The sequence below is a fragment of the Bubalus kerabau genome, chromosome 9, assembly GCF_029407905.1.
Source record: "Bubalus kerabau isolate K-KA32 ecotype Philippines breed swamp buffalo chromosome 9, PCC_UOA_SB_1v2, whole genome shotgun sequence".
Classification (NCBI taxonomy): Eukaryota; Metazoa; Chordata; class Mammalia; order Artiodactyla; family Bovidae; genus Bubalus; species Bubalus kerabau.
In genome coordinates this window covers 78,346,792-78,481,608 of record NC_073632.1, presented here as the reverse complement: position 1 = coordinate 78,481,608, position 134,817 = coordinate 78,346,792, and the positions used below count along the sequence as shown (strand labels likewise).

Here is a 134,817-nt window from a genome sequence, read left to right as displayed (position 1 = left end):
TTCTTTAAGAACAAGAACACAAATTGTTCTTGTGTATTCATAATTGAACAAATTGTGAATACAAAAAATAAGCTATGAAAGTATTTAGAATGAGAAAATGAATCACAGAAATACTATTTTTAAAACAGACGAATAGCACCAATACCACAAAATTAAAAAAAAAAAAAGATGATAATATGTCTAACAGTTCTGTAACAATTTTCTTCCTACATTTTTGGGCTGCATACACTGTATCTCTTCATATGGAAGTTTTTTGCAGTGTTTTCTCTAGAAAGAGTGGAAATTCAGTCTTTCGTCTCTCATGATTAATGGATATTGAGTGATCAGAAAGCTTTCTTGCAATTTCTTCATTCATTATTGGTAATGCCTCATCAGAATTTCTTTCTCAAGCAGTGGTCATGAAAATGATAAAACTCCAGCCTGTTGATGTTACTGGGTATGGACCCTGATAACCTCCTGCCACAGCGGATGGTCCACTTTGATTAGGTCTTTTCTGCTCCCTCTTCTTAGTGGGTGGTACCTGAGGTGATCAACGGAAAATATTCCTGAATGCTGGTCATAGTTGCCCATAAGCAGGGAGACATCTCCTTAACCCTTCTCACAGATGTGATCTGGAGGCCTGAGGTTATATTTGGAGTCCCAATACCACCATCAGGTTGCAGAGGGTGACTACCAAGCTGGGCACTGCTCCCTGCTTCCTGCTCATGGCTAGCTAGGGCCACTCCTCCTCCAGTTAACCAGAGAACACAGGAGGCCTTAGAACCCATCCAATGGGAGGCCCTAACATTAAGATTCATTAACAACTTGGTAAATCTATAAATCTACCTCTGACCACAGCTGACATCTCTCTGGAGGGTGTGTTTGTACGTTTCCAAACAGATACTCAAAGCGTCTCTGTCACAGCATGCTAGAAGGCAATTAGCCACATGCTTTCATTAGCATAACATCCCTACCAAAGACCTTGAAATTATTTCAGAGCCTGAGTTTAGTCCAGTGGAGATATGCCAGTGGACAGACAGCGTAGGGTGAGAGGGACGATGAGTGTGGAAGTGAGGACAGATAGCAGGAAGGCACAAGAGAAGCCTTTGGGGAGGAATACCCAGTAGTAAACTGTCAGTTAAGACTCAGTATTTGAGTGGTTTATTTTACGATTTAAACTTTAAAAAAACAAAAACAAAATCATCGTATTAACAGATTATACAGGCTGCAGTAGGGACAAAAAAAGAACAGAATGAATTGCCACTGGGGCTATTTTTTCAACTGTGAGAACTTGTCTTTGAAAGAGCTGGACACAAGGAGAGTAAGCAGTCAACATGGGAATCAAAAGGCATGCTGCAGGGAGTGAGGGCCTCAGAGAGAAGACAGAAGAAATAGGAGCATGAATGGTGTCTCGGGACAGCAGAGGCCAGGTCCTCATCTACACAGCCAGGGACATCCCTTGGCTGAGGCAGCCAGCACCATTGAAAGTCCACGGCCCAAGAGGCGGAAAGGAAGAGCTCTTGCATCTGGAGGAGAAAGTGTGCCCCCAGGAGCTCATACTGGAGTCATTATCACCTGTGTGTCTCCTAGCATGACTGTGGATATGGGTTGAAGGGGTGGATGGCTTTCCTGAAGGCCGAGTACCTGCGGGTGTAAAGTGACCGGTGAGTTTGCTCTGACCGCAAGCAATGCACTTTTTGTGCTTCCTGGAAAATTCCAGACAGACACAAGAAGGAAAGACTGTCATTTGGTAAACTGAGGCTCTTAATCCATTTATCAAATTTAAGGTTAAAAATAACCACACATGAGATACCATTGGTAGGTCTTAAGGGGATTATTGTTGTTTTTTAGTCGCTAAGTCGTGTCCAACTCTTTTTGCAAACCCCATTGACTATAGTCCACCAGGCTCCTCTGTCCATTGGATTTAATAGGCAAGAATACTAGAGTGGGTTGCCATTTCCCTGACCAGGGGATCTTCCTGGCCCAGAGATTTAACCCACACCTCCTGATTGGCAGGAAAATTCTTTACCACTGAGCCACCAAGGAAGCCCCTTTTTAAAGGGTGACAAATTCTGAGTGCTTTCACACTAAGAACTTTTCAAGAAGAACCATCTTTTCTGAGAGTCACCTGACTCCCTCCAGACCGAGAAACGACCAGCCATATGATCCTGCCTCTGCAACTGAGAGTTTCTAAAAAAGAGGTGCTACTGTTCTGCTCCCCATCAGAGTCTCCTAGAATAGGTGGCCGGGAGGAAGGTTCTTTCGTTGGTCCTGTTGACCAGCCAGCAGAGGGAGTAAGAACGACAAACTTTATACCTTCTGAACAACACTATCAGCTGAATTTTTCACTGTGGTATAACTTTAAACCAATACATAAAAATATGGATTGTGAAAACATCTTTACTGATATTCATGTTTATAAAGATAATTCATGTTTATTTTTAAATGATGTTAAAATATAGAAGCTAAAAGACAAGGTTTCCAGTTATCCCTCTTTCCAATAAAAAGTGTTTAATCATTTGGTTTACATCCTTCCAGAAAGGTTTCTAAATAGTTTTGAGGTCCCCATCCTAGGTAGTTTGGGGAAATTTAGCATTTCCTTCAGCGGTTTCATCAATTCCTGAGAAAGATACTAATATAGTGGTTGTTGACTCCTCTAGCTCTGGATTCTAGGCTAAACTCAGTTGCATGTTGCTTTGTTGCCTCCTCTTCATGCCTGCGGATAGCTCCAGCTTTTCTTTTGTTTTCTTTTCTCGGCTTCAAAACTTCAAAACCGGAGTTTCTTCCATGGACTGTGCTTTCCCCAGTGTGTTCAGCAGAGAAAGGGATTGCTTTCTCTTTTTAGCTTCAGTAAAGGATTTCTCAGGAATTCAACAGGTGCTTGTTTCAATGGAAAACTTTAGTGAGTACAATGACTCACCTTTCAGTCCAAAATCCTACCTGACGAAGTCAGTTCCACAGCCTATGTGTCATGATGGCCTGCCTTAATTTTTTTTTATATGCTTTTAAAATTTATTTTTAATTGAAGGATAATTGCTTTATAATATTGTGTTGATTTCTGCAATACATCAACATGAATCAGCTGTAGGTACACATATGTCCCCTCCCTCTTGAACCTCCCTCCCAAGTCTCTCCCCATCCCACCCCTCTAGGTTGTCACAGAGCACTGGTTTGAGCTCCCTGAGTCATACAGAAAGTTCTCGCTGACTGTCTTACAGATGGTAGTGTATATGTTTCCAGATACTGCTTTACAGTGTGGTGGTCTCTGCCGTACATCAACGTGGATCAGTCATAATTATATATATCCCCTCCCTCATGAACCTCCCTCCCCACCGTTCCACCCCAGCCTTCATTTTAAATCCCTTTGAGGTATGCTTTTTGGCTTCTGTAGAGGTATATGTTTGTGGGTACATTTGGCCATGCTTATAGAGATTCATTTAAATCTTTGAGCACTGATAGATTGAAAAACTTGTTTTAAGTTTATAATTTTGAGGATATTTGTTGATATTATTGCTCTTATACATATTTATGTTTAAAAATCAAACTTAAAGAGGATGCATGGAGTAAGCCTAACACAGAATTAATACATATTTTAGTTTCAAATAACATGCTATTCGCTAAAGCAGAATTTCAAACATTAAATGAAATGCTTGTTTGTTTATCCTTAGGAAAAGTAATACTCAGACTTATATGTCTTTTTTAAATTTTGCAGGCAATGTTGTTTAATACCTAATTTCACTCAGTTGATGATAAATAAGAGATTTCACAGAAAACAGTCAATTAACTAGTCCAAGAAATAATAAATCTAAATATTGAAAAGCATACTTTAAACCAATAAATGACAGAGTTAAGAGTTGTTTAAAGAAATAGAAATAATAAGACATTTTCTGTTTGCAGCCTTAGATTTTGTTTAAAATAATATTACATGGTGTTGATTACTACACCATTTGCCTCCATTTGAAGAAAGCACATGATTGAATGAGCAACTTTTGACGTTTGAAAATCAACACTGTTTACATTTGAGAAAGTTCACTGTAGGTTGTTTTTAATGAATTTAAAAAGATTCACAAACACTCATATAAACTTTATGTTCATATTCAGATCAGTCGCTCAGTCGTGTCTGACTCTTTGCGACCCCATGAATCGCAGCACGCCAGGCCTCCCTGTCCATCACCAACTCCCGGAGTTCACCCAGACTCACGTCCATCGAGTCAGTGATGCCATCCAGCCATCTCATCCTCTGTCGTCCCCTTCTCCTCCTGCCCCCAATCCCTCCCAGCATCAGAGTCTTTTCCAATGAGTCAACTCTTCGCATGAGGTGGCCAAAGTATTGGAGTTTCAGCTTTAGCATCATTCCTTCCAAAGAAATCCCAGGGCTGATCTCCTTCAGAATGGACTGGTTGGATCTCCTTGCAGTCCAAGGGACTCTCAAGAGTCTTTTCCTTCACCACAGTTCAAAAGCATCAATTCTTTGGCACTCAGCCTTCTTTACAGTCCAACTCTCACATCCATACATGACCACTGGAAAAACCATAGCCTTGACTAGACGAACCTTTGTTGGCAAAGTAATGTCTCTGCTTTTGAACACGCTATCTAGGTTGGTCATAACTTTCCTTCCAAGGCATAAGCATCTTTTAATTTCATGGCTGCAGTCACCATCTGCAGTGACTTTGGAGCCCAAAAAAATAAAGTCTGACACTGTTTCCACTGTTTCCCCATCTATTTCCCATGAAGTGGTGGGACCGGATGCCATGATCTTCGTTTTCTGAATGTTGAGCTTTAATCCAACTTTTTCACTCTCCACTTTCACTTTCATCAAGAGGCTTTTGAGTTCTTCTTCACTTTCTGCCATAAGGGTGGTGTCATCTGCATATCTGAGGTTATTGATATTTATCCCGGCAATCTTGATTCCAACTTGTGTTTCTCCCAGTCCACCGTTTCTCATGATGTATTCATAAGTTAAATAAACAGGGTGACAATATACAGCCTTGACGTACTCCTTTTCCTATTTGGAACCAGTCTGTTGTTCCATGTCCAGTTCTAACTGTTGCTTCCTGACCTGCATACAAATTTCTCAAGAGGCATATCAGGTGGTCTGGTATTCCCATCTCTTTCATATTTCTTCCCTTCAATTATATTTTTCCTAAAGTTTAATAGCTATAAACCCTCTTATCCGTATGTCCAGAGCAGTCACCAATTATCATTATTTTACATTATACTTGAGTTCAAAACATATCCCCAGTTAAAACTGGTTTAAACACTAGGGCTTCCCTGGCTTCCCTGGTGGTGGGGTGGTAAAGAATCCGCCTGCCAATGCAGGAGACAGATTTAATCCCTGGTCTGAGATGATCCCACATGCCTCGGAGCAACTAAACCTGTGTGCCACAACTATGAAGCCTGTGCTCTAGCGCCTGAGACCACAACTATTGAGCCCATGCGCTGCAACTAATAAAGCCTGCATGCTGCAGAGCCCGCATTCCACAAGAGAAGCCACCACGATGAGAAGCCTGTGCATCGCAACTGGAGAGTAGCCCCCGTTCGCTGCAGCTAGAGAAAAGCCCGTGCAGCAACAAAGACCCAGCGCAACCAAGAATAAATAAATAAATAATTGTTTTATTTAAAAATAAGTAAAAATAAAAAGCTAACAAAAGGTGAAAGAGTTGGTAGGTTCATAATTGGGAAACAAGTTATGAATAAAGAAACTAATTATTGTGAATTTGTGTCCAGAACATACAAAAAAAAGAAACACATAAAAATATTTTTAGCCAGTTAATCTATTGGCTTTCTAATACAGAATATGATATTAAATCTTGTACACAACAGAATACATTATGGATATAGATGTTTTACCACTTGACCGTGGAATTAAAAAACAAAATGAAGTTGTTCAGTTAGGGATTGAGTTTTATGTTTGTATTTTTATCCTTTACTCTTTACCCCCAAAACCTTTATTGAGTGACCAATGTGTAGTCAGTTGATACATATTTCTCATTTTCAGTTTGGAGATACCAGTCGAGTGAGTATACTTAATGAAGAAGCATTTCCGGCACTCATGTTCCAGGACTCCCAGTTTAGAAGAGCAGACAGAGATAGGAGTAAGATTTATGGGGCACAAGTATGAGTAGGAGGAAGGGACTATCCCCTTTGGATCAAGAAATTAATTCCTTTCTCTTGCATTTCAAAAGATAGCCCAAGAAAAAACATCTTGAGCTTCTCTCAGACTTGTTAGAGGCAGGAGCCCAGAGACCTAAACACGTTCAGATATCTCAGTGAAAAGGCTTACAGTCTTATTTTGTCTGTAACCTTGTCTTAAGCCTTTTCCCTTTTCAGTTGCAATATTCCATTCCTTAAATAACCTTGCTATCTCTAATTATATGCTATACATAGGTACATATATATTAAATGAACAAGTAAAGAGAACCAACTCAAGTTCATCTTCCTCCTTCAAGTTTAGGGATTCTCTAAAGATCAACTTCTATTGATACCTGAGTCTCTTGTCTTTTCAGTGGTGGTTGACCTTTTGTTGTTGTTCAGTCACCAAGTTGTGTTCAACTCTTTGTGACCCCATGGACTGTAGCATGACAGGCTTCCCTCTCCTGGAATCTGCCCAAGTTCACTTGCATTGAATCAGTGATGCCAACCAACCATCCTCTTCTGCTTTTGATCTTTTCCAGCATCAGGTTCTTTTCTGAGTCAGCTGTTTGCATCATGTGGCCAAAGTATTGGAGCTTCTGTTTCAGCATCAGTCCTTTCAAAGATAATCAGGATTGATCTCCTTTAGGATGGACTGGTTTGATCTCCTTGCTTTCCAAGGGACTCTCAAGAGTCTTCTCCAGTACCACAGTTTGAAAGCATCAGTTCTTTGGCACTCTGCCTTCTTCATGGTCCAACTCTCACATCTGTACATGACTACTGGAAAAACCATAACCCTGACTAGATGGACCTTTGTCAGCAAAGTGACATCTTTCCTGCCGAGAATTAATGGTCTTCTAATTTCATGGCTGAAGTCACTCTCTGCAGTGATTTTAGAGCCCAAGAAGAGGAAATCTGTGACTGCTTCCATCTTTTCCCCTTCTCTTTGCCATGAAGTGATAGGACCGAATCCTGTGATCTTAGATTTTTAATATTGACTTTTAAGCCGGCTTTTTCACTGTCCTCCTTAACCCTCATCAAGAGGCTCTTTAGTTCCTTTTCACTTTCTGCCATTAGAGTGGTATCACTCTGTTGCCAGTTACTCTAGTTTCTGTATGTCTTGCATTAGCTCATGTAAGATGAATTCAGTTCATATTTCCCACATGATAATAGCCTGAGAACCAACTGGAATGGTATCTGCAGGCACAGGTGCACTGAAGAGTTTTCTTCCAGGAAAATTACATACACTTAACTTTTATACCAATTTGGTGAAAAGTGCTGTATGTGCTGAAAAGATACAAGCATGCCAGCTTGATCTCAAGGCTGCTGGTAGACAGAGGAATGAAAGGTGTACTCCTCTACTCTCCCTTTCACCCACCCCACTCCATGTATGTTCACATGTATGTTTCTGTTTGCCCCTGTGTGCACTTGAAAACCCTCTCTGAACTCGTAACACTTTAAACTCATTTCAGAAGGGTTGAGTTGGTTTCAATAAAACAACATATGACTATCTCAAAGAAAGGAGAATTTGCGGTGTTTTACATGTAATTTGGAATCTTATTAACTGTTCCACTGGAGGTGACAATAACAATAATAGTATCTTCATCATTAGAATACACTGTGGGCAACTGATCCATATATTGTTTTTAAAGTTTCTATATTATCCTAAAAAAACCTTCAGAACTAAAAATATATTGTATTTTGGTAAGCATACTGTTGATTCCAAGTGATTTTTGATTCTCTGTTGCATCTTTCCACCACGCTGACAGCTGAATTAGTCTAACACCAACAAGAATTTCTAGGGTAATTTGCTTGGTTCATTTGCCATGTGAAGATCTGACTTGAATCAGCCAAATAACAGTTTCATGACATATTTAAAACATCCATATGTCCCAGGCACAGAAATAACCCTCTTCTCCATACTCTAGTCAGGTAAATATTTCCCAATATTAAGGCAATCTTGCTTAAGTTAAAAATCAACTGTTGTTTGTATTCTTTTTAATACAAAAAATGGACGTGCTTTGGTGTACTCTGGCATAACAAAAATCTGTAAGATGAAAGCAAGGAATAAATAAGTCTAATTAGGTCACATTCTTGCTTTTAGAAAATGAGCATTCTTCTCCACTTAAATATTTGATGTCATAAACATGTTTTTTTCTGATGAAGAATAACCAAATAAACATAATCCTTTTTTGGAACTTACATTAAAAAAGCATTTTAATTAAATATGCAGTGAGAAACAAAAAAATTTTAAACTTTTGTATTCAGTTTTCCTATGGAGTTTTCTAAAGTTGACTGTGTAGGAATTTGGTTTTTCAAATTTAGCATTATAAGAAACAGAGTTTACCATGCCCAAGTTTAATAATTAGATGAAATGTTGGAGGAAATGCTGAGCCCAAATAAATGGGTGAACTTGTGAAATTTCTACCCCTTTTCTGGTTTCAGAGACCCAAAAAGTGTTAGTTCCAATATGGAAGTCTTGTTAAGTTTTACGTAGATAAAATATATCAAACTTGGGCCAAAACAAACTATTTCTAGGAAAATAGGAAACTCAGAAAATTTCACTAACCAAAAAAAATTTTAATGATTAGAAGCTAGATGAGTGGTGTAGATGTTGAAATGAATGGAAACAAATAGGACGGATAGAAACTTGGCACATTACACCTACAAATCTGGGGAACTGGGACTTCATTCTACTGGGAATTAGTAGAGTAAGCTTGTATCAAGATGATATGGCTGAAGCTCAGGCTAAAATTTCATCTACTCCTTTACTAATTCTAGAAATATTTATTGTCAGAAGGAGTGGGGTGTAACTCAGTGGTAGAGTGTGTGCTTAGCACGCATGAGGCCCCAGGTTCAGTCCCTGCACCTCCACTTGAGGATCTCTAATGGGGACTTCAGCAAGCCAGCTAGGAGGAGTTTTTCACTTTTTTGATGAAAGTAATGGCTCAGACGGTAAAGAGTTTGCCTGCGATGTGGGAGACTCGGGTTCGATCCATGGGTTGAGAAGAAATATTTATTAGACATTGACTATTTGCCAGGAACAGTCCTTGGGTCACAGGACACAGCAGTGAACTAGTCAGAACAACATCCTAGCTCTTAATAGAATACATGTTCTAGTTGGAATATAGACAGTTTTTTAAACTGAAGTATAATTGATCATGGGGTTGCAAAGAGTCGGACACGACTGAGTGACTGATCTGATCTGATCTGATCTGATACAACATAGTGATTCAGTATTTATATACATTATAAAATGATCACCACAATAAGTCTAGTTACTGTCACCATAAAAATTTCCTTTTCAGTTTTTTTTAATAGTTTGAGAAGAGATGTTAACTCTTTCTAAAATGTTTGGTATAATTCACTTGTGAAGCTGTCTGGTCCTGAAGTTTTGTTTTGGGGGGAGATTTTCAACTTGTTTGCTTTTGTTTTTTACTGTTTAAATCTCATTACTGGTAATCAGTCTGTTCATATTTTTTATTACTTTCTGATTAAGTCTCAGGAAATTGTATGTTTCTTGGAATTTATTTCTTCTATGTTTTCCATTTTATTGGCATATAATTGTTCATAATAATCTCCATCATTTTAGCTATTCGGAATATGTAGTTGCTATTTTTAAAAAATAAATTAGTACTATGTTTAACAGTGATAAATGCTAAGGAGAGGGGAAAAGCAAGGAAGGAGCATAGAAAGTGTGCAGGGGTGAGATTTTAGATCGGATGACTGGCAAAGGGATGAGCAAGTGAAAAACCCTTGAGACGAGAGCATTTTTCTTTTTTCATGACCAATACTCTGTATCTGGGAATATGATGGACTAAAAAATATGAACATCTTTATAAGACATCTTCAAATGCTGGAAATGGTATAATATTGGATTTCTATAACTGTGTAACAAATTACTTAATGGCTTACAGCAACAGTAAACATTCATTATCTCTCACAAGTTTTTTAAATCAAGATTTCAGGAGCAGCCGAGCTGGGAACTACTCCCAAAGTGGTTCCCTCACATAGTTGGAAAGCAGATGCTGGTTGTTGGTGGGACACCTCAGTTCATCCCCATGGGGGCCTCTCCACAGTATGCTTCAATGTTCCTACAACGAGACGCCAGTTTGCCCGGGAGCAAGCAATCCATGAGAGAAGCCAAGATGGAAGCTGCATTGTTTCTATGGCTTTTTTTAGAAGGCACACTTGGTTATTTCCACATTATCCTAATGGGCACACGGGTCAACCATGATTCATTGTGGGAGGGAACTACCAAGGATATGAACAGCAGAAAGTAAAGATCCTTGAAGACTGTCTTGGAAACTAGATAAGCACCACTGCATACACACAGACGTGCACTGAAGAAATAAGAAAAAGCAGGTACAAGGAGCTAAAACCATTTGCACTAAACAGCACTGAGTTAGTAGTTATTCCCAAGGGATTTTCCAGTCTCCATCTTCCTGGATCTGAGGCATAATCTTCTAAGCACAGCAGTTATTAATAACTAAGGCTTAGATGCAGGAAGAGGGGAATTTGGAATGAAAACTAACAGTATAACTGTATCCCTGTGAGTGTTACACCCTTAGCAAAGGGAGACTAGAAAAATCTGCCCACCAGGAAAGGAAAACAAGAGTCATCCTAACTGGCCTGAGTTCTGGTGGAAAAATACTGTTTACGAAGAATTTGTAACCACTGTTGGACCCTCACATGGCTTCAGGTTTGGATTTATACTTCTTGGAACCAAGAGTCTCAAACTAAAAAAATTCACAGAACATGGTCTAGAGTTGGTAGCCTTGAGGTATCTGGCGGAATTAGTTATAAATCCTCTCTGGAGAAAGATGTCTTCAGACCATGATTCCCATGTAATGTATGCTTAATAAATATAAGCATACATTACAAAATTATAAAGCACACAAATAAACCATTATGAGTGAGATTCAAAAAAATAATAAGCTACAGAACAGAACACCCAGGAGTTTGGATTAAAGGATTATGAAATTAAAAGTCTAATATATTTTAATTACAATGAAATATATTAATTAAGCTACAGAACAGAACACCCAGGAGTTTGGATTAAAGGATTATGAAATTAAAAGTCTAATATTTTTTAATTACAATGAAATATATTAAATAGTAAAATAAAAATAAAATAAACATGTAAATAGATCAATCAGATTTAAAACAAAATGAGGAAAACAACAATCATGAATTACATTATAATAAATAATATGATACTCAAAATTGTAATCTCATTGGGATCTCCTACTTGTAGCCCATCAGAATAAGGCGATAAATAAATCCTCTCCCCAAAAAGCAACCATAAAGCTGAGGAAAACACCATACAGCCATCTCAATAGGTACAGAAAAAATATTTGGCAAAATCAATACTGTTTAGGATAAAAATATCTCAACAAATTAGAAAAAGAAGGAAACTCTCTCAGCTTAATAAAGGGCATTTGTTGAAAAACCTATAGCTAAGATTGTACTTAATGATGAAAGAGTAAAATATTCCTTCCCTGTCATCAAGAACAAGGCAAAGATAGCCACTCTTTATTACTTCTATTCAACATTGTGTTTGGGGGTTCTAGCAAGAAATAAAAGGCATCCAGTTTGAAAAGAAGTAAAATTTTATTTATTCAGGTGACATTATCCTGTATTCTGAAAACCCAGAGATTCCATTAGAGCTAATAAACATGTTCAGCAAGATTGGGTAGAAGATCAATATATAAAAATCAATTTTATTTTCCTGAATAGTCATTGGAAGGACTGATACTAAAGTTGAAGCTCCAATACTTCGACCACCTGAAGCAAAGAGTTGACTCATTGGAAAAGACCCTGATACTGGGAAAGATTGAAGGCAAGAGGAGAAGGGGATAACAGAGGATGAGGTGGTTAGGTAGCATCACTGACTCAGTGACCATAAATCTGAGCAAACTCCAGGAGATAGTGGAGGACAGAGGAGCCTGGCGTGATGCAGTCCATGGCGTTGCAAAAAATTGGACACGACTTAGTGACTGAACAACAGCTACCAAAGATCTGAAAATAAAATTAAGAACACAATATCATTAAATAAAATTAAATACTTAGTAATAAACTTTATAAAAGAATAGCAAACCAAGTAGAATAAAAAAATATAAAACTTGGCTGCTAAAATTTACAGAAGACATTTTGGTAACATGTAAATGGAGAGGTATTTTATGTTTATGGATTGAAATACTTAATACTAAGATGGCAATTCTCTCCGAATTCTCCCTAGCATAAAATTTGAAAAAATTGGCAAACTGCTTCTAAAATATATATGGAAATGCAAAAGACCAGGATAGCTAGAACAATTTTGAAAAAGAAAAAGCCAGAGAATTTAGAATTCTCGATTTCAAAAGGTAGTATCAGACTACAGTAATCAGGACCATTAGTATGGGCATAAGAATAGACCTATAGATCAAATGAAACAAAAGTTAAAGTCCTAAACAAAATCTTTACATTTATGGTGAATTGATTTTCAACAAATGTGTCAAGGCAATTCTATGGGGAGAAAGGATAGGCCTTTCAATAAATACTGTTGGGACAACTGAATATATCTATATGCAAGAAGAGGAATTTAGATCCTTATCTCACATTATATACAAAAATATTCAAATCAATCACAGACCCATATAAAAACTAAAATTCTTAATTTTTGCCTTATGTGTGTTATTTGTTTAGTTTTCTATGTATTTGGCACATATCTATCATTAAACTCTCAGAAGTCTGAATTTTCTCTCAATACCTCAAACATGACAGGTACCCTGTCAATTTCAGAGTTTTGAAAGTTCTTTTGGAGCCTTTTGTTTTGCACCCATGCACATTAATTCCTTTCCATGACAGAGTCATTATTTCTGGATCTCTCTCCATCCAGCTCTTGTGGAGAGGAGGGGGACTCTCCCTTTATCTCTCCCATATCTGAGACGTTGATTCATGGCTCTTGCTTTATTTCCTCCAGAATATTTCTGAGAAAGGATGCACAGGAGACAAGATTTTTGAGATTTTTTTCAGGTCTGGAAATTCTTTATTGGTCACCTCATCCCATCTGATGTTAGGAAAGATTGAAGGCAGGAGGAAAGTGGATGACAGAAGATGAGACGGTTGGATGGCATTACCAACTCAGTGGACATGGGTTTGAGCAAACTCCAAGAGATGGTGAAGACCATGTGGTCAGAAAGATTCAGACATGACTTAGTGACTGAACAACAAGCCACAGCAACATCTTTAATTGGTCATTTGACTGGGTCTAAATTTTTAGGTTGGAAATAATTTTCTTTAGGAAATTTGATAGGTTTGCTCTAATGACTTCAGGCTGCCATCGAGTTATTGGGACGTTTGACCCAATCCAATTTTCATTTTTTTACACAATTTTTTTTTCTCAGGCAATTTTCAGATTGTTTTCATCCCATATTTTAGTGATTTCATGATGATGTTCTTTTGATACAATTTTATTTTCATCCTGAACTCAGTGGACCCATTTCTACAGTTTTGGGAGATTTTCTTGAACTATTTGATAACTTTTCCCTCCTCTATGGTCAAGTTACTCTGCTTTCTTTTTCTGGAATTTATGTTATTTGGACAGAAGCTTCCTTACTAGTTTGGTGTTTTTAAAAATAGCTGTTTTGCATCTTATTTTTATCTCTCCCTCCCCCCCCCCTTTTTTTTACATTATTCTCTATGCTTTCCTTTGAGCTTTTCATTTATGGTATTCTTAATCTCTGAGATTTCCTTTTATTTTCTGATTGTTTCTTTCTTATGGCATCCTGCCAGCATTTCACAGATGCTATATTATTTGGCTGTGAAGAAAGCTGAGCGCTGAAGAATTGATGCTTTTGAACTGTGGTGTTGGAGAAGACTCTTGAGAGTCCCTTGGACTGCAAAGAGATCCAACCAGTCCATTCTAAAGGAGATCAGTCCTAGGTGTTCTTTGGAAGGACTGATGCTAAAGCTGAAACTCCAGTACTTTGGCCACCTCATGCGAAGAGTTGACTCATTGGAAAAGACTCTGATGCTGGGAGGGATTGGGGGCAGGAAGAGAAGGGGACGACAGAGGATGAGATGGCTGGATGGCATCACTGACTCGATGGACGTGAGTCTGAGTGAACTCCGGGAGTTGGTGATGGACAGGGAGGCCTGGCGTGCTGCGATTCATGGGGTCGCAAAGAGTTGGACATGACTGAGTGACTGAACTGACTGAACTGATATTATTTCTTACTTCTCTGAGGATGTTAATGATAGACTTTTGTTGTACTGTGTTTTCTCAGAATAGTTTCCATTTCCTCAAGTTGCTTTTTTTTTGATGATTTGTATTCTTCCCCACCCCCCCATCCCAACTTTCATTTTAAAACAGTAGAGCATTTCCTCAAATACCTTGTTATTTTTTGTAGTTCACTCATACTGAAAGTTAGAGAGTTGAACAGGAAATTCTGGGGTCTAGTGGGACATGTATACTCTGGTGTGACTTGACTTAGCAGTTTTATTGGGAGGCACCCAAAATTAAAATCTTTAGGCTGAGTAGATTCTTCAGTGAACGGTCTTCTAGTCTGGTGAGTCTGTCAGCTCTCAGGGTTCTAGAAGCTGGTGGAGACAAAACTGTAATATGACATTCTTCACTTTACATGTATTTCCCCTCTTTCCTTCCAGGACTCTTGCCTCAGTGCTGCCTAGTCCCTTCTCCTCCTTTCTCAATTTGAATTACTCTGTTACCCTTTTTGGAGAATAAACCTATTTGGGACTGGAAAAGGCTTCCCGCTGGCTCAGTGGGTAAAGAGGCCACCTGCCAATGCAGGAGACACGGGTTTGATTCCTAGGTCAGAAAGATCCCCTGGAGAAGAAAATGGCAACCCACTTTAATATTCTTGCCTGAAAATCCCATGGACAGAGGAGCCTGACAGACTGCAGTCCACAGGCTTGCAGAGAGTTGGACAGCTGAGCAACTGAGCACGCATGCACAGATGAGGGTCATTAACCCAGATAAGGAGACCAGAGGGGATTTGGTTGCCTATGTGAAGCACCTAACTACTTCCTAAATTTTTGAAATCTTCTATTTTTGCTGCCCTCTCCTTCCCTTCACCTTCACTTGCAGGGTTATCTGGAATTCACAGTGCATGGTCATTTGGAGATGCTGGGCTTGAAGTCACTTTGCTCCTAGACTTTCTCTATTGCAAGGTTAGGGTTTTGTTCTCTCAGATTTGCTAAGTTGGTCACCACTGATCCGTATGCTTTATGGTTTCCAAAACTTTGCTGCTGTTTCCTGCCCTAACATTCTCGTTTACTTTGTTGGTATAGGACTTTGAAAAACCATGTTAGTCTGGGAGGAAATCAAATGTGTGGTTAACCATCTTTATTTAGAAGTGTGTTATATTATCGGAGAAAGCAATGGCACCCAACTCCAGTACCCTTGGCTGGAAAATCCCATGGATGGAGAAGCCTGGAAGGCTGCAGTCCGTAAGGTCACTGAGGGTCAGACACGACTGAGCGAGTTCACTTTCACTTTTCACTTTCATGCATTGGAGAAGGAAATGGCAACCCACTCCAGTGTTCTTGCCTGGAGAATCCCAGGGACGGGGAAGCCTGGTGGGCTGCCATCTATGGGGTCGCACAGAGTCGGACACGACTGAAGCGACTTAGCAGCAGCAGCAGCAGCAGTGTTATATTATTCTTTATGTCTTTTTGTGCCAAAAGTTTTCATAATTTAAATGAATTAATTAGAAAGATTTTGTGCTCTGAAACAGGTACATTCAGAACAAAGCTGGTGATTGATTATAGGTAAGGAGATTTATTGCAAGAAGGTCAGATGCCATACTGTTAGCATAACCCTATGGAGCCAACTTTCTCTACCACACAGAGAAATTACATTTATATTGACCTCAAAGGAAATTGCAATTCCTTTCTTGATAAATGTAAATTAAAAAAAATACTTCTGGCTTGTTTCTTGCTACATATTTTAATCCTCCTGGTCTTTTTTGGTTTATATTTATTTTTGCTTGTTTGGCTGGGGTTTTTTCAGTATAGATTTGAATAGCGATTTAATAAACTGGGAATTAAAGAGCAATAAAAAATAATCCCAAAATTCATATTTAAAATTTTCAGAATTAATGACTAGTTCAAAATTATTTCCTAGGTCCCCAGATTGGTATTTTAACTTTCCTACGAATGAATAGCTGTCTCAGAATACTTTCAGAACTAGGTCAGAGGGCAACATGACGCTACTCATATAAAGCAAGTGCTTGGCAAGTGATGTCAAAAGCCTCAGGGGGAGTCTGCAAGTCTGAGAGGGTCTTTATTCATCCCAGTCAAACTCAAGGGTCCCAAGAAGTCACCACTCAAGAGACAAGGGAATGAAAGATCTGCCTCTGATTTCTGTGTGCTCCTTGATCTTCAAGAGGAACTGCCTGTAACATCATTTGCAGGCTCATATACCAGGGTTGGTGAAGATTTGCACTTAGGGTCAAAACTGCTTGTTTGGTTAGTCTGCTGGAAAATGATGTCAAACCCAGCCCATCTCGCGAGGTTGGGTGGAGCCCCTTCGTACTGCTCTTTCCCTTTGCCTTTGATGTGATTGCCCTGGAGCTGTTCACCTCTGTATTTACTGTTAAGGCTAGACCACTTCTCTTGTAACCTTGTTATTGGAGTCCGCCGAGGTCAACAGGACTCTATGCATGCTTTTAATTATAGATTTTGAAATGTTTTCTTCTACTTTCCTGTATTTCACTTTTAGTCACTTTTGCTATACTTTTCTCTCTTTCCCCTCTGCTGCTCCAATGTCATCTAATTTCAGAAGGAATCCTGCCTTACATTGATGACCAGGGGAATGGAAACACTTTATTCTGGAATGTTTGTTTACAAGTGTGAATTAAATAGACAAGAAGGAATCAATTTCAGTTTCCTGAAATAGAATATATTTGTTGGGCAAGGTTGGTGCAATGTGGAAGGTAAAAAAACTGGGTGGCTTGACTAACCTTCCACAGTTTTGTTCTAGAGAAATAATTTCTAAGTGAGGAACAGTTTTGTTTTTAGGCTTATTTATTTAACATGTGCTTTAAAAGTACCTCCTAGTGCCAGGTTTTAAGGAATTTATGAGTTCATTTGATCCTAACAATTCTATGAAATAACTATTACTTTTATCTACAATTTAAAAGGGATAAAAAATGAAGCACCGAGAAGTTAACTAAGTTCCTGAAGGCTGCACAGCTGGCAAGTGGCAAGGGTTGAAGTTCAGCTCTGGGTGGTTCTCTGCTCCAAAGTCCATGCTTTTCTATTTCTAAAATTTTGAACTAATATCTTGTCACCTTTAGGTGTGTTCTGCTTGTAGAAATTACACAAGGAAGGGAGAGGGAGGGAGGGAGACAAAGGTGGGGAGAAGGAGGAGGAATGGAGAGAAACAGACTCATAAGTGACTGTGATTACTTTCATCACTATCATCACAAGCTGGGTTTATGTAATTCAATACCATACATTAAAAGTATATGCCATTTGAAAATGCTTCCAATGTAATCTTCTCTATGCTGCAAAGCCAAGTGCAGCTGTACTTGAAAACACCAAAATAGTGCATTACAGTATGAACCTGAACCTATTTAAATCAGACATTTCAATTTGATAAATAGACTATGATTGTGAGGGAGTTAAAGAGATTATTTCATCATATTTTTCAGGATATTCAGAAGATTCTCAATAATGGGCTAAGGAAAATATGGGCTTCAAAAGAAAGATTTCAATTTCTACTGTGGTGCTAAAAATTGTGTTTTGTTTTCAAATGTAGACTCAGCAACTGAGTTTTAACTTGTGCAGAAATGGATAAGGTAGATATTAGGAAGGACTGATGCTGATGCTGAAGCGCCAATCTTTTGGCCACCTGATGCAAAGAGCCTACTCATTGGAAAAGACCCTCAGCTGGGAAAGATTGAGGGCAGGAGGAGAAGGGGACAACAGAGGATAAGATGGTTGAATAGCATCACTGACTCAACAGACATGAATTTGAGCAAATTCCAGGGGATGGTAAAGGACAGTGAAGCTGGCATGCTGCAGTCCATGGGGTTGCAAAGACTTGGACACAACTTAGCATCTGAACAAGATATTAGAAAGAAGTATGTTTTCTGGGCAAATACAGCTATTCCCTTACATATAGATGTTCTTAAACATGTGGATAAAAATACCACATGTTAATGCATATATATGGCATCTGGGAAAATGGTACTGATGAACCCATTAGCAGGGAAGGAATGGAGATGCAGATACAGAGAACAGACTTGTGGACACAGTAGGGGAAGGAGAGGGTGGGACAAATTGAGAAAGTAGCATTGACATATATACTCTACCATGTATAAAGTACATAGCCAGTGGGAAGCTATTACCTAACACAGGGAGCCTGGCCTGGTGCTCTGTGATGACCTAGAGGGTAGGATGGGGGGTGGGAAGGAAGCTCAAGAGGGAGGGTATATAGTTATGACTGATTTGTGCTGTTGTATGGCAGAAACCAACACAACATTGTACAGCCATTATCCTCGAATCAAAAAAAAATTTTTTTAAGTTAAAAAAAATGTGGTATGAAATATATGATGAAATTGGAGATGTATTTAATCAAGTTTGTTTGTGGGTGTGCATGTGTGTTGCCAACGCAGTAGTCTAGAGGGTGATGTCAGGACATAGAGGAAATAAGACTTGGGAAGTGAGGTGAAACAGGGGGACCCAAAGAGTAATTGTATGTCAATTTGAGTAAATATAAGACCAGAGGAGATAAAAATATTTACACAGTTAATGATTAAAAATGTCATACCTAAACATTCATTTGGTTGATTGAATTTGCTTCCTAGTAAGTTAATTTGATAAGTTTAAACAGCTTTACTTTGGGGTAATCACAGAAAGACATGCACTGGCATTTCATTCTCACTCTCCTCTAATCCTGCTCAGAATGGCACATCTCCGTTTGTTTCTTTAGATGCATTGTTTCTTTATGGTGGTTTACTTTGTGTCTTGGCTCCACTAAGAGTCTCTTGATGCAGTTCTCTCTTATGTAAATACTCTTCCCCAAAATTTTTGCTTTGTTTTAGTTGCTCTTCATGTTCTGATAATTCTTACCACATGGAGCAAAACATTTCAGCACAATTTATTCAGGAGAGTGGAGGCCCTTATTTTGTTCTTCCTTTTGATGGAACTCAAAATAAGAAAGTGACAATATTTCACAAATGGTTTTATACTAAAGAAAAATGTGTCCTTTATCCACCTCAAAAACTTGTCTGGTTTTTGACTACCTATAATTTGATTCTTCTTCTAATGCTTCCTGATCTAATCACTAAAATGCAAGCTCCATGAAGGGATAGAAAATTTTTAATAAGTTTTGTTCAGCAGTATCTCCAACATCTAGAAGTACAGGCATACAATAGGTTCTCAAAAGTATAATGAATAAAACAGCATCCTGGGATGCAGTTTAAATGAAAATTTCACAAATTTCAAATAAAAAAGGGATTAATCCCCTAAGGAATTGAGAAAATATTTGTTTATAGGGTTGTGTAATCGTGATGATTTCTTAGGAAGGTTTTGCTCTACTATACATTTGATGGGGAACACATGTATACCTGTGGCAGATTCATTTTGATATATGGCAAAACCAATACAATATTGTTAAGTTAAATAAAATAAAATTAAAAAAAAAGAAAATCTTTTCATCCTCTCATGAACATCCACTGCTCTGATAATTTTTATAATTTGATTTGTTTATTTTGGCTGTGCTGGGTCTTTGTTGCTTCAGGGGCTACTCTCCAGTTGCAGTGTGAGGGTTTCTCCTTGCAGTGACTTCTCTTGTTGCAGAGCATGGACTCCAGGGTGCGGGAGCTTCAGTAGCAGCACGTGAGTTCAGTAGTTGCAGCTCCTTGGTTCTAGAGCACAATAGTTGTGCTCAATAGTTGTGGCACACAAACTTATTGCTCCGTGACATATGGGATCTTTCTGGATCAGGGCTTGGACTCATGTCTCCTGCAACAGCAAGGGAATTCTTGACCACTGAGCCACCAGGGAAGACCTGATAATTTTTAATCATTGGTAAAAATCCAGAAGCTTATAAATTCTGGTGGCTATTCACAAAAGACTGACTAAAAAAAAAAATCTCCATTAGAGAATGTGTACTGTGAACATTTCTTTCTATTATATATTTTAAAATTGGGAAATGTCAGTTTTCATTCCAATCCCAAAGGAAGGCAATGCCAAAGAATGTTCAAACTACTGTACAATTGTGCTCATTTCACATGCTAGCAAGGTAATACTCAAAATCCTTCAAGTTAGGCTTCAATAGTATGTGAACTGAAAACTTCCAGATGTACAAGCTGATTTCAGAAAACACAGAGGAATCAGAGATCAAGTTACCAACATTTTTTAAATCAGGGAGAAAGCAAGGAAATTTTAGAAAAACATCTACTTCTGCTTCATTGGCTACTCAGAAGCCTCTGACTGTGTGGATCACAGCAAATTGTAGAAAATTCTTAGAGTTGGGAATACCAGACCACCTTATGTTCCCCTGTATGCACATCAAGAAGCAACATTTAGAACTGAACATGGAACAACAGACTGGTTCAAAATTGACATTGGAGTACATTAAGGCTGTATATTTTCACCCTGCTTATTTAACTTTTATGCAGAGAACATCATGTGAAATTCCAGGCAAGATGAATCACAAGCTGGAATCAAGATTGCCAGAAGAAATATCATCAATCTCAGATATGTAGATGACACCACCCTTGTGGCAGAAAGTGAAGAGGAACTAAAGAGCCTCCTGATGAAGTTGAAAGGGGAGAGTGAAAAATCTGGCTTAAAACTTAACATTCAAAAACCTAAGATCATGGCATCCAGTCCCATCACTTCATGGCAAATAGATGGGGAAAAATTGAAAAAAGTGGCAGATTTTATTTTCCTGGGCTCTAAAATCACTGTGGACGTTAACTGCACCCATGAAATTAAAAGATGCTTGCTCCTTGGAAGAAAAGCTATGGCAAACCTAGACAGTATATTACAAAGCCAGAGACATTACTTTGCCAACAAAGGCTCGTCTAGTCAAAGCTATGATTTTTCCAATAATCAAGTATAGATGTCAGGGTCAGATCATAAAGAAGGCTGAGTACTGAAGAACTGATGCTTTCAAATTGTGGTACTGGAGAAGATTCTTGAGAGTCCCTTGAACCTCAAGGAGATCAAACCAGTCAATCCTAAAGGAAATCCACCCTGAATATTCACTGGAAAGACTGATGCTGAAGCTCCAATACTTTGGCTACTTGATAAGAAGAGTCGACTCATTGAAAAAGACCCTGATACTGGGAAAGATTGAGGGCAGGAGGAGTAGGGGGCGATGGTTGGATAGCATCACTGACTCAATGAACATGAGTTGAGCAAACTCTGGGAGATAGTGAAAGACAGGGAAGTGCTGCAATTCATGGGGTCTCAAAGAGTCAGATACAACTTAGCAGCTGAATGACAAATATTTGAGTAGACTTTCTTAATTTTTCTGGTGAACAATTTTTATTTTATTATTATTTTTTAAATTTATTTTTAATTGGAGAATAATTGCTTTACAATATTGTGTTGGCTTCTACCATACAACAACATGAATCAGCCATAAGTATACATATGCACCCTCCCTCTTGAACCTCTCCCCATCCCCACCCAACCCCACCCCTCTAGGTTGTCACAGAGTACCACATTGAGCTCCCTATTCTACACAGCACCTTCCCATTAGCTATCTATTAATGTTTTATATATAGTAATGTATATGTCTCATTGCTACTCTCTTGATTTGTCCTATCTTCTCCTTCCCCAACTGTGTCCAAATCTGTTCTCTGTCTGCACTTCTATTCCTGCCCTGCAAATAGGTTCATCAGTACTATTTTTCTAGATTCCATACCTATGCGGTGAAATATGACATTTGTTTTTCTCTTTCTGACTTATTTCACTCTGTATATCAGGCTCAAGGTTCATCTACCTCACTAGAACTGACTCAAATGGAATTTCTTGATTTTATAATAAAATGTTCCTTCTATAAAAATCACAATTTTGTTAAGCTTTCTGACTTCAGAGTTCTGGTGCTCCTCAACCTAACATTTTTTTTCTATCAATGGAAATCTTTCTTCTAACCAAAACTTCATAGAGGACTCCTCACAAATTGGACATCACATCTTATATATATCTTGAATTTTATTTTAATCTTAACTTTCCTTTTCAGGCTGGATGTTTAGATAAGATCTACTGCTACAGTCATGTCTGCACCAACTCATCTTCTCTCTCATTAAGATTTATGTTAATTGGGCAGAGCTATCTTGGATCACCTGTTGGGACATCCCAAGCTTCTGCTTTCCTGGTTTAGAAGCTCTATTGTGACATACCACCAACTAGCCAAGTCAGAACAATGGCTATCATGGATGGAGAGTTACCTTAAAATTGGTGACTAACCAGAGGTGGTGATAATGTGGACTGAAGCCATGGAATTATGTTGGTAGGACTTTAGTATTCCCCTTGTCACCCTTGTCCCTTTTTTTTTTTTTTTTTTTGGCTGCACCATGTGACATGTAGGATCTTAGTTCTCTGACCAGGGATTGAACCTCCGCCCCCTGCATTGGAAGCATGGAGTCTTAACCACTGAACCTTCAGGGAAGTCACACTCTTGTCCTTTTTATTTTTACACATTGCTCACTCTTCTGACTCATTCAGTGGGATTCAATCTGTTGCTTTTTCTAATCTTTCTTCTTGCATTCTCAGCCATCAAAGAAACATACAGAATTCATACTACCTTTGACAAATACTTTTCAGGTAATTATTTCATATAAAAGGAATCACTTACTTTTCTAGATTAATTAAGAATTAAGAGTCAATTTAATTCAGAATTTAATCTTAATTCTGAATTAAGATTTGCCAATTCTTAATTCAGAATTGACGATAACTATGCCTTATGAAATGGCTACTGTATAGTTTATCAGTTTGCCTAACTTTACCCCCTCAAATAATAAACATTTTATCACATGGTGTTTGCTCTTGTTTACAGAGAATCAAATAACTAAAATTAATGTTCTTTACTTGGGTGTACTTATGACTTCCTTTTATATATTGATACAGAATTTCTTCAAGACTGAATTGAAACATCACTGTTAAAGTGGAAGGGACTTAGTGGCCCTAGTGGCACAGTGGATAAGAATCCATCTGCCAATGCAGGGGTCACAGGTTCCATCCCTGATTCCTGAGTCGGACATGACTGAAGTGACTTAGCATGCATGCAAGACATGTAATAGTTTGTGGTAATTAATACATATTTAGTATTATAAGAAATTTCTTCCTTTACAGTTGAGAGGAGATCCTGTTGCCTTTGAGTTTATATAAATTGGAAAGTATTTTTCACCTTCCCTTTCCTCCAGATAGGGAGGAAACAGCAATGTTACTGTAATGATTAAATGTGACAATTCATGTAACATTCCTGCAGCACTTAATAAATGTATTGTTACTACTGTGACAATCATTATCATTACTATGATTTTACTGCGAAGGCTAACAATACCTAACTCTGTCCATATCCTCATCTTAACAGTTACTCTTCATTCTTTTGGTGTCTTAAGATCACTGTTGGAATTATTTTATGAAATATTAACTTCCATAAACTCACTGGAAGGCAAAGAGAAGAGATGAAGAGGTCATTGTGAGTACACTGAAATTCCCCTAAAGTATAGGGCTCCTTCTGCTCCTGTGTTCTTATTATTATTAACGGTTTTACTCCTAAAGCTAATTTTGTAACGGCCTGGGGTTTTGAAAGACTCTGGGCAAATTCTGCTAAGTGAGGAGGCAACAATTATTTGGTCAAGTATAGCAGTGACAGTCAACTTGATTATTTGTTTTAAAATTTACAGTCTTTTGCTTAATTACCTAAAGAAAAAAAAAGATGATTTTGGAATACCAAATTGTGTTTATGTAAAGCTAAGTTAATTAATCTTTAATTTCTAAGTGAATTAATCCTTAATTTCTTTAACTTCTAATTTGGATCTTTAAATGTGAAATGTTCCAAAGACTTAAGACTAGAGTGTAGATTTAAAAATGAAAAGAAATAAAATCTTGTAGCATGGGAAAGAAACATGCACATTTTTCCTTTTTTATTTAAGTATTGACTAGACAAGGCCTTTCCAGGGGGTGCAGTGGTAAAGAATCCACCTGATGATGCAGGAAACCCAAGACACACGTTGGATCCCTGTGTCGGGAAGATCTCTCAAAAAAGACAATGGAAACCCACTCGAGTATTCTTGCCTGGAGAATCCCATGGACAGAGGAGTCTGATGGGCTACATACAGTCCATGGGGTCACAAAGAATCAGGCAGGCAAAACTGAGTGACTAACAATTTCACTTTACAATACTATAGGCTAAGTGCTGATATAAATCAGTTTCTCCCCTACCATGTTATGGATACACATCATGGTTACGTATAAAGGTAAATTCTAAAAGATGGTCATTAGTGATAAAAATGAGTAATTTTTTTATACTTTTATATATTTATTTATTTAAGTTTCTGATTGCTCTGGGTCCTTGTTGCTATGCGGGCTTTTCTTTAGCTGCGGCGAGCGGGGGGCTACTCTTCACTGTAATGCGCAGGCTTCTCACTGTGGTGGCTTCTCTTGTGGAGCATTGGGCTCTACGGCTCACAGGCTCAGTAGTTGCAGCCCATGGGCCCAGTACTTGTGGGTCCCGGGCTCTAGAGCGCAGCCTCGGTAGTTGCAGCTCATGGGGTTAGTTGCTTCATGGCATGTGAGATTTTCCCAGACCAGGGAATGGAACCCATGTATCCTGCATTGGCAGGCACATTCTCTACTACTGAGCCATCAGGGAAGCCCCAAGTATGCTTATTTTTTTCTTCTAAGAATATTTTATTACTTTTCTAGTTGAAACAGTTTTATTTCAGAGAACAATTTATAGATAATACCAAAATGCAGCTTTTGCAAAGAGAAAGCAGTTTGCTTGTTGTTATCTTCATATGGAAGAGCCTAAAAGTGATTTTTCAATCCCAACTGGCACTTACTTTCAAAGTAACCTCAAGAACTCAGTGAAACCCATTTCAGTTCTTTAATGAAAGTAAAGGCACTATGGCCTCACCTTCACCCACACGACTGTCATCATTGGTATCATCCATTATTAAGATAAGGAATATAATATTGGACTAATAGCAGATCATGGCATCTTGCTCATGTGAAAAATAACAGCCCAACTGAAAGTTTTGTGATAATGACATAGTGGCTTTACAAGTTATTTTTTTGTTGTTGAATATGAGGTGAGAGCTAGGGAAAGTATATAATTTAAAAAAAAGAAAAAGAAAGAAACCAAAGTTCTATTTTTGGCTTGTCTACCACTGACTCACAGTGTTAACTTGAACCAGTGACCAACTTTTGTGTATTAAATAAGCCTACCCACACAAGAGGCTTAGTGAATAGACAAAAATGAGAAAATGCTTCAGCTTCCCTATTTGAATGCTGGAGAACTGCTGAGAGCACTTATATAAATATTTTTCTTTGAGCTCCCTAGAAGACAGGAACTTTATAAATATTTAGTCTTATTGTTGCACCTTAGGCACAAGTAGACAGGAAAATTATGATACTCCCATATTTAACTATGAAATAACCTCGTTCAGACAATCCTGGTTCATACCAAGGACTCTGCACTGGCTTGTTAGGGTCTCCTGAGTTTTCATTTTTCCATCCTCCTCCTCCCCCTGGCAGTTGACAAATGTGGAAATATAAATAAACCTTCCACAGCAGCAAGGGTTCCAAGGTAAGGAAGCCCAGCATGCATTCAGTCACACTGGCTGATGGCATGCTGTATATCAGAATGGGTGAGGGTTCCAAATAAACATCACATTTAAAGTTCCTGATTGAAAAGTGTGAGAAAATGACTCATTTTTAAGAATGAGTAATTTGGTTGAATGTACTGAACTAAAGTCAGACTTCACTGAATTTCCAGTTTTATCTCTTTTCTGTTTCTTTTTTAGATACATGTGTAGAGAAGAAACCTAAAAAAATGTGACTGGAACTGGCAGGCTTAGAGTCATTCTTTATTTCAAGTGGAGTTTTTCAAAATTAATTCACCTGTTTCTTTGCAAATTCCTATTCAACAGGCTCTTCCTTCAAGGTTTTAATGGCTCTAGGTTCTGGAATGATGTTCTTGGAATGCATACAAGGGTTATTTTTGGATGGTGGAATTTCAGGTGATATTTTTAAATTTACTTTATTACTCATATTTTCCTGCATTTCTTGACCTTTAGCTTTAAATAAGAAAGAAGTATTATTTTTACAAAAACAATAGTGAATAAATAAATTTGAAACCCCTTGCTACTGATTTTATTCTCTTCTTGGCCATATATCCTGAGTTTTTAATGGACCAGTGCTTTCTTCCTGCTTTCTTTAAGGATTTAAAACAAGCAGTTGTACAGTAATTAATTTCCAATTGGGAAACTGAGAGTTTATGAAATTGAATGGGGAGATGATTTTGATCCAGGGAACCCACTCAGCGTATAAAGCACACTTAGATAAAATTGTCTCTTTTGTCTTCATTTACTGGGTAATTCAACCCAAGGCAGAATGGATCTCTTGAAGGTGAATTATGCTAATAATGTTCTGATGATCTAATCTCAAGATGATTCTATTAGTTTTAATAGTTCTTGAGCACTCAGGGTGCTTTATATGCAATGCCAGCTGCAGACAAGCAACAGGCAATAACTTCACATTCAACAATCTTACTTGATGAAAGAATAAAACAATTTAAGACTCTGTTTTGTGTATTCGTGTGTGGTCGCTTTTCTATTTTGCCTTTATACCAGGGCAGAGCAGAGCATTTGATCACATAGGGGGCCAAGCTTTCCCTTCACAGCCCATCTTTGTTAAGAGGATGCTTCCAGGAGGATCTGAAATGCATCTATTTATTCTTCCTACAAGTCTTTATTAAGCACCTATTGCATGGTGGTCCATATTCTAGGCAATGGGTTAGAATAAGGAACCAGAATCTGTTTCTGATCCAAAAGGCTCCTGAAGGAAACTGTCTATAGACAGACACTGAAATGTTAGGAGTGAGATCTGAAGAGAACATTCCATGGACATCAGTCCCACTGTGTAAGGGTCAACACAATCTGATGGAAATGTGGGAAGGAGGATTAGAAAATACTTCAAAGAATGGAGGGAAGAAAAGGCAAGTGTGGCAGAGCGTGAGCAATCTGAAAAGGCAGAGTGATGGGAGAGAGCGGGGCTCTCTTTTAGGATTCTGAGGCAATTTTTATATATCCTTCTAGTGGGAAATGGGTGAGTGATATGAGAATGATTGATGGAAGGTAAAGCCAGAACAATAAACCGGGATCGGACTCTAGACGTGAATTTGGAATTTATATAACACCCCTCCCCCCACCAATGAAGTAGATGTAACCACATGTTTCATGCTCCTCTATGCTAGGAATAAAAAGTAGGGTCACCAAAGAGGAAGTTTGCCTTTGATCATTCTGGAGTGACATAACTCCCTTGAAATCCCTATGTTTCATGTAACACCAAGATTGACTCTTCTTGGTCTCTGTGTCCACCATTTTGTTCCTCTCTCCGTATTCCTCTTCTCTTCCTGGCTAGAGCCATAGCAGTAACCACACCCCTGTACTTGTAAAATCTCAGTTCTAAGGATGAAATTCTTAGTTTGCTGATGTTGATGCTGCTGCCTCTGATGTCTGCCCAGGGATCTACTGCGGCTACTCTCAACGGGTCAGTTCCTTTAAGTCTTCACAGGCTCTTTTATTTCTTGCCTTGTCCCAAGATTTCAATACCTCTCTTCTCTGGTCTATTGTCATTGGCTAAACCTATAGATTTCTGTCCCCTCTCTCCTTGAGATGAGTCCCCTCTCAAGCAATTTCCTGAACTCCCTGGTAAGCAGACCCACTCAGTCAAATATGCCTGAGTCGTTGGGAGAGCACAGTTCTGATGCATGCTGGTAACTCTGGGAAAGTCACAGGAAAAGGAACGGGAAGAGAAAACAAGAGCAAGAAAAAACAGGCTGAAACATGACTCTAAGAGAGAAAGTAGGTAGCTTGTGTGGAGCTTCCAAATGCAACGCAAATAGCACCGTTTGTATATTCTTCCTGCCCATTCTGTTTTCATCTGATATCCGCTCTTATTTTTATATTCTGTATTATTTGTATCTTATGAGCCACCTTAGAACGTTTTAGAACGTTCTTAGAATATAAACAAATGAATGAATAAAGAAGGTAATTTGCAGTTACACTGGGTAATTAGCATTCTGATGACAGGAGTGATGTGGGTAAAAGTAGAGGCAAAAACATTTTTTGACAAACACGACTATGGCCAGAACTTGAAATAGTAGGAAGACTTCAAATTACATTTTAACTCCCAAATGATTTTTCAACCTTGACCTACTCTGCTGACGGCTGAGTACTTTGGCAGAATTTCTCCTAACCAAACCAAATCAAACAAAAACCAGGCATAAAGAGGCAAGCCTCAGGGCACTGACTCCTGGGGTCAGGAACCAAATGCGCTGGTGGAGGTGAACCGTGGGGTTAAGGGCATCACTGTTTACAATGGTTTCCGATGCAGCGAATATCGAGATGTCAAGCAGTTACCCTGGACGGGACTTTCTCTCACTTGCTGTCCATCAAACCCAGGATTATCCCTCTGATTACTCAGGTCCTCCCCTCCTCTGCTAAGCTAAACTTGCCCTCGCTCAGCAATCTCTGATTCTTTCCCCTGGGATCCCCAACCCCTGTTCCCCGCGACGTGCCCACACTGCCCAGGCAAGCACTAGCACTCTCCGCGCTCCTTTTCTGTCGACCCCCGGTCCTCGGCTTCCGCCTCCTCCTCTCCTCTTCCAGGATGCCCGTCACTGCGCTCCCCACTGAATCAGACCTTGGGGACAACCAAGTCGGGGGCGCGGGGCGGCAGGTGGATGGACCGGAAGGGCGGGTCGCGGATGGAGTCGGAGGCTCAGCCAGCGGACTGCCGGGGCTGAGAGGGAGAGCGAATTTGCGGCCCCTCCCGGCGGGAGGGCCGGGGGGCGGTCCCAGGCCGCTTGCTCGCGCCGCCGCTCCGCGTGCGCCCTCCGCGCTCCAGTCGGCGGGAGCCCAGGTGCCCGTGGGCTGGACGCGCCCGAGGATGTGCCGCTGGCCGCTGCTCCTCCTGTGGGGGCTGCTCCCCCGCGCGGCGGCGGGGGGCTCGGGCTGGCCCTTCCCGCACCGCACGCTCCTCGACTCCGAGGGCAAGTACTGGCTGAGCTGGGGCCCGCGGGGCGGCCGGCTCGCCTTCCGCCTCGAGGTGCGGACCGCCGGCTACGTGGGCTTCGGCTTCTCGTCCACCGGGGCCATGGCCGCGGCCGACATCGTCGTGGGCGGGGTGGCCCGCGGGCGGCCCTACCTCCAGGTAAGCGCGTATATACCCTCCTGCAGCTGCCCAGCCGAGCCCCCGGCCGGTCCGGATTCTGGGCAGGCAGGCGCGGTTGGGGGGCGCCCCGGGCCACCCGGCTTTCTCTCCGGCGGAGGCTGGCCGCCGTCGCCCCCGTATCCCCGCAGCCTCAGCCTGGCTTCCCCTACCCTTTGCGATCCGCTCTTGCAACCCCGGAGCCCAAGGCCCCTGGGGCTGAACTTCCCAACTCCGCCGCCCAGCCCCCGGAAAGCTGAACACGGTAACCCTAGGCTAGAGTTCCGTCTCTGAACACTTTCCTGTCCCCAGCGCCCCGCTTAGTACATGCCCCAAGTGCACACCTGCCACGCACCACCAGTCATCCCTGATGGTTAAGGAGACATCTTTGGGCTTTGGGGATCTACGGGACGGCTCTCAGGGTTGAAGGGACCGGAGAGGTTTGGTATTTGCTGTCTAGCTGTCTAGAATCGTGGATCTCAGAAGGCTTTTCTGAAGCTTCCCAACTCTGGGGCTGGGTCAGCTACCTCATGCCAGCAATGAATGAAAGGTCCCCAAGAATCCTTAGGAACTTGCTATTGGGAGCTGTTTAGGAAGCTGCGAAACCTACAAAACCTGAAGTCTTCAGGCAAAACCCCATATTAAGAGACAAAACGTTTCACTTACTTTCAGTTCAGTTCAGTCGCTCAGTCGTGTCCGACTCTTTGCGACCCCATGGACTGCCGTACGCCAGGCTTCCCTGACCATCACCAATTCCTGGAGCTTACTCAAAACTCCTGTCCATCGAGTCGGTGATGCCACTTACTTTATTTAATAGCTAACAAAATTAAATTGACAGCTACCGTTTTGCTTTGAAAGAGCCAGAGTAGAGACGTTGCCCGTTCACAGATATTTTAATGAATAGGAAAAAAAATAAAAAAAGAATTGAAGTGATCGGAATGATTAGATACTTAGGTTTTTGGACATTTTTGTCTGTTTGATCTTGACCAACATTTGAACACTTCTCCACTATAATATAACATCGTGGTGAATATAATGTTGTTTATCAAAGTTCATCCAAAAATACTGCCCTTTGCTAAAAGTCTCTTAATCCATATGAAAGCTAGTTCTTCTGGCTATGTATTAGGCTTTGATGATATTAAAATCGATGTACCTGATAAATTCCAAAAAGCATTTCTCAGTAATTTTATTTCTGACGTCTAAGTTTGATTGCCACGATGTTCTGCCATTAATTTTTAACGCTAATTCTGGCAATGAGCTGTTAACTCTGGCTAGAAGTTTTAAAAATGACAGCAATAAAAACTTTAAAACCCTTCCGTTGTCTATTTTTTCATAAATTAGTCCTTTCCTCCCCCAAATAATCACAACTCCAATAAAGTTTTATGAGAATTACACCGTTGAAGTCATTCATGTATAAATTTAATCCTCCTGCAGCATCTCAGACATTAAATTTGTAAATCAAGAATTTGACCCCAAACACAGGCCTCACTAGCTGAGTAATTCAGCTCTCTTCTGATATGAAGTAGACAGTACCTTATTTAAACATCTATTGAGCCACATATTTTTGCTTGTCTATTTTTTTTTTTTTTTTAGGATGGTCAGAATCAAATGCCCCTTAACTATCCTTAAATGTTTTGTTGAAGGGAGCATGGAAAGTCTTACTTTAGTGGTATCATAAAACATGTATACTTTAAAGATAACTTGATGTTTTTCTCAAAGAGTAGTGTTTCTAGAAAGCCCATCAAGTTTGATATCAAATGAAAGACTAAGAGCAGAATTCTGTTGCAACATGCTATAAGGGGCACACCACAAACATAGTTTGTTAAACTACAGTATTTCCACACTGCAGGTGGCTCTTTGTAAAGAGAAAATAAGAACTAATTAAATGCCCTTTAGATGGGTTTTGCAGCAGCAGCAGATGGGTTTTGAAACGTAGAACTTTTCTTAAGGCAATTTCTAAACACATAATACTGTTCAGTAAGCCTTGGATATGGACCTTTTCCCAATATATTTAATGAGCAAGAAATAGAACTTTCCCTTCTATTTTTATTCCTAAGGAAATGGAATTTTTATTTTCATATATAAAGGATTGTCATTTTCTCAATTGACTGACATCCTTTACTACTCCATTTTCTTAAGCATTGGTAAAGAATTTGCATGCCAGTGAAGGAAATGCAAGAGACTGGTTTGATCCCTGGGTCGGGAAGATCCCCTGGAGTAGGAAATGCCAAGCCACTCCAGTATTGTTCCCTAGAGAATCTCATGGACAGAGGAGCCTGGGGCTTCAGTCTATGGGGTCGCAAAGTGTTGGACATAACTGAACACACACACAGCACAGCACAGCTCACTCATTTTAAGGCATATAATATACAATAAAAATTATGCATAGCAGTTAAGTAGAAAGAAAATTGATTAAAAACCTTTTTAATAAAATTAAAGACCCCAGACACTAAAAATAAAAAGAAATGTATCAATTCCAGCTGGATCATCCAGGTTGGGAGATTCCATTTTCCAACACTTGAAATTGTATCTTCTCCCAAAACCTACTAATTTGAGATTCTTTGTACAGTGAATGGATCTTCAGCAACTCTACCAAAAGGTAAATAAAGTTCTTAAACATTGTGTATGTGATTCCATTAGGAAACTTTGATTTTCATGTAATTTTACTTTCAGTGAGAACAAACTTTGCGTGAAACAATACAACACCAAGCATTGCTTCTGGGGCAATGGCATTAAACTGTAGATGACTGATGACAACCTAAGCCGATGTCCAAGTCACCTTCCCTTGTGGCTACTTTCCGTATATATTATTTCATTCTTTCTTATTTAATTAGAAAACTTGACCTTTAGATATTTTATTTTATTATTATTTGGACTTTTATTTTTTTCTGATGATATTAAGACTCTTCTTTTCAATAGAATTTTAACTCCTGGATAACTATGTAAGACTAAATCCGAACTAGCCAGGCAGAGAATTGTTCGTGAAACAGATGTCATAAACCCAAATCCATACAGAGGTCAGGAAGCAAATGTAAAAGAGTGACAAGACTCCAGTGGAAAGGGCAGTATTGTAATGCAGAAGAGTAGAGGGGATGGAAGAAACCCGTTTTCACATGTGAATTACTGTTATGTGGGAATGCAAATCAGGTATTGCCAGATCTTCTGTTTGTTTTTTGAGAGATGACAGGTGTGTGTGTGTGTGTGTGTGTGTGTGTGTAAGTAAAATCTGATTAGTAAATAGCAGCCACAATTCAAATTTGTATAACACACCCTGTTTTGCATATATACACACGTAATTTCAGTTGAGATATATCCTGTGGACAGCTTGATCTGGGACCAAGAGGGAAAAAGCTAAAGTGAATAAAGAATCAACCCAAATTATGAAAACTGGTGAAATGCTGAGAGGCAGGTTCCAATTCTCTTCAGTCCCCATTTATTCTGTGTTAGGAAATGTTCAGTGTTGGAGGGGACCTTGCCCCTCTTTTGGTTATCTATCACTGTGTAATAAACTACCCCCAAACATGGTGGTTTGTTTTGCTCACAAAGCTACTATTTGAGCAGGGCTTGGTGGTGAGAGGTCTTTTTTTGCTTCACTTGGTGTCCACTCCAAGGTGAGTCACTGAGTCATCTGGAGGCGCTCTCACTGGTTTTTCTGACTGGTGACTGAAGCTGGCTGTTGGCTGGACCTCCCCAGGTACTGTGGTGGGAACGTGGCCTCTCCCTGCAGCTGCCCGGCTTCCTCCCAACAGTGGCTGAGTCCCAACAGGGAACATCTCAAGAGGCCCAAGTAGAAACTGTATGGCCCTTTATCATTTAGCCTTGGAGTCCTGGACTGTGTCTTTTGCTATGGTCCCAGTCCCTCTGGATTCAAGAAGAAATCTAGATACCACCTCAACATCCCATGGTGAGGAGGTCACATGGGAGGGGAAGGTATTAGCATGGCCATCTTTGCAAAATCCATGCAACCACACTCATTCTCACCAACCTGTCAATCTCCCTTCAACCACCGCTTCTGAGTACCTATTACCGTGTATCCACTCTACACTGCTGAGATGGGGAGGCAAGCGTTTACTTATTCACCTCTTTTTCACTCCCTCATGCTTACACACACACACACCCCACTCACAAGAAGTTAGTGCATAGTTAGTCTTCCTAATCCACACCCTTTCCACCCTCCCCCTGCCCTCCAAAAAAGAGTTCTAAACCTCAGCAACTCCAGATTTTTCAGTGGTTGCCAGTCACTAATTCAGGACTGGATGCAATGAGACTACCTCCAGGGGGCAGTGCGATATTTGCTTGTGGATGGAAGTATCAGATTTTGATTCTCTTGCCTCAAGGCAGTATACTGGCTTGGACACTCTTAAAACTACACCCAGAGATGAGGTATTGTGGAAATTGGCCCTGCCCATTTTGTAATCCTCCAACCCTGGAGCAGATGTTTCTTTAAAGGGTGTATAATAGGGTACCATCAAAATGGGAAAGAAGAGAGAAACGTGGTTGTGGAGTAAAGCCCTTCTCCATGTAACCTATCAGATAAGTTGTTCACTTAGGGACACAGTACTCCTGGGATGGTACTGAGGTTGGCTTCCAGACACTGTGTTTCAGAGAGTTGCCAGGGGTGGGAAGCAGTCTTTCCTTTCGCCTTGGCTTTGGAAAGCCTCACTATTCTGTCTCAGTGAATTAACTCAATGCTTACTTCCTTGATAGATTCGTGTCCTCTCCTTGTACTTTGCCCCTTTCTGACACAGAGCAATCCCACCCCCATCCAAGCCACTTAGCAACTGTTGAGTCGCCATTTGGGGGAAGTAATCAGGGTTGATGAATGCCTAGTTTGTGCGAGTTGGAGAAGAGGGCAGCATTGTCAGATGTGCCTGTTGAAATCTGCACAAAAATGAATTCACTCTTCCTTTGGGGGTGTAAATTGCTGGGGAATGGAGGCAGAAATCGATGTCATCATTTGTTACAACCTCACTGGTTGGCTATTGCCACCACCGAAACTTTGCTGTGATGAGGAGTCTCTTCAGCAGTAGGGTAATTGCTGCGGGGCTGCTTGCTGAGGAAGTGCTGGGAAATTGTGCTGTGATTTGGAATCACAGAAAACAGTGAGCATTCTTTGTGGTTAACGATGTGCTTCTTTTAAGTGCACCGCAGCCAACGGCAACAAAGAAATGTTTGGAAAGCAAATTGAAAAGCTGTAAGGGGAAGACGAAGAGAGTGTATAACCCCAACACAGATCAGCTGGGGCTTTGTTAAGAGGTATTTATAAATCTTCAGGTTATGCCCTGCCCCCTGCTCCCTCTTTGCCAATTTCCAGATGACAAGGGACCTCTCCAACCTTCGTGTTGGGTGTATTAGTAGTAAGTCCACATGCACCAGTGTAAGCGGGAACCAAGAATCACCAGGATGCTCTTCAGCTGTGTGGTCTCCCTGACAGAGCAAATGGTTTCAAGAAGCCAGCCCGAGGAAAGGACTAAGAGCCAGGGGAACAATGCACCTGAATTGACCGCCAAAGTTCAAGGCTTCAGGCGACCAACGGCCTATTTCTGGATTCTTGGGAAGAAAGCCAAGAGTCCATCCACTTCAAAGAAAGTGAATGGTGGTTTATTGATTCATCATTCGTAATAGAGCCCTGTTAAAATAGAGTTGCTGGCCAAAAGAATGAATTCACTGTATATCATCTTGTTTCTGGAAATGTTTGATCTGTATGTAAAACAAACAAACAGCTCTGCCTAAGGATGCATCGTAATGTGGCTTATTGTAACTTTTTTAAAAGTACAGAACTTTTAAACAGAGAATTATTTCTCTAGAAAACCTCTTCTCCACTTCTGTCTTTTTTTAACTTGTTAAATTCTGGAGTAGACCACAAATAAAGAAAAGCTTAAAGCTTCACAGCATATAGTATGCACGTAAGCAGGAAGTTCTGCAAAAATAAGAAAGCTTCAAATGTATTAATTTTTGTTAACAGTAAAAATGGGATTATATATGAGTGCTATGGAAATAATGTATAGTTCAAATTTAATTTACTATTGAGGTCTTTTGTATTCAACTTTTGCTGCTAAGTCGCTTCAGTCATGTCCAACTCTGTGCGACCCCATAGATGGCAGCCCACCAGGCTCCCCTGTCCCTGGGATTCTCCAGGCAAGAACACTGGAGTGGGTTGCCATTTCCTTCTCCAATGCATGAAGGTGAAAAGTGAAAGTGAAGTAGCTCAGTCCTGTCCAACTCTGAGCGACCCCATGGACTGCAGCCTACTGGGCTTCTCTGTCCAGGGATTTTCCAGGCAAGAGTACTGGAGTGGGGTGCCATCGCCTTCTCCGTGTATTCAACAAATATAGCCAAATATTATGATAAATCTTTAAACAGTGTTTGGTTTTACAAGTTAAATATTGATATTTGGGGCACTTACTTGTTGCTCTTCAGAGCTCAGAGTTCAGTTGATCTGCCTTAAATTTCCTAACTCTCCCACCTGAATTTTACAGTTAAGAAACTGGGCCTTACGTACCTATTAAGTGACCTGTTGGAAGCCATATAGATCAGTGGTCTGGATTCATTTCCTCTTGGTCCTGGTTTGGTGTTCTTTCTTCTGCAAGCAGCTGGTAGCTTAAATAAAAACATTCCAATTTTCTTCCTTAATAGTGAAAGAACGTGTTAATAAAAAGCAGTTTTAAAAAGATTGGTAAAAATAAAATCATAATATTTCTGTTACTATTTTTGTTGTACAAATGCCATAGATATATATTTCTGTAATGTGATTTTTCATTCATAGAATTCTTAATATATGCCATACATTATAGTCTTTCAAGTGTGTTATCTCATGTAATTCTCACAATAGCCCTATGAGGTCAATATCTTATTTCTTCCATTTTGTAAATGTATAAATTTGAGGCTCCAGGCCATACAGCATGGGGATCATTTGTGAGTGTCACATGACTGTTTTAGTAAAGTACTCACTGATAATGTTGGAATGTTCATTCATTCATTCAACCAATATTGATTAGAGGTTTATTGAACAATTCTAGATCCTGGGGACATAGCAATGACTGAGAGGAAATCAGTAGTCTCAAGGAGCTCCCATTTTGATGGGGGTAAACAAATAAGCAGGAAAAATATCAAAAAGTGATAAGTGTGTGCAGAGGTTTAAAATAGGGTGATGTGATAAGGGGCAGTGCTGTGGCTATTTCAGATTGGGAGGCTTACAATTAAAACACGAAGGAAAACAAGTGTCCGAAGTTTTAAATGTTGTCTTTCAAGATTAACTATAGCATTTACCATTCAAAGTATTGTATACTATGAGGAAGATTATCTGGCATGGGCTTCAAAGGACTTGGTAGACATTGACTATAGGAGTCTGCCTACGTGGAAGAAATATAATTAAAGTGTCTGAACCACCTGAGCTCTTTTCTGTTTCTGTAGCCTTGTTACGCACATGTTTAGTAAGCTCAACTAGAGTCTTTCAGGCTTTGATCTAGAGATTTGGTGATTTTATAGGAGTTTCTTTCTTAATACTAGGTGTGAATGTTTTTCTCTTATACTCTGTGTTCCTTCTCATCTTCAATAACATGAGAGAGCTAAAGAACTTGGAGAAGCTAGATCAACAAAACTACATGAGTCTGGGGAAGATTTCCATCTTTCAGGCAATTTGTAAACTAAAACTTGAGAACCTCAGTTTCTTAGATACAACTAAATTGCTACTATTTTTTTTTCTCCCCTAAAAGCTTCATGCCCAGAAGCCCATTCATATAGGAAAACTCATGGTAGATGAAACCATGTAGAAGCAAGGCCTCCTGGTATTTTGGACCTCCGGATCCCTTCAGACAGGGCCAAGATGGCAATGGCAAATTGCACTCCAGTGGTGAGCAGGCAGAGCTAATAGAGGACTGAGAACTGGGAAGATACTTTCCACGTCAGAAATTCCCAAATTTGCACGTTGGAATCACCTGCACATCTTTTAAAAATTTTAGCATCCAGGCATCTCCCCTCCCTCCTTTACACCATTAAATCACAGCCTCTAGCAGTCTACACAGGCCTTAATGTATTTTAAAGTTTCTTAATTGATTCTGTGCAGTCAAGTTCAGGAACTACTGACCTTGTGTGGTCAGGCTGTTTGATCAGAATCAGGTAACTCCCATGTCCACCTACAGAAGCTTGGAAGATTCCAGACTCTGGGCATGGAGATGCATAGCAAGATTCCCAACAAAGCAATTCAGAGTGACTGATGTTTGAAGCAAGGGTTAGCATGTGCTTGGATAGAGATTATTTTGTAAAGTCGAAAAGTCAAGTGGGTTTTTCTAGAATTGAAACACTTCTGAGATGTTTAACAAATGTGTTGATAATTTAAAGTATTTTCTCAAAGGTACATGCTGAAATGAGAACAGCAATGGAAGAACTGTGGGTAGCGGTGTATTCTGAAATACTCTGAGCCAGAAAGCTCCCTCCTCCTCGTACCTCCCTGCCATTCCTACACACCTTTTGTCAGTTGGTACTAGCTGCTATATTTCTAAGCAACAGAAATATCTGCCCACACAAAGCCTAAAATTGGTAAGTTATATATGGTCACAGGGCATCAAAGGAATATTAATAAATGAAAGTCTCAGGTTAGTCTTAGCCTGCATGTAAGCCAAGAGATGTGTTCTGCTCTCAAATCTTTTATTAGAATGAACAGTAACAAAATGACTCCCTTTGTATTTGGAAAAATTCTGAAGTATATTTCTAGTTAGTGTAAAGTGTAAATAGATACTCTTTCCCTTCCCACTTTCATTTTCCAAGATTACTAATAAGCAGTGAAATGCCCTAAAGCTATAGTTGCAGCAGGGAGAAGGAGGAAAAGGAGTTTGCTAGTAGATAATTAGTGTTTCATTAGGGCGTGGATGCAACATCTACAAGCTGATGAGTGTCTCATTTCCTGAGGGAACAGGAAAGAGTCTATTTGCCTGGTGGGTCCTCAAGGAATACCTGCTGAATAACTGCTGAGCAGTTAATAGCAGGAAGCCCTGCTATGAGTCCCAACACTGCTTGCTGCTTATTCCTTGTGCGGCCCTAGGCCAACTCTTTAACCTTGCTCAAGTGACAGTTCCCTTTATGAAGAAGGAAATTATATCTACCCATGGCATTTTTGTGAGGACTTAATGAAATAGGCACTTAAAGCTCTTAGTAGAGTATGTGGTACATTGAAAGTACTCAGTCAATGCAAGGTACTGTTAGCATGAGTCAGTCACTTAGTGAAATATCAGAATTGTCAGATGATTGTGTGCACGTGTGTATGTTCAGTCACTCAGTCGTGTCTGACTCGTTGCAACACCATGGACTGTAGCCCGCCAGACTCCTCTGTCCGTGGGATTTCTCAGGCAAGAATACTGGAGTGGGTTGCCATTTCCTGCTCCAGGGGATCTTCCCAACCCAGGGATCGAACCTATGTCTCCTGCATTGATATGTGAATTCTTTACCACTGTGCCACCTGGGAAGCCCTTATCAGATGATTACATGGAAACAAATGTCCCAGATTTTCAACTTGGAGAAAAAATATTTACTAAGGGAAGAGTTAGGGGAGGTTGAGAGTCATTTGTGAAAACTCAAGGACAAACTTTAAGCAACAGATTTGTGAATACTTTGCCTGAAGCAATTGGTTTGTGACTAGAGGTCAACATACTTTCAATAAACACAAATTATACTGACAAGACTGCATTTTCTTTGGCATTTGATTTGCTGGACCTGTAGTTCGGCTAATAAATGAATGTTGTGTCTAAATGATACTAAGGTAATTGGCAGGTTTCCTATGATGTCACTGTAGAAGATGGACTAATAAAGTTGAATTAGTTATTGTAAATATTTAAATATCCATACCCGAAACATGGTGATAACAGGCTGCCTATATTAGGCTACAGAATAAGGACTCAAAAGATAGTGATATATTAAAATAAAGAAAGAAAACTAAAAATTAAAAATTCAGTGAGAATACAAATAAACACTCTAATGTTTAATTCTGTATGTACAAAGTGTGTAAAGTTGGTCTTAATTGGAATTCATATTAGGTAGTCATTCATCCTAAGCTCAAAAGATATGCCTGTTGAATACATGAATGCAATGCAATGCTGCTGCTGCTGCTAAGTTGCTTCAGTCGTGTCCAACTCTGTACAACCCCATAGACAGCAGCCCACCAGGCTCCCCAGTCCCTGGGATTCTCCAGGCAAGAACACTGGAGTGGGCTGCCATTTCCTTCTCCAATGCATGAAAGTGAAAAGTGAAAGTGAAGCTGCTCAGTAGTGCTGACTCTTAGTGACCCCATGGACTGCAGCCTACTGGGCTCCTCCGTCCATGGGACTTTCCAGGAAAGAGTACTGGAGTGGGGTGCCGTTACCTTCTCCACATGAATGCAATATTAGCCTTTAAATACTACATTGACATCAAGGGAAGTAATACTGACATTGTACTCTATTCTAGGCTAATCATTCCAGAAGATACCTTCTAGAATAACTTTTTAAAAGATGTATGGGTGACCTGGATTGTTCTAAAGGCGAATTACAAAGATAATTGAAATCTCTGGAAATTGGGCTACCAAGGCAATGGGAAGCATCTGTCAATATTTGGAGAAAGAACAGTTGGAAAAGACATAATCTTTGCCTTGAAATAGTGGACAGCCTTCCTCAAGAAAGGTGGATTAGATGTTACCTATTAGGCTCCAGAGGAAGAAAAAAGACCCAATTCATATACTTTAAAGATAGAAGCTTTCAGGTTAGTATAAGAAATACATTTCTACCATCAGAGTTATTAAAATGAGTTGCAGTACTTCCCTGGCTGTCCAATGGTTAAGACTCCACATTTTCAATGCAGGGAGCATGGATTCAATTCCTGGTAGGGGAACTAAGATCCCTCATGTAGCAGCATGGTGTGGCAAAAAAATAAGCTTGTTAAGCGCATGAGCTTTGTCACTGGAGATATTGAAATATTGTGATCCTTTCCTAAAAACATTTTTTAAAGAAATCTTCCTTTGGTGGGAACTACGATTAGGTGTCATATCTTTTTGCCTTTTCATACTGTACATGGGGTTGATGAAGAATTGATACTTTTGAACTGTGTACTGGAGAAGACTCTTGAGATTCCCTTGGACAACAAGATCAAACCAGTCCATCCTAAAGGAAATCAACCCTGAATATTCATTGGAAGGACTGATGCTGAAGCTGAAACTCTAATACCTTGGCCACCTGATTCATTGGAAAAGACCCTGATGCTGGGAAAGATCAAAGGCAAGAGAATAGGGCAGTAGAGGATGAGATGGTTAGATAGCATCACCAACTCAGTGGACATGAATGTGAGCAAACTCAGGGAGATGGTGAAGGACAGGGAAGCCTGGCATGCTGCAGTCCATGGGGTCCCAGAGTCAGACATGACTTAGCAACTGAACAACAGCACAACATGGGTTAGGTATACTTCAGGCTGTCTTCCAACTTGAGTGTGATGCTGGAAATAACTTTACTCCACAATCATACTTTTAGATTATTCAAGAAATTACTAGAAGAGAAAACATTATCAACTATGAAACTATGTGTGTGTTTTTTGCCACTTTATTTTTTTAATTGAAGGATAATTGTTTACAGAATTTTGTGGTTTTCTGTCACATATTAACAAGAATCAGCCATAGGTACACCCATGTCCCCTCCCTCCTGAACCTCCCTCCCACCCCCCTCCCCATCCCATCCTTCTAGATTGTCACAGAGTCCTTGTTTGAATTCCCTGAGTCATACAGCAAATTCCCATTGGCTATCTATTTTACATATGGTAATATAAATTTTCATGTTACTCTCTCTACACATCTCACCCTCTCCCCTCCCACTCCGTGTCCATAGGTCTGTTCTCTGTCTGTTTCTTCATTGCTGCCCTGAAAATAAATTCATCAGTACCATCTTTCTAGATTCCATATATATGTGTCAGTATATGATATTTATATTTCTCTTTCTGACCTACTTCACTTTGTATAATAGACTCTAGGTTCGTCCACCTCATTAGAACTGACTCAAAATGTGTTCCTTTTCATGGCTGAGTAGTATTCCATTATATATGTACCACAGCTTCTTTATCCATTCATCTGTTGATGGATATCTAGGTTGCTTCCATCTTCTAACTATTATAAATAGTGCCTCAACGAACATTGGGGTACATGTGTCTTTTTCAGTTTTGGTCTCCTCAGGGTATATGCCTAGGAGTGGGATTGCTGGGTCATATGGTGGTTTTATTCCTTGTTTTTTAAGGAATCTCCATACCTTCTTGCATAGTGGCTGTATCAATTTACATTCCCACCAGCAATGCAAGAAGGTTCCCTTTTCTGCACACCCTCTCCAGCATTTATTGTTTGTAGACTTTTTAATGATGGCCGTTCTGACTGGTGTGAGGTGGTATCCCATTGTAGTTTTGATTTGCATTTCTCTAATAATGAGCAACGTTGAGCATCTTTTCATGTGTGAAAATATGGAACGCTTCATGAATTTGCATGTCATCCTTGTGCAGGGGCCATGCTAATCTTCTCTGTATTGTTCCAATTTTAATATATGTGCTGCTGAAGTGAGCACATCTATGTTGTTTTTTAACCTGCCTCAAGAAGTTTTGTTTCTGTGGATAGGTGTGCAGTGAATCTTTACAATTATTGTGAGAATATTTCATCTCTTTCCCTACTGTATTTCAATATATTTGAATTATATTAGTGAATATATGTTAATCCTATATAGTGAATATATATTCGTTCTGAAACCTAAAAAATGAAGAAAAAGAAGAAAGAGAATGTTTTATGACTTGTAAATACTCAGAAGAATTGGGGGGGGCTTTAGGAGCCTTTATATTCAAGGCTGACTATAGAGTCAGTAAGTTTCTGAAACTTGGTTGATGCATTATTTTGATCTAAGAACAGTCTATATATATGATGCCTCTAGACTTTCTCACCTGGATGTCTAGATAGCATCTCAAACCTGCTTCTTCCCTGGCCTTTCCCATCTCAGTAAATGGCACCTCCTGGTAGCTTCTGTCAAAACTTAGGGGTCATCCTTTTTTCTTCTCCTTCCTCCCACATATAAAACCTGTCTTCAGGTCTATTGGTGCTTCCTCCAAACTAAATCCAAAACCTGCCTACCTCCCTTCAGTTTTATCACCATCACTCAAGCTTGAACCCGTGGGACCACTGCTTGATTCCTGTCTTCTGACCATGGCTCTTCTTTCTTCTCTTCATTTTAACACAGCAGCCTCAGTAACACACATACACACACTCTCTCTCTCACACACACACATATGCACACATAGGCACATAAATACATATTTGCACATCAATCAAAATATGGCACTTGCTGCTAAAGGCTCAAATGACTGTACAAGCTTAGTATTAAATTTGAGCTCCCTATATTGATTTGTAAAGCATCATAACCTTTGGGGCATCAGCTGATCCCTGCTGACCTCATTTTTCTGTTTTGGGCACTAGAGTTCAGTCATACTGGCATTTATTTGCTTCACCAAACTGGACAAACCTTGCTCCTGCCTCTTCCCCTTCCTTCCAACAGCTGCTATCTCTTCCTGGACCTACTTCCTCCACACTTTTCATTGGCTGGCTCCTAAGTAGTTTATTTCTCAAAATAAGTCACATTGTCTCAGTGGTGACTTTTCTGATGCCTCAACTCCAGGCTTTCCAATCCATCTCTAGAATCTCTGTTTTACTTTCCTATAAGCACTTATTGTCAAAATATTTTTGGTTATATTATTATTTAAGCTCAAAAATTATTTATTCTGCAACTACACTATCAGTTTGATGATGATAGGGACTTTGTCCTGTCGTCTGTACTGTACAGTCATGTGCTCTCAGCCCTACCACAGGGACTGAAGAGTAGCCACCCTGCAATAAAGTATGTGTTGGAAAAAAGGAGAAGGAAGGGAGGGAGGGAGGGAGGAGGAAAGACAGGAAAGAAGGAGCGTTCTTTTCAAAATTTATTCCTTGCATCAACTAGTCATTGGAAAAGGAAATGGCAACTCACTCCAGTATTCTTGTCTAGAAAATCCCATGGACAGAGGAGCCTGGTCAGCTACAGTCCAGGGGGCCGCAAAGAGTCTGACACAACTGTGCGAGTTGACAAATTGGTCATAGAGAGTTAAGAGAAGCCATCTAAAAATTTTTTTAAAGTTAATATGATGAAATAGGTTGAAAGTAAAAATATGTCAGTGGTAAAATCTGAAATTCTTTTTTTCGTTGAAGTCTATTCTTAGAGATCAAGTCAAAGTTTTAATTTTACGCTTTATCTGATAATTCTATAATGATAATAAAGTATTAAATTTCTCTCCATGAAAACTAAAATGAGGTGATTGGCTGTGGGAGAAAAATCAGGATGTGTATTTTCAGAAGGTAGCACTTAAAGAACAACCAAATTGCTCAGGTGGCCCCTCCCTGGAAAGCAAGCTTACAGGGCTCCTGTTTTGATATTCTGGCAGCTACTTAACAGATCACTTCTTAGAACTAGAGAGTCTCAGTTTTATCTGAAGTGGTTCCTAGAAGGCAGTCCCCTTCTGTTTTGACATTCCTCTCAAATTTCCAAGATTAGCAAAGAAATAATTTATTAAAATCAGCTTATACTGAAATCTGAAGATTATATTTATATAGTTTGTTTATAGGGTTTTATGGTTTTTTAGGATCAAAGATTCCCTTGAACACAAAATATCTATTATACTATCAGTATTATTAAAGCACCATAACACTTATTACAGAAATGGATATTACAAACAGAAATGTTTGAAGTAACAAGGCTTTTGTGATTTAGAAAAAGAGGAAAAACTATAAGCACCTGTGAAGCAAATGATGACAGATGGTCACATCTTTCTCAAGGTTCCCCTTTGCAGCTGTGCTTACATTCAGTTCCCCAGGCCCAACTGGGGTTTATTCATATCTTTTATTACACCCGTAAGAATTTTCACTTCATCCTGTTTAACACAGCCACAGTCAAAGCTCTTTGCTGTTAAAGAGATTTTATTCAAGAGAGAAAGACTGACAATGAGTGTGGACCAATTTCACATCTGCGTAATCATGTTTTTTTAATAAGAGTCTGTAGCCATCTTGTGGATTATCAAGGCTAGCGTTTTGGGTATGTTATCTTAGTTTGAAGGTGGCAGTCATTACTCTGGCTGTCATGCAAAATGATAATGCCAACTTCTGCTGATGTTAGCTTAACTTTACTATTGCCACATAGCATTTTGAAATCTCAGTAATTTGCTTCATTTATTTCAGAGCATAACCTGTGCATAAGGAAAAATATCCCATGAGAATATGTTTCAGGAGTAATATTTTTATGATACAAGTGCAGATTTATTTTATTGTCAAAGTCTAATTATCAAAGCAGATTTTCAAGGGTAAAGCTAATATTTTATGTTTAAAAAGTATAAACAAGGTTAATATATGATTCATATAATAATCTTTGATAAAAACAAAAAAAGCCTCAATGATAATTCATATTGAAACTTATCTTTATGCAGATATTTGAGTTCAAATATGATTGAAATCCACATAAAATCATTTATCTAGGAAAATATTACTTTCACATTTCACTTTACAGAACATTAGAAATGAATAAGTAGAAAAAAGAATGACTTTTGCATAACAGCTTTTATATATTACATAATTAAAACATCTACATATTTTTATTCTTAAATGCTTAAAAAATCTCTAGAATCATGATTCTCTGAATCGTCTTCAACCCTCCTGCTTCCATAAAGTCAGTTTTTAGTGATTAACCAGAGCATACTTTTATTTATCAGTATTTTATATTATATTTATAATTTGTAAATATATTTAATACATATATCATGCAATGAGACTTTTACAATGGCTGTGATTTTTATAATCAGACTGTGATAATAAGAGTGTACTGTGATCAGTATTCCTGCTTTTACCTTAAAAGTCCTGGAATATCAAACACTATAGCAAGATGGCTAAGGAATGGCCTTCACCATGGATGTACAGTGAAGCTACATCTGGCCCCATTTGCTGAATGGATGAGGAGTGAGAGGGAGGAGAGCCATTTGTTTCTAATCCTAAAAGTAAAAATCAAATAGTAAAAATGATCTGGAAAATTTCCTTAAATATCCTGTAAGTACTACACTATCTGATTTTGTGAAGATAAATTTCTAGGTCATGTTGCTGCTGCTGCTGCTGCTAAGTCGCTTCAGTCATGTCCGACTCTGTGCAACCCCATAGACGGCAGCCCACCAGGCTCTCCTGTCCCTGGGATTCTCCAAGCAAGATCACTGGAGTGGGTTGCCATTTCCTTCTCCAATGCATGAAAGGAAAAGGAAAAGTGAAGTTGCTCAGTCTTACCCAACTCTCAGCTACCCTATGGACTGCAGCCTACCAGGCTCCTTCGTCCTTGGGAGTTTCCAGGCAAGAGTACTGGAGTGGGGTGCCGTTGCCTTCTCCACTAGGTCATGTTATCAGTATTCAAATTCTTATTTGAATGTTATTCTATGTTTTGCTGTCATTCTCCATTTTTTCCCCTAGAAGATGATAGTAACAAAGTAAGTATTCTATTTAATTACCCACTTGAAAACATTTATCCCTTTGTTAAACTGTCAGGAAACCCTTGAACTCACTAAAGTTGTTTTTTTTTTTTTTGGTTTAGCCAATTTGAAGGACCCATTCTCAAGATTGTTCTCTTAGTGACTCACTTTCTTTTCCTCCTTCCTTCTTCCTTTTTTCCTCTCTTCTCTCCTTCCTCCCAGCTAGAATAATTGAAGGATAAGAAATTTGAGACCCAGATTTTTTTTTTGCCCTTTTGTCTCCTCTTGACTCATTTAATTGTGCCTTTAAGGTTTGCCAGTATGTCATTCTTTTATTGTATAATATTGACATCATTGAGCCTGTGTTTAATTATAGTTCATATATTTTCTTAATACAGGCTGAAGGAAAAAGGTAGGAACTACTAGGGAATATTTTGCTCCTACTAAGTCAAATTATTCCTGTACCACAAAGATATGAATATTGGAGGTTCATCAGTTCTTTTAGCTTCAAAATTACCCCCCCATTTAGATTTATCAAAAGGAAAGGCAGGATGTTACTTTCAAAATTGCACATAATGTATTTAATGACTCCCCAATATGCAAGTCACTCCATTAGGCACTGAGGACATAAATTAACATTATAAAATATTCTAAAATAGGGTTTCTCTGTCTCAAATCTGTTTTTTTTTTAATTTCTTTAAAATAGGTAGGGAATACCCCCTAGTGTAAAAGGATTTCAATGAACTGTTGTACGCATAAACTCTTTTTCTAAATGTTGATGTCAGTTTCATAAGATTCATGTCTGTTTAAGGGCTAAAAGGTCACAGCAGCCTTCCCAGATGTGTCTGCATCACAGATCATGCAGACCCAAACTCATTCTAGCATCTGGTTAAATACATTCCACACCAGGTCTTAAACATATGTAAATATTATTAAGAACAAGTGGGAAAATAATCTATTGCTCCCCTCTTTTTGTTTCATTCACAATATAAACAGCTTTTTTAAGGTGTAAATTTATAACTGGATTAGCAAGATTAGGTGTCTATTTCTAGGCAATTACCACTGGTTAGAGAACCAAGAGAATATTTCATGCAAAGATGGGGACAATAAAGGACAGAAACAGTATAGACCTAACAGAAGCAGAAGATATCCAGAAGAGATGGCAAGAATACACAGAAGAATTATACAAAAGAGATTCTAATGACACAGATAACCACGATGGTGTGATCACTCACCTAGAGCCAGACATCCTGGAGTGTGAAATCAAGTGAGCCTTAGGAAGCATCACTACAAAAAAATCTAGTGGAAGTGATAGAATTCCAGCTGAGCTATTTCAAATCCTAAAAGATGATGTTGTCAAAGTGCTGTAATCAATATGCCAGCAAATTTGGAAAACTCAACAGTCACCACAGGATTAAAAAAGGTTAGTTTTCATTCCAATCCCAAAGAAAGGCAATGCCAAAAAATGTTCAAACTACTGCACAACTGCACTCATTTCACATGCTAGCAAAGTAATGCTCAAAATCCTTCAGGCTAAGTTTCAATAGTTTGTGAACTGAGAACTTCCAGATGTTCAAGCTGGATTTTGAAAAGACAAAGGAACCAGAGATCAAATTGCCAACATCCACTGTATCATAGAAAGAGCAAGAGAATTCCAGAAAAATATCTAGTGCTTCATTGACTAAGATAAAGCCTTTGATTGTGTGGATCACAACAAACTGGAAAATTCTTCAAGAGATGGGAATACTAGAGCACCTTACCTGCCTCCTGAGAAACCTGTATGCAGGCCAAGAAGCAATAGTTAGAACCAGACCTGGAACTATGGGCTGGTTCAAAATTGGGAAAGGAGTACATCAAGGCTGTAATTGTCACCCTGCTCATTTAACTTACATGCAGAGCACATCATGCAAAATGGCAGGTTGGATGAAGCACAAGGTGGAATCAAGATTGCCAGGATAAATATCAATAACCTCATATATGCAGATGACACCACCCTTATGGCAGAAAGCAAAGAGGAACTAAAGAGCCTCAATGAGAGTGGAAGAGGAGAGTGAAAAACTGGTTTAAACTCAACATTCACAAAACGAAGACCATGGCATCTGGTCCCATCACTTCATGGGAAATAGATGGGGAAACAGTGGAAACAGTGTCAGACTTTATTTTCCTGGGCTCCAAAATCACTGCAGATGGTGACTGTGGCCATGAAATTAAAAAACGCTTACTCCTTGAAAGAAAAGCTATGACAAACGTAGACAGCATATTAAGCAGAGATGTTACTTTGCCAACAAAGGTCCATATAGGCAAAGCTATGGTTTTTCCAGTAGTCATGTATGGATGTGAGAGTTGGACCATAAAGAAGGCTGAGTGCCAAAGAATTGATGCTTTTGAGCTATGGTGTTGGAGAAGACTCTTGAGAGTCCCTTGGACTCCAAGGAGATCCAACTAGTCAATCCTAAAGGAAATTAGTCCTGAATATTCACTGGAAGGACCAATGCTGAAACTGAAGCTCCAATACTTTGGCCACCTAATGCAAACAGCCTACTTGTTAGAAAAGACCCTGATACTGGGAAAGATTTGAAGACAGGAGGAGAAGGGGACAACAGAGGATGAGATGGTTGGATGGCATCACCAACTCAATGGAATGAGTTTTAGCAAGCTCCAGGAATTGGTGAAGGACAAGGAAGTCTGGCATCCTGCAGTCCATGGGGTTGCAAAGAGTCAGACATGACTGAGTAACTGAACAACAGCAACCACAGTGGTTGAGAAGATAATGCTGTGCCTAGAATATATTGCATGCTACACAGGAATGGAAATAGAGGAATAAGAATTTGGAGAGGGAATGATCACTTCCAGTTGGAATGATTAGAGAAAACTTTGTAGAAGAATCATGAGTCTTGGAGAAAGGAAGCTTTTCAATGCAGTTGTTTCAATGGGTGGAGGTAGTGGTGAATATGTCAGTGAGGTGAAGACAGTAGGGGAGATAGAGAGGAAAAATATGAACAAAAGCAAAAGGCTGGGCAAAGGCAGAAAATTGTGTGTGTGTGTGCTCAGTCACTCAGTCTTGTCTGACTCTTTGTGACCCTATGGACGGTAGCTTGCCAGGTTTCTCTATCCATGGGATTTTCCAGGAGGATGCTAGAGTGGGTTGCCATTTCCTACTCCAGGTGATCTTCCTGACCCAGGGATCTAATCCAGGACTCCTGCATTGGCAGGCAGATTCTTCACTGCTGAGCCACCAAGATTTGAAGGGAATAATAAATAGATAATAGAAATTATGTGGTGAGATTAATGATAGACACCCTGGAAAACCAGGCTAAACTTTAGAGAAATTTGAATCTAAATTATAGAACTTAGTACTCTATACTGTTAAATAAAATGTAATGGCATGTTGAGAGTGATTTTCAAGGAAGAGCTTGATAAAAATATGGAGTAATAGAATCTGAACTTAGAAACTGAATGGAGCAGAGGTAAAGGTGGGTTATTTTTGAAAATGAGGAATCCATAGGACTGGGGATTATCTGTGGAGTTTTCAGTAATAAAGGAAGAAGTTAATAATACTGATTTTTGAATTTTGATTTTGAATTCACCTTATAAGTAAAAGGTGAATACAATTTTAATCTTACATTTGAAATGAAAGTAAAGAATTCCAAGTAATGGTATCCAATGGACTTTTGGATATATGGTACTAAATAAGGGTGATGATTAGAAACTCTTGGAGAAGATGAGATTACCAAAGGATGAAATATGAAAACACAGTAGTGTAATGTCAAGGACAGAACTTTGATGACTTAGTTCAGGAATGGGAATAATACAGACAAACTGTCAGAGGTGGACAACCAACGATGGACCCTTCTGAAAGTGAGGAGGTGGACATCCTTGCCTTATCCCAGGACTTTCTTGTTCCCATACTTAGTGGGGAAGAACTCAGTCTTTCATCATTAAGTGCAATGTTATTAAGTTTGTATGCTTGCATGTTAAGTCAATTCAGTCTTGTCTGACTCTTTGCGACCTTGTGAACTGTAGCCCTCGGGGCTCCACTGTCCATGAGATTCTCCAGGAAGCAGTACTGAAGTGGGTTGCTCTGCTCTCCTCCAGGGGATCTTTCTGACCCAGGCATCGAACCCAGCTCTCTCATGTCTCCTGCTGGTAGGCGGGTTCTTTACCACTAGCGTGACCTGGGATGCCCTGAGGTTTTGTAGACTCTTCCCTCATAGCTTAGCTGTTAAAGAATCCACCTGCAATGCAGGAGACCCTGGTTCGATTCCTGCATCAGGAAGATCTGCCAGAGAAGGGATAGGCTACCCACACCAGTATTCTTGGGCTTCCCTGGTGACTCAGCTGGTAAAGAATCCACCTGCAATATGGGAGACCTGGGTTCAATCCCTGGGTTGTGATCTGGGGATGATCCCCAGAAGAAGGGAAAGGCTACCCACTCCAGAATCTGGCCTGGAGAATTCCATGGACGGTATAGTCCATTGGGTCAAAAAGTGTCAGACATGACTGAGTGACTTTTACTTACAAGGTTGAGGAAATACCTTCTATTGCTAGTTTACTGAGAGATTTTACCATGGATAAATGTTTCAAATAGGTTTATGTATTTATTGAGATCATTGATGGTTTTTCTTTTTTTAGACTTTGATATATTGAGTTGCATTGATATTTTCTAATATTGAACCAACTCTGAATGACCATAATACAGTATCCTTTTTTAAAAAAAAAATATCACTATGTTCTACTTGCTGTTACATATTTTTAAGAAAACTTGCACTTTGGCCTATAAGAGGTCATGATCTTTGTTTTTTTATAATGTCTTTGATTTTGGTATTAGGGTAAGTGAAGTGAAATGAAGTCGCTCAGCTGTGTCCTACTCTTTGCGACCCCAGGGACTGTAGCCTACTACACTCCTCCATCCGTGGGATTTTCCAGGCAAGAGTACTGGAGTGGGTTGCCATTTCCTTCTCCAGAGGATCTGCCTGACCCAGGGATCGAATCCAGGTCTCCCTCACTGTGGGCAGACTCTTTACCGTCTGAGCCACCAAAAAGTGAGTTAGGAAGTATTCCCTCCTCTTTTCTCTTCTGGAAGAGTCTGTGAAAGATTGATATTACCTCTTCCTAAAATATTTGGAGAAATTCCCAGTAAAATACATTTTGGCTTAGAATTCTCCTTGTAGGAAAGTTTTTACCGCCAGGTTAGACTATAGGCCATTGAATGTCTTTTTTTTTTTTTTTTTTTTTAACATTTTAATATATTTATTTTTAGTTGAAGGATGATTGCTTTATAATATTGTATTGGTTTCTGCCATATATCAACACAAATTATCCTCCCTCTTGAACCTCCCTCCCACTTTGCACCCTATCCCACCCCTCTGCTGCTGCCGCTACTGCTGCTAAGTCGTGTCAGTCGTGTCCAACTCTGTGCGACCCCACAGACGGCAGCCCAACAGGCTCCTCTGTCCCTGGGATTCTCCAGGCAAGAATACTGGAGTGGGTTGCCATTTCCTTCTCCAATGCATGAAAGTGAAAAGTGAAAGTGAAGTCACTCAGTCGTGTCCACCCCTCTAAGTTGTAACAGAGACTTGGTTTGAGCTCCCTGAGTCATACAGAAAATTTTCACTGGCTATTGGTTTTACGTAAGGCAGTACATATGCTTCCATGCTGCTCTCTTCATCGTCCCACCCTGTCCTTCCCCACAAGTCTGTTCTCTATGTCTTCATTGCTGCCCTGCAAACAGGTTCATCAGTACTATCTTTCTAGATTCTGTATACATGCATTAGTATATGATATTTGTTTTTCTCTTTCTGGCTTACTTCACTCTGTATAATAAGCTCTACGTTCATCCACCTCATTAGAACTGACTCAAATGTATTTCTTTTATGGCTGAGTAATGTTCCATTCTCTGTATGTACCACAGCTTCTCTATCCATTCATCTATCAGTGGACATCTAGGTTGCTTCCATGTCCTAGGTATTGTAAATAGTGCTGCAATGAACCTTGGGATACACGCGCCTTTTTCAGTTATTGTTTTCTCAGGGTATACGCTGAGTAGTGGGATTCTTGGAACAAATGCTAGTCTTTTCCTAGTTTTTTAAAGAATCTCCATATTATCCTCCATAGTGGTTATATCAGTGTACATTCCCACCAATAGGGCAAAAGCAGTCCCTTTTCTCCACCCTCTCCAGCATTTATTGCTTGTAGATTTTGGATGGTGGCCATTCTGACTGTGTGAGGTGATACCTCATTGTAGTTTTCATTTGCATTTCTCTAATAATGAGAAACGCTGAGCATCTTTTCATGTGTTAATTAGCCATTGTCTTTGGTGAAATATCTGTTTAGGTCTTCTGCCCACTTTTGGATTGTGTCGTTTGTTTTCCTGGTATTGAGTTGCATGAGCTGTTTGTATATTTTGGAAATTAATCGTTTGTCAGTTGTTTCGTTTGCTATGATTTCCTCCCATTCTGAGGGTTGTCTTTTCACCTCTTGCAGTTTCCTTTGCTGTGCAAAAGCGTCTAAGTTTAATGAGTTCCCATTTGTTTATTTTTGTTTTTATTTCCATTATTCTAGGAGGTGGGTCATAGAGGATCTTGCTGTGATTTATATCATAGGGTGTTCTGCCTATGTTTTCCTCTAAGAGTTTTATAGTTTCTGGTCATTAAGAGTATCTTTTATTAAATACATTTTTCTGGTTTGTGTTCTTCAAGTACTTTGTCCGTTTCTCACCTAAATTGTTCAAGCTTTTCCCATCAAAGTGTATATAAAATTATTAACCCTTTAATGTCTGTAGGATCTATTGTAATATTTCTCTTTCATGTCAGTTACTTTTTGCTTTCTGTTTGTTCCATCTCTTTGTTTTTTATTTCTCTTTTCCTGCTTTGAGATTGATTTTTATGATGCCATTAAGTGATATAATATTTAGAATAGACAGAAGGCAAGATGTGAGCTCACATGTATATCATAACTGAAATTCTCTCAGTGAAGGGAAAAGTCTGATCAAAAGCTGAGGGTGGGAAAATGTTGGCATCTTATATAGAGAGGGTTTAGAAGATTTGTTCTAGGAGATCTCCCAGGAATAGTAAGAGATTAGCTTGTGGGTTTTCAAGCATTAGTAAGTAAACATGTACTGATAACACTATTTGGGTAATTAAGGTGTACTCTGATCAAATCTCAAGATATGTCTCCAGACAGACCCGAAAAATTGAAAAATGAGGAAAACAATTGTAATGGAATTACAGTGGTGATTAGGCTATTTCACATTTCAACCTTATATAAAGAAAGCTGAGTACTGAAGAATTGATGCTTTTGAACTGTGGTGCTGGAGAAGACTCTTGAGAGTCCCTTAGACTACAAGGAAATCCAACCAGTCAATCCTAAAGGAAATCAGTCCTGAATATTCATCGGAAGAACTGATGCTGAAGCTGAAACTCTAATACTTTGGCCACCTGATGTGAAGAACCAACTCATTGGAAAAGACCTGATGCTGGGAAAGATTGAAGGCAGAACGAGAAGGGGACACCAGAGGATGAGATGGCTGGATGGCATCACCGACACGATGGACATGAATTTGAGTAGGCTTTGGGAGTTGGTGATGGACAGGGAAGCCTGGTGTGCTGCAGTCCATGGGGTCGCAGAGAGTAGGACATGACTGAATGACTGAACTGACTGAACTGAACATTTCAACCTTAGTTTTATTCAAACCCACTTATGTTTTCCCTTAGTGAGGTTGAAGATACCAACTTCTTTTGGACAAACACACTTTTCCAGAAGTGTAGAACTTTGACATAATTGACAGCCGTCTTTTCTGAACATTGAACACTCAGTGGTTCAATGAGTGCTCACAGTGCAGATGAGCTCAAGGGACTTTCAGTAAGACCTGAATGAGCTTTCTCCCCTTTTCTCATAGTTCAGTTCTCCTTTACTTTTTGCTTCTCTTCTTTTCACAGCTATTTCTCATAGTTAAGTTATCTGAAAAACCAGAAAAAGGTGGAATAACTGAAAAGAATTGGTTTTGGTGAGTGGAAATAAAACAAATGGAAAATTGGAAAGCCAGCTGGGTATTTTGTGGTACTAAGGCTTTGGAAACATATTTGCAAAACTCAGATAATTATTCTACTCTTTGAACTGATTGCATTTTGTATTGTATTCTGTTTGTTTGCAAAAACCGTGATTGCTTGAATCATGTAATGTGATGTGAGCTTGGTGTAAAGACAGAGTTCGTTTATCTAAATCTCTCGTCCACAGGCATTGTTATTTCATTTATATACTGAAAATCTATGTGATCAAAAGTGAGAAAAGCACAGTTATCATTGGAATATTTCATTTGAATTGCTTTCACAATTGCAGCTGGTTCTCAGAATACATTTTTGACAGACCCTGACTTTAGCAGTAGAAAAAGTAAGATTTTATATGAAAAAAATACTTGATGTATATAGTTCTGTAGGCAGAAGTATTTAAACTAACCCATCCTTTTCCAGCAGTGGCCACGATGGTGTAGAACAGTGAAGGAGGCTCAGATCAAACTGCCTGAGTTGCAGTACTGGCTTTACCACTTACTACCTGTATGATTCTGGCCTAGATGCTAACTTCTTTGTGCTTCAGTGAAACAGGAAAATCATTTTGTCTCATAGCCTTGATATGAAGATCAAATGAGCTAATACATGTAATATGCTTAATCTGGTGCATAGAATGTACTCAATATGTTGTCATTGTTACCAGAGTGAAGTTAGTTAGGGTCTGTGCATCACCAATAATGTGAGATTTGAACAATGTCAGGATGTGGTACCCTGAATGTCAAGCTTACATACACTAGATAGCTACCTTAGAAAAGTGCTAGGAATAAAAACGCCAAATGCCATCCATTTGAGAATGACCATTTCTTGTTCTTTTTTTTTTTTTTTTTTTTTTACTCTTAAACGTTTAAGTGTATAATTACCAAGAACAAGGACATTCTCTTACATAACCATGATAATTGATGTTAGGTCATTTAACATTATTATAATACTATTATCCATATCCTAGAGTACGATAATTATAGACAAAGTTTTTCTCTTGTGCAACTGTATTTTCTCTGTCAAGCATGCAATCATTTCTTCAAATGTAATTTTAGTGTTAGTAAAACTAATTGTAATTTTATTTCAGCATGTATATTCTAAATCAATTCTTTGTGATTTATCAGAAATAAAATACCATTATATGGTGAAAAACCAGTATAATTATGGCAAATTTTATATCTTCTATAAGTAAGAAAAATGAACAACATGATTTTTATAACTCTCAATGTAGAAAGCTAATGGTAAAAAGCATAGAGAATATTTTGGGGAAAACTACTCTAATTGCAAAAGAGGGAAGAAGATCGGCATTGAGTGAGCTCTATCTATGGTTGGCAGTTTTTTCCCTTATATACTATTTCATGTATTTATCTTTCAAAATTCTTACAAAAAGTATGTATTATCTCAATTTTATTTTATTTCCTTTTTTAAAGATTTTATTAGATGTGGACCATTTTTAAAGTCTTCATTGAATTTGTTACAATATTGCTTCTGTTTTATGTTTTATTTTTATTTGGTCACCAGGCATGAGGGATCTTAGCTCCTCCACCAGGGATCGAACCCATACCCCTTGCACTGGAAGGTGAAGTCTTAACCACTGGGCCATCAAGGAAGTCCCTATCTCAATTTTATTAATGCTAGAACAAAAGTTCAGAGTTCGATTTCAACAATTCGTTGACATTTTTGGAGCAGAACTGGGGGGCTCAGATCCTAGTTATCTGATTCAAAGCCTATGCTCTTTCCATTGCATCTGTGTGCTTCTAAGAAGTGATCTTACACCATTGAACTAGTTTAGTATGAGAATTATAGCTTAACCATCAAAACAAAACATCTCTAGTTTTTCAGTATCTTGTAATTCAACTAGAGTCATTTCTTTCCATATTATCCCACTGCATTTCATTTTAATAAATGTATGTCATTAAAGCTCATACTAAAAAACCCTATAACCTTAGCGTGGGTCTCCTTGCTTTTAGAAGTGCAGAAGGTAAACACCATAAGGTGTAATAGTGGAAAAAGTGCTGACACCGGGCCTGGTCCTGGTTTTGCTGTGAACTAGTTATTCATTTCACTTTGGAGCAAGTCATTTCCCTGTGTTGAAGTTCTTTTCATCTGTAGAAGGAGGAAAAAGTACTCAGTGATTACTCATTCCAGCTCTTTCAATACTCTCTGTTGTAAATCCACACTGCCTTTTCCTGAAGGGCCAGAAGTTCAAATATGGATTTGTTTCCTAGGGAACTGTCCCTAGGGAGAATACTCCAGCCCCTTGGAAATTCCCAGGACTTAAAAAATGACTGTAAATACAGGATTTTGTAATGAGCAAACCAGAACTATTTTTCAACGTTATATGTATATGCTCTTAATCTGAATGCTTTTCACTCTGAATTTAGAATAGCTGGATTTTCTTTTTTCATATTTTCCACAGGATTATTTTACAAATGCAAACAGAGAATTGAGAAAAGATGCTCAGCAAGATTACCACCTAGAATATGCCATGGAAAATAGTACACACACAGTAATTGAATTTGCCAGAGAACTGCATACGTGTGACATAAATGACAAGAGTATAACGGTAAGAAGTCTATCAGTAAATGCATGCATGAACAGATTGTACATTTACAATTGGGAAATACTTTGCAGAATAAAAAAGAACAAGTATTTAAAAATAACCCTTAGCAACAAAGTCACATAATCTTTTGGGAATATTTTTGAATTCTCCTTAGAAGCCATGGATTGGGGTGGGGGGGACCACCTATGACTATAAACTTCAATAAAGGCAGTTTTTGTGTGAATCTAAAATTTGGAAGAGTTGCTTAAAGTATGTGTGATTTTATCTATAAAAGATTGTAGCTTCTTTATAAAGTTTGAAAATAAGCAATTGATAAAAGTTGGAAGAAATATTACATAAGAGAGAATTATGATACTAAATACTAGGCTATAATTCATCTGAATTGTTACTGATTCACTTTTGTGAATTTCTAAAGTCAAGATGAATAGTAGACTGATGAAAATTGCCTGTCAACATGTTATACAAGATTTGTTATTGTCAGGCATCATGCAAAAATTAACATCTTTGTGCGTATGCAAATTAAATATTTAGAGGATCTATAATTCATGTGGTACTTTGAAACTTTCCATGAATTTCTGAAACCAATTTCATTTTGTATAGACCAACAAGATTACCTTTTTTTTTATTGTAATTTATAGCTTTAAAAATGGAAATGTAAAAATCTGAGGCACTTTTGAGTAACATTCTGCATAAAGAGTAAAAGAGGAAGAAAAATGTGTGCAACAACAAGGACCACTTTTATGTAATATACAGTGCTCTTATACTTTAACTATAATAATAATTATAGTCATTTGACTTATTAAGAAATAATATAACTTTTAAAATGAATAGCTTTTGTTTTGTTATTTTCTTTTTTAAAATAAATTCATTTATTTTAATTGGAGGCTAATTACTTTACAATATTGTATTGGTTTTGCCATACATCGACATGAATCTGCCATGGGTGTACACGTGTTCCCCATCCTGACCCCCCTCCCACCTCCGTCCCCATACCATCCCTCTGGGTCATCCCAGTGCACCAGCCCCGAGCATCCTGTATCATGCATCAAACCTGGACTGGCAATTCATTTCACGTATGATAATATACATGTTTCAATGCCATTCTCCCCAATCATCCCACCCTCGCCCTCTCCCACAAAGTCCAAAAGACTGTTCTATACCTCTGTGTCTCTTTTGCTGTCTCATATAAGGTTATCATTACCATGTTATTTATTTGCAATGTTCTCATTATAAAGATCTGACAAAGGCATCTTTATGTGTGGGGGACTAAACTATTTTTATATATCCCAGCACACCCTCCCCGCTGCCCCACCACCCTTTGGGCAACCAGTTTCACCTGACAGCACTTTTCCTAGTTGGAATGCCTCAGTCCCTTGAAAATTCCCAGAGTTCATGAAATGATTACACCTAGATTCTACAATAATAAACAACCCAGAATCTGAAGTTCCTCTTGCATTTCCACTTTCTCTAAATTCATACATGTGACTGGGCTAGAGTCTAGGAAAAATCTATTGTGAAAATTAAAATCCTGACCTGGGAAGTCATTTTAACTTTCATTATATTTATTTGTTTTCTTTAAAATGTTCCATAGCATTGAAACAGGTTTTAATTATCCTAAACTCCTGCTACTTAACAAGAGTATTTACCTGGTAACTACTAGTTTGTTTTCAGTGTTTGGAGTTTTTGCATGACAATGATTTACTGTTGCTATCAGCATGAAAGGATAACTACTAAGTCACTTGTCCTTCATTCTATTGGGTTGACCACAAAGTTCACCTGGGTTTTTCTGTTAACAATTTACTATAAACCCAAACAAATTTTTTGACCAACCCAATGTTTTGGAACATATTATCTTGCAAATATAACATATATATCATATAACATATATAAAACATATATCTTGCATAATATCTTCCAAAATATGTTTTGGAATATATTATCTTGGAGAGATGATTTCTTTCAAAAAGGAACTCATCTATTTGGATTTTTAAGACTTAATCAAATTAACACAGTTATGTGAGAGACCATATTGAGACCCTGAATGTCATGCTCTTTTCTTTGCTTCTGTATCCTACTTTAAGTAGCATTCATTAAACTCAATTCAATAGTAAGGAAAGTGCTGTCATGAGACATAACCCTACCCATTTCTGTTCACCAGGAGAGCACGGTAAGGGTGATCTGGGCCTACCACCATGAAGATGTGGGAGAAGCAGGTCCCAAGTACCATGAATCCAATCGTGGTACCAAGAGTCTGCGATTACTGAATCCTGAGAAAACCAATATGTTGTCTACAGCCATACCATACTTTGACCTGGTCAATCAAGACGTAAGTTTTTTTGTTTTCAGTTTTTTATGATTCTAGGAATGGGTTTATTGAAACCGTATAATAGTTTGTGTTTTTTTTTTTTTTACTTAAATTATTGTTTTTAATAGAATGTCAAGCCAATATGACTTTTGTCCCCTTCCCCTTTTTATTTATTTATTTTTAAGACAGGTTTCCATCCCAAACAAAGGTACAACATACTGGTGCCAAATGTTTAAGATTCCTATGCTCCAGGAAAAGCATCATGTCATAAAGGTATGTGATTCACTCACAAGCTAAACTTAATTTGTATGAATGGAGGAGAAATTGTTCTTAAAATGAAAATAATGTATTTATAGAAATGATTTTCAGTTATTCAAAAGTTACTTAGAGAGCAAGGAATCGGCTTATCTGAATCACCCACTGTCCTAAAAGTCACTGAATTTAGCAAGAAACTTGGGTTGTAGCTAGTATTTTATGTTTTGTCTCCTAATTTTATATGCTTAAAGGTTAAAGTTTTGGGATGCATTTGTACACCTCTGGTTATTTCTGATGTAACAGTTCAACAGTTAGAATTTTTGGAATTACAATTTAAAATAATATATTTGTATATCAATAAATTCTATCCAGGAAGTTTACATTTCCCACAAATATTGTTTCATAATATATGCTTCATTGAAAATACTGCATATTTTCATAAAAGTAATTGTTACAGTATTTTTTTTGAAAATAGGAAAATGAGAAAATTGTAGTGGATTTCTACAGTATTGAAAAACACAGAATTGGGTAATAAAGCTAATTTACCTGTGGCATCTAATTCTTATCTAATTCTCACTTCCTTCAGGGGTAGGTCTCCCAAAACTTGCATCTAGTTAGTGAATGAACAGGTATTTTTAAAAACTTAGAGGTCCTTGGCTCTGTGCTAGGAATTGTTGGGAAATTCCATAGAGGTTGAATATATGATCCATGCTCTCAAAGAACCTACAGTGAGATTGTGGGAGATGTGGACAAGACACAAGAAGGAATAAGATAGAATTACATAGTGTACACAAAATACTGCAGACAGTCAGAAGGCCAGCTACTGCTGACTTTTTGTCGTCCCCTAGACTATGTGAACTCCGGGAGTTGGTGATGGACAGGGAGGCCTGGCGTGCTGCAATTCATGGGGTCGCAGAGTCGGACACAACTGAGCGACTGAACTGAACTGAGACTATGTGGTAAAGCAGTGTAGATACAAGAAAGGGAGAAGCTTCTAGATTCTAGAATCTAGAAGGAAACATGCAGGTTTAAAGAGCTCTTATATGGTGGTCTCTTTATGTAGTCGCAAGTAAGTCACTCTGGGGTAATGCTGCCTGCCCTTGTTTCCTCATCTGTGAAAAGGCAGTCAGTCATTCCATTTTTCCTGCCAACCTCAAAGCATTCTGGCAGAGATGGAAACATTGAGCACATTCTATAAAGTGATTTAAATTTGTTAATTTCTAATATATTTCTCCAGTGGCACAAATCTACCTTTTGTTTATAGAATGACTCATAACTACTCATAAGAGGCAAGAGGGGTAGGTTGGAGAATGATTATTGAATTAAATAAGTAGTCCTAAATATTTGTAGGATATTTTTACGATCAAATTTACCAACAGTGTGACTGTGGATGAGTCATTCACCTCCATGCAGTGTTAGTTTCTGTTTTTTGCTTGTGAACTGCTAAGTCACTTCAGTCATGTCCGACTCTGTGCGACCCCATAGACGGCAGCCCACCAGGCTTCCCCGTCCCTGGGATTCTCCAGGCAAGAACACCGGAGTGGGTTGCCATTTCCTTCTCCAAGGCATGAAAGTGAAAAGTGAAAGTGAAGTCGCTCAGTTGTGTCCGACTCTCAGCGACCCTATGGACTGCAGCCTTCCAGGCTCCTCCGTCCATGGGATTTTGCAGGCAAAAGTACTGGAGTGGGGTGCCATTAGTCTTATATGCTTAATAGTGCCGGAGTCCTTCCCTTAAACCAATGAAAAGCCTTTCTCAGAAAAGAGAATGTTATGCATGCTATGTGTCACTCTAGAAAATTGAACTGGAACCTGGCTTAAAGGTCAAGTATAAAACTATTGGTTAAGCACATGTTTCACAAAACAGGTCCTTGATTCATTTTTCAGCAAATGTTAATTGATAGGATGTGAAGTTCTTAACCACTTATATAAATGCATTTTTTTCTTGTTTTTATTAATGCTAATAATTAAGTTGAATGAAATAAAAACAACTGTCTACACTTAAGGGATGGCAGTATATGTTCTGACCCTCTGTGTAGGGTATTTGCTTGGTACCTCATCTAAGAATTCTTAGTTTTCCCATTACAAGCATATTATAGTAATGCTCTATTATCTAAGGATATGCTTAGAATTAAGTACTTTTGGGTTCACATTGCTGTTTCAAAAGTATAAAGAGGAATCTCAGTGACTTGAAAGACTTTGGAAGTCTTTTTTTTTTTTTTTTTCATGTTTAGGGATCTGTAAGAGGACAAAAATTCTTTACCCTGAACAAGAGGGGTTTTGAGTGAGGGAGGGTAGCAGATTGGTGAGCAGAGCTTATACAAACTTTTGTGGTTGCAAGGCAGAAGGTTGGTGACTAAAATTTAAACTCAGTTACTTCTCATGAATGGGGCTCCCTTGTTGCCTTAGTGGTAAAGAGTCTGCCTGCCAATGCAGCAGATGCAAGTTTGATCCCTGGGTTGGGAAGATCCCCTCCAGGAGGAAATGGCAACTCATTCCAGTATTCTTGCCGGAAAATCTCATGGACAGAGGAGCCTGGTTGGCTATAGTCCATAGGGTCACAAAGAATCGGACATGACTTAGTGACTGAGCAACACACACAAAAAATTATTTGCTACTAAAAGTATGAAATAATAAGGTAAGTTATTTGTAAAATTATAAAATAAGAAAGGAAAATAACAATCTACAGGAAAGATTGGGTTATGATATAAATTATTGATGGTTCCAATTCACTTGTGATTCCATTTTACTGATTTATATTTTGATGATAGCAAACAAAGTTGAAAATTATGACTTGAAAATGTTGATGTTGTCTGATGCATATACAGAGATTGTGAAAAAAAAATTCTTGGTAAATTATATTAAAACCACACTTCTCATAGGAGATCATCTCTGTGATTCCTTCTTGAGATTCACCCTCCAGCTTATCTCTTCATATTTAAGCATGACCCTATTTGAGCTTTGCCAAATAGGTGACATTACCCCAAATTTAAAATTTTTTAGAGGAAGTGATTCTTTCCATTCTCTTTTGTTGTTGTTCAGTCGGTCAGTCATGTTCAACTCTGTGACCCCATGGATGCATCATGTCAGGCTTCCCTGTCCTTCACCATCTCCTGCTCCCAGAGCTTGCTCAAACATGTCCATTGAGTCGGTGATGCCATCCAACAATCTCATCCTCTTGTTGTCCCCTCCTCATCCTGCCTCCACTCTCTTTAGTTGGTATAATATCATTATCACAATTAATAATTGGATATACTCTGCTAGATGCTGGGGCTATCAGTTTTTTTGAGGAGCTTTTCGTGTCAGTGGATTCTCCCCATAAACTAAACTCCTCATTCATCTGTTTAAATCTGATGTCTTAATCAATTTAATAAATAGTTGTTGATGGCTTATTATGTTAAAGAGGAGGAAAAAGAAAGACATCCAGGTTGAATCATCATCCTTAGTCATCTCCCCTTAAAGGAGATGTCTCCCTAGTAGGAAGGCAGTAGGTAGGTTTTGCATTTGGATGGGCCAGGTTTGAATCCTTCTTTCCATTACTCATTGAACAGCAGGAAAGTTATTCATCAGGTACGTAAAACTCAGTTTCAAGATTTAAATAGAAACAGTGCTTTCCTAATGGTATTGTTTAGAATAAAGATTAAATAACAGGCTTAAAAAATTTTTATTAGCACTTGCTACAGTATCCAATAGAGGACTCTTAATAAATTCAATTTCTATTATCAGTCTATGTATTTTCAGTTTTGCTTTCCAAACAACTTTTCATTGAAAACTGCTATTTTTGTCTGATGGCCCAGAAAAGGAAGAGCATCGTGCTAGAAGGTTGACTATTGCTGAGTTTTAAGAGAGGATTTCTTTTACTAGCTGTGTGATCATGGGCAAATTATTTACTGTCCTGTACCTCAGCTTTCTCATCTGGAGAAATGGACATACTAGTTCTCCTCTAAGAGAGCTGTTATGACCGTTAATCAAAGGAGTTTAATATTTGTAATTTAGAACAGTGCCTGGCACACAGCATTTGTTAAATAAAGTAGCTAAATAAAATTATGTTGATCACTATTGATACACAGTTGCTAATCTGTTGAACATCTTGTTAGGTTTCTGGGTTCCTGTGGGATTCTAAACCAGCCAACCTTTTCCAGACAGAATCCTAAATAAAACCTGGATTGTCACTTATTTCATTTAGGCAGGCCACTCAGAACTTTCTGCTCTGGAAAAATTGAAATTGAGTGAAAAAAACACTCTTATCTCTCTCTTCTTCAGCGGTAGACACAAGGAGGGAAATCCTATGCTTTCTACTTGCTACTGGACAGCATATCTTTTATTGCCATTAAATTAGAAGCTGCTGCTCTTTTCCGTTGGTGGCATTCATAAATCTGTGTGGTTTAATTTGGGGGAATGTTTCCTGGGATAAGGAAATCTAAGCACGATTGACATTGAATACCCATGAAATGTCCTTGAAGCCAGAGTACTGTATACCCATGAAATGTCACTCAAAAATCAATTTTCCTATGCTAGACACACAGCATGAAACCGTGACTTTATACACGATATTAAATGAACACTGCTGCCCATTTTCCCTATCACATTCATTCCTTCTTCTTTCTTAAATGAAAGGACACCATCAAATGGAAAAATTTAACATTAACACATTCTGAAACATCAAGTGTGATAGCGTGTCTCTATTTCTGAAAATGTGTAAGACTTCAAAGCCAAATTTAGTAAAATGTGGGAATTCTCAGTGTCAAACTACATAATTTGACAACTGTTAGAGTGATTTCTTTTTAGTCTACTTCCTTTTGTTCCCCCTGAAATGATATTTCAAAATATATTTTAACTGGTATGATTTTTCCCCCTGATAGAAATAGCATTTTGGTTTGTCATCAGGATGCTTTTACACGGACTCCATGCTTTAGTTCTCATTCTTTCACTGTGTGTTTACCTTCTGTTTCACTTTATTCTGTGGCAGACTAGTAGGTATTTATTATTGACCATTGACTGAACAATTGTTTGTATTTTCATCCATTTTCATTCCAACTCCATAGTACTTGTTCAGGTTTTCTGTTTCCCTTTTATCTTTTACTAATTTAACCATATTTCCTAAAGGCAAGCTTTGGCTTTTCAGATAGATTTATTTCGTATGTTGAAAAAAATTAATTTTAAAAGTATGCTTTGTGTAAAAATACTTTGCATTCCTCTTAAATAGTTTGCAACACTGTATTTGGTTATTTGGCTCAAACGGTAAAGCGTCTGCCTACAATGCAGGAGACTGGGGTTCAATCCTTGGGTTGGGAAGATCTCCTGGAGAAGGAAATGGCAACCCACTCCAGTATCTTGCCTGGAAAATCCCATAGAAGGAGGAGTCTGGTGGGTTACAGTCCATGGGGTCGCAAAGAGTCGGACAAGACTGAGTGACTTCACTTTCACTTTCCTTTGACGTTTCTTAACATCAGTGTATGACCATTGACATCTGTGAATTTTATCACAATTGACAAGACGGATGATTTTTGACCTTCTGGGAAAAAAAGATCATGTGGTAAAGTCATAAGAATCCTCTTCTTTGGGATTTTGTCATCCAAAATTTACAAATACCAAAATAATATTACCTTTATATCCAAATATATCTGAAATGTTATATATCTTTTATCTACCAGAGAAGAGTTGAAAATACTTGGGTGTTTACTATAACAGTCTGAAACTATAACTTGGGACAGAAGTTGATAGGAGCACCGCCCCTAACAATAATGAATTGACTCAAAGTAGCGCATTTTAAAGATTGTTGACTTAGATTCTCAGTGTTGCCAAGTTCTTTCTAGATCCTCTTGGGTTACATAGACTACAAAAACACTGGAGATTGTCTAGCTACATGGGTGTTCTTAATAGCCACTAGAGTGGAGGTAATTGAATTCACTTTGAAAGCATGTCTTTTCATGGAAGTGATTTATTGTTAACTCTGTCACTAATTAGCTTTCTGACCCTAGAGAAAGTACTTAACCTCGCCCTGATCCTCAAATTCCTTGTCTATAAGATAAAGGGATTGGACCAGATGATTTCAATTGGCTCTTTTTTACTTCTAAGTATCTATGACTTGCTGAAAACTAAAACTGAAATCTGTGTGGGGGTTTGGATGCCCTGTGGTGTGACTTCCTGATACCCCTGATTCTCACCATCCCTGAGCAGGTGCTCCAGGGTGAAAATGCTTTGGACCCCATTGCCTCCTTTGATGTTAAAAGTCCTCCTTTTTAAAGTTAAAAGTCTCCTTCTTTAGTCCCTTGGTCATGGGCTCTCTTATTCTTTTTTTAAATTAATTTTTATTGGCGTACAGTTGCTTTACAATGTTGTGTTAGTTTCTACCATATAGCAAAGTTAATCAGCTTTATATATATATATATCCCCTCTATTTGGGATTTCCTTCCCATTTAAGTCACCATAGAGCACTGAGTTCCCTGAGCTCTACAGTAGGTTCTCATTAGTTGTCTATTTTATACATAATATCAGTAGTGTGTATATGTCAATCCCAACCTCCCAGTTCACCCCACCCCTTTCCCTCCCACCCCTTAGTGTTCATACGCTTGTTCTCTTCATCTGTGTCTCTATTTCTGCTTTGCAAATGAGATCATCTATACCATTTTTCTAGATTCTACATATATACACTAATATATGATATTTGTTTTTCTCTTTCTGACTTACTTCACTCAGTATAACAGTCTCAAAGTCCATCCACATCTCTAACTCTTAGCATATACTCTGAGGCTTAGGTTTCCATCTATAAAGAGGATAACAATAGTACTTATCTCAAATGGTAGCTGTCATTACCAAATGAGACATTATGTGTAGAGTTCTTACGTGTTTGGCACGTAGCTCAGTAAATACTAGCTATATTCCCAGTTTACTTTGGTTTTCAGATACCTCTAAATCTTGGAAATAATCCAAATAAAATAATTTAAATAAATAAACAATGAAATAAATCTACATATTGGGAATAACATCCTTTTAAAAATAATAAGGATTGAAATTAAGAATGGCAGGGTGAGGAAGGCTCATAGGTTGGCACAGCACCCACGATGGACTCTGGAGATAGGTAAGGGTTGTGTTCTAATTCAGTTTTTCATTAACTGAATGATCCGGGAAAACTAAACTCTGTGTGCATCTTCAGTTGTGAGGCAGGAAAAATAATTTCCAGTAAAGATGAAATGATTACAAGTGAAAACACCTGTTCCATAATTGGCTCATAATTGCTTGTTTTCTTCTCTTGATGGGGATTATAGAGATGGATGACTATAAATTCATCTAGTATTTTCTCATACTTAAAGTCAGGATTGCCCTGAAACCATGGTAGGCAGTAAGTCTCTATTTTATTTTGACGAAAAGATTCCTTGGGAATTAGATTTCATAGCTTGCTTCCATTATTCTAAACCAAATGAAATCTAAGCTAATTTCCTCCTGTTCTTGTCTTACTAAGGATAAAAACCAGCTGGTGACTAACCTCTGGGAAATATTCTTTTACATTCTTAGATCGCCCATTAACTTTCCACTCTATGGCCTTAAAAATTTTCCACAGACATAAAAAGATAGTTATTCTTCTTTGTTGCTCTTCTGCCACCCAACTCTACACCCAATCTACTATATCTTTTTTTAAAAAATAGTCCAAAAGTTTGGATTGCAGAATTGAAAAGCATTAGCTCATTTATTGATAATTATTGGCTATAAAAGTTGGTAAATATTTTGATTAACAGCATTTCTTTTGAAATACTATTAAGAAGGAATTCCCTGGTGGTTCAGTCATTAGGACTCTGTGCTTTCACTGCAGGGGCACAGGTTCCATCCCTGGTCAGGGGAACTAAGATCCATGCAGCCTTAGCAATAAATAAATAGAAATTTTTTAAAAAATGGAGTACTAAAATATTTAGGTTCGATTCTAGATGTTGATGGCACAATAAGATTAAGAAATGTGGAAATATTAATATATGAATGACTTTACTTATATACAAAGAAGTACGTAAGTAAAATATTTTTTTGCTACCTGAGATAAATTATCTTGTTGGATTTTCACAGCCTCCCTTTAACACCACTTTCCAGATGAACACAGTGAGGCATGGCATGCATAAAGAACTTGCTTAACATTACACAAGGTCTATGAAACAGAGGCAAGATTAAACACAGGTCTTCATAGCAAAGCTAGTAGATCTTTCTCTCTACAATACTACTAGCCCAGGCATTATGGTTTTTCTGGGTGATCTATGCCAATGGGAGCCTCCCCAGTGCTCAGCGGTAAAGAATCCCCCTGCAATGCAGGAGACCCAGGTTCAATCCCTGGGTCAGGAAGATCCCCTGGAGGAGGTCATGGCACCCACTCCAGTATTCTTGCCTGGAGAATTCCCATGGACAGAGGAGCCTGATGGGCTACAGTCCATAGCATCTCAAGGAGATGGACATGACTGAGTGACTGAGCACACATGCATGCATATGCCAATGAAACATAAATACTACTAGCCCAGGCCTTTCTAGGTGATATATGCCAATGGAACTTAATTTGAATAAGCTCCTCAGTATCCAGGCTGAGGATACTTTTGTATCCTATAAGATCTGTTCCTAGACAGAACCTTCCATAAATATCAGTATAAAGGTCCTGGGAACTGAGTTAGAAAAGATTTGCGTTAGGTTGACTAGGTGAAGGATTATGCACGTGAGTACAATAAGGCACAGAATGTTAGATCTCTGAGATGATGTTAGGGAGAAAGGAACTGGAAATAATTTCAGCGGGAAGAAATGCTACCTGTCTTGTAGCATAAGGATAATTGGAAACAAGCCCATAGCCTTCTGTATAAGCTGAGTTACAGTCCTCTTTGGATTAAGTGAAAAAAATGGTAATGACTTATTTTATTCTCTTTCACTGTATAAAAAGAGACTTGTGAGAAAAAAATACCAACATTTTCATCTGGAAGTTAAATGTATGGCAAAATGCCTAGAGAGCAAGGACCCTAAAAGCAAGAAGAGCCCTGTTGTTGGAGAGAGGTCTAGAAATGTTGGTCTCTCAATGACCTAAGAATCAGTCTGAGTGTGGGTTCTAATCCTGCAGTAAACATTGGTCAGCTGATCAGTCATGTGTCTGCATCACAGTGCTTCTCAAAAGATAGAGTTCACGTAAACAACCCAACTCAAAGGCTATAAATCCATATAACTGAGAGATTGTCCTAAGTGATCTTGAACCCTTAAAATTCTATGGCTAGTTAAATATTGAAATTTAAAAAATTGGAAATGTATCAAATAAATGGATACATTCATAAAGTTTGTAAGATAAACTAATAAAAAGTTATGCTAAAAATTACAAAAGGAGTGAAGATAATTTGTGTATATTTCCATGGGATATAACACACCAATTTTGCTTTGATGTCTATTTTCAATGTAAGGAAATTGTATACATATCAAAACAGGATGTCATCCATTAATGACATCCTTTTTAATGCAACACTGAAATTTCTTACAGTTTTTATGAATGGAGCTTTTAGTAAAATGGCACTAGTCGTAAAGAATCTGCCTGCCAATGCAGGAGATGCAAGAGACACAGGTTCGGTCCCTGGGTCAGGAAGATCCTCTGGAGAAGGAAATGGCAACCCACTCCACTATTATCGCTTATAAAGTCCCATGGACAGAGGAGCTTGATGGGCTATAGTCCATGGGGTTGCAAAGAGTCAGACATGACTGAGTGACTGAACACATTACAACAGAAAAAATTATGTATGTGCTAGAAATTCAGTTTAAATAAGAGTTATTTACTATTCAAGTTTATAAACTCAAATTAAAGAATAGTTTTATACAATCCTGATCAAGTGATAAAAGATTGCACTGTTGTGGATCTTTATCAAACCTTTCACTACATTTGAAATGAATGTATTTTTATGTCAAAAAATTCAGAATATACCTGATTTTAATAATATATATATTTTATGAAGAAGAATATTATGCTCATATATCAAAAAAAGTTATGGTTGAGTCTTGCTTCATTGCATAATTGTTTTTCTAGATTCATAACCTAGGGTACACATTAGAACCATCTGGATAGAATCTTTAGGGATAGAGTCCAGACTTTTATGTTGCTGTCATTTGCACAAGTTCCCCGATGATCTTCAAACAAATCCCATGGTTGAGAACCAGTGTTTTATATTTATTAAAATTTCCCAGGAGACCATATTTAAATTATATTTTATAGCACCTAGTAAAGTGCTCTTCATATTACATAGCATCCATGCATATTTTTATAGTTATACACTGTTTTAATTAACAACTGTTGTAAAAATTGAACACACATCAAATGTCTCCCATTGAAATGCACTGTTGTCTGCACATGAAGAAGACTTAAGCAATTTATGGTTTTGAGATAGTTTGTTCCTGATGCATTGCATATTTCTTTGTGGAAGTGGAGAGGCGAAAACACCAGCTGTTTCCTGGAACCACAGCTGACTTTCATTATAAAATTTCAACGAACTAATTCAGATATAAGGGATACTTTCTTCTATGAAGGGAAAAGGTTTATGTTCTAGTGGAACATATACATCAAGTTAACTCTGTACATTAACGTTTATAATGTAATGGATCCATTTTAGAAACTGTATACGGAAGGCCACCTTGCTGACTTTTGAATGCATTCCATTACCAACAAAGAGATATCTTTTCATCCGTGTAATCTCACTGAATTGCTCTGTGTGGAATCATAAATATTAACTAAAGTCCGGACCATGTAAATAACTTAATAAGTACATAAATGCTACCAAAAGCCTCTCAGCCTTTCACTTAATGTGAGGAAGTCTTACGAATATAGAAGAGGTATTTTGTTCGTGGCATATTTCAGAAATCAGGTGTGGACTTAATACACTATATGCTTAATCAGTGAGAAGTAGTCCTTCAAACTACCCTGTAAATCTCAAAGAATTATCAGTGAGTGTTTAGTGAGTACCCACTTCGGACAAGCTATGTCTTTTGTCAAATACAAGGTGATATAAGACATGGCCTTTCACCCCAGTGATCTAGTCTAGATGGGGAGAAGAGATGCACACGTGAATGAGAGAGAAACCCTAAAGCTGGCAAGTGAACATTGCTGTCTAACGACATAGTACAGGCAGTCAAGGTGAAAAGAAAGGAGTGAAGGTCTGGGCACGGTCCCACGCCATATGGAAAGAATCATCTTGGGAGAGTACAACCAGATGGATCTTAGGTAAGAATCCAGGTGTGGTGAGGATGACCAGGAGACAACCTCTGGTTTATGTGCTTAAGCGCCAATATAAAATTAGACGAAAGACACTTACTGAAAACATCATACATTCTGTGAGTCACCAATCCTCATAAAACAGCCTAGGAAATAGGTAGTATTATTATCCTTATTTTACAGATGAGGAAACTGAAGCCCAGAGAAGTAAGTTGCTCATTGCTGGTACTTTTCCTGTTTATATGCTTTTCCCCAAGGAAGAAGTATATTTTAAAAATAAACGTGGACGAGCACTTTTGCTGAGTTAATCTCAAAATATGACTATTTAGGCCCATGGCAAAAAACAATCATTAGCTGAAAAATAGGATTCTTGCTTCAGCAGTAAAGTTTTGAAGTTGGTCTGTGCAGAAGTTTCCATCTGGTCCCACATGTGGCAAATAATCCTCGATGCTCCAGCCAACATCTGTCTGGGCTACAGCCGGCTAGCAGCTGCCGGCTGAACTTTAAATCCATAGTCTGGTTATGTTAGATTAGAATGCAGAATCCCAGCGGTTACTTGTTGTCAGGGTAACTGCATTTTTTGATCAGAGAATGCCTTCACCATACCACACCAAAGCCCCTCATGTGAAATATTGAAAGGGACTGTAGACTGTGGCTTTCACTACCTAAATGGGGTCACTGATTTTATCTTGAATGATACTATTGTGTAGCTTTACCCCCAGTCATGAACTTACAGTTTTACTTATGTTAAAACTCTGGGTAGTTGCGTCATGCCCTCCAAAATAGAAACCAAGGCTACCTCTTAATTGCACACACATGCATACAAGCATTTAGTTCTTTAAAGAAAAGCTGCAGACAGTTCCTCGGAAGAGAGTGATGGCCTTTCAGTTCTTGTGGAAATGAGAGGTCTTCCCTAAGAGTTCTAGTCACTGTAGGGTGGCTTGACTACTGAGGTTGCTGGACGTCCATTCCCATTGTCAACGTCAATCATGTTTCCCCAGTAGTTTACAAGTATGTAGTATGTGTAGGCTTCTTTATACAAGAGGTTTGTATGACTTAGTTCCTCATTTTATATAATCATGGACCTGATAAGGATCTCAAGAGAGAGTTTATTCATTTATTGCCTGAGATTTGAAAAAATACTGCTTTGAAACCACTCTCCAAAGAAGAATATTTCTCATAGTTATTAAAAATTTCCAAATCTATCTTTATTCATGAAATTGGATATTTCCTCCATGATAGCTGATCTTAACATCATAACTTCAAGGCAAAATTAGTTCTTTTGAATGGAAACAACACAGTTTTTCATCACATCAATAAATACGGTGTTATTTATTATGCTGTTATTGAATATGCTTCTCTCACGTTTTATGATATTGGTATCAGTATATGTTGTTGTTGTTCAGTTACTAAGTCGTATCTGATTCTTTGTGACCCCATGAAGTGCAACACGCCAGGCTTCCCTGTCCTTCACTATTTCCCTGATTTTGCTCAAACTCATCCCATTGAGTCCATGATGCCATCCAACCATCTCATCCTCTGTCGTGCCCTTCTCCTCCTGCCTTCAGTCTTTCCCAGCATCAGGATCTTTTCCAATGAGTCTGCTCTTCTCATCAAGTGGCCAAAATATTGGAGCTTCAGCTTCAGCACCAGTCCTTCCAATGAATATTCAGTGTTCATTTCCTTTAGGATTGACTGGTTTGATCTCCTTGCTGTCCAAGGGACTCTCAAGAGTCTTCTCCAGCAACAGAGTTCAAAAGCATCAATTCTTCGGCTCTCAGCTTTCTTTATGATCCAGCTCTGACATCTATGACTACTGGAAAAACCACAGCTTTGACTATATGGACCTGCAAAATGGAGACAATGATTCTTGTCTTTTCAATATTATTCTGAAAGTGCTTTAAAAATACTGATTTTAGAAAACAAATATGGGTTGATTGGTCCTAATGTTCCAGCCACTGTGCTAAGTACTGTTAATACTTATACTGTTTTGCAGAGGAGGAAGCTAAGGTTCAGAAAATTTACATGTCTTTCCTAATGTTACAGAGGATTTAGTATTATAAAACATATTCACTTAGCAGTGGGAGCTTACAGAATATATTTAACTTATACATACCAAAGTTTCAAGGACCCTGTCTTTGCAGTCACTTAGAGCTGGTTTCAAATCCTGGCTCTCCCATTTACCATTTGTGTGACCTTTGTTGTTGTCCAGTCACTAAGTTACATCTGACTTTTTGTGATTCCATGGACTGTAGTATTCTGGACTTCCCTGTCCTTCACTGTCTCCTGAAGTTTGCTCAAACTCGTGTCCATTGAATTGGTGATGCCCTCCAACCACTGTGTCCTCTGTCATCCCCTTCTCCTGCTCCCTTCAGTCTTTCCCAGCATCAGGGCCTTTTCCAATGAGTTGGCTCTTTGTGTCAGGTGGCCAAAGTATTGGAGCTTCAGCTTCAGCATCAGCCCTTCCAGTGAATAGTCAGGATTGATTTCCTTTAGGATTGACTGGTTTGATCTTCTTGCTGTCCAAGAGCCTCTCAAGAGTCTTCCCAAGCACCACAATTTAAAAGCATCAATTCTTCAGTGCTTGGCTTTCTTTATGATCGAACTCTCACATTCGTACAAGACTACTGGAAAAACCATAGTTTTGACTATATGAATCTTTCTTGGCAAAGTGATATCTCTCCTTTTTAATACTCTGTCTAGGTTTGTTATAGCTTTCCTTCCAAGGAGCAAGTGTCTTTATTTCATGGCTGCAGTCACCGTCCGCAGTGATTTTGGAGTACAAGAAAATAAAGTCTCTCAGTCTTTCTACTTTTTTGCCAATCTATTTGCCATGAAGTGATGGGACTGGATGTCATGATCTTAGTTTTTGAATGTTGAGTTTTATGCCAGTTTTTAACTCTCCTCTTTCACTGTCATCCAGCTCTTTAGTTCCTCTTCACTTTCTGTCATTAGGATGGTATCATCTGCATATCTGAAATTGTTGACTTTTCTCCCAGCACTCTTGATTCCAGCTTGTGCTTCATCCAGCCCGGCATTTCACATGATGTACTCTGCATAGAAGTTAAATAAGCAAGGTGATAATATACAGCCTTGATGTACTCTTTGTCCAATTTTGAGCCAGTCCATTGTTCCATGTATGGTTCAAACTGTTGCTCTTGTCCTGCATACAGGTTTCTCAGGAGACAGGTAAGGTGGTCTGGTATTCCCATCTCTTTAAGAGTTTTCCACAGTGTGACCTTGAGTGAGTTAAACAGAATTCTGAACGTCACCTTCTTCATTGGCAAAATGGAGATACTCATAGATTAATTATCTGAAAATGTGTATAAAGCACCTGATATAAAGGCATTTTTTACTCTGACAAAAACTTCTGTTTGCTTTCATCAACATTTATTTCATGGTTGCAGAAAATGCAGTCTCATGAAAAAAAACTGCCTTTCTCATCCAGTTAATTAATTGAAACTGGGATTCAAACTTAGGTCATAAATTCAAAATTGCTGTTACTTATCTCTTTTTCAACATACGAAATAAAATACAATTTTACAGTAAAAAAATACACCCAGGGTTTGTAACCGTTTCTAACCTGTCATCTTTCAATAATCTCTAATGAAATAATTTATAGAGCTTTTGAAAAAACTCTAAATTAATGAATAATTACATCCAAGTAATTTAGAGCAGGTGTGAAACTCACTTTGATATCATTGACTTTTTTGAGACATTAAAATGAAGAGAACATTGAAATATATTTGTTTATAGCCAAGAGGATTTCATATTATATATTGGTCCTTTATAATTTGCTATTCACTATTTCTGCTATCTTCACTTTTATTTCTGTATTCATTTTTAAGATAAAGCTTGATTCTTACAAGAACTAGGCTGCCAAATGTATCTTATTTGTTACTTAAGGAAAACTCCCATTTCTAGAAGTTGTAAGATTCACAAATGAATCAAACTTACAAGGTTAGGGAACTAAGTTTTTTTTTTAATGATAAACAGGAAATGTCAGTACTCTGAGTAATATTTTCCACTCATATAGCAAATAAATTTTCCAATGGATTTTTGGATTGGTCACTTTATGCAAAATATATTTGTTCCAAGTGCTAAAAGATATTTTATAGAAAGCTTTATTCTTCTGCTTGAATTAATAGCATACGATATTTATGTGATAAGATGTCCTCCTGGACTGGCCTTTAATAATCTTGAAAAGAGATCACAACTATTAAAATTTTGTCCCTCATTATTTGAAAGATTAAGGAGTTTGTTCTGTGCACTGTTTCTCAAGAGAATGCTTTAGTTTTTCCTCCTTTCTTGGGGTCTATTTTGTGTAATGTTTACGTTTACCTGTGCTGATTGAATATAAAATTTGAAAACTGCATTTAATGAGGTGATGGGATGTTCTTATTTTTAATTTAAATGCTGAGAGTTTAGGAAAAAAAATGTTATAGGTCTTTTAAAAAAGATTTATTTATTTATTTTTTGGCAGTGCTGAATCTTCCTTTCTGCACAGGCATTCTATAGCTGTGATGCACGGGCTTCTCGTTGTGGTGGCTTCTCTCGTGGAACACAGGCTCTGGGCCCTTGGGCTTCAGTAATTGTGGCTTGCAGGCTCATAAAGTTGTGGCTCACTAGCTTAGTTGCTCCGTGGCATGTGGGATCTTCCTGGATCAGGGATTGGACTGCTGTCCCTTGCATTGCAAGGTGGATTCTTAACCCCTGGACCACTAGGGAAGCCCTAGAGTTTTTTGTTAAGTGTTTTCTAATTTGTGTATAAGTTTCTTTTGCAATGTAATAAAAACTTGTTACAACAAGAAAAAAGAGTGAACTGTATAAAAGAAACAGTGGGGTTCCCCTTCTTCCAAATTCCACTTCTCTGAGGTAACCAATGTTAATAGACTTATTTGTTAATTTCTATAACTTTATATTCAGGAAAAAAAATACAGAATTAAATAGGGTTTTATTGGGTTAATATCCCTTCTTTTTTGAAACAGAAGTAGGATCACTATATATATCACTTTGAAATTTGCTTTTTCAAATTACCACCCTTATCATTGCAGGTCAAAAAGTAATAACACATGCATTTTAATATTTAAATAATTAAATCCCCTGTTACATATAAACTGCAGCTTTTGTAACGATCCACATTTGATGTATATTCAAGGGGATTTAATTCTTTTGCTGCTATAAACAGTGCTTCAATAAATATTCTAGTAATTATATCCTTACATATTAATGATTTCATTTCTATAGGATAGATTCATAAATGCATTGAGTAAGGATTATCTGCATTCCAAATTTTAGTATATTCATTAGATTACTTTCTAAATTTCACATACTACCAGTGTGCAATATTTCCTTATTCCCTCTCAAGTACTGAATATTTCAGTCTTTTAAATATATTGCCTACTGGTGGGTGAAAACTAGTATTTATGAGTGCTTTGACTTGCTTTGCTCAGACTACCAGTGGGAGACTGATGCTCTTTTTATTTATATTACCTCTTTGGTGAATTTGCTGTTCAATTTCTTATCAATTCCTTTTAAGAAATCCTTTTATTGAATTATATAAAAGTATACAAACACTAGTATATGACCCTTGGATTTTCACAAGATGAACTAGCTCATGGAATCAGAGTCAAGTTCAAGAAATTAGAATATGACCACTCCCCCAGAAGTGGCACTTGAGGCCCCTCCAGGTACCGTTTCTCTCCAGACATAACCACTATCCAGTCACTTTACTAACTTAGCTTGTTTTGAACATTGTGCAGAGAGAATCAGGCAGTAGTACTCTTTTGTGTCTGTCTTCTTTACCTCGACATATTGTGAGTCAGCCATGCTTTTGCATGTATAAAATCATGTGTTCATTTTCATCTTTGTGTGATACAGTGTTCAATAGCCTGTATATACCAGACTTTTTATTTGTTTCAGTTAGCTATTGCTGTGTCCCAAATCATCCCCAAATTCAAAGGCTTTAAATAAATACACATTTATTACAGTTTACAGATGAGCCGGCAGGTGTTCTTCTGTTTGTTGCTTTGCTTACTCATAGTTCTGTAACCAGCTTGGGTTGTGTAGGTGGTTCTTTAATGGTGGCTGGGCTCTCTCATATGGTTGGAAGTTAGCTTTTTGTAGGCTGGTCTAGGAGTCCTCAGCTGGGAAGTGAGCTCTACTTTATAGTATCTTGTTCTCCAGAAGTCTAGATTGAGCTCATTCAAAGGTGGTGGCAAGGTTACAAACACATTTCTGTAAGACCATTTGATGCCTCATCTTGAGATTGACACACCTTTACTCTTAGCCCTATAAAATAGTTTCAACCTAGATAGAAGACAGTTTTCAATGGTTTATAATGTTCTAATTTATAATAGTTCTAATTTATATATGTTCTAGTTTATAATGGTTCTAATTGCTCTGTATCCTTGTAAATCTTGATATTACCAGTGATTTCCATTTTTACGCTTTTGGGTCAGAAGTCCCTGGGTCAGGAAGATCCCCTGGAGGAAGGCATGGCAACCCACTCCAGCATTCTTGCCTGGAGAATCCATGGACAGAGGAGCTTGGTGGCCTACAGTCCATTGGATTACAAAGAGTCGGGCACGACTGCTGCAACTTAGCACACACACAGATGGAGCATGGTGATATTGCATGGTGTGATTTTTAACAGGTTTGCTAAGGTGTAAATGATGTCCACTATCTGGAGAGACACTGTTCGACATCACTACTCATTGTGCACGCGTGCTTAGTTATGTCTGGGTCTTTGTGACCCCGTGGACTGTATGTAGCCCACCAGGCTCCTCTGCCCATGCGGTTTTCTAGGCAAGAATACTGGAGTGGGTTGCCATTTTCTCCTGCAGGACTCATTAAGCAAGTGCAAATTAAAGTCACACTGCGATTAGCTATCACATATAAAGCTGCTTTGAACACTCTTTTACAGGTCTTTTTTGGACAGATGCTTTTATTACTCTTGGATATATGTCTAAGAATAGAATAGCAATAGCTGGATTCCACGGTGTGCATGTTTAAGAAACTGTCAAATAGTTTTTCAAAGTAGTGTTGCTATTTTATATTTCCATCAGCAGTGTGTTAGAATTCCAGTTACTTCATATCTTTCCATCCCTTTGTGTTCACAGTCACTCAGTCATGTCCAGCTCTTCGTGGCCCCAGGGCCTATAGCCTGCCAGGCTCTTCTGTCCATGGAATTTCCCATGCAAGAATACTGGGGCAGATTGCCATTTCCTACTCAGGGGATCTTCCAGACACAGGGATTGAACCCACGGCTCTTGCATCTCCTGCATTGGCAGGAGGGTTCTTTATACCACTAGCACCATCTGGGAAGCCCCTTTAATTTTAGCTATTCATATAGGTATGTGGTGGACAACTGGTAAATGACAGAAATTTATTTCTCACAGTTCCAGAGGCCAGGAAATCCAAAATCAAGGCACCAGCAATGTGGGTTTCATCCTGAGGCCTCCTCTTTTGGCTTATAGGCAGCTGCCCTCTCTTTGGGTGCTCATATGACCTCTTTATAGGAAGAAAGAGAGGAGAAAACAAACTCTCTGATTTTTCTTCTTAAAAATCTTTAATTCCAACATGAGGGTCCTACCCCCATGACTTTATTTAACCCTAATTACCTCCCAAAGGCCCCATCTTCAAATATCATCACATTGGAGTTTAAGACTTCAAGATATAAATTGAGGGGGAGGACTTATTAACCCAAATTTGTGGCAGAAGCAAGTTTTTTCATTGGCTACCTTTGCTAGCAGTTAGATTTTTCTAGTTTACCATTTTACTGGAGTTGTATCAAATTGAGGGTTCCAGGTTCTATGTCTAAATGGAGTTGGGGAAGAGGAGTGTGTCAAGCTCAGTCTCCCTCGGAGTATTCCGTTAGCTATCCTGTTACTGATATTCCCTGAGTCTCTGCGATCATGGTAGAGACACATATTCTCATAGGAGCCTCAGCTTCAGTTTTTGTCTGTCACTTTGATTTCAAATATATGTATAAATTTACCTTTGAGAAGTTTCCCTTTATTTCTTACTGAGCTTATCAATATGCTTGACGGTGTATTTAAGTTTTGAGGATCCAGATGTTTTCCAGCTGAGGGGTGTTTAAAACAGCTAACTATCCTAACAGAACTTGAATTCTGGTGGATACATTTCAGTTTTGCCAGATTCAGGCTTGAGAAGACTGGAATGCCATGACCATAAGCACTGAGAACAGATCTTCCTGGTACGGTTTGGGGGTCTTGTGACGCTATCATATGGAGCATGGGTAGGAGGCTGAAAAGTGGATTTCTCTTGAAGCAAAGTGGAGCTGTTGGGTTCTGCCTAGTGGAATGGCATGATCTGTTGTTGAGGTTTTAAAATGCCAAAGCTTAGAGGAAGGAGTTTAGCCCTGACAGGTTAGAATAGTGTATGTGAGAGGAAAAGACAGCCTCCAGTAGGAGAGTGGCTTGGGAATGAGAGAATGCATATGTGTTGTTGTAGAGGGAGAAGTTGAAATGCTTGGCAGCTCACTCGATGTTAGAGGTTAAGACCTTAATAAAAATTTGAAAGAAGAGATGGTTCATGGGGGAGAGAAGATGATGAATTCTCTCTTGGAACCATTATCATAGCTTGATTTATCAAATAATTTTTAGATATCTTCTTTCAACTGCCAAGAAAAGAGATTGGCCACATTATTGAAACTGCACATTTCTCTTGGAATATGAATACCTATGTAGGTTGTGAATTATGAAGTTTAGATTGCATGTGTCTTTTATCTGATTGAGAAGAATGTGAAATAAATCACCCATGCCTGGGACTTCCCTGGTGATCCAGTGGTTATGACCTGGTATTCTCAGTGCTGAGGGCCCAGGTTCAATCCTTGGTCAGGGAACTAAGATTCCATAAGCCACAAGATCCATGGCATGACCAAAAAAAAAAATAAAAGCAAAATAAGTCACCCTTGCTTTTTATAAGTTTCTCTATAAGTCAATCCATACAGCAGACCTAAGAATATTTAAATTTTGATAAAAAATATTGATTGCCAAAGTTATTTGAGGTTTAATTTAAAGGGGGTGGTGGCCATGTTTAGGAAAAAAAGATCAGACTTGTTGAAACTGATGATGCCTGAGTTTTTCCTTGAGGCTCTGAATACCTGAGTTTGTCATTCAGGTCATCCTTGAGTACCTAGTGAGAGCAGAGACATGTGCTGTGTTTAGTGGGGGCAAAGAAGAACAACAGTGTAAAAATGACAATATGCTATTTAATTCTGGGTGGTTGTTATATAAATTGTTATATTATTTTCTCTGTATATAAACTTCTCAAAATCAAAAGCAAGCAAATAACTTCAAAGATAAGTGTTAACTCAGCCGTAGCCTGAGTGAGACACTCTTCAGCTTATTGGTTTCCCCTTTTCTTGGAATTGCTCTGTAAATGAAGACTTCTTTTTATGGAAGTCTCATGTTTAGGTATGTAGAGAATAAGAAAGAAACAAAGAGAGGAGACATACTTACAAAAGCCATCCACTGGTATTCATTTATTTATTTAATTTTCCTGAAATGTAAAGATGATTCATGTGTATTTCTTTTATTTAAAAATTTTTTTGGTTGGTTGGCATATGGGATCTTAGTTCTCTGACCAGGGATCGAAACTGCACCCCCTGTAGTGGAAGCGTAGAGTCCTAGTCACTGGCCCTCCAGGGAAGACACTATCAGTTCAGTTCAGCCCAGTTCAGTTGCTCAGTTGTGTCCAGCTTTTTGCGACCCCATGAATCGCAGCACGCCAGGCCTCCCTGTCCATCACCAACTCCTGGAGTTCACCCAAACTCATGTGAATCGAGCCTGTGATTACTATTTTTTAATTGATATCAATAATAATGGCTAGGGATTCCCAGGTAGCTCAGTGGTAAAGAATCTGCCTGCCAATGCAGGAGACATGGGTTCGATCCCTGGTTTGGGAAGATCCTACATGACTCGGAGCAGCGAAGCCCATGCATGACAGCTCCTGAGGCTGTGCTCTCGAGTCCGGGAACCGCAACTACTGCAGCCCGAGTGCTAGAGCTTGTGCTCCACAACCAGAGAAGCCACTGCAGTGAGAGGCCCATGCACTGCAATAAAGAATAGCCCTCCCTGTCTGCAACTAGAGAAAAGCCCATGCAGGGATGGGGACCCAGCACAGCCACCACGACCACCCCACCCCAAAAATAGCTAGCCGCAAAATTCCATCTTTTTTTATTATTTTTAATGATCTCTTTTCCAGCCAGAAGGCAAAACTTCATAAATAAAATCAAATGACTCTTTGAAACAGTGCTGTAGTGTTAAAGTATAAAATTAGTTTTGAGCCTTATTCCAACTTCTTTTCTAACCATAGATCCCCATTTAGACCCCCTCTGCAACCTGTGTGAATAAGAAAGGGAGACAAGAACAGTCCCCCAGAATGGGACTTAGGCCAGTCAGCCCTGTTGACTTAAGACAGTTCAAGCCTACTACTCAGCAGCTGTGAGAGTTCATTCCTTTGACTTAATTGCTTGTTCTATTGACTCAGTTCCCTTGTCTGTAAAATAAGGACATGATACCCGTCTCTGGATGGTATGAAGGTGAGATGAAATTAAGCATCATAGTGTGTGTAACGTCTTGGAGCATATAAATAGAAATGATGACTGTCCTATAGGACTCATCTTTTTTTTTTTTTAATTGAAGGATAGTTGCTTTACAGAATTTTGTGGTTTTCTGTCATACATCAACAAGACTGACTTTAGAACCTAAGCCCCGGGAAAATTGTGCTGTTCTCATCCTTAGACCTTCAATTCTGGGCAGTGGTGCTTGGTGAATGTTTGTTGAATGAATAGCCCAAATCTAAATTCAAGTCAGTGATGGTGAGTTATAAACAATGTTCAGAAAAATCTCTCTTATCCGTGAAACAAATGAACTTTGAATGTGTGGCACTATGGATTATGTTTCGAATTTAAGGGCTGAACTGAACTGTTCTGCTGTGCTACTTGTAGACACTTCATAGAAAGGGGAAAAATTCAATGAAATTAATTATTTTGGGGAAACCTGCATTTATTACCAGCTCTAAAGCAATGTTACTTTGTATCTTAGAGAAAAAATACTTAATATCAGTTTCCCCTACTTTAATTACAAGATAAAATAGACTATGCTTTAAACTTAAATTTAATCTAAAGAGCAGTGAATTCTAGACCTTTGGATAAAAGCCAACATAGAATTCTGCATCAGGCAAGTGTTATTCATTTGTATTGCTTATAGTTATAGCTAACTTTAAACTATGCCTGAAGGAATGAAAAATACCATGCGAAGATTATTTTCCTCTTCCTAGAAGAAAAATAAGATGGCCCATTTATTAAATTTCTGCAGGAAACAAAGTCCTTAAATTATGATGAATCAATGCTAAAATAATATACTTTATTTAAATAAGCCAAAAGTATTATGATAAATTATATATAAACATATCTATTAGAACTTTCAGAATGTGGAAGTAAGTCTTGAAGTGAAAGTGAATGTGAAAGTCGCTCAGTCGTGTCCAACTCTTTGTGACCCCATGGACTGTAGCCTGCCTTGCTCCTCTGTCCATGGAATTCTCCAGGCCGGAATACTGGAGTGGGTAGCCATTCCCTTTTCCAGGGGATCTTCCCAACACAGGGATCAAACCCAGGTCTCCAGCATTGCAGGTGGATTCTTTACCATCTGAACCACCAGGGAAACCCTCAGTTCAGTTCAGTTCAGTTCAGTCTCTGTCATGTCTGACTATTTGTGACTCCATGGACTGCAGCACGCCAGGCTTCCCTGTCCATCATCAAACCCGGAGCTTGCTCAAACGCATGTCCATGGAGTTGGTGATGCCATCCAACCATCTCATCTTCTTTTGTCCCCTTCTCTTCCTTCCTTAAATCTTCCCTAGCATCAGGGTCTTTTTCAATGAGTCAGTTCTTCGCATCAGATGGCCAAAGTATTGGAGCTTCAGCTTCAGCATCAGTCCTTCGAAAGAATATTGAGGCAAACCCACCTGTGGCGGATTCATTTTGATATTTGGCAAAACTAATACAGTTATGTAAAGTTTAAAAATAAAATAAAATTTAAAAAAAAATAAAATAAAATATGCAGAATTAGTCCTAGGGCCCGGACTAGGGGCGGAGCTGGGACATGGCGTCCGGAGTGGCTCGGTGGCTGGCGTTGGTACGCGTCGGATCTGGGGCTTCCCGGAGCTGGCTGAGCCTGAGGAAAGGTGGTGATGTCTCCGCCGGACGGAGCTGCTCAGGTCAGAGTCTGGTACCGACGAGGTCGGTCATCGTTACTCGCAGCGGCGCCATTTTGCCCAAACCGGTGAAAATGTCCTTCGGCCTTCTCCGCGTGTTCTCCATTGTGATCCCGTTTCTCTATGTTGGGACGCTCATTAGCAAGAACTTTGCTGCTCTACTTGAGGAACATGACATTTTTGTTCCAGAGGACGACGATGATGATGACTAACAGGGCCTGGAGGAAGGACAGAAAGGAGAAAGCCCTAACTTAAGAAATGGTGATGCTTGCAGCCTCTCCTCCTTTCCATCCGTAGATGGGCCCGGGGAAAGCCCTCAGCCTCCCAACCCCTGTGAAGACCCCTGCATGGTCTGTGACCACGGCTCAAATCCCCAGGCTCTGGGAGGTTCCCGGAGATGTGCTGTTCACTGAGCATAATCGGATCATGAAAAAACATAATAAACATCAGCTCTGTGTGCCTGAATGACGGCTGAAGTCTATCGAAAAAAAAAAAAAATGCAGAATTAAATCAGTTATATTTACATGTAAGTTGTATTGAGCTAAGTGAAATACTAAGCTTTTTTCCCCTTAATTTAGGGCTATGGCATTTTATCATGAAGATCATCTGTTAGTCATTGAGTTGTTCTTTCATGAATGGAATTATTAGGCCTTTAAACTATAAAAAAACAAACACACATACACACATAACAGCAATAACAACAACAAAAAGCAGACTATCTACTGTAACTTCAAAGGAGACCAGAAAGCGGAAACAATCCAGGGAGACAGAAAATGTTTGGTGCAGAACCCAAGGGAAGGTCTGGGTGTCTTTGCTGAGACTCTCCCAGAAGGAGCTGTGTCTGATCAGAGGTGAAACCAGCTCAGTGACATCTGCCAGTGGGCTGCAAAGTCTTGACAGCAGGCTTGGGGAGAAAACTCTTTTATTCTAAGGGCCTAAAAATTTGGAGTCTATAATTGGGTTTGCAGAGGAACAGTATGTTGCTTCATCTTGATCAGTTATCACTCTAAATAACTAATTTTGAATTAAAAATTCATGAGAAGAAAAAACTATGTTCCCCTAATTCAAGATTAGGGAAATAAACATTTTTGAAGGACTCCATATAATATATTTAAGTATAACAGTATAGTATATGGAGAAGGCGATGGCACCCCACTCCAGTACTCTTGCCTGGAAAATCCCATGGATGGAGGAGCCTGGTAGGCTGCAGTCCACGGGGTCGCTAAGAGTCAGACACGACTGAGCGACTTCACTTTCACTTTTCACTTTCATGCATTGGGGAAGGAAATGGCAACCCACTCCAGTGTTCTTGCCTGGAGAATCCCAGGGACGGGGGAGCCTGGTGGGCTGCTGTCTATGGGGTCGCACAGAGTCGGACACGACTGAAGTGACTTAGCAGTAGCAGTAGCAGCAACAGTATAGTATAAATGCAATATATATGTAATAGTCAAGGAAGTATTATAGGTAGATTATGAATCAGAAATGTGAGAACTGACATTTGATGAATGGTTGTATATACTATGCACTGTGTAGAAGTCGGGCTTCCCAGGTGGCTCAGTGGGTAAAGAATCTGCTTGCAGTGCAGGAGACACAGGAGATGTGGGTTCAGTCCCTGAGTCAGGAAGATCCCCTGGAGGACGGCATAAAAACTCACTTCAGTATTTTTGCCTGGAGAATCCTATGGACAGAGGAGCCTGTCAGGCTACAGTTCATGGGGTCACAAAGAGTTGGACACGACTGTGAAACCGAGCATACTTCCATAAAGGCTCTGTCGCCAAACACAGTCACTTTCGGGGTTGAGACGTCAATGGATGAATTTTGAGAGATACAGCATTCAGTCCATAATACTCTAAGACATTGCCTTTTAACAAACTTCTAACATGTTGCCAATCTGATAGGTGAAAGAGTATATTGTTTTCATTTCCATTTATTTAATTATGAATGCCTTTTAACAACATTTTCTCTATTTGTAACCAGTTGTGTATTTTTGCTATGAACTTTTCTTTCATGTAACTTTGCCTTTCTTTACTGGGTTTTTTTGTTTATTTATCAGAGCTTTTTTATATTAAGGTAATAGGCCCTTTTCTTGACATAAATGTTGCAAATACTTTCCTCATTATTTTGGTGATTTAATGTTTACTTATCTTTGCTCAGCTGAGTGTTGCTTCCAATTCTTTCCTCTATTAATCTTTAGTCCACTTCTCCACTGTAGGAAGATGGGTCACTTTAGATAAAATTGGAGTATTCATGCATTTTTATTGCACTGTTCTGCCTCCCCTGTCATTCTGTGATGTGGAGCTATGTTCCTATCAGATATCCCCCACTTCTGCACTTTTGATTTTCCATAAAACATGTTGGTCCTTGTGTGTCTTTCTACCCTGCAGAAATCCAGATATACTCATACCTTTGATGTATGTATTGCTGCATTGAATAGCATGCACTGGCTAACAGCATTGTTGGATAAGTTCTCTGAACCATTTTTCTGTACTAGGAAGCAGTAAATCATGTCTATTTTATATAAAGAGTATGCACTTTTGATTCCGTGAATTTCCAGAATCTGAAATGCAAGTTAACCTAAAATATTCAATTCATTGTTTAAAAACAGCTTATACTTAAAAGTAAGTTAGAAGTTGCTTGTCAAAGAGTAACTGGCAATATCTAGTCTTGATATACTATTCTCTTAATTACAATACACAGAAATAATAAACACTTTGAAGAAGTCTGCTCCCTGGAGTGAATTGTCAACAAATGGTAAAACAGTGAGTTGCAACTCCAAATAAGCAGAAAAAACTCATATATGAAATTATTGCATCCAATAAAAAATGATAGATTTACTAAGTTGCACAGAATTGTGTAGAGTTTTCAGCATCATACTAAGAGTTATGAGCTAGACATATTTTCTTTGACTTTTTATAATGGATTAGAAGTTGATTTGTATTTACATTTTATACATAAAAACCCTAAGTTTCAGTAAGGTTAAGCAATCTGCCCCAGGCCACACAGCTGGTAAGTGCCAGACATTGGATTCTAAACCAAGTCTTTGGTTTCAGTCTACCACATAGTATTGCCTCCTGAAAGAAGTTCAGAGAAACAAGACAAATATGAGCCAAAATAATCAGAGAAGGCGTCTGGGGAAAACAAAACCTGGGCTTTCAAGAATGAGTAAGATTTTAATAAGCAGAGTTGAGTAAGGGGGATGTATTGGATGGAGAAAACAGTACTAATGAAATCATGGAGGGAAGAATGAACATGGTGCATGAAGAGAAGTAATTCCTATGGCTGGAAATTCATGCATATTGAGACTGTGTAAGTAACATGCAGCCAATGAAAGAGAGCCCTTGATATCAGAAACCGAAGTGTGGAGTTGATTGGCTATAAGACAGGTAGGGTGGTGCCATCAAATATTATTCTGATTAACAAGGTTAAAAGTGCTGATTTCTAAAGGCGATTTGCCTGGGATAGGGTTGTTGTTGTTGTTATTCAGTCACTAAATTGTGTCCAACTCTATGACCCCATGGACTGCAGCACACAAGGCTCCTCTTTCCTTCACTGTCTCCCAGAGTTTGGTCAAATACATGTCCTTCGAGTCAGTGATACTGTCTAACCATCGCATACTCTGCTATCCCTTCTCTTCCTGCTCTCAATCTTTCCCAGCATCAGGGTCTTTTTCAGCTCTTAGATTCAGGTGACCAAAGTATTGGCTATGGAGTGTGGTTCAGAAAGCAAACTCCTGTACATTCAAGAAGGTAAGTATGTGGCTATTGCTATAATTCAGGTAGAATGCATAGGAGGTGTGGACTGGGATAAATATTATGACAGGAAAGTTGCTTGAAGGGTATTTTATAGGTGGGAAATACAAAATAGGATGAGCCATATTGCTCTGAAAGTGAAAGTTAGTTGCTCAGTCATGTCCGACTCTTTGCGACCCCATGGACTGTCCATAGACTTCTCCAGCAAAGAATACTGTAGTGGGTGGCCATTCACTTCTCCAGGGGATCTTCCTGACCCAGGAATCTAACCCGGATCTCCTGCATTGCAGGCAGATTCTTTACTGTCTGAGCCACCAGAGAAGCTATATGGCTTTGGCATATTCTAAATATTTAGTGTTCTCATAAAAAAAATTGGTTTTCAAATATGTTACGTACAGAACCCAAAACTCAGATGTTAGCTATTTTGGGAACTCATTTTTGTGTGCGCTTTTTTTTTTTTTAAAGTCTTAATTAACAGAGCTTATAACTTAATGCAGATTTGAGTGCTCATCTCAGTTTGCATTGTTTGTCTAAAGAGAGGAAAGAAATGAAGGGTGACGGAAGAAAATTATTGTCATTGACAATTACTATCAGCACCAAACTGATTTTCATTTCAACTGAACATTGCTTTGTGTTGATTTCAGGCAAATCTGTTAGTCTGGAGATTTATGATGTTTCAAGAACTTCAGCTTCATTGACTTTGGCCCTTACTATTCTATTATTTTCATCCTTGGCCTGTTTTCCCTCATGTTAGGAAAATGGTGGCCTCAACTCCCAACATAACACTTTTTCTTTCACATCTTGGGGAAAGGAGAGGACGTCTCTTCCATCAGTCACCATGGAAAAGTCCCTGTGATTTGACCAATTTAAGTTCATGTCAAGGATGGGATCACATAAATGAATTTAGGCCACACAAGGGAAGTAGGAATTGTTCTTTGCCCAGTGGTATAGCTAAGCAATTCAGGATTCTGGTAGGAAAATCTTCTAGGGGAATCAATGCTGGGAGGCAACCAGAAATTATCATTCTCTGGTCTATAATTCTCTACCATTCTAGAATATGAACCATATTATTCAGAAAGTGGGACCCCTTCCAGGGCCCAAAACAGGGCTCTTGTCTAACACTTGGAAATGAATTGTCCAAGGAGACATATGTGCTGACAAAGCAAGAGATTTTACTGGGAAAGGGCACCCTTGGAGAGCAGTAGGGTAAGGGAACCCAGGAGAACAGCTCTGCCACGGGGCTCGCTGTCTCGGGTTTTATGGTGATGGGATTAGTTTCCGGGTAGAGTCCTTCCTGAGTGGTGCACACCTTGTTCAGTGAAGATGGATGACAGTGAGAAGGATTCTGAGAGGTGGTCGGACATGTGATGTCTTCTTTTGACCTTTCCTGAACTCTTCCAGTTGGTTGAGGCTTATTAGTTCTGTGTTCCTTAGCAGGACCTCCTCTTGTAAAACAACATATGCAGATGGTTACTATGGTGCCTGGCCAGCGTGGGCGGTTTGAGTCAGTGTGCTTCCCCTAAGAATATGAATGTCAGAGTCATGTTTGATACCTCTTTGCTTTCTCCTTTGACACCTAACAGAGAGCACACAGTAGACTAGATATAGGTGTGTGGTTTTTTGTGTTTTTCCTTAGTTGATTAGTTGAGTGCATGACTAAATGCAGAGCATCTCTTTGAGAGGAAAGATTTTCAGAGCAAAACGATAAGGAATGTTTATATTCAAAACTGTACATAAACACCCTTGGGTGTCAATGTAGCTAAGTTTCTTTTGGAGAAAGGAGGGAGGCTGTAATTCAGAAAAAGATCTCTGTAGAGAAAATACATCTCAGTCTTACATATACAGATTTAAAATTCAAATCAAGTCTTTTAGCATGTTGTACACCTTAAATTTGCAGTGTTATGTGTCAAATATATTTCAAGAAAAATAAATAAGGTAGTAATGGAGAAAGATTCAAATCCAAGAAAATGTGGTCCAAAAATGCTCTTCCATTACACTATTTGTCTTAGGTTGGGCTTCCAGAAGCAGTCCTTGGAGACAAGAATTTATGTAGGAAGGATTGATTAAGGAAGTACCAGGAGAAAACAGTAGGGGGCAGAGTAAGGCTAGGGAAAGAGCCAAGCAAGGATATGATGGCTTTGTAGTTCCAGGTTCAACTTATTCTCAATGTCTTGGCCTGTTTGATCTCTTCTAACAGAATACCACAGACCAGGTGGCTTATAAACAAGAGAAATTTATTTCTCATAGTTCTGGAGGCCGGGAAGTCCAAGACCAAGGCACTGGCAGCTCTGGTGTCTGGTGAGACCCTCTTCCTCAGAGGTGGCTGTCTTTTCACTGCGACCTCACATGAAGAAAGGGACAAGGCAGTGCCCTGGGGTTACTTACAAGCACAGTAATCCCATTCATGAGGATCTGCCTTCATGACCTAAACACCTCCCAAAGGCCTTGTTTGTAGTAAGCTTGGGGGTTAGGATTTTAATATATGAATTTCAGGGCGAGGCACAAGTATTCAGTCCATAGCATATGAAGTATGTTTAGAGCTGTCCCACTTGACCCAAGATTGCTAGACATTCATCCTCCCTTTTCACCTTCCCTAGAGGAATGTACATTATCTTGCACTTCTTGCTGTTTGCAAAGTGAGTGCAAGATTATGCCTCCGAGGAGTCTCAGGGGAAGTAATTAGACATTAGACAACAGAATCTGGATGATGGGTATACAGTAAAGGCTATGGAGACCTGACGTGATCTCGGTGGAGCAGACACTGCCACCTACTACCCTGCCGATAAAGAGGCCAGTGTATCAGTCAGTGTGGTCGTGAGGAGCACCGACTCAGAGTCCAGGCCATAGAAGTTAAACAGGGCTTTGACACCTGGGCAAGTTTCTTCATTTATATGTGTTTTACTTTCCATTTATAGAAAATGTGATAATTCTACTACCTAAGCTCATTATGTTGTTTTGAGGATTAAATGAATACAATGTTTATATGTCTAGTCCAACCTAGATAGCATATTAAAAAACAGAGACATTACTTTGCCAACAAAGGTCCATCTATTCAAAGCCATGGTTTTTCCAGTAGTCATGTCTGGATGTGAGAGTTGGACCATAAAGAAGGCTGAGCACCGAAGAATTTGATGCTTTTTAACTGTGGTATTGGAGAAGACTCTTGAGAGTCCCTTGGACTGCAAGGAGATCATATCAGTCAATCCTAAAGGAAATCAGTCCTGAATATTCATTGGAAGGACTAATGCTGAAACTGAAACTCCAATACTTTGGCCACCTGATGCGAAGAACTGACTCCTTAAAAAAGACCCTGATGCTGGGAAAGATTGAAGGCAGGAGGAGAAAGGGATGACAGAGGATGAGATGGTTGGATGGCATCACTGACTCAATGGACATGAATTGAGCAAGCTCCAGGAGTTAGTGATGGACAGGGAAGCCTGGTGTGCTGCAGTCCATGGGGTTGCAAAGAGTGGGACATAACTGAGCGACTTAACGGAACTGAGTCTATATAAACATGAGTCTTAGAGCCTGATAAAAAGTAAGCACTAGTGTGATGTGACCTGCTCAAAGTCCTGTCACACAGCAGGACACAGTTAATGGCACAGCCAGGAAATGAACTTGGTCTCCAAACCTCCAGGTCATTCAACTACTCTTTACTGGCCATATAGCAAATTTATAAATTAAATAAAAATTTAAATAAATTTAAATTTATAAAATTAATTTTATAGTTAATTTAAATTTTCTTAGAGTAGCTTGGTGGTCTCTAGTTTATTAAAAATTTCAGTTAACCAAAAATTAATATATAACTATAGATCATGAATAGTCTGTTAAGAATTCGAAGAACAATATATACACTATGTTGTGTTATAAATGTTCTTAAAGGTAATTTTATATCTTTTTTTTTTAACATTATTGAACTGTTTGGCAAAGGTACCTAGTTAATTCACATGCAGAAGTAAATGACTATGAATCACAATGTTTAACATTTCTCAAAGGTACTTGATATTCACCAAGTAAAACAGGCTTATGTTTAATATTAAGTGCCTTGGAATTTCAGGAATCAATAAGCAAGGGATAGAGATACTTATGTGTGTTAGAGGGGTAGATTTCTCTCCCCGTATTGCCTTTCAAGGGCATTTTATTGAAGTAACTTTGTTATTACCTTCAGTTCAGTTCAGTTCAGTCGCTCAGTCGTATCCGACTCTTTTCGACCCCATGAATCGCAGCATGCCAGGCCTTCCTGTCCATCACCAACTCCCGGAGTTCACTCAGACTCACGTCCATCAAGTTGGTGATGCCATTCAGCCATCTCATCCTCTGTCATCCCCTTGTCCTCCTGCCCCCAATCCCTCCCAGCATCAGAGTCTTTTCCAATGAGTCAACTCTTCACATGAGGTGGCCAAAGTACTGGAGTTTCAGCTTTAGCATCATTCCTTCCAAAGAAATCCCAGGGCTGATCTCCTTCAGAATGGACTGGTTGGATCTCCATGCAGTCCAAGGGACTGTCAAGAGTCTTCTCCAACACCACAGTTCAAAAGCATCAATTCTTCTGTGCTCAGCTTTCTTCACAGTCCAACTCTCACATCCATACATGACTACTGGAAAAACCATAGCCTTGACTAGACGGACCTTTGCTGGCAAAGTAATGTCTCTGCTTTTGAATATGCTATCTAGGTTGGTCATAACTTTCCTTCCAAGGAGTAAGCATCTTTTAATTTCATGGCTGCAACCACCATCTGCAGTAATTTTACCCAGATCCAATTATGAGTAATAATTAAAATAAAAGAGTAAAACAAAAGCAAAGTAGTTTTATGTGGCAAGTTTCCTACGAGAAAAAGAGATGTTTTCAGATAGTACTACACAAATGCACACGCATATTGATAAATTGATGATATATGGTTAACGGTGTGATTGTTAATCGGTGGCTTCCCCAGTGGCTCAGCAATAAAGAATCATCTGCAACGCAGGAGCCGCAGGAGTTGTGGGTTTGATCCCCGGGTTGGGAAGATCCCCTGGAGGAGGGAATGGCAACCCACTCCAGTATTCTTGCCTGGAGAATCCCATGGACAGAGGAGCCTGGTGGGCTATAGTCCATAGGGTCTATAGTTGTGTCCAAAGAGTTGGACACAACTGAAGCAACTTAGCATGCGCATGATTATTAATCAGGACTCTTGGTTGCAAGTAACAGAAACCCAACCTGAACTAACTTAGGAAATAGAAAGGAATGTAATGACTCATGAATTAAGAGGAAAGGTTGAATAAATAAGCCACAGGATGGTAGAGACAAAGCTGGTTTCAGAAACAGAGTTAAGTATTCAAACCCTACCAAGACTGTCTTGTCTTTGGCACTTTTCTGTGTGCTCTTATTGTATCTCACTACATGCTGGCTTCTTCCGCAGTCTCCACCTTCTAGTAGACAATGCGTTCTTTTTTCATAGTTTGAAAATACAAAAAAAGGATTAATGTGTTGGGCACCAGCCCCAGAACTAGTCAATCATGGCTGCAGGGCATGGTCCCACCTGAAGATGGTAGTTCCTTTGAGAATTCAAGATTGAATTAGGGGATGAATTATTTCCCAGTGGTCTCCTCTCCCTCAATTTCCCCCTTTTCTTCATTTCTTCTATTCATCTCCATCTGATTTGAACATGATTTCCTGGGCTTTAGTTGCCAAGTCCATTCAAGCTGTGGCCCCTTGATAACACATCAACAGTGTTTTGCTTTGAACCCTGAACTATTTCAGGCTGGATTACCTGTGGGACAATGATATCATTCTCTTGCTCAATTTGGTTGCCTCTTAAAAGTCAGATATATTGTCATTCTCAAAGAGCTTTGCCCAGCAGGGATGGGGATAGAAGGGAGAAAGGGAGGCAAATAGTCATATGACCTTATAATCATCTATCTGCACTGCTAGTTCTGGCTGAAATGTTCTCATAGGCTGCATCACTTTATCAACCAGATGCCCTTTGGCTAACCTTTGTCAGAGATGGTTTACCTGCTTTACATGGACAGCAACCTATGCCTCGTGTGGGTACATAGAATGGGATGCCAGGGACAAGAACAGGCAAGAACAGTATGAGGATTTACAAAATTTCCAGCTCATTACAGATTCCGCCCATCACCTCTTTCCTTTTGTTTTAATTTTTAATTTATTGAACTGCAAGTTGGCTTTGGAGAGCTGTGTTCCACACATGTTTTAACAAGTCACATCTTAAATGGGTAGACATAGAAGAATAAATAAAGGAAAATTGCTCATAAGAGCTCTAATAACCTGTTTTTCTCACTGATCTCACTATTCCTAGACCAATCAAGAAGGGTATTTTATCTCCCCCATTTTTTAACCCTCCTAAAATAAAATCAAAAGCAAGATGCACATATATTTGGCTATAGATAATGAATCCTTTTTTTATTTTGAAATCATTTTAGACTTACAAAAAATAGTTGTAAAAATAGTAGATTTTCCTAAGTGGTAATATCTTATCTTCCTTAGTTTGATTATCAAAACCAGGAAATTACCCTTGAGACAATATTATTAACTCACCCATGTGCATGCCAACTTGCTTCATTCATGTCCAGCTCTTTGCGATCCTATGGACTGTAACCTGCCAGCCTCCTCTGTTCATGGGATTCTCCAGTCAAGAATACTGAAGTGGGCTTCCATGCCCTCCTCCAGGGGATCTTCCTGACCCAGGGATTGACACCACATCTCTTGCATCTTCTGCATTGGCAGGCAGGTTCTTTACCACTAATGCCACCTGGGAAGCCCCAAACTAACCTACGGACCTATTCAGATAAGAGGAAATGATGTATATTTGTGATAAGTTCATGTCACAAACAAGTGCAGAGACAACCATGACCTAGCTACAAATGCACACATCTGAAAATTGTTAGTTTTTTATTTAAAAATTGAGATGGGGGCTGTACTAGATTCCTAGAGCTTCCATAATAAACTTGAAACAGCAGAAAGTTACTCTCTCAGACCTCTGGAAGTCAGAAGTCCAAAATCAAGGTATTGGAAGGGCCATGCTTTCTAAGAAGGTTCTAGCAGAGAATCCTTCCTTGGTCCTTCCAGTTTCTTATGCTTTCTGGGGTTACTTGGTTTCTGGCAACTTGACTCCCATCTCTGCCTCTGTCTTCAGATGGCCATCTTCTCTGTGTATCTGAGTCTGAATCTTCTCCTCTCTCTTCTCTAAAGACACTAGTCATTGGATTTAGGACCCATCCTCAGCCAGTGTAAACTCATCTTAACTAATTACAGGTGCAAAGACCATATTTTCAAATAAGGTTACATTCTGAGGTTCTAGGTGGATGTGAATTTTGCAGGAACACTGCTTAACCCAGTACAGGGGAATTAAGCAAAAAATAATTTTATTTTACAAGTGTTAGTATTGAGGTCATTGGTATTTGAAAGCTAAGAAAACATGGTTATACTCAGGTTATCTTTTTTAAAATTCATTATTCATTTATTTTTGGCTGTGCTGGGTCCTCATTGTCGCACATGGGCTTTCTCTAGTTGTGGTGTGTGGGCTTCTCACTGTGGTGGCTTCTCTTGTTACAGAGCGTGGATCAGGGATTGAACCTCTGTCCCCTGCATTGACAGGCAGATTCTTAATCACTGGACCACCAGGGAAGTTCTTAGGTTACCTTTTAAAGGTAGCACTCGCTAGACTTTGTGATTGCATCTCTGGGAGATGGTGGAGGAAGTGGGATGTAGCCTAGGTCACTGAAGTTGTGAAGATCAGGAAATTAGGAGGCTATGCATTTGATGACTCAGCCTCCTTAATGCTGGCCTAATGGAAAAGGGAGTAGTAACTTCATTTCCATTCAATGAGTAGCTATTAAGCAGTCAGTGTGTTACAAGGACTTTGCTTTGACCTGGCTAAAGAGAGTAAGAGAAGATGGGTTCATGAGGAACAGTATAGGGGCTTTTTGATGCTCAGGAACATCAAAAACAACAATCAATAACACTGCTTTATGGTCAGTGTTAATTTTCATCTTGATCTTGGCTATGCTGAAGAAGACTGAGCGCCAAAGAATTGATGCTTTTGAACTGTGGTGTTGGAGAAAACTCTTGAGAGTCCCTTGGACTGCAAGGAGATCCAACGAGTCCATTCTGAAGGAGATCAGCCCTGGGATTTGTTTGGAAGGAATGATGCTAAAGCTGAAACTCCAGTACTTTGGCCACCTCATGCGAAGAGTTGACTCATTGGAAAAGACTGATGCTGGGAGGGATTGGGGGCAGAAGGAGAAGGGGACGACAGAGGATGAGATGGCTGGATGGCATCACTGACTCGATGGACGTGAGTCTGGGTGAACTCCGGGAGTTGGTGATGGACAGGGAGGCCTGGTGTGCTGTGATTCATGGGGTCGCAAAGAGTCGGACACGACTGAGGGACTGATCTGATCTGATCTGATGCTTAGCCGCTCTCGTTTTTTCTCCTTTTTATTGCTAAGTCTTCTCAAGAATACCCCAAAGTTCCATTTTCTTGAGCTAACTGAAGGGACTGTTTTAATGTTTAAAATCCTTCAGGTTAAAGACTTCCCTCTCTTTTTATCTGTGTTTTGGTTCCTGGGCTGTTTTTTAGTTTGCACATAGGCTAACAGATAACCCACAGCTGCTAGACCATCCTTGCTTGGCTTGTTGCATATGAAGGTGGGTGTACAGGCCTACCATCTGTTCTAGGTCTGTCAATTTCACTTATGTACAAGAACACAGTGATCAATGACATAGTTTAATATTCGGTGTCATTGCCACCTACTTCCATAGGCACTTTTAAATTATATTTTTTTAAAATTTATTTCTTCTGCCAAACTCATAGTCAGCTTAAAAGCAAAATTCACTTAAATGTTCATTGCAGTCTCAGAAATACCAATTTATTTATATTTGTGTGCCTTATCTTGCCATGACCTTCTGTGACAATTTCTATCACTGCAATATTTTTTTGAATAGAGGAAACTTTTGGGATTCCCATTTTGATTGTGATGATAATGTGACATCTGTGAAGTAGGAATCAAAATAAGAGATCCTTTCTAAGTGCTTCCCCTTATAGTAGTGATAGATAAATAAGCATTACAGCCTTGTTTGTCTCCAAAAATTTTAAATACAGAAGTATAGAACTCCACCATTGATTCAAATCAGGCAGTGATGCCAAAGGAAAACTCTTTCCCGTGGACCGTTACCAGGAGCACAAGAAAGAGCTGTGCTGAATGCTTGTGTTCTGCCACCAAGCAGCGTGAGTCATGGAGCTCTGTGCGCTTCGGTCTCCTTCCTCAGATGGTGCTCGCCTGTCTCTGCCTCACTCTTCCTTAGTGTAAAGAAGGATATCACAGCAGGGGATAAAACGCAAGTGCTGTGACTGCTTCAGATGTTTGTGGAATGGTCATGGCAGCAGAAGATACTATGCAGTGGTCATTTGGTGGGTGATTGGTAGCCATGCGCTGGCAGCACTGGGCTTTGTAAGCATGACAGGAAGCTTTGTGGGAAATTCTACCCCATACCGGGTGCCATGAGCCAATGGCCCTGTCCTGCATCAAGCTGTTCACATTCCCTGGAACTTGGACTCTGCGCTAAGTGGGTTATTCCTGTCCAGAGGGATATTCTTGGTGTCTCACTTAATTATCCCCCATGGTCAACTCAAAATTCTCTATCAAGAAGTTCTCCTCTTTTCAAGAGTTTGATAGCTCATATTTTTTTCTGGTGGCCTCTTGGCTCACATGGTAAAGAAGCTTCCTGCAATGCAGGAGACCTGGGTTCTATCACTGGGTTGGGAAGATCTCCTGGAGAAAGAAATGGCAACCCACTCCAATATTCTTGCCTGGGGAATCCCATGGAAAGAAAAGCCTGGCGAGCCGCAGTCCATGGGGTCACAAAGAGTTGGACACGACTGAGCGACCAACATTTCAACACTTTATTCAGTAGTTATCCTTACATATTATTCTCAGGCACTTTTCTTTCTTTGTCTCTCAATCTCACAACAGGAAACAAAAACAAAAACAAAACATCTTTTTTCTAAGGACTTTGCCTCTTGCAAGGCTTCTTATATTTCCCAATGAACAGTACCTGGGTTTGCATGCAGTAAGTTTCCTTGTTGCTTTGTGGGTGTATTTTTCCAAGGAAATCCACATTTTCTAGGCTGTACTATCAATTTGTAACCTGGGGGTTGGATTGCAATTTAATTCTCCTTGAAGCCTTCACTGGGTTTCCAGGTGAGACCTTGTTATTTGCCCTCCCACAAAGGCCATAGTCTGTCTCCTCTCCCTAGAGACCAGGGCATGTGGACAGGGTGGCAAAAGAAGGCAGGAGACTCCCCAGGCATGAGGCTCCCTCCCAGTGTGGCGCTGCTCCCTTGATGGCAGCATTGTGTGGGGATTTTCAGTAGTGGCTCCCGAAGCACTTCTGGGGCTGACTCCCTGGTGTCATCCCCCTCTTGCTGACAACTGTCGGCAACTTGACTACATGAACCCTTTCATCCGCCCACTCACTGGCAGCAGCTTCCAAGGTTGTTGGTGATCTCCAACCTATCTTCCTTCAATAAAGTGTTGCAATTCAAAGAGTACTAACTTAAGGGGTTAGACCAGCCTAGTTTCAAATCCCCATCTACCATTTCCTAGCCATGTTTGGATTTGTTGCAGAATCCTCCGAGTCTCAGTTTTCTCATCTGTCAAATGGAAACAGTTAACATTTACCTTATAGATTTGTTATAAATAGTAAGTGAAATATGTGAAATGACTCAATAGTGGCTGGTAGGTAGGAGGTGCTAAATAAAAGACAGATGTTACTATTGTCATTCCTAGAGTGCTTTGTGAGCTTGGCAACTTGGTGTTGGTTTCAGCACTCGCTTTGTATATAAAAAAGCACTTATTCTTTCAAAATTAATTATATTGGAGTTGCTTTACAATGTTGTGTTGGTTTCTGCTGTACAGCAAAGTGAATCAGCCATGTGTGTACATATATCCCCTCTTTTTGGGATTTCCTTCCCATTTTGTTCACCACAGAGCACTGAGTACAGTTTCTTGAGCTACACAGTAGGTTTTCATTAGTTATCTATTTTATGCATAAAAGTCACTTACTCTTAAAAGTTTTTTGTTTTTTATTTTAAGAATTTTTAAAGTTATTTGAAGCTCCTTTAAGCACCATCCAGCCTCACATAATCTGCCCCCTTGCTCTCTAGTGCCCTCTTGTGGTGCCTCAGTGAAAGCCACTAGTTTCTGCAGCAACCTTGCTGTGTGCTGTGCTTAGTCACTCAAGCGTGTCCCACTCTGCAGCCCGAAGGACTATAGCCCGCCAGGCTCCTCTGTCCATGGGATTCTCCAGGCAAGAATACTGGAGTGGATTGCCATGCCCTCCTCTAGGGAATTTTCCCAATCAAGGGATCAAACCCAGGTCTTCCACATTGCAAGTGGATTATTTACCTTCTGAACCACTAGGGAAGCCCAGGGTAGCTGCCCTGGGAGAAGCCAATCCTCATTTGCCCTTAGGGGCTCCTATCCAGAACCTAGATAGTAGAGCTCAGTACAGCCTACAGGGTTTGGCTTGAACTTAGAAAGAAAAGAAAGTGAAGTCGCTCGCTTGGGTCTGACTCTTGGAGATCCATGGACTGTAGCCCACCAGGCTCCTCTGTCCATGGAATTTTTCAGGCAAGAGTACTGGAGTGGTTTGCCATTTCCTTCTCCAGGGGATCTTCCTAACCCAGGGATCAAACCTGGGTCTCCCAAATTGCAGACAGACACTTTACCATCTGAGCCACCATGAAAACCCCTAGGCACATAGCAAAATCCTCACATGTGCCTGAATATTTAACTAAAGACATATTAGTAGTTCCCTGTCCCCCTTGGAGTACTGATGCACCCAAATAAGTATCAGTTCAGTTCGGTTCAGTTCAGTTGCTCAGTCATGTCCGACTCTTTGTGACCCCATGAATGGCAGCACGCCAGGCCTCCCTGTCCATCACCAGCTCCCGGGTCCATCGAGTCAGTGATGCCATCCAGCTATCTCATCCTCTGTTGTCCCCTTCTTCCTCCTGGCCCCAATCCCTCCCAGCATCAGGGTCTTTTCCAATAAGTCAACTCTTCGCATGAGGTGGCCAAAAAAGCGCCTTCCCTGTTGGCTCAGTGGTAAAGAATCTGCCTGTCAAATTCAGGAGCTGCTGGAGACATGGGTTTGATCATCGGGTTGGGAAGAATACCTGGAAGAGGAAATGACAACTCTCCCCAGCATTCTTGCCTGGAAAATCCCACGGACAGAGGAGCCTGGCGGGCTACAGTCTATGGGGTTGCAAAGACTCAGACACGACCGAGCATACATGCACACACACACACACACACACACACACGCAAATCAAATTTGACATGGAAACTATAATCTCAGAAAATCCTGGACTGCCCTTCTGTGTAATTGTTATATATTATGCAACCATGTGTGAACAGTAACTGTCATTTTGAAGCAAAATAGAAAACAGTTTCTCTCTTCAGGGTATACAGTCCTCTAGAGATGAGTGCAAGCACAGCCACGTGCAAGGTCATTTTCTGTGACTGTGATGTTAAAAATGTACTTGTGGGTTAGGCATAGCAGGGCTCACTATTCCACACAAAACAAAAGCTGGATTTAAAAATTCAGACCCCCTGGCTGCCCATTCAAATCTCTACCTAATGCCTACTGCTTCTCTCTTTGGCTGCCTTGACCTTTCCTATTTAAAAAAGTAAGAATGAATGAGGGACTATATAGAAAATCAAAATGGCAAGACTTAGGAGGAAATAGCTGAAAAGACTTCATCTTTTTATGCCTGGCGACTTCACTTTTGCTTTCCACTTTCATGCATTGGAGAAGGAAATGGCAACCCATTCCAGTGTTCTTGCCTGGAGAATCCCAGGGACAGGAGAGCTTGGTGGGCTGCCGTCTATGGGGTCGCACAGAGTCAGACACGACTGAAGTGACCTGGCAGCAGCAGCAAAGCAAGGTTTTTAAATGAATTGTTTGCATTTGAGTAGTTAGGGCTAAAAGCACAAGCATGGACGAGCTCTAAGACAGCAAACTCTTGAAAACACACAAAGGATCACTTTGTCAGATGAACAGAAGGCTCTACGAACCCTGTAACCAGTGGCCACCCCTATAGTCCAGCTAAGCCTAGTATGGGATTTGTCTACCTTCTCTGGCAGTAAGGCTTTTTGAGGTGTTAGAATGTGCTTAGCTCATTCTGGTTTCCTGGACAGTGTTCTGAAGGGAATTTACAGAAAGGACAGTTGAATGAACATAGTCACCTTACTCATGCTTTCAGGACCAACATCACCACTCATTCTGTTTTCACCAGTTTCCAGTTTCCTTCTAATTTGAATCACTACACAGTGATTCAGTACAGCACATCACTACAGTGACTTTTTCTCTCCTAAATTCTAATGGTAAAATTCTTATTAGAATTTGATTTTAATCACTAAAATAAAAGTGTCCTTTACTGAGCCTGCCTTTGTGCCTAGTACTATGCTCTGTACCATATAAATGATAGATAGAAAGATAGGTATGACTACCTCCAGTGCATGTGTGCTAAGTTGCTTCAGTTGCATCTGACTCTTTGCAACCCTATGGACTGTAGCCCGGCCAGGCTTCTCTGCCCATGGGATTCTCCAGGCAAGAATACTGGAGTGGGTTGCCATGCTCTCCTCCAGGAGATCTTCCCAACTCAGGGATTGAGCCCATGTCTCTTAAGTCTCCTGCATTGGCAGGCAGGTTCTTTACCACTTGTGCCACCTGGGAAGCCCCAATACCTCCAGTAGGGATGGGCAAAGATAATATTTTAAGGGAGACTGAAGAAGTTTATGCCTGTGTGATTTTTTTTTTCCTCTGTGAGAGGGAGACAGAGATGGAGAGATAGAGAGTGCCAGGCAAAGTAAAGCCTGGAAGAGAGCAAGCAGGTTTTGAAACAGCTGCTACACAGAATGTTAAGGGAAACAACGAGTTTAAAAAGCAAACAACACATTAGTAAAGTCCTTCCCAGGTGGTAAAGAATCCACGTGCAGTGCAGGAGATGTGGGTTCGATCCCTAGGTCAGGAAGATCCCCTGGAGGAGGAAATGACAACCCACTCCAGTATCCTTGCCTGGAAAATCCCATGGCCAGAGGAACCTGGAGGGCTACAGTCCATGGAGTCACAAAAGAGTTGGATTTGACTCAGTGACTTAACAACAACGATTCTTAGAGAAGTGAATGGTTATTGCATCTTTGCTCTTGCCATTGTCCTTGCCATCATCATCAGTTATCATCTCCAGAACAAATTATGCTTCAACCACACAACAGTTACACAATTGAGAAAACTATTACTTTGAAAAACCGATGATCTTTTATGCTAGTTTCATGCCCATGGGAGGGTGTTGAAGGGTGTTTATTGATTGCATCGTCCCTCTCACCTGTGCTTGCTTAGGTTGAGCCCGTGATTCAGAAAGGCCACGAGAGTCTGGTCCATCACATCCTGCTCTATCAGTGCAGCAGCAACTTCAGTGACAGCGTGCTGGACGACGGGCACGAGTGCTACCACCCTAACATGCCCGATGCCTTCCTCACCTGTGAGACCGTCATTTTCGCCTGGGCCATTGGTGGAGAGGTGGGACCACCGATTACTGAGATGTAACAAAGTTAACTGATCACTTTTCCCCCTACGATTCTAACACTTCTAAGTAAAACTCGATGTACGCTTTTTGCTATGAGGGTGGGTTATTTTTCTTTCCACAGGAAATCATTATTTCCTTAAGCCATTTTATTTGATCAACTATAGATTAATACAGTTGTAGAATGTTGAAATATCATTGAGAATGTTTGGTTTTTGAATGGAGTAGAGCTCAGAGGGACTTTCACAGAACACTGTGTCATGGAATTGTGCTCTTTTAGGGTTTTTCCTATCCACCTCATGTTGGATTATCCCTTGGCACTCCGTTAGATCCTCATTATGTGCTCCTGGAAGTCCATTATGACAATCCAACATATAAGGAAGGTGAGTATTTTTGTATACATTCTACCTATGATTTTTAAAAGTTTTGTAACTTTTCCCTTTATTTTAACAGAGTTAAACAGACTTCAAATAAAATAGCATTTAATGTTGTAAAAAAAATTAACCTATACATTTATCATCCAAATTAGGATACCTTTTAGGGTAGAAAAGGGCACTATAAACAATTACACGGGGACAGCAGTCACTGGCCAGCAATGAGCCAGGCAAATGGGCACATGTGGTCACTAATCTTAAAAAGCCATTTGGACATTACTTACCAGAAAGTAGAAATATAGACTTTTCCCTTTCCGGTGTAAATTAGTCTGAAATACATGGTGCTTATGAAGCATTTTCTTTCTAAAAGCACGTATGAAAAACTACCATTCATCACACTAGAAAATATTAAGCATTTTGCTGTGTTGACACTGCAGTTGACACTGGTGTAATATGATGTTGAAATGAGGGGCAAGTATTTACACCTGAATTTACTATGTAATGTCCCCACGCCAAAAACTTACAGGATTCAATATGAAATTATCAATAAAAGAAACTCAAGGTTATGATTTTACACTGATTTGTGCAATTTTTCAGAAAATACTGAGCACCAAGGATGTGCTGGATCTGTGCTTAATGACATAAGGTCCTCACCTTCAGAGATATTATAGTGTAGCGGGAAAGGCAAACAAAATAATCACAACAATTAATACCAAATTATTTATATGCTAATTGATCCAACGGGTCAGTTTACAGGTAGGTAAGTCACTGTTGCAGAAATGAGTCAATTAATTTCCAAGTGGAATGGATTTATGAAGTGTTTGGGGCCGAACCTCTCCCTCCTTAAGATAACTGTGTCACAGCAAGAGATGTATCTTATCTTTCCTCCCCACCATGCCTGTTGTTATGCTGTTCACATCATAGATTCTTAATAATTGTTTGTTGATTATATGACTGATGAATTATTAAAAGACTGGTGATAAACTATAAAGAAAGTTAATTATTAATATTTTTCTCCATCATCACATGGTTTCTAGACCAAGTAGTTTTCACCTCTATGTAAATGTTACTGAGCTTCACCTCAAAACAGTATCAAATAAAACTTCTGTTGAGTTACTATATATTCTAATGAATGACTTAGAATTTTTATTTCTGTCTTCATGTTAGATAATTGTGGAATATATCATTAGATAATACAAACGTGTCTCCCATGGTACGCTGTGTAAGTTTTCTTTGTGAATCTGGATGTTGCCTTTCATTAATCTCTGCTTGTATTCCTTTCCCTTGTGAGAGTTTAAGGAAAATCATAAAATAAATGATATTTATTTATAAATAAAATATATATAAAAATAAACCTATATCAGCTGAATATGGAAAACTTTTTCAAGTACTCAAGCTCACTTTTAATTTTTCTCGTCTAAATGCTCTTGTTCCAGGCTTAATAGATAATTCTGGATTGAGATTATTTTATACGGCAGATATAAGGAAATACGATGCTGGGGTGATTGAGGCTGGCCTCTGGGTAAGCCTCTTTCACACCATCCCTCCAGGCCTGCCCGACTTCCGGTCTGAGGGCCACTGCACCCTGGAATGCCTGGAAGAGGTATGGTGTGTCTGCTCTGTGAGCTGCTCTTCCTAGATTAATCTATGCTTGTAGAAACTATGTTTGGAAAATTCCAAGTTTATTACTAATCTTTTTCTTGTTGTCATGCTATGAAATGATTGTTTACAATTTTAGCGAGACCTTTATTGCTTTTTAAAATCCTGAAGGCTGCAGGAGTGGAATTTTGGTGTTTTCCTTCCTTTCCCTTCCTTTGTTTGTTTCATATTGGACACTTCATTTTATCTTTTACGATTTCAGCCTTTGTGTAGTCCCCTTTTGCTTTCTCAACTTTATTTTTTATTCATATTTGTTTTTTCCATGATTTATTTTCATTTTTTCTCATTTTCTCTGATTTATAGCTACCGACCCTTCTTTAACCAAATAGCAAAAATAACTAATATAAAATACATATTGGATAAGAGAAAACTATATATAAGTATTTTATAATGGCTGCTTCATTCATAGTTCTTTTTTTCTTGAATGAAAGTATTTCAACATGGATCGTATTCTTTATAAATTATAGGATATTGTGGTTGTAGACAGTATGGAAGACTGGTAGAATGGAAAGGTTATGCTCTTCTGAATTATTTAGACTATTTAGACCATGAATTAAATTGCCATGACATCATTCTCTAGCTGTAGGACTGTGAGCAATTCATTTAATTTAATTCTCCCAGTTCAATTTTCTTATCTGGAAAAGTGGGAGTAGATTCTCCCTTTAAGAGTTTCAATTTTCAAGCTACCAAAATACTGGATTCTTTTTGCCAGAAGCTGTAACTGTTTGCTCACCTCCTAAAAAAAGAAAAAAGAAAGATAAGAAAAAAGAAAGATAGAAGTGATCAGTTGGTCCTCAGCAAGCATTAGTTCCTTTTCTTTCCTCCCAGCCAGTATTGCTTCACAAAGATAGGAATAAGTCAGGAAAAATCCAAATTATAAATGTCTGACAGCTCATGTGTTGACTTAAATTGTGTTAGCTTTTTTTCTCAGTTGTCCCTCCAAGTCTGTTTTAAGGTGAACTGTCTGAACTTGTTTGGACACCTAATCAGGTCTCCCCCTGTATCTCCCGTAGGCTTTGGAAGCTGAAAAGCCAAGTGGCATCCATGTTTTTGCTGTTCTGCTCCATGCTCACCTGGCAGGCAGAGGCATCAGGCTGCGTCATTTTCGCAAAGGGGAGGAAATGAGATTACTTGCTTACGATGACGATTTTGACTTCAATTTCCAGGAGTTTCAGTACCTAAAAGAAGAACAAACAATCTTACCAGTATGAATGTTTTTATTCTTTATCAGTGAATGTCATCAAAATCCTGAGACATATACCTGCTGAGAATTAGCCAGGTTTCTCCTGGTGTAATGAATTGCTCATCCTATCCATAGCTTCAAAGCCACCCACCATGGCTGTTGCATAACCCTCACGGGATGTGTTTGATCTGTTTTCCAAAATTGAAACTTGTTTTTCTTACTATTCCCAGGGGCAACTCAAGTTGTTGATTTCAAAGGAAATAAAACTTAGGTTTTGTGCTCTAAGCACCATTTTCTAGACTCCCCAGTTAGTAATCCCTTGGCTTGCAGTTCTGGTAATGGTAAGATCAGAAGTTTTGAAAGTTTCATTGCAATAAAAGTGAATATAAGATCTTTTTTCCTTTTGACTAAGGTATTAGGACATAGCTAATTATATTACTGTGTGTAACCCGGCTGGCAACCATTCTTGAGGTTCTGATGAAACAACACAGAAAGGAATCTTATGCCTTCCAATGATGAACAATTTAAAAATTTTATGATGCTTCATTTTGTCAAATTTTTTGACATTGAGCTCAATAGTTATACAAGTTCCTACCCTAGTTTTCTTCTTAAAAGTCAGATATTTATACTATTTATGAAATGAGAATAATAGCAATATCTTTTCAACATGCAGTAATTCCCTGGTATACTCTGGGAGAATACCAGAATATCTGGAAAGATGAAGTTTGAGTGAACTCAAGATTCTTAAGGACTACACTCCATTTTATGGTGGTGTCTGGTGTTGGGGCTCTCTAACCAGCTTTTTTTGGGTTGTCTCAGAGTTCCTCAACTGATATGTCATGAGAGGATATAAATGTTGAAATACTGATTCCTCCCTTTGAATATCCAGGCAGTGAGGACAAATCTGAGGGCCATTACCCAGAGCTTGCTGCTTCTGGTCTGTAACTAGCCTGTCCACTTACCTGACCGGGAGCCATAAAAAATTAGTTTCTTTATGTGCAGTACTGTTCAAAAGGTTGAAAAGTACTGGAAAAAATAAGTTACTAGTAATTTGCCTCACAAGTCTGTTTTACGAAAATAAATACCTGATTAAGGACCTTTAAAGTAAATAATGTAAATAAGAAGATAATCACAGTAACTAGTATCTGTGGCCAACACTTAAGAAGTGTTTAATCTGTACTTAGAACTAAATGTGTGTTCTGTCATTTAATTTCCTCACAACAGCTGTGTGAGATAAGTGCTATTTTTATCATTATTTTTTAGATGAACAAATTGTGCCCAGATGATTCATTTCCTTACCTAAGGTCATGCAGCTAGAACATTGTGGAGTCTGGCCTGAACAAAGAGAGCCTTATTTGTTTGTTTGCTTGCTTATTATGCTAGCAAACCTAGAATTTAATAGATCAAAAGTCTACTCTTGAGTCAAATTACTTAATGCATGCATTCATATAGCAGATTAAACTGTTGGCCTACAGATGTGTTAGATAAATAAAACAGCATGAAACTCCAATCTGAAAGCTTCCACTTTTATGTTTTAGGGAGATAATCTAATTACCGAGTGTCGGTACAACACAAAAGATAGAGCCCGGATGACTTGGGTAAGAAGAATTTTATTATTAAAATTTATTTGTGGAGGGGGAGAAATAAGCTTTTATTTTAGAGCAGAAAAAAAGAAAAAGCATTCCTATTTGGAAGCAAAATTCCTGACTGTCTTGAACATGAAACATCGTAAAAGTGAAATCAGAGCTGTTTTAAGATTTTATCAGATTAACTAATGATATTATGGTAATATTTGCAGTGCAATTTATTGACTCTTTCATGAAAAGCTATCCTTAATCTTTTAGTTTTTCCTCACCGAATATTATTAATAAAAGACCTGTGGTTACTAATGACCATGCACATGATTCTGGACTTAGATGAATCAAAACTTCAAAAAGAAATGAATTCCATGACCTTAGGGCTTCTGACCCAAAGAGAAATCTGGTTCCAGCAGATTTACTGGGGAGTTCTGCCAAACATTCAAGAAATAAATCTCTCATGTCTTCCTCAGTCTCTTCCAGGGAACACACAAAAAAGGGGGAAACACTTTCTACCAACTCATTTTATGAAGTTAGCATAATCTTAGTAATGAAACCTGACATGGGCAGTACAAGAAAGGTCAACAACACACACCAGTTGGAAGTCACATTGACAATGTATTGACAAACCAAATCTCTCATTATATAAAAATGAAAGTTAGGACTGATTTGGGTATAACTAAGTGATGTAAAATTGGTTTAATTAGAAAATACATTAATGCCATTATACATTAAGAGATTGAAGGAAACAGACTTATGATTATCTCAATCAGGGCAGAAAAAGCACTCATAAAATTTGTCAGTCATGGGGGTAAAAAAGGACATTTATCAAACTAAGAATAAGAGAGAATTTCCTTAACCAGCTAAAGATTAGCTGTGAAAAATCTGTAGAAAATATCAAGCTAAATGAAAGGCTAGAAGTATTTCTTTAAAATCAGGACAAAACAAGGATATTTATTATCACTGGTTTTATTCACTATCATAGTAGAAAAGAAATAAAATGAAATACGAAGATCAGAAAGGAAGAAGCAAAGAAGTAAAACACATTATTCACAGATATTGCCATTTTCCACATCAAAAACCTCCCCCAAATTGATATACCTAAAGTTAATTATATTTTAGAATGCAGTAAACTATCTGAAGAAACTGTAATTTAAGACTATAAATTCTATAGAAATAAAGTAAAATTAGATGTGTTTGATCTCTGTGAAGAAAATTATTAGTTTTTAAGACATTAAAGGTCACCTAAGAGATTGAGAGACTGTGTTCATGGATAGAAGGCTCAGAAAAAAAAAAAAAAAAAAAAAAAAACACAAAGATAATCCTTCTTTATAAATTGGTTTATAAATTTGATGTAATTCATAAAGCTTATATTATTTGGGGTTTTGCTGTCTAACCAAGAAATCTTCCCTTAGCCAAAGATTTTCTCCTATTTAAAAAAATTTTCTAAAAATATTGCAGCTTTTTTTACATAGAGCAAGTTAATTATAAAATCTACATAGAAGAGCAAAGGGTTAAGACTTGGCAAGACTCTACTAAAAGAATAAGATGAGAAACAAATTACTAGATATGAAAACTTACTTTCAAGCTATGGTGATTAATAGTGTGGTTTGAGTCCAGAGTTAGAACAGTGGAATGGAATAGAGATTCTGGAAACAGACCTACAAACCCCCTGTATGGAAACTTGATTTAGGATAGAAATTGGTATTCAGGTAAGTGAGAGAGGATGGACTTTTCACTAAAGAATTGCTGGTACAATTGCCAGATGGCAAAAATAAAATTACATCTTTATCTACCACAATTCACACATAAAAATAATTTCCAGGTAAATTAAATATTAAAATGTAAAGAATAAAATTTTAAAAACTTTAGAATAAATAAATATATATATAAATAAATGTATATTATATATATATAACTTTATGACTTTGGAGTAGGTAGGAACTTCTTAAAATATGAAAAGTACAAACTAAATTAGAAGATTGATGAGTTTGTCTACTTTAACACTTTTGGTCACTTAAAAAACACTATTAGGTGAAAAGATAAGTTTTAAACTGAAAAAAAAAATTGCAACACATAAAGCATTAGTATCCAACATTTAAAATAAATTCTATAGATCCATAAGACAAGCATAAGACAAACATATGATAGAAAAAGAGCAAAGTGTGTCCTTCACTGGGCGTTGCTGTTGATGTCAGGGAATGACTCACTTAAAGTCATACTCTCTTCTCCAGCAACCAATGACTGGTTGATGTGAGAATACAAAAGATTGATTCCCTTCCTACAATTTGATGTAACTCTGACTAACCATCCAAGCTCAAAGGTAGATTAAATATATTTACTGAGATGTCAGTTGCATCCTCATTTGTAGATCAGCTTCTCCTTTTACCCAACCCTTTATCAAGTGCAAGGCATGATGTTTTGCAATTTGTAAAATCATTGCATATTAGCCACTATACTACATTAATGTGTAGCTATGAACACTACTTGGAGAAGGAAATGGCAACCCACTCTAGTACTCTTGCCTGGAAAATCCCATGGATGGAGATGCGTGGTGGGCTATAGTCCATGGGGTCACAAAGAGTCAGACACGACTGAGCGACTTTGTTTTACATTTTTAACTTTTTATGAACACTACTACTGTGTTTTCCATCTTCACTTTTGAAGGATAGAGAATTTGCTGGATACAGAGTTCTTGAATAATTTCTTTTTTCTGGAGCACTTGAATATGTAATTCCAATATCTTTTTGTTACTTCCATCATTTACGATAAAATGTCAGTTGTCCATTGTATTGTTCTCTGTATGCAATATATCATTTTGCTTTGCCGCTTTCAAGATTTTCTTTTTGTCTTTGGCTTTCAGCAGTATGACTATAAAGTGTCTAGGTATGACTTGCTTCATAATTGTCTTTGGCATTTGTTGAGCTTCTTGGGTCTGTAAGTTAATGTTTTTCACTAAATTTGGGAGGATTCCCACCATTTTTTTCAAATAGTTTTTCTTACTCTTTTTTCCTCTTCCTTCTCATTCAGGGCCTGCGGTTGCATGAAGTGAAAGTGAAAGTCACTCAGTCATGTCTGACTCTTTGTGACCCCATGGACCATGCAGTCCATGGAGTTCTCCAGGCCAGAATACTGGAGTGGGTAGCCTTTCCCTTCTCCAGGGGATCTTCCCAACCCAAGGATCGAACCCAGGTTTCCCGCATTGCAGGCGGATTCTTTCCATCTGAGCCACAAGGGAAGCCCAAGAATACTGGAGTGGGTAGCCTATCCCTTCTCCAGCCTATCTTACCATCCCAGGAATCAAACCAGGGTCTCCTGCATTGTAGGCAGAGTCTTTACCAACTGAGCTATCAGGGAAGCCCATTTTAGTTGCATACATGGAACATTTAATATTGTCTTACAGCTCTCTTGGGTTGTTTTTTTACCTAGTTTAGTCTTTCTCTCTTTGTTCTTTGAGTTGGGAGATTTCTAGAGATCAATCTTCAAGTTCAGTACTTCCTTCCTCTGCTATCTAAAGTTGCTATTGAGCTCATCCTGTGAACTTTTAATTTAGTTATGCTGCTGCTGCTGCTAAGTCGCTTCAGTCGTGTCCGACTCTTTGCGACCCTATAGACGGCAGCCCACCAGGCTCCCCCGTCCCTGGGATTCTCCAGGCAAGAACACTGGAGTGGGTTATAGTATCTTTCAAATCTAGACTTTTTATTTGGTTCTTTTTTTGTGGTTTCCTTTCTCTGATGTTATTTCTTATTTTTTCACTCATTTTTAGCTCATTTATCTGTAATTGAACATCTTTCTTTAGCTCTTTCAACATGTGTGTGTCTGTTTTTAAGTCTTTGCTAAATCCAGCATCTATATCCTTCACAATAAATTTCTACTTCTGAATACAGGTCATAGTTTCCTGTTTCTTTTCATGTTTAATAACTTTTGGTTGAAAATTGGACATTGTAGATAATATATGGTAAGCAACTCCAGATTCTGTTCTTCGGAGGATCTTTGATCTTTTTTTAATTAGTCCACTATTTACATTTAGATTCAAAGTGTGTAATCTGTTTCCCCTGTGGTATGCAGATGCTGATATTTATGACAACAAGATTATAGAAAATTCAGTGCAATCAGGCAAAGATTCCAGCACACTGACTGATGGGTATCATGTTGCTAAACATCCTCGGAAACGTTCACCATAGTGAGAGCTTTACACCATAAACAGAACTTTGAGGAGATTATTAGGTTATTTAAGAAAGATAACTTTTAAAGAGTTGGAAATAATTAATTTTAAAAGTGCTACTATCTTTTTGAAAACCAAATTGTCATTTAGGTGATTATTTTTCAGCTTTAAGATGGGTTACATTTCAATATTGGAAGAAACTGTGTAACGTTTGTGGTTTGTGTGCTGTAAGTATTAGAGTTGGTGGAACATATACTTTTTTAAGTAAAATATCTCCATTTTCAGGGAGGATTAAGCACCAGGAATGAAATGTGTCTCTCATACCTTCTTTATTACCCAAGAATTAATCTTACTCGATGTGCAAGTATCCCAGACATCATGGAGCAACTTCAGTTCATTGGTGTTAAGGAGATCTACAGGCCAGTCACGTAAGTAGTAAATGGATTTCATGATGGGGATAAGGGTGGGCTTTATTTTCATTTTAGATTCATCACCATGTTATGGGAATCCTTTATGTGCTGTTCTGTTTGATTATTTTCAGCTGAGGCGTCCAGGTGACCATCTTGTTTACTATGTCCAAGGTCTTTCAGACTACTCTTAGGTTCTCTAGTTTTCTAGGAAGACCTGAAGGATTCAGCATGTAATTATATTCATGGGTCCGTGGGGTCGCACAGAGTTGGACACAACTGAGAGACTTCACTTTCACTTTCAACACATATTATAGTGAAAGACTATAAAAAATGAACCAAAGGAAAAAGTACATGAGGCAAAATCCACAGGAAACCAGGTACAAGTTTCCAAGGCAAGCTTTCAAGAAACCCCTTCCAGTGGAGTCTCACAGAATGTGCTTAATTCTACCAGCAGCAAATTATGACAACACAGATGAAGTGTTGTCAATTGGAGAAGCTCATTAGAGACTCAGAATTCAGAGTTTTTATTGGGGGCTGGTCACATAGGTGCTTTCTGTTTGGAAAATACCAAAATTCCAGACTCCCAGAAGGAAAGCAAGTATTCAACATAAGCAGCATCATTTATACAGACAGTCTAGGTATGGTAAATTATGCTTATCATTTAGAGAAAGTTCTATGTTAGTAGAGAAAATTGTTTGCTATTAAGTTCCCTGATGCCAGCCAAAGGTCAGCCTTCCAAGCAGGTGTTCCTAGGATGTCAGTCTCAGGCTTGCTGTGTTAATTCTTTCTGCATAGTTGTATATGATAGGAATGACTTATGGCAAAATAATAAACAAGATAAATATTATTCTTGCTCCCTTGAGATTGTATATTAGAGAGGGTAAGAAGTACTAAGCAAATAAACATATAAGATTTCAGATGTTGAAAGATGTTATGAAAATAATTGAGACAATGAAGGAAGTGTGTTTTTGTTCTCAGCTGGGTGGTGAGAGCTTATCTGGGGAGCTGTCTTAGTCCCTTTTGTTTTAACTACCACAGACAGGGTAGCTTATAAACAATAGAAATTTGTCTCTCACTGTTCTGGAGGTTGAGAAGTCCAAGATCAAGGTTCTGGCGGATTCAGTGCCTGCTGTGGACCCAGCCAGCCATCTTTTCACAGTGATCTCCCGTGGCACAAAGCTCAGGGAAGCTTTCTCAAGCTGCTTCTATAAGGACACTAATCCCATTTATGAGGACAGACTGTTCCAAAAGCCCCACCTCTTAATAACATCACCTTGGGTGTTAGGATTTCAACACGTGAGTTTGTGGGGCAGGGCGGGGACACAGATATTCAGTCTATATCAGAAGGTGATGTTTGAACAGAGACCTAAGTGTTGAGGAGCCAGTCATGGAAAGATCTGCAAGTATACTCTGCAGAGAGAATGAGGCCAGCATGTTCAAAGAACAGCAAGAAGGTGAGTTTGGCTGAAGCAGAGGGTGGGCAATAAGTGGGAGGTATAAGAGCAAGGGGGACCAGACAGTGTAGGACTTTATAGGCAACAGAAGGACTCTGGGTTTTAAATGCAAAGAGAAGCTCTTATAGGGTATGGTGTATGTGTGCTAGTTGTTTGGTCGTGTCCAACTCTTTGCAACCTCATGGACTGTAGCCCACCAGGCTTTTCTATCCATGGAATTTTCCAGACAAGAGTACTGGAGTGGGTTGCCATTTCCTACTCCAGGGAATCTCCCCAACCCAGGGACTGAACCTGAATCTCTTTTGTCTCCTACATTGGCAGGCAGATTCTTTACCATTGTACCACCTGGGAAGCCTTCTTATAGGATCAGTTCAGTTGCTCAGTCATGTCCAACTCTTTTTGAACCCATGTACTGCAGCACACCAAGCTTCTCTGTTCATCACCAACCCCTGGAGCTTGCTCAAAACTCATATCCATCAAGTCAGTGATACCATCCAACCATCTCATCCTCTGTCATCCCCTTCTCCTCCTGCCTTCAATCTTTCCCAGCATCAGGGTCTTTTCCAATGAGTCAGTTCTTTGCATCAAGTGGCCAAAGTATTGGAGCTTCAGCTTCAGCATCAGTCCTTCCAATGAATATTCAGGACTGATTTCCTTTTGGATTGACTGGTTTGATCTCCTTTCAGTTCAAGGGACTCTTAGGAGTCCTATTATAGGAAATAGGTATTCAAAATGTTAATTTAGCCACTATGTTGAGAAAAGACCCTAGGAGGGCAAGATTAGAAATAATATAATCAACCAGGAGATTTGTGATTGTCCAGTTGAAAGGTGAGGGTGACTTAGACCAGGATGGTGCCAGTAAAATTGGTGAGAAATGGTTCCAATCAGCTTACATTTTGAAGGTAGCCCTCACTGGTCTTGTTGATTAACTGCATCTCTAGGAGATGGTGAGGGAAAGAGAAAAGTAAAGGAAAAATAATGATGTCCTAATGGTGCAAGGAAACATGTTTGAAAAAGAAATTGAGAATTATTATTATTATTAATATTAAGTTTGATATAGAAAAAAAGGATTTTATCCATTCTTAGCAGTACCACAAAGAAGAATTAGGATGGCTCGTAGAAAGTTTGAAGTGTAGGTTTTATTTTTATACAAGGAAGAATTTTCTAATGATTAGGATTTTTCTAAATTAATCAGTCAATTACAAAAGGATTGATGTAATTAGGCAAAAGTGACACATAGATTTTTGAGGGGGTGTATTTAAGTAAAGATTAAATAAACACTTAATGAGGATGTGGTAAAAACATAGATCTGAAGGAGAATATAATTATGGCCTACTCTTTGTTCCAAAATTTTATAGGGATTATAAATTAGAAACTGCAAACACTCTTCTTTTTAAATTAAACCCACTATTCATAGATATGTTCTACTGAGTTCTAATTCAGTCAACCCAATGACCACCATTTCAGAGGTCTGTATCTGCTAAAATACAAATAACAAAATGCTGATATAAATTAGGTTGTAGCTTCTGAAGTGTTTTCACATATGTAATTTCAGTTAATTTATTTTCACACAGTTTTATTAGGTAGAGCAGTATTTGCAGTCCCAGTTCAGAGAAGGAAATGGAAACTAAAGATTAAGACTCTGTTCGGCTTCATAGATTACATAATCAATGGGGGAGGTGGGATTTGTATTGTCGTTGCTATATATGTGCCTTTTTGTTCATGGTAACTACATGGTGAACTGTCATGTCAAATAACATGTCAAATAAACTGTCAATAAAAATCACAACAACACATAAAATGTCACTCTAGAGTAGCAGGATGTAGTCTTGTTTTTAAAATATTGAGATTATATGTTTCTTGCGTGGGTGTTCAGTCACTTCAGTCACGTCTGACTCTTTGGTACCCTATGGACTGTAGGCCACCAAGCTCATTTGTCCATTGGATTTTCCAGGCAATAATACTGGAGTGGGTAGCCATTTACTTCTCCAAGGTATCTTCGGGACCCAGGGATCGAACCCAGATCTCCTGCATTGCAGGCATTCTTTACCATCTGAGCCACCAGGGAAGCCCATAGTGCTTCTTACTAAGACTTAAACGGGCTTCCCTGACGGCTCAGACTGTTCAGGAGTCCAGCTGCAATGTGGGAGACCTGGGTTCGATCCCTGGGTTGGGAAAATCCCCTGGAGGAGGGCATGGCAACTGACTTCAGTATTCTTGCCTGGAGAATCCCATGGACAGAGGAGCTTGGCAGGCTGCAGTCCATGGGGTCGCAAAGAGTCAGACATGACTGAGCACAGCACAGCAAGACTTAAATAGCTTTGTTTTTTTCCCTTTAGAATATTTTTAATGTATTGACTAGAAACTCCCTAATCAAGAGAACGTTGGAGAGAATGTTAGATGAACATTCAAAGCTGTGTATTTACAAGATGAACAAACTGCATGCTATGATCCGGTTACTTTCTTTTCTGCTCAACTTGTATGAAGCCTCAAAATCCTTATCTCCTGTGTCCCAACAAGCTTTATCAGTGTCCACTAGTTTGATCTCCTCCAAGAAATACTGAAGTTGGGATTTTCATCACTTAGACAGGGACAATTGCTTCACAGAACAATACTAGTTTTGAGATGTCATTGCCCACATAAAAAGTTTAACTACATGTTTAAATATATTTATTCTACAAAAATATGAATGAAAAAGAACCTCTGTTATAAGTACATGTTTGGACTTTAAATCAGACTTTTAAGTTTAGTTCATCATCAGTTCAGTTCTGTCAGTTCAGTTCAGTAGCTCAGTCATGTCTGACTCTTTGCGAGCCCATGAATTGCAGCACGCCAGGCCTCCCTGTCCATCACCAACTCCCGGAGTTTACCCAGACTTATGTCCATCGAGTCGGTGATGCCATCCAGCCATCTCATCCTCTGTCGTCCCCTTCTCCTCCTGCCCCCAACCCCTCCCAGCATCAGGGTCTTTTCCAATGAGTCAACTCTTTGCATGAAGTGGCCAACGTATTGGCTTTAGCATCAGGCTTTCCAATGAACACCCAGGACTAAACTCCTTTAGGATGGACTGGTTGGATCTCCTTGCAGTCCCAGGGACTCTCAAGAGTCTTCTCCAACACCACAGTTCAAAAGCATCAATTCTTTGGCACTCAGCTTTCTTCCCAGTCCAACTCTCATATCCATACATGACCACTGGAAAAACCATAGCCTTGACTAGACTGGACCTTTGTTGGCAAAGTAATGTCTCTGCTTTTGAATTTGCTGTCTAGGTTGGTCATAACTTTCCTTTTAAGGAGTAAGCGTCTTTTAATTTCATGGCTGAAGTCACCATCTGCAGTGATTTTGGAGCCTCAAAAAATAAAGTCTGACACTGTTTCCACTGTTTCCCCATCTATTTCCCATGAAGTGATGGGACCAGATGCCATGATCTTTGTTTTCTGAATGTTGAGCTTTAAGCCAAATTTTTCACTCTCCTCTTTCACTTTCATCACACTGACATAAATATTATTAAAGGCCAAACCTACAAGGTACTGGGAAGAAGATAGAGAAAAGGTTTTAGGTGTTTTTTTTTTGTTTTGCTTATGAAAATATTGCTAATTTGGTTTTAGGATACAGTATTGAACAGGAATATCTATAACATATAACCTAGAATCTTCTAGTTTTGCTTTTAATGTAAGGACTATTTAGGTGCCCCATTTTATTTTAAAGATTCTGTAGCAATTCTAGGATTAGAGGATATATTGGGAGAAAAATAGAGACATGTACATCCTGTCTCAAAATTTGTGTGTTGTGGAGGGTGCAGTTTTCCTCTGCCTTCTACAGATCTGGCAAGGCTTAAGGAAAAACAAAACCTCCCAAAGATCAGATAACAGAATAGATAATGAGTTTAGATAAATTTGTATTCCCTGCTGGACAATACATCAACACTCTCCATGTGGTTCCAGTGAGATTTATGTGATGGGAAGTTCCTGCTTCATTTGTTCTCTTTCTTAAAAAACAAAAAAATCAGGAGAGGTGTTTTTTCTATTCTCTGCAGAAAAAAAAAATCACTTTATGTTGATAAGGTGCTAAAATCACATAGGCTTATTATAGAGCATTTAGGTAATGCATAAAAAGGTTTTAAAAGAGAGGACACAAACTATCACTCAAATTCTGTTAGAAATAAATAACACTGACATTAATTGAATTGGAGACATCTTTCTGTATAGGTATTGATGCAAAGATGAATAGATTAGGGTTGTGAAAAGTCTCGCAGTCGTGTCCAACTCTTTGCAACCCCAAGGAATTCTCCAGGCCAGAATACTGGAGTGGGTAGCTGTTCCTTTCTCCAGTGGATCTTCCCAACCCAGGGATTGAACCCACATCTCCTGAATTGCAGGTGGATTCTTTACCAGCTTAACTACCAGGGAAACCCAGATCAGTGTTAGAAAGATTATAATTTGTGTGCTGCTTTAAACAAAACTATTAAAATTTAATTTTGTTTAAATTTATCAGAAGACTAAATTAAAATTGAATAATTGTTGAATAAATAAACATTGTTGTTGTTTTTAATGACAAGAAAAAATATTATATAAAGGAGCTCTCAGATGCTGAGAAAATAGGTCATAAAAGGTATTAACATTTTTTTAAACACTGTATTTTAGTTTTAGATCATAAAAATGAGAACATTCACAGTTTCACATTTTCTCCCAACCTCCCTTTTTGTACCTCCAAATATTTATTATTTATATTAGAATTTTTGTATTTTCAAGATTTTTAAAGATTTTCACCTTTAATTCTGAAACATAATTTCCACAATATTTATTGCAGCTTTTATAGATTCCGTGATAATCCCTAATCTTCATATGATTTCTGCATTTCTAGGTGCTTTAATTTGACTCTTCAGGATTTTGTCCTCAGTTACTTAATCAAGAAGGCCTTCCACATGCTTTATGTCCTTTATGTTTGGAAATTTCTGCATTTGTATTTGTGCAGCATTTGGTTGGATATAGTAATTGGGAATCATATTTCCCCCTCCCCCCACCTTCGGAGATGTCTTTGGATAAATGGGCTCATTCTTCCTCTACCTGTAGAATTTGTAAGTTCACTTGAACATATTTCAGTGTTGAGTATATGAATCAAAATTTTTGGAAATACAAAGTGTTTTACATATTTACACATATAAATATTTACATATTTTCTGGAAGTATATGTATTCACTTCTTTTTTTCATTACAAGGATATTTTTTTATGTCTACAAACTTTTTTCTAATCTATTTGGGATTTTTCTCAAGAGTTTCCCTATAATTTTTTCAGAAGTGCTCTTCTCCCTCTTGCTTTTTTTTTTTTTTAAAAAAAAAACATACTTGGTGCTAAATTTGTTTTGTCTAAAATTTATTTCCTTTGGTCCATCTCCTTTTTCATCTCATTCTGTTGTTTTATCATCCTGTATTTGAGCTCTTGTTTAATCGCATTCATGTTCTTATTAAATAAACATAGCATGAAACACTTGTGGAAATTCTCTCCAGTATACTTGGTTTATATCATCTTCTAGAAGAGATTTTTTGTCTCTCCCTCTCTCTTTTTTTTTGTCTTCACTGGATTTTGAAATAGTTGAAATGTGATATTATTTCCTTTTGCCCTAGGTTTCATGGTTGTTTGGCCATTCCTTCTTTTTGCTGAGCCAGTTCTGTTTAAAACTTCTCTTTGGTAAACATAGGTGAGGTTTTGACTACTTTCTAAGCAAATCTGAGAGTAGTTTGCTTTCTCTCCACACCACAGTTTGAGGTTTGGGTGAGATATATATATACTTTTTTTTTTTTTTTTGGAGGGGTGATATATTTTATGTGGGCTTCCCTTGTGGGTCAGCTGGTAAAGAGTTCGCCTGCAATGCAGGAGACCTGGGCTCCATCCCTGGGTTGGGAAGATCCCCTGGAGAAGGAAAAGGCTACCCACTCCAGTATTCCGGCTTGGAGAAGTCCATAGACTATATAGGCTATAGGATTGCAAAGAGTCAGACATGACTGAGCAACTTTCACTTGTCCACTTGTTCATATTTTATGTACTTTCTTTTCTGTATTTTGAGGGTAAACGGCTCTGTGTGCAGAGGTGTGACTCTGTTCTCTATATCACAATACAGGGGGTGATTCCTTCCTCAGATTTTATTAAAAATCTATTAGAGGATGTTTTCTAACTGGTTGGAGCTGACTGCCTTTCAGTAGAGCAGTGTCCCAGGCATTATTATATCAGTCTGCCAAATCTGTTCCATCCCAGGGATGGGTTCCATCAGCTCACAAACCTCTGCTTCTGTCAGGGAGATTCAACTGTGCTTGATCCTTCCCAACTTCATTTACTCAGAGAGCATGGAGAGGGTTAGGAGTTGTGCCTCATTAAGTCAGATTTCCTGGTTTCCTTCTTTAACAATTTGATTGGTAAAGTATAGGTTGTATCTTTTTTGTCTGTTGATACGTTTTTATTTCTTGTTTGTTATTTATTTATTTAAGTCAAATTGCTTGAGATAGAGCTTACATCCAATTAAATGCCCTTTTGTTAAGTATGGGCGTCCCAGGATGTGAGAGTTGGACTGTGAAGAAGGCTGAGTGCCGAAGAATTGATGCTTTTGAACTGTGGTGTTGGAGAAGACTCTTGAGAGTCCCTTGGACTGCAAGGAGATCCAACCAGTCCATTCTAAAGGAATCAGTCCTGGATGTTCTTTGGAAGGAATGATGCTAAAGCTGAAACTCCAGTACTTTGGCCACCTCATGCAAAGAGTTGACTCATTGGAAAAGATTCTGATGCTGGGAGGGATTGGGGACAGGAGGAGAAAGGGACGACAGAGGATGAGATGGCTGGATGGCATCACTGACTCAATGGACGTGAGTCTGAGTGAACTCCGGGAGTTGGTGATGGACAGGGAGGCCTGGCGTGCTGCTATTCATGGTGTCGCAAAGAGTCAGACATGACTGAGCGACTGAACTCCCTCCCAGGTGGCTCAGTGATAAAGAACTCACCTGCCAACACAGGAGATGCAGGAGACATGGGTTCGATCCCTGGGTCGCAAAGATCCTCTAGAGGAGGAAATGGCAACCCATTCCAGTATGCTTGCCTGGGAAATCCCATGGACAGAGGAGCCTGGTGGGATACAGTTCCTAGAGTCGCAAAAGAGTCGGACAAGACTGAGCAACTGAGCACGCATGTGTGCTAAGTATGCTGTTAGAAAGTTCTCTCAGATGTGTTCCCCTGTTTAGCCACATCACAGATGAGCTCTAGGGCATTTTCATCACCACTAAGACTTCTGTCACACCTCTGGAGACACCCACCTCCACATAAAGCCCCAGGAAAGCATGAATCTGCTTTATGTCACTATTAGTTTGGTCTTTTCTAGATTTTATGAACATAGGATCATATGGTATATACTCTTTCGTGCCTGGCTTCTTTCACTCAGAATGTTTTTGAGATTCATCTATACTGAAAGTCATCTGTACATATATATGCATGTATATATTTGTGTGTATGTATGTGTATCACCAATCCATTCCTTTTTATTGCTGAGTAGTATTCCCCAGTGTGTATATACCTAAAATTCCATTTATCTGTTCACCAGTTGAAAGACATTTGGATTGTTTCCAGTTTGTGGCAATTATGAAGCAAGCTGCTATAAACATTATTGTATTCATCTTTGTATGGACATATGTTTTCAATTTCTGCTTTAATACCTAGGGGTGGAGTCCTTGGATTGTACACTAAGTCTGTGTTTACTGCTCTGAGACTCTCAAATGTTCTCCCAAATAACGTACCTTTCTACATTCTCACTGGTAATCTGTAAGATTTCCTATTACTTAACAATCTTACCAGTGTTCTCTGAATTTTCTGTATTTTGAATTTCATCTATTTTAATGTGTATGCAGTGGTATCTTACTGTAGTTTTATTTTCCATTTCCCCTGTGACAAATGATATTGAGCCTCTTTTCACATGCTGATTAGCCATTTATATATGTTCCTTTTTAATTGTTCAAATTCTTGTCCGTTTAACTGAGTTATTTTTTTATGAATGAGTTATAAGAGTTCTTTATAATTTTTAAGAGTTCTTTATACTTTAGATATAAATTCTTTGTCAGGTGTATGTTTGTAAATAATTTTTTTTCTGATCTGTGGCATGATTTTAATTTTTTAGCTGTATTTTTCTGAAGTCCATTTTATTATTTTTGGTTTGTTTTGTGCTTTTGATATCCCATGTAAGAAACTGTTGCCTGCCTAAGGTTGTGAGGTTGTGAAGATTTTCTCTTTTTTTTTCCCCCCTAAAAGCTTTATAGTTTTAACGTTAGGTTGAAGATCCATTTTGAATAATTTTATGTTGTTGAATTTTCTGAGGTTCATTGTATTTCATACAGGCATCAAGTTGTACAAGAACTGTTTGATGAAAAAAGCTACTTTTTTCCTATATAATTACCCTGAAATGTTTGTTGCAAATTATTTCACCATATATTGACAATTTCAGGACTCTGAGTTCTGTTCATTGTGGTACGTGTTTAGCTTTACTATAATACCACACAATTATTATTATAGTTTTATAGTAAATCTTGAAATGAATGTGTAAATCCCCAAACTTTGCCATTTTTTAAAAGTTATTTTGGATAGCCTAAGTTTATTTCATTTCTGTACATTTTTAAATCGACTAGCCAATTAAATTATGCTCATAAAGGAAAATTACTCATCAGTATTAAATCCTTTATTTTTATCAACTAAAGTGATATATAAATAATACCCTTCAATTTATATGTGGATCTGGGTATTTAGACACTGCCCAGATGTGCAGAAATGTAATGGTTTTACTTTCTAGAACATTCCTAAATTTTTAATAACTAAGTCCCAGTCCCAGTGAGAACAGAACTTGCCACTTGAACATTATCTGTTTCTGGTTTAGATTGTAGTCTTTTAAGGAAAAATACTTAGGATAAATATTTACTTTTTCAGGATTATTCCTCATTCTGTCTTTTCCTTCTCTTCTCTCCAGTGGTAATCAGCAAGTGTGGTGTAGGACAGGCTGGAAGATTAGGAAGTTTGTTGGTATGACGTTATAAAGTAGGAGCCTGAACAAATTTAGTAGGAAGGGAAAGGAGTCAATAAAAATGGGAGAAGATGCCAGGTTAGGGAGGTCGTGACACTCTCCCCACCCAGCCTGTCCTGCTGGCTCCAACATAAGGTTCATTGGGCTTGCCCTTTTAAAAATCCTTTTCTACATACTTATAATTAAACAAATGTGTTTACACCTCTTCTGTAACTTGATACTGTGAAATCTCAAACGGATGCTAATTTGTTCTAGCGGTAAAACTTTTTAAGATTTCATCTATGTAATACACAATACATTAGTGGTTAAAAAAAAACCCACCAGCCAACTCAGGAGACATTAGAGACTGGGTTCGATCTCTAAGTCAGGAAGATCCGCTGGAGGAGGGCATGGCAACCCACTCCAGTATTCTTGCCTGGAGAATCCCATGGACAAAGGAGCCTAGTGGGCTACAGTCCATGGGGCCACAAAGAGAAGACAAGACTGAAGTGACTGAGCACACATGCGTTCACTCTTAACTAGCAAACTGCAGAACACTTAGGGAGTTAGCAGGGATTCCAGTGCCCCCTTGTGGTGATTTAGGAGATTACAGGCTGATGCTCTCCCGCTGCACCCCCAGCATTTTCCTGGTTATAAAGTAGATTTTTCCTTTTTTCAAAACAAATACCTTATTTCCTTGAAAAGTAAATTTGCTTTTTAATATTTGATTTAAATTTACTTTATATTTAATGAAACTTAGCTACTTTTGGGAGGCTGTAGTTGCTTCAGTTGTGTCTCGTTGTGACCCCATGAACTAGCCCACCAGGCTCCTCTGTCCATGGAATTTCCCAGGCAAGAATGCTGGAGTGAGTTGTCATTTCCTTCTCCAGGGGATCTTCCCAATCCAGGGATGGAACTCACATCTCCTGCACTGGCAGGCGAGTTCTTTACCACTAGGACCTAGCTTTTAGTATATTTTAAATAACATGGTATGTAAACATAATGGGCCCCTTTCAAGTTAAATTTTTACTTTAAACAAGTTTTTACATGTACAAATTTTATTTTGTACTAATTCTGGATTGTACCTCTATAAGTCTCCACAGAGTATTTAATTTACAATGTTATCAATTTTAGGTCATTGCTAGATCTGTTTGCTGCAGTGTGATGGCTCTTGCTCGTTCTTTATGGAATTTTAAGGTCTCTGTGCAAAACAGTGCATTTAAAACTCAACAAAGATATATTGACTTTAATTAAAGAAAAAAGGTTAAGAATAAAGAATATAAAGATCCTTGTATATAACCTATTGTATTATTCATTATCTCACATTAAAGTACAGAGGAAATGCTTTCATTTTAAACATAAAAAATTTATCTTCACAACTCTAAAAGATTAATAAAGAATGTTTAATTTAATTAAAAAGACAATATTAAACGTGCCTGATTAGGTTATGTGTGTAACAGAGAGAGCTGATATGACATAATTAAATGAAGAAATTATGAAGATCAAATATTAAAAATGTAGATTCCTCAGCTGGAGGTTAATTCGTTGCTAACTATTGAAAATCGCTGGAACTTCCTCTTGGGGTATTAAGGGAGCCGAACACCTACCAGTTACCCGTGATAATCTCCTGGATGGTCCATGGAACAGACCATGCAAATTTTTTAACTACACTTAAACACTTTTCCTTTTTTCGAGAATCTATAATATAAAACTTATATATATTTCTTGGACATTTAACATATATTTTTCTTCAGCAGCAAGTAGAAGCAGAGTGTATCATCTTTAAAATATTTTTTTCTCAGTGAAATTTTAAAAACACTGGTTCAATTTTTTTTAAAAAACATGTTGCTATTTAGGCAAGCAAAAACAGGACAACCAGCAGTGGTCAGGCTTTTCAACCGTGTGGAATTGAAATTTCCATTGTTGTTCAGTATCTTTTGATATTCTGCACATTTCTTCATTATACCATTAGCATGGTAGTCTTCAGAACTGAACACTTATCAGTTATACTGTTAACCAAAGCCAAAACAGTTATGTGAGGAATTGTGGGACTCCAGGGAAGCTTTCTAAGTCAAAACTATTTGTCTAAAAGTAACACTCATCTGCTACTAAACTGAGAAATTTTCTTTTTACAAAAGACTTCTTATTTTATATGTATTTCTTCTAGCAACTGCTTAAGAGTTCATTAGTACTTTCAATTAAGTTATCTATGTGTGTGTAAAAATGAACTAGCATGAAGTCTGTTTTAGAATACAGTAAGTCCCTACATACAAATGCATTTCCTTCTGAGAGAGTATTCATAAGTCCAATTTGTTAAGTACAGCAAAGTTAGCCTAGGTACCCAGCTAACATAATTGTCTATATAGTACTGTACTGTAATAGGTTTATAATACTTTTCACACAAATAATATGCACATAAAAAACAAACATAGAAAGTAAAGAAAGCATTTTTAATCTTACAGTACCATACCTTGAAAAGTGCAGGAGTTCAGTACAACAGCTGACATACAGGGGTCTGTTTGCATCTTTTTGCATCTTTAAAAGCTCATATGTAGGGGACTTATGGTATTGAAAAGTAATGGAAACACAAAATGCTTTTGTTCCGAATATAACTCATTCTGGTTATTTATTTTATATTCAGGACCTGGCCTTTCATTATCAAAAGCCCTAAGCAGTATAAAAACCTTTCTTTCATGGATGCAATGAACAAGTTTAAATGGACTAAAAAGGAAGGTCTTGCCTTCAATAAGCTTGTCCTTAGCCTGCCGGTCAACGTGAGATGTTCCAAGACAGACAACGCAGAGTGGTCGGTAAGTCCCACTTTGTTTTAATCTTCAGGGAAAACAGATACTGCATCTTACCTGAATCCACAACAGATAACATGAAAGGAACAGACAGATATCCATAAATTCAGTGGTCTTTTGATAAGTCTGAGAATTTTTCAATGATTACGTAGATGCCCCAAAACTCCTGATCCCACTTCCTTCAAAGAAGGAAGTTTATTGTAAAACTAAAGTTGGGATGAAAAAGGAATAAGGTGGAATGAAAGCTTCAAAAAGAAACCCAACAGAGCATGTTTTATATCTCTTCTTTCCCAAAGGTGTGTCTGACCCTTTCTCCACGTTCCTGGGAATCCCTGGGATTCTGACTGCCTGATGGACAACTTCAGCGTCCGTTCCCCCTCTCCCACCCTTTTAACCCCTGCAGAAGCACAGGGGCTGAGCAAGCTTGGCTGCAGTCCTGCTCTTCAATCACACACTCAGTGGCTTTGTTTCTGCTCTTTCCTTTTCAGATTCAAGGCATGACAGCATTACCTCCAGATATAGAAAGACCGTATCAAGCAGAGCCCTTGGTGTGCGGAGCTTCTTCCACTTCCCTGCGTGGAAATGTCTGTCTCGAGCTGCTCCTGAGCTTCGTGGTCCTGGGCAGCACACTCAGCACCAGAAGCTTGTGGCCGTAATTCTGTCCTGCTCGGTGACCGTGGTTTTCCGTGATCTGAGCCTGGCATTTCACATGCAGGTTAAGGACATTTATGGGGTGTGAAGGATGAGGGTGAAGACCTTGGAGACTTACTTTCACAAGTTCCCTTCCTCCTGTCCCCTCTTCCTTCCCAGGCTTCCTGAGAGATGTCCATCAGGTTCTCATCTTATCCTCAGAAATATCTGGTAACATGTATGAATCGTTCAGTAAAGCAAAATTGACCTTACATAACCTCTTTAAAAAATTGGACAAAGTCAAGTAGAAGTAAAAGGCTTCTTTATCTCCTGTATTTCATTTTATTGAAATACTTGTTGCTATTTACTTTTTAAAATTTTTGATTTGATTTCTATATTCCTCTTTTTAAATGTTTTTATCTTAAAGGTGTAAATGGAAGTACTCTCCATTCCAGTGTTCTTCCTCTTCACTGCTCTTTGGTGTGATTTCCGCAATGGAACAGTGGTTCCTCCTACTTTCTTGTAATATCCGGTTCTGTCCTTTTCTGTGAATTATCCATGGGCCCCTGACCTCAACACTTTCTGATGGTGCCCATTCTAGTCTGCTTGTTCACCTGAGCCTGAGTCCCAAACTACCCTGAACCCATCTTTTTCTCCCCCTTCCTTGCTCAGCACTGGCCAGGTGAGTTTTTCCTTTGAGCTCTGTCACTATCCAAAAAGAAAGAGGCTATAGAAAACACAGCCATGGTACATCACTGATTGTAGGCTGAGGAGGAAACGTAGCTGGCTGCAAACTCAGTGCTGTGAGGGGTCTTTTGTGAAGGTCCAGGACAAAGGCCAGAGGGTGTGAACCAGCTGAGGAGGATGTGAGGCCCTCTCTGACCATGTTGGGTATCACACGTGTTGCATACTGGCTCGATTTGAGTCGCAGTTGCTATTGTAGATTTATTTTTATATTAGTTAATAAACTAACTTTCCAAAATAAAATTGTCACCAATCCTGTCACCTTTTTTGTTCTTTTGGTATAGATCAGCCAAATCTTGTCTTGTGTCTTTTGCTCATTGTCTTAAGCTAAGTTTGTTTGATCATATTAATAAACTAAATGAAATTAAATTTTTGTGTGATATCTTGAATACTCCTTGAGAGGAGCAAGTGGTTCAATACTGCCAGATTTGCCAGTCACATCAATTAAGAGTGTTGTATTTTTCCATTTCATTTTTAAGCCGTTTCTCCCCAGCAAACAATGTCTTAAACACAAACCATGCATGCATGTGTGTTTAGTTGTTCAGTATGTGTGACTTTTTGCACCCTATGGACTTAGCCTGTCAGGCTTCTTTGTCCATGGGATTTTTCAGGCAAGAATACTGGAGTGGGTTGCTATTTCCTCCAGGGGATCTTTGCTATGCAGGGATCAAACCCATGTCTCCTGCATTGCAGGTGGGATCTTTACCACTGAGCCACCTGGGAAGTCCCAACACAGACTAGATTGTTTTTTAAATAAATATTGTCTTTTGGAGTTTTTCCTTCTTGATTCTTTGATTTGTCCACTTAATGGAATGTTTGTAATACTTATGAGGAGTATTTTACTGTTAAGTTTAATTCTTTTTCATAAGTGCTATATCAGATTCTATGGTTTTCCATCCAAATATTTATATAATATGACCATCCCAAACACTCCGTATTTGAAATTTCATGTTTATTTTTAGTTCAGAATTTCTAAATCTGAGATGTCAAAGAAAAATGATTTCCTTTGGAAATTGTGTAATATTATATTTGTTTTCATTGTTCTTGGTAAGGAAGCTGAACATACTGGCTAGAAAAGGATACACAACTTTTGGAAACTCAAATTTTTGGAGCCAGGGGAAATCTATTTTTCCAGTTGATGTTGCTAAGAATAAAGCGGGTATTCCTCTCATAGGAATCCTCATGAATATATATATATATATATATATAAATTTTGAAACACTGACTCTTTGAAAATTAGGATAAGTTATCTGTTGTATTCAAATCCAGCATAGTAAGCTGGTATTTTATAAGCAGAAAGTGGTCAATTGAATAGACTCATGGCAGCATCCCTTACCCTTTGGGCCAGAGGAGTGTTCCATGGAAAATATGAAGAGCTATGGAAAATTGCTACAAATTTTAAAAGGCTTACTGTTGCACTTCTCAGAGTCTTGAATATATGACTGCATATTGGAAAGTTCAAGTTATGTAGTGTGAAACATTCCCAAACTCATTGACCACTTAACCATGTTGTCTTGGACCAACGCTCCTCAAGGAATAAGCTTTGGGACATGTACTTTTCCCAGCAGAGCGTGTCCAGGTTTATGTAACAATTTTTCTAAAAATTTCAAGCTGTTCATGGTGAACTGCAAAGCATAGCCCAACAAACATGGGCATTCTGCTTGAGTTCACTAGTCTGTTCCTAATTTGCTGTTCTATTTTGCCAACACACTATTTTTTATTAACCTAGAGTTAGTACAATTTACAGAGAACATAGAAAAGGAAATTTACATTTTTAAAAGTAAAAAATTCACTAAACTGAATTATGTGGCACGAATAAAATATTTGAGAAGTATTGACAAATAAGGCTATATATTTTTGAGAAGTTTTAGACCTATGCTGCTGCTGCTGCTAAGTTGCTTCAGTCGTGTCTGACTCTTCATGACCCCATGGACTGCAGCCTACCAGGCTCCTCGGCCCATGAGATTTTTCCAGGCAAGAGTACTGGAGTGGGTTGCCATTGCCTTCAACACAGACTAATGGTATGGGATTGATGTAATGCAAAAAATTTTTTTTTGAAAATTGAGAGGAGGCATTCCATATTGCAAATATAGAATGCAAGTCTGATTTGACCCAATTTCTCTCTTAGTATTTTAAAATAAGCCCATTAAATATTGACAACCAAAATAATTCCATATATTTGTACAGTGCTTTGAAATTTGCAAAGTGCTTTCACGATATTTCTCACTTAGTGTTTAAAACTGCTTTTCAAGTTGAGTACTTGTATGCAGAAAAGCCAACAGATAGCATACTGTACTGTAATAATCATTGGAGACCTAAGGTTCAATCACTTTACAAACTACACATGTATAAATTAAATCTAAATTACTTGCACTTACTAAGCTTTGTTTTCCTACTGGTAAAGTAGGAATAATAGATTCTAACCTTATGAAGTTGCTTGTGGATTAAATGTGGCAATCAAGAAATAGCATCTGGCATAATGAACTGTCAATATTAGTTTTCTTCCTCCCTTTGCAAAATTTCCAGTTTAAGGTAAACAGTATCTGATAACAAATGCAGATTCTTCTCTCCTCCTTACAGACATAATCAGCTGAAATTTGACTTTAACCACTTTTACTGAGTGAATGATACTTGTCAAATGAATATTAGGTCTGAGTGAATTTGGCAATCGTGAGTTCGTGCTCAGTGCTAAGTCGTGTCAGACTCTTTGCAACCCCATGGACTGTACCTGCCAGGCTCCTCTGTCCATGGAATTTCCCAGGCAAGAATACTGGAGTATGTTGCTATTTCCTTCTCCAGGGGATCTTCCTGACCCAGGGATCAAACCCACGTCTCTTGCATTAGCAGATAGATGGGTTATTTACTACTGAACCACCAAGGAAGCCTGAATTTGGTAATCACTCCCTCAAAAATTTTTTATTGACTGCCTGCTTGTTAGGTTTTATGTTTCTGAAGAGCAAAAATACTGTGTTTTGCTCTTTTATTTCTGAAAATAATGTGTTCTCATTGAAACTAATGATATTTCAGAGTTGAAATGCACTGTTTCTTGTCTTTTATGTGGTTAGTTTTTAAGGTGAATAGCTTTAAAATTCTACACTATTTTTTATTGCTTCATGAAAATTTTTCTTCCATATTTGATTACAGCAACTTCACTTCATCTTGAGAAATTATAAGTTGTCTTCTCTTATTAAGATATTTCAGGAAGAATATGTTCTTCCAAATAATTCTACTAAATATAATATTCTGTTAACCAAAATTAAGGAAAAGACGGGGAAATAAAAAAGAATGGGGTGGGAGAGGTATCCATAGTAACAAGAAAAGTGTTTCTATTCACCACTAGAGGGCGCTCTGTGCATCTGTTTGTCAATCCTGTCCGCTCTGGAGCAGGTTTAAATGTGCTGCTGCAAAAAAAGAAAACTACAGGCCAATATCACTGATGAACATAGATGCAAAAATCCTTAACAAAATTCTAGCAATCAGAATCCAACAACACATTAAAAAGATCATACACCATGACCAAGTGGGCTTTATCCCAGGGATGCAAGGATTCTTCAATATCCTCAAATCAATCAATGTAATATACCACATTAACAAATTGAAAAATAAAAACCATATGATTATCTCAATAGATGCAGAGAAAGCCTTTGACAAAAATTCAACATCCATTTATGATCAAAACTCTCCAGAAAGCAGGAATAGAAGGAACATACCTCAACATAATCAAAGCTATCTATGACAAACCCACAGCAAACATTATCCTCAATGGTGAAAAATTGAAAGCATTTCCTCTAAAGTCAGGAACAAGACAAGGGTGCCCACTTTCACCATTACTATTCAACATAGTTTTGGAAGTTTTGGCCACAGCAATCAGAGCAGAAAAAGAAATGAAAGGAATACAAATTGGAAAAGAAGAAGTGAAGCTCTCACTGTTTGCAGATGACATGATCCTCTACATAGAAAACCCTAAAGACTCCACCAGAAAATTACTAGAACTAATCAATGACTATAGTAAAGTTGCAGGATATAAAATCAACACACAGAAATCCCTTGCATTCCTATACACTAATAATGAGAAAACAGAAAGAGAAATTAAGGAAACAATTCCATTCACCATTGCAATGGAAAGAATAAAATACTTAGGAATATATCTACCCAAAGAATCTAAAGACCTATATATAGAAAACTATAAAACACTGGTGAAAGAAATCAAAGAGGACACTAACAGATGGAGAAATATACCATTTTCATGGATTGGAAGAATCAATATAGTGAAAATGAGTATACTACCCAAAGCAATCTATAGATTCAATGCAATCCCTATCAAGCTACCAACAGCATTCTTCACAGAGCTAGAACAAATAATTTCACAATTTGTATGGAAAAACAAAAAACCTCGAATAATAGCCAAAGCGATCTTGAGAAAGAAGAATGGAACTGGAGGAATCAACCTACCTGACTTCAGGCTCTACTACAAAGCCACAGTTATCAAGACAGTATGGTACTGGCACAAAGACAGAAATATAGATCAATGGAACAAAATAGAAAGCCCAGAGATAAATCCACGCACCCATGGACACCTTATCTTTGACAAAGGAGGTAAGAATATACAATGGATTAAAGACAATCTCTTTAACAAGTGGTGCTGGGAAATCTGGTCAACCACTTGTAAAAGAATGAAACTAGACCACTTTCTTACACCATACACAAAAATAAACTCAAAATGGATTAAAGATCTCAATGTAAGACCAGAAACTATAAAACTCCTAGAGGAGAACATAGGAAAAACACTCTCTGACATACATCACAGCAGGATCCTCTATGACCCACCTCCCAGAATATTGGAAATAAAAGCAAAAATAAACAAATGGGACCTAATTAACCTTAAAAGCTTCTGCACATCAAAGGAAACTATTAGCAAGGTGAAAAGACAGCCTTCAGAATGGGAGAAAATAATAGCAAATGAAGCAACAGACAAACAACTAATCTCAAAAATATACAAGCAACTCCTACAGCTCAACTCCAGAAAAATAAATGACCCAATCAAAAAATGGGCCAAAGAACTAAATAGACATTTCTCCAAAGAAGACATACAGATGGCTAACAAACACATGAAAAGATGCTCAACATCACTCATTATCAGAGAAATGCAAATCAAAACCACTATGAGGTACCATTTCACACCAGTCAGAATGGCTGCGATCCAAAAGTCTACAAGTAATAAATGCTGGAGAGGGTGTGGAGAAAAGGGAACCCTCTTACACTGTTGGTGGGAATGCAAACTAGTACAGCCACTATGGAGAACAGTGTGGAGATTCCTTAAAAAACTGGAAATAGAACTGCCTTATGATCCAGCAATCCCACTGCTGGGCATACACACTGAGGAAACCAGAAGGGAAAGAGACACGTGTACCCCAATGTTCATCGCAGCACTGTTTATAATAGCCAGGACATGGAAGCAACCTAGATGTCCATCAGCAGATGAATGGATAAGAAAGCAGTGGTACATATACACAATGGAGTATTACTCAGCCATTAAAAAGAATACATTTGAATCAGTTCTAATGAGGTGGATGAAACTGGAGCCTATTATACAGAGTGAAGTAAGCCAGAAAGAAAAACACCAATACGGTATGCTAACGCATATATATGGAATTTAGAAAGATGGTAACAATAACCCTGTGTACGAGACAGCAAAAGAGACACTGATGTATAGAACAGTCTTATGGACTCTGAGAGAGAGGGGGAGGGTGGGAAGATTTGGGAGAATGGCATTGAAACGTGTAAAATATCATGTATGAAACGAGTTGCCAGTCCAGGTTCGATGCACGATACTGGATGCTTGGGGCTGGTGCACTGGGACGACCCAGAGGGATGGAATGGGGAGGGAGGAGGGAGGAGGGTTCAGGATGGGGAACACATGTATACCTGTGGCGGATTCATTTTGATATTTGGCAAAACTAATACAGTTATGTAAAGTTTAAAAATAAAATAAAATTAAAAAAAAAATGTGCTGCTGCTGTGGCTGCTAAGTCACTTCAGTCGTGTCCGGCTCTGTGCAACCTCATAGACGGCAGCCCACCAGGCTCCCCCGTCCCTGGGATTCTCCAGGCAAGAACACTGGAGTGGGTTGCCATTTCCTTCTCCAATGCAAGAAAGTGAAAAGTGAAAGTGAAGTCGCTCAGTCGTGTCCGACTCTTGAGCCCATGGACTGCAGCCTACCAGGCTCCTCCATCCATGGGATTCTCCAGGCAAGGGTACTGGAGTGGGGTGCCATTGCCTTCTCCATTAAATGTGCTAGATTCCTCCAACAACCTGATCTGAGCCTTCACATCTTGGATTCTACTTCCTTCCGTACTACTTATGTTTTTCTTCATTCTAAACTCAGCTACTGAAATTTAAACTTTCTTTTTGAGAGTTTAGCTCTAGGATCAATCTTAAGATTTTTAACCTCTGACTGTAATGATTCTAAGCCTCTTTCTAAAACTTCCAAATTGTCATTTTACGGTAGCTTGTGTTATTTTATACTTCACCTTCTATTTGGGGTTTACTTTGATCTTAAATTTCTGTTCTCTCACTGTTTTGTTTTCATTTTTTTAAATTGAATTGTTGTTCAGTCGTTAAGTTGTGTCCAACTCTTTGTGATCCCATGGACCGTAGCACACCAGGCTTCCCTGTCCTTTACTCTGTCCTGGAGTTTAGTCAAACTCATGTCCATCGAGTCGATGATGCCATCCAACCATCTCATCCTTTGTTGCCTCTTTTTCCACCTGCCTTCAGTCTTTCCCAGCATCAGGGTCCTTTCCAGTGAGTAAGCTCTTTGCATTAGGTGGCCAAAGTACTCAAGCTTCAGCTTCAGCCTCAGTCCTTCCAATGAATATTCAGGATTGATTTCCTTTAGGATTGACTGGTTTGATCTCCTTGCAGTCCAAGGGACTCTCAAGAGTCTTCTCCAACACCACAGTTCAGAAGCATCAGTTCTTAACAGTGCTCAGCCTTGTTTATGGTCCAACTCTCACATCCATACAGAACTACTGGAAAAACTATAGCTTTGACTATATGGACCTTTGTCAGCAAAGTGATGTCTCTGCTTTTTAATATGCTGTCTAGGCTTGTCATAGTTTTTCTTCCAAGTAGCAATTGTATTTTAATTTCATGGCTGGAGTCACCACTCACAGTGATTTTGAAGCACAAGAAAATTAAGTTAAATATTCAGTTTCAATTCTGATCTAACCATTTCAATCACTGCTTCTCAATTTCTTAATTGTTAAGTCCATTGGACTGGAAAAGGTCAGTTTTCATTCCAATTCCAAAGCAAGGCAATGCCAAAGAATGCTCAAACTACCGCACAATTGCACTCATCTCACATGCTAGTAAGAGAGAAGGCAATGGCACCCCACTCCAGTACTGTTGCTTGGAAAATCCCATGGACGGAGGAGCCTGAAAGGCTGCAGTCCATGGGGTCGCTAAGAGTCAGACACGACTAAGTGACTTCACTTTCACTTTTCACTTTCATGCATTGGAGAAGGAAATGGCAACCCACTCCAGTGTTCTTGCCTGGAGAATCCCATGGACAGAGAAGCCTGGTAGGCTGCAGTCCATGGGGTCGCACGGAGTGGGACATGACTGAAGTGACGCAGCAGCAGCAGCAGCACATGCTAGTAAAGTAATGCTCAAAATTCTCCAAGCCAGGCTTCAGCAATATGTGAACCGTGAACTTCCAGATGTTCAAGCTGATTTTAGAAAAGGCAGAGGAACCAGAGATCAAATTGCCAACATCCGCTGGATTGTTGAAAAAGCAAGAGAGTTCCAGAAAAACATCTATTTCTGCTTTATTGACTATGCCAAAGCCTTTGACTATGTGGATCATAATAAACTGTGGAAAATTGTGAAAGAGATGGGAATACCAGACCACCCGACCTGACCCTTGAGAAACCTATATGCTGGTCAGGAAGCAACAGTTAGAACTGGACATGGAACAACAGACTGGTTCCAAATAGGAAAAGGAGTACGTCAAGGCTGTATATTGTCACCTTGATTATTTAACTTATTTGCAGAGTACATCATGAGAAATGCTGGACTGGAGGAAACACAAGCTGGAATCAAGATTGCCGGGAGAAATATCAATAACCTCAGATATGCAGATGACACCACCCTTATGGCAGAAAGTGAAGAGGAACTCAAAAGCCTCTTGATGAAAGTGAAAGTGGAGAGTGAAAAAGTTGGCTTAAAGCTCAACATTCAGAAAACAAAGATCATGGCATCCGGTCCCATCACTTCATGGGAAATAGATGGGGAAACAGTGGAAACAGTGTCAGACTTTATTTTTTGGGTCTCCAAAATCACTGCAGATGGTGATTGCAGCCATGAAATTAAAAGACACTTATTCCTTGGAAGGAAAGTTATGACCAACCTAGACAGCATATTAAGAAGCAGAGATATTACTTTGCCAACAAAGGTCCGTCTAGTCAAGGCTATGGTTTTTCCAGTAGTCATGTCTGGATGTCAGAGTTGGACTATAAAGAAGCTGAGCACTGAAGAATTGATGCTTTTGAACTGTGGTGTTGGAGAAGACTCTTGAGAGTCCCTTGGATTGCAAGGAGACCCAACCAGTCCATCCTAAAGGAGATCATTCCTGGGTGTTCATTGGAAGGTCTGATGTTGAAGCTGAAACTCTAGTACTTTGGCCACCTGATGCAAAGATCTGACTCATTTGAAAAGACCCTGATGCTGGGAAAGATTGAGGGCAGGAAGAGAAGGGGCCGACAGAGGATGAGATGGTTGGATGGCATCACCAACTCAATGGACATGAGTTTGGATAGGCTCCAGGAGTTGGTATTGGACAGGGAGGCCTGGAATGCTGCAGCTCATGGGATCGCAAGAGTTGGACACGACTGAGTGACTGAACTCAACTGAAAGTCTGCACTCAGATTTCTTACACAGTTCATATGTACAACCACATCTCAATAATGCAAAGGACAGACTATAGGAATGTTTATTAGTCATGAAATGAAAAATTTTAGAAGAAATAAACAGAAAGTTTTTCCAGCTCATTAGCAGTCACAAAAGTGACTAAAGAAAATGGGCAACCCCATGAGTAGGATTAGTTACCATATTAGTCACTCCTCCAAGTGCACTGCCCATATACATCTCCTGGGTAGGGGAATGAACTTGTCATCAGTTCAGTTCAGTTCAGTTCAGTCGCTCAGTCGTGTCTGACTCTTTGTGACCCCATGAATCGCAGCACACCAGGCCTCCCTGTCCATCACGAACTCCCAGAGTTCACTCACACTCACCTCCATCGAGTCGGTGATGCCATCCAACCATCTCATCCTCTGTCATCCCCTTCTCCTCCTGCCCCCAATCCCTCCTAGCATCAGAGTCTTTTCCAATGAGTCAACTCTTCACATGAGGTGGCCAAAGTACTAGAATTTCAGCTTTAGCATCATTCCTTCCAAAGAACACCCAGGAATGATCTCCTTTAGAATGGACTAATGGATCTCCTTGCAATCCAAGGGACTCTCAAGGGTCTTCTCCAACACCACAGTTCAAAAGCATCAATTCTTCAGTGCTCAGCTTCTTTATAGTCCAACTCTGACATCCAGACATGACTACTGGAAAAACCATAGCCTTGACTAGACGGACCTTTGTTGGCAAAGTAATATCTCTGCTTCTTAATATGCTGTCTAGGTTGGTCATAACTTTCCTTCCAAGGAATAAGTGTCTTTTAATTTCATGGCTGCAATCACCATCTGCAGTGATTTTGGAGACCCAAAAAATAAAGTCTGACACTGTTTCCACTGTTTCCCCATCTA

The 134,817-nt window shown here is 38.9% G+C and overlaps 2 protein-coding genes and 1 non-coding gene across 3 annotated transcripts; 2 read left to right on the top strand and 1 right to left on the bottom strand.

The window, feature by feature from the left end:
• Positions 1-29,219: 29,219 nt before the first annotated feature.
• On the top strand, positions 29,220-124,463 carry MOXD1 (monooxygenase DBH like 1). Its single transcript, XM_055535654.1, has 12 exons — positions 29,220-29,523; positions 56,494-56,640; positions 58,796-58,963; positions 59,132-59,215; positions 100,797-100,976; positions 101,261-101,363; positions 102,791-102,957; positions 104,027-104,218; positions 105,735-105,794; positions 110,224-110,366; positions 123,469-123,637; positions 124,120-124,463. Exons 1-12 carry the CDS (start codon positions 29,260-29,262, stop codon positions 124,285-124,287), a joined length of 1,845 nt encoding a protein of 614 aa, XP_055391629.1. The 5' UTR covers positions 29,220-29,259; the 3' UTR covers positions 124,288-124,463.
• On the bottom strand, positions 41,974-42,080 carry LOC129620289 (U6 spliceosomal RNA). The gene has a single exon (XR_008698477.1). It is a non-coding gene; the product is annotated as a U6 spliceosomal RNA (small nuclear RNA).
• Positions 82,500-83,105, top strand: LOC129620023 (essential MCU regulator, mitochondrial-like). The gene has a single exon (XM_055535655.1). It carries the CDS (start codon positions 82,529-82,531, stop codon positions 82,850-82,852), a length of 324 nt encoding a protein of 107 aa, XP_055391630.1. The 5' UTR covers positions 82,500-82,528; the 3' UTR covers positions 82,853-83,105.
• Positions 124,464-134,817: the final 10,354 nt, after the last annotated feature.

Excerpts from the sequence above, each read along its gene's own strand:
- MOXD1 (XM_055535654.1), top strand. The coding sequence starts at position 29,260 with ATGTGCCGCTGGCCGCTGCTCCTCCTGTGGGGGCTGCTCCCCCGCGCG. Across the intron at positions 101,364-102,790 it reads CAATCCAACATATAAGGAAG|GCTTAATAGATAATTCTGGA; the intron begins GTGAGTATTTTT and ends CTCTTGTTCCAG. Across the intron at positions 102,958-104,026 it reads CCCTGGAATGCCTGGAAGAG|GCTTTGGAAGCTGAAAAGCC; the intron begins GTATGGTGTGTC and ends TATCTCCCGTAG.
- LOC129620023 (XM_055535655.1), top strand. The coding sequence starts at position 82,529 with ATGGCGTCCGGAGTGGCTCGGTGGCTGGCGTTGGTACGCGTCGGATCT.